The sequence below is a fragment of the Dysidea avara genome, chromosome 7 (genome assembly GCF_963678975.1).
Source record: "Dysidea avara chromosome 7, odDysAvar1.4, whole genome shotgun sequence".
NCBI classification, from domain to species: Eukaryota; Metazoa; Porifera; class Demospongiae; order Dictyoceratida; family Dysideidae; genus Dysidea; species Dysidea avara.
The window spans coordinates 34,367,267-34,497,150 of record NC_089278.1 but is presented as its reverse complement, the minus strand read 5'-3'; the positions used below and the strand labels follow the sequence as shown (position 1 = coordinate 34,497,150).

General features: G+C 36.7%; 3 protein-coding genes across 4 annotated transcripts; 2 read left to right on the top strand and 1 right to left on the bottom strand.

The window, feature by feature from the left end:
• Positions 1–27,284: 27,284 nt before the first annotated feature.
• LOC136260310 (uncharacterized) lies at positions 27,285–87,614 on the bottom strand. 2 transcript variants are annotated; one of them, XM_066054001.1, is made up of 51 exons: positions 87,531–87,614; positions 87,234–87,306; positions 87,126–87,181; positions 85,257–85,311; positions 82,674–84,716; positions 82,194–82,466; positions 81,885–82,001; positions 81,316–81,482; positions 80,192–80,374; positions 79,836–80,133; positions 78,808–78,998; positions 75,643–75,736; positions 74,785–74,862; positions 74,113–74,155; positions 74,020–74,059; positions 73,601–73,667; positions 72,790–72,845; positions 72,665–72,730; positions 71,514–71,588; positions 70,823–70,908; positions 70,643–70,715; positions 70,382–70,568; positions 70,296–70,333; positions 69,009–69,155; positions 68,837–68,957; positions 68,681–68,787; positions 68,364–68,463; positions 67,038–67,135; positions 66,727–66,840; positions 63,603–63,716; positions 63,408–63,501; positions 63,281–63,355; positions 63,183–63,235; positions 63,046–63,130; positions 62,863–62,997; positions 54,340–54,492; positions 54,185–54,283; positions 53,668–53,783; positions 53,308–53,446; positions 53,201–53,254; positions 32,021–32,101; positions 31,908–31,960; positions 31,714–31,848; positions 31,574–31,649; positions 28,667–28,727; positions 28,523–28,614; positions 28,431–28,478; positions 28,187–28,309; positions 28,000–28,126; positions 27,731–27,829; positions 27,285–27,518 (listed from the first exon to the last, which is right to left on the bottom strand). In XM_066054001.1, coding segments are annotated over exons 1-51 (7,179 nt in total). In that variant the 5' UTR covers positions 87,533–87,614; the 3' UTR covers positions 27,285–27,399. The 2 variants fall into 2 exon arrangements, with proteins under 2 accessions (XP_065910073.1, XP_065910074.1); XM_066054002.1 differs by lacking the exons at positions 27,285–27,518; positions 27,731–27,829; positions 28,000–28,126; ... (6 more) ...; positions 31,908–31,960; positions 32,021–32,101 and adding exons at positions 43,300–43,570; positions 43,783–43,881; positions 44,064–44,190; ... (6 more) ...; positions 46,010–46,062; positions 46,123–46,203.
• Positions 87,615–95,819: 8,205 nt separating this feature from the next.
• LOC136261283 (uncharacterized) lies at positions 95,820–99,442 on the top strand. The gene is made up of 2 exons (XM_066055260.1): positions 95,820–99,111; positions 99,190–99,442. The coding sequence occupies exons 1-2, from the start codon at positions 96,074–96,076 to the stop codon at positions 99,257–99,259; spliced, it is 3,108 nt and encodes a 1,035-aa protein (XP_065911332.1). The 5' UTR covers positions 95,820–96,073; the 3' UTR covers positions 99,260–99,442.
• A 15,455-nt stretch (positions 99,443–114,897) lies between these two features.
• LOC136262029 (uncharacterized) lies at positions 114,898–118,850 on the top strand. The gene is made up of 2 exons (XM_066056161.1): positions 114,898–118,541; positions 118,595–118,850. Exons 1-2 carry the CDS (start codon positions 115,534–115,536, stop codon positions 118,659–118,661), a joined length of 3,075 nt encoding a protein of 1,024 aa, XP_065912233.1. The 5' UTR covers positions 114,898–115,533; the 3' UTR covers positions 118,662–118,850.
• The last annotated feature ends 11,034 nt before the right edge of the window (positions 118,851–129,884 follow it).

Genomic DNA, 129,884 nt, shown 5'->3' with positions numbered 1-129,884 from the left:
TTTGACGATTAATAACTTAGATGGTAAAAATCTATAATTATATTGACTTGAAATTTGCTCAGTAGTGAGTAGCAACATAGCTTAATGGATGGAGGTTTATGTGTTAGCAGAACACTGAGTTGGTCTCCCAAGTTCATATAGAGTTGGATGTGTGTGGAAGACCACCACTTTTCACAAATCCAGTCACATATATCGCAATTCATTAAAAAGCAAAGTAATAGTGCTATATATATATATATAATATATATAGCTAAATATACATGATTGTGATACATAATACTATAAAGTTATAATATAGATCAGGTTTTAATAATAAATTTGTTTATGCATCAAATAGATGATTAAAATGGTTTCTTCTTTTCTGGCGCTATTAAACTTACTTCAAGTAAACATAACAGGATGTATGAGAGTGACCACTGTTAACACAAATGGAAATGATACTCAGGATTGTTTGGAAGGAGATTATCCTTGTTCTTCACTTGGTTATGTACTAAACCATTTACAGAGTAATGATTGTGTCAACATAACATCCAACTCAGTCCCATTAACTACAATAGTAGAGTTACACAACCTTAATGCTATTACAATAAGAGGACAGGGTAACACCATTGTAATGTGTAACAATACTGGTGGAGTATCCTGTAATAACTGTAGTAATGTTGTTATTGAAGGGATCACATGGGATGGGTGTGGTGATCCTAATGGACGGAAACTGATTGGAGGTGTCAATTTTAGTATTTTATCAAATTTGTCTCTTAAAAATTGCACCTTTCAATTTTCTAAAGTTTACGCTTTGTCTTTGCGTATGATATCAAGCCTTGTTGAAATTGTGAACACTAAGTTTCTAAACAATGCCAATTATGAAGCTATTTATTGCTACTCTGTTAGACATACAATAAAGCGCTGTGTAACAAATAGTTTTGCAGTAACTGGTGGAATTAGTATAATCACAGCTACTAATGCTACGTCATTTATCATTTTAAACTGTAGAATACACAATAATGGACATTTCGGAAACATCAAAGAAACCAGCAATGATTACTTTGATCAGTTGGCAGTTCGTGAAATAGCAGAAGGAGCAGGCCTGCTGTTCATGCACAGGAGCATTAAAGTGTCTGTTAGCATTTGCATAAAGGATACTATATTTTCAAACAATCGTGGTCGTAGTGGCTCAGCAATTCGCATTAATGCTAACACCTATACGATGATACAATTTGACACAGTGTTATTTTACAAGAATAGTGTCATTATGTGGTATGTTTCTGGTTCTGCAATGAAAATAACTATGGATTGCAAATCATATATTTCAACTGAAAGTACACCTTCGTTGAAGTTATCATCATGCTTATTTTATGGTAACAGTAATGGCCGCAATGTACTAGACTATTTCATAAGAGGAATTTCAGCCGATGTATATGTACACAACTATACCTTTAACAATAATTTGCACTTTGGTTTCAGTATGATTGAAATGCTAATTAGGTCTACAAACATGGTTAGAATTTCAGATTCAAATTTTAGTGATAATTCAGGAGATGCTTTGATATATTTGCACATGATTAGTGACAACATTTCATTTTCATTGTTTAATGTTAAAATTGTAAACAATTCTGGATATTGTATAAGTAAGGAGGGAGGATTCATTGTGTTTGCAATTTTCAGGGATAATATTTTAGTAAACATATCACAGCTATATTTTAAAAATAACCTTTATGCCAGCAATGGAGGTGGACTTTATCTAATTGGCACTTTCCGTCATACGTTCAGGTGCTACATTAGTAGCTCACAGTTTGAGGCCAACGTTGGGTTTGGCTCTGGTACTGTTATATATGGTTCTCTGACCTGTGAAACCTCAAGGACATATGTGATGGTAATTGATAATTGCATTTTTAAGGATAATAAAGGTGGTAGCATTGTATTTGTAACCAAGATGCAGTATTTCACACCTGCATTTTTAATTTTAAATGCAAAATTTATACATAATACAGGCACTCCAGTGAAACTTTTCAATATGATATTAGTTGGCAAAGGCAATGTTTCTTTTCAGTACAACCAGGCTGACACAGGAGCAGCTTTGTATTTGACTGACTCATATTTACTACTAAACTATTCTTCATTTAATTTTAATATTGTCAAAAATTTTGCTAATTACCATGGTGGAGGGGTATATGTTGCATTTAGACTTTCTAATCTTCATCACAGGCAATGCCATTGGTTATTTTATCCTCCCAATAATTTTTGCAGTAAATATGTACATAAAATTCACAATTGCATAATGTCAGTATACACCAGATTATTCTGCGACCATATGAAACATCAGCTTGCCATTTCAAATATAATATTGACAAACAACACAGCATTATTGTCAGGCTCTGCAATTTTCTACCAAAATACTTATAGTTTTAATTCACCGAATAGATCCTCAAATATTTCAGATGTCACATCTCTATTTCACATTCCCACAAACTTTATTGTTATTCCAAAGGTAAATGTGCCACTAGTGTTAGCTACTGAACCATGGAAACTGAAGTTGGATGGACCAGTAAATTGTAGCAAAGACTTTAACTTGTGCAAACTAACGGGAATTATGCTGGGTGAAAAAATTAGGCTTCAAGCAATGATTGTAGGATACAACAACAAACCAGCACAGGTAACAAGATTTTATATTGTGTGTGCTAAAAACTGTGACAACTATACAATTGAAGGTGGAATGTATGTTTTAGTTAACAATGAGTTGAAAGGATTCAGTATCAAAGGGAAGAAAGTGACTCAGAATTCTTCAGTGTTGATACAGCTACACAGTGGTGCAATCAACATGACATTAATCATAGATATGGTACCATGTCATTTAGGATACATATATGATGAAAGGAGTTCTCAATGTAGATGCTACACTACCAATGATGTTGTTGTGTGTACTGGTGTTAAGACAACTATCAAGAAGAGTCATTGGTTTGGAATTGTGGATGGATTTACCACAGTATCACTGTGTCCAAACAAATACTGCAACTTAGTCGTGTTGAGGTAGCTCCAGGAAGATTTGTGCTTCCATTACATGCAGATGATCAGTGTGGCAAGCACAGAACTGGTCCAGCATGTGGAAAATGTATTCATGATTATACTCTATCTTACGAGTTTGACTTTTGTGTTGATACTGATGACTGCACTCTCAGGATGACAATACTGGTGGTTGTGTGTACCATTCTCCTGTGGGTGATTGTTATTGTAGCCACAATCAGTCTTATGCGTATGCAAATTACTATAGGATACTTTTATGGATTTATCAATTATTATAGTGTAGTTGATACATTATTGAGACAGCTTTGGAATTATTCTCATAGCATGCATAAATATGAGAATATTTTATCCAGTATAGTTAGACTTAGCCCTGGATTTGTTGGAAAACTTTGCTTCATAAAAGGAATGAGTGGAATAGACCAGTATGCATTATACTCTATCCATCCAACAGCAGTCTTACTGATACTTGTGATGCTTGCTGTATTTGCTAGGCATTCTATAAAATTTGCAGTATTCATTAGAAAAGGTATCATTCGTGGGATTTGCTTGATTCTGATCCTAACATATACATCAATAGCAGACACAGCATTACAGATGCTGCGATACATCAAGTTTACTGACATTGATGCTACATATTGTTATTTGTCACCGGATATAAGATATTTCACTGGTCGCCACATAGCATATGTTATTATTGCATTACTGTATGAGTTGATGATAATTGGTGGCCTACCACTTATACTACTAATGGAGCCATTTATAAATCACAAGATAAACTTTATAAGAATAAAGCCACTATTGGATCAGTTTCAAGGATGTTACAAGGACAAGTATCGCTGGTTTGCTGCTGTTTACTTGTTGTTTCGACAAGTAATACTTGTTACTATAATCATTAACTTTTCAGATACTTACCTTACATTATACATATTGATCATTTTGTGCCTCTTTGTTGCTCTCCTAAATTACATGGCACATCCATACAAAAATGACATACTAAACAAGCTGGATGGATTTACTCTTCTACTTTTAGTGCTGGTTGTAGCCTTGCAGATGATCGTAGCAAGTGAAGCCACTACCTTTACAAATGATGTCATAATTGGGATTACTTGTACATTGATCCTCTTACCTATTACAGTATACCTTGCTATAATAGTCATTGTAAAGTGGCAGAGTATGTTGCATTTTATTAGATATTTATATCAGAAGATATTGCTGTGCAAAAGCAAGTGTGCTTTAGACAACACTCATTTAAGATTGCTTTGTCAAAACTGCTCATTGTGCAATGGTGTTGTCAGAGGGTAAGTAATCTGATTTTAATTAATATAATAGTTGTATCATGAGCCCAAGTGATTACCTGATGTGTATGCCCAAACATGAGGCCTGAGGGCACAAATGTACGTATATATCAGGCAAATAATGAGGCCATGTACCAATAGCCAACATAATAATATTATATGTACTTCATGATATATGACAAATCAATTGACATTATACTTGTAGCCAATTCTTGGCTGCCACCTTAATATTTTATTTTGGAAAGGTTACATCCCTTTTCACAGCTGGGCTGTTTTGGATTAGATAATAATGAAACAAAGGAGGCTGCCTATATGTACGTCTACAGATATGGTAGTGGTAATTTAATCCCCTATTTAGTCATGGCCAAACTGATTTTAAAGTATCCACCAGTGTATCTGCAGGTGTAGGTTTGTTTTACTACTTTTTATTTCTATTTTAAACTTAACTTTTCCTTGTACTTGTGTCTTACAGTAGTATGAATGACTATCATTACTATGTTTCTATGCATAGTAAACTATAACTTTTATTTATAAGGAAGAAATTAAGTGAGATGAGCACCTGACTGCAGTGATGGAGTGGTAAATGGTTTGAGCATGTAGGTGTGGCAGTCTCCGATGGAAAAAATTTTCAACATTTTTGATGAATTTTTTTAACACCACTTAGTGACTGTTCTATTTGAGTATCTTGGTTGTGCTTTATTAACATGATTGGCTTTTGCTTTTTCCTCCTTAGCTAATACTTTCAGTACGGTACTGTCAGACCACAAAAAGTTTGCACTATGATAGTTACTTCATGTACAGACTAATTTTCAAGCTATTCCGTAAGGTCATTACCCTATAGGCATAACAATAAACCGCTTTTGCAAATTTTTCAAAAAATTGTGCAAAACTCCTTGTTCTTAATCTGATCTGTATGAAAATTGGATTGTAAATATGCTACAGAATGCTATTTATGTCTACCAAATTTGAAGTAAATCAATTAAAGCATGTGTGAGGTGTTGAGATTTTTCAAAAAAAAGAAAATTAAAAAGAAAAAGTCAAAGAAAGTAAGACAAACTTTGAAGGCACATATCTCAGTGATGGCTGGGCATATCTGACTTAGATTTGAAATATATTGGATGTGCCCTACCACCGAGGGAATTTCCACAGCAAAAATTGTTAATATGAAGGGGTCATGATCAGTGGAAAAGGGGACATACACCATTTTAATATGGAATGGCTAGTTTTAGCCATGTAAATCATCTAATTAAAAACGTAAGAGTGCAGGCTTCCAAGAAAAGATCTGATATCAAAATATCAAAGGTGGTGGCCAAGAAATTGCTGCAATGATATTATTCCAATTAATTTGTAATGTCACAAATTAAGTGACAGTATAATATCATTTCAGCCATTTATTGGCCGTCACCTCTTTAATTTGATATCACTTACTGGTCTATTTTTGGAAGGCCTCACCCTTTTTCACTGCTTGGCTGTTTTGAATTAGATATTATTTTCTTCTTGTATTTTATATGCCAGTTTTTTCTACAGGTAAGCAGAAAAACTAGAAATATGTACTATTTTGAAATGAATTTTTGTATTTTGTTGTTTCTATATATGGTATGACTACTCTATTTAGGGATATTTGTTACATGTATGATCTTGAAATGCATTTGCTACATGCTTAACTCGGGTGATTGGTTTTCACATTATAACTCAAACAAATTTCCATTATATACATTACTAAAGGTTTGTACCTTGATAGTTACCTGACACATGCAAGATTCATGTAGTTTGTATAAGTGATTTAGCCAGTAGGTGTGACTAAAATTCTCAAGGAAGCCAACCGTTCTACTAGAGTATCTTTATTGCATGACTCTTGTGTATGTTTGTATGGTATAACTTTGACTATTATTTTTGTGGTACTCAAATAGAGCACACATTGTTTCTGATGACTTCTATTACAATGCATATAGAGTGTCCTAGAACAATCATGGATAGATTTATGAAATTAAACTCTAGTAGAGCAGCTAATCATAATTGAAAAAATTGTTCACTTTTTGATAAAGCACCAAACTTGGTACAATATTTACTTGACTCGTACTATTAATTTTCATATTAGATATGGTACCATTAAAATCACTAATCATACAGAGCCTGACAATAATTATAACCAATAGAAAATGTATCTGTGAAGCCATAAATGTGCTTAGTATACTGAAACTTTGAATCTGCATTATATAGACTAGCAAGGGATGGTCAATACATTATTTCTATTGGATTGTTTCTGCACTGAAATAATATTATTGGCTCCATTAGAAGAGTTTAGAAAGAGTTATATTTACCACATTTAAAAGATTTTATGATTACACTTGTAAATTTGAAATACATTCATGCTATTTAAGCAAAAAAAGATTTGGATTGCAATTATTGTTGGTTTATTGACCAGCAGGAAATGGGCTTATAACTTAGTTTTAAAGTTTCTAAACATGCCCTAAGGCAATGCTTTTGACATGACACCACACCTCAAATGATTTAGTATACCTTACTCAACTTCCACAGAAAATAGGTGCATTTAAAAGTGAACAATTTCATCCAAATATGTTACTTAGCCACTCTACTATTCTGGCTGTGGTTCTTTCCAGAAAAAAGGTAGCTAATTCATAATGCATTAACAATTATTAATTTTGTACTGTAATATACTTTCAAGTTATCCGAAAGTAATAATCTGCATACCTATTATTCATATTATGTTTGTTACATATATAACGTGGAGAAGTACAATACGTAGCTACACCTACATGTGTGTGTGCGTGTGTGTGTGTGTGCATTCTTACATTTTACAGGCAAAATGAATTATCTGCTGATTGTGATCATGATTTTCTTTCTTCACACCACCATCACTACCAAGAGTCTCTTCTATAATGCATCATTCATTTAATTTAAAAAATGTATTTTTACTCTTTTGACAGTTTTTTTTTGTACAGCAGTTTATATAGTCTAGTGTATAGCTACTGTAATAAACCTAACAATTTAGTGTAGTATATATGTAATAATTATGAGTTTCTATATATCATTGTGATTACTGGGGAGTTGGTACGACCAGAAACATTAACTTGAGAAAAACTCATGCTGGTTATGGAATTCTATGATCCCCAAGTAAGATTCCTTGTATTTGTATATAATACCAGCATTGGTACTAGTCTGGCGCCGCCCGCCCCTTCGCATAAAGTAAGGGTCTGGTGAAATAAATCATTTCTAGCGCCCAGATTTGGCGCTAGCCAATTAGTGCATGCCAATGACGTTCATACAGAAATTGCCTTGGCAACACAATGCTTTTGTTCGAATTGAAGTGCAATTATCTGACGTAACAAGCATTACGTGCGCTGTCTAATTGAATTCCTTTTGAAATGATTAGGTATTTGTATTTCTCCAGACCCTTACTTTTTGCGAAGGGGCGGGCGACGCCAAACTACATTGGTACCTGCTTTATGTGCAGGACTATTAACTAAATCATAAATATTGGGAACCAAGCATTAAACATCAACAACATTTAATCACTTTTAAAGTACATGAGCATTCCATAATTTATTGCTATATCAAGACACACGATAATGTGTCGTGCGGCCCAAGAAGCCGGCGCGCCACACCGTGAGTATATTAACAGGAAGAAAGAAAACTCGATTTTCACACCTTTGTAGCTCTGTGATCTCATATCCGATTGAAACCAAATTTGCTACAAAATTGCCGGCTAGGTAGGGGAGTCTACATTCCAAATTTGAAGAAGATCGCTCCAGCCATTTCCGAGATACGAGCCGCCAAAGTTTGGGCTTTTTTTCTTCTGCTTCTTTTCGCACACTCTGCAAAATCCGCAATAAACACGAATTCGTGCTGCAATCGGACTGAAATTTCGCAAACTTAAAGGGCTGATTAAGGCGAATCTCAGTACCAAGTTTGGTAGAAATAACCGATTATTCGCATAAATAAGGTCGGAGGTCTGTCACGCCTACAGGGTAAACCGCTTGAAGGAATGAGCTGAAAATTGCTATGTAGATGGAGTAACTATCGTAGGAGTGCCTTTTTGTGGTTTGAAAAGAATCGAGCTAAAGGCCATCGAGATATGACACAAAACCCAACCTGTGTCACAATTCCGCGATCGATTTTTATGAATAAAAACTATTAGTTTTTGTATTATTGTATTGTATTATTGTATTAATGCTTTACAGTGACCAGCACTGAAGGTCTGCAGCAACATGTGCTGCAGTTTTCACGCCTACCAGGCAAACCGCTTAGAGCAATGAGCTATAAATCGGTGTGCAGCTGGAATAATTATCGTAGAAAGTCCTTGCAGTAGTACAGAAAAATTGGATTACAAACCACTGTCTGAGTTATGATTCGAAAGCAAACTACGTCTAACAAATGCGAGATCGAGATACTCTAATAGAACAGTCACCCTAATAGAGCATTCAGCTATACATTTTTAATTTACTCCATTGTAAAATTATATACACTGCAAGTTATTTTGTAGGGAGTTCAGCTACAATAAGTCACTCTGTAGAGACTTCAGCTACAAACAAGTCACTGAGTAGAGAGTTCAGCTACAAAGAAACTACCCAGTAGAGAGTTCATCTGTATACACAAGCTAGCTAACCTATTGAGATCAGCTACAAACAAGTTACTTTATACAATGTTCAGCTACAAGTAAGTCATTCTGTAGAGAGTTCAGCTACGAAAAAAACCACCATGTAGAGAGTTCAGCTGCAAACAAATCACCTGTAGAGAGTTGCTAGAAACAAGTCACCCTGTAGACAGATCAGCTACAAAGAAACCATCCTGTAGAGAATTCAGCTACAAAGAAACCATCCTGTAGAGAATTCAGCTACAAACAAGTAACCCTATAGAGAGATCAGCTAGAGACAAATCATTTTGTAGAGAGTTCAGCTACAAACAAATCACCCTGTAGAGAGTTCTGTTACAAACAGATAACCCTATAGAGAATTCAGCTAGAAACATGTCATCCAGAGATCAGCTCCCTGTAGAGAGATCAGCTAGAAGAAGTTACCTACATGTAGAGAGTTCAGTTACAAAGAAACCATCATGTAGAGAGTTCACACAGTAAATTCAAATGGATCAATTCAACCTCCATGGGTAAATTTAAACTACAAACTTTTTTGTTAAAATGACCATCTAAAAGTGATTATAACTAGGGTAGGCTTTTGGACTAAATTGGTCAAAATAACTAGGGTAAGTCAATATAACTGTTCACTTAGGATGTTGAAATAACATATTTGGGTAATTTCAGTGTGTATGGTCAAATCTATTATGGCACAGATTAGATGACCAGCTACATGGTTAAATTTACAGTACACTAGTCGTTATAATGTTTGTGTTACATAATTATACATCCCACAATCAAAAGTGAACGTGGAGAACATAGGTTTTATATACAATTTGAAAACCCTATAAGATCAGGTACATTTAAAGTGTTAAGATGCAGTATGTAACAATTATTGTGAATATATGTGTCACAGATAGATTCAGGGCCGCCCACAGGGGGGGGGGGGGGGGGCAACTGGGGCATTTTGCCAGGAGGCCCCATGAACACCTGCCCAAAAGATCGATATACCCCAACAGAGCAGTCAGATCCAAATACTCCAATAGAGCAGTCACAGTATTCTTCAGAGGAGCAGTGTAGCAAGCCCATAGATAAGGAGATGTGGTTGGTGATGGGTAGTTATTGTCATTGTCAGCAGGTTGTGACCTTTTTTTTTCTTTTTTTTTTTGGTCTTCAACTTACAACTTGGGTGAAGGGCCCCACTTTAACTCTTTGCCCTGGGCCCCTTAATTTCTCTGGGCGGCCCTGGATAGATTAATCTAATCCAAAACAGCCAAGCTGTAAAAAAAGTGTGCGGCCCTCAGAAAGGCTATGGTGAAAAAAGATGTGAAATCCAAGGTGGCGGCCAAGAAATGGCTGTGATGGTAGGTTAATGGTAAAAATTTTAATAATGACAATTCAGGTAAATTTTGTGAAGCGGCACAAAAATTCACCTGAATTGTCGTTAATAAAATTTTTACCATTAACCTACCATCACAGCCATTTCTTGGCCGCCACCTTGGATTTCACATCTTTTTTCACCATAGCCTTTCTGAGGGCCGCACACTTTTTTTACAGCTTGGCTGTTTTAGATTAGATTTCATTTCTTTTTGTATTTGTATACCCCAAAGCCGGCCTATGGCCAGCTTTTGGACTTTTTTAACCTATGTTTTTTTTCTTTACTACAGGAAGAAGAAAAGATGAAGTAAATGTACTTTAAATATTTTATCAGTAAATGTACATATTATATATATAATATATATGTGACCGGATTTGCGAAAAGGGGCCTTCCACACACATCCAATTTGCCAACTTTGACAATTGATAACTTCAGATTGGAAAGAGCTATTGCCTTGAAATTTGGGCAGTGGTGATTTCTTTGCAGCTGAACTCTCCACATGATGGTTTCTTTGTAGCTGAACTCTCTACAAGGTAATTTCTTCTAGCTGATCTCTCTACAGGGAGATTTGTTTGTAGCTGAACTATCTACAAGGTAACTTCTTCTAGCTGATCTCTCTACAGGGTGATTTGTTTGTAGCTGAATTCTGTGCAGGTGATTTGATTGCAGCTGAGCTCTTTACAAAATGGTTTCTTTGTAGCTGAACTCTCTACAAAGTAACTTCTTCTAACTGATCTTTCTACAGGGTGATTTATTTGTAGCTGAACTATCTACAAGGTAATTTCTTCTAGCTGATCTCTTTACAGGGTGATTTGTTTGTAGCTGAATTCTGTACAGGTGATTTGTTTGCAGCTGAGCTCTTTACAGAATGGTTTCTTTGTAGCTGAACTCTCTAAAAGGTAACTTCTTCTAACTGATCTTTCTACAGGGTGATTTCTTTGTAGCTGAACTCTCTACAAGGTAATTTCTTCTAGCTGATCTCTCTACAGGGAGATTTGTTTGTAGCTGAACTATCTACAAGGTAACTTCTTCTAGCTGATCTCTCTACAGGGTGATTTGTTCGTAGCTGAATTCTGTACAGGTGATTTGTTTGCAGCTGAGCACTTTACAAAATGGTTTCTTTGTAGCTGAACTCTCTGCAAGGTAACTTCTTCTAACTAATCTTTCTACAGGGTGATTTGTTTGTGGCAGAATTTTATACAGGGTGATTCCTTTGCAGCTGAACTCTCTACATGGTGGTTTCTTTGTAGCTGAACTCTCTACAAGGTAACTTCTTCTAGCTGATCTCTCTACAGGGTGATTTGTTTGTAGCTGAACGATCTATAAGGTAACTTCTTCTAGCTGATCTCTCTACAGGGTGGTTTCTTTGTAGCTGAACTCTCTAAAAGGTAACTTCTTCTAACTGATCTTTCTACAGGGCAATTTGTTTGTGGCTGTATTTTCTACAGGGTGATTTCTTTGCAGCTGAACTCTCTACATGGTGGTTTCTTTGTAGCTGAACTCTCTACAAAGTAATTTCTTCTAGCTGATCTCTCTACAGGGTGATTTGTTTGTAGCTGAACGATCTACAAGGTAACTTCTTCTAGCTGATCTCTCTACAGGGAGATTTGTTTGTAGCTGAACTCTCTACATGATGGTTTCTTTGTAGCTGAACTCTCTACAAGGTAACTTCTTCTAGCTGATCTCTCTACAGGGTGATTTGTTTGTAGCTGAACGATCTATAAGGTAACTTCTTCTAGCTGATCTCTCTACAGGGTGGTTTCTTTGTAGCTGAACTCTCTAAAAGGTAACTTCTTCTAACTGATCTTTCTACAGGGCAATTTGTTTGTGGCTGTATTTTCTACAGGGTGATTTCTTTGCAGCTGAACTCTCTACATGGTGGTTTCTTTGTAGCTGAACTCTCTACAAAGTAATTTCTTCTAGCTGATCTCTCTACAGGGTGATTTGTTTGTAGCTGAACGATCTACAAGGTAACTTCTTCTAGCTGATCTCTCTACAGGGAGATTTGTTTGTAGCTGAACTCTCTACATGATGGTTTCTTTGTAGCTGAACTCTCTACAAGGTAACTTCTTCTAGCTAATCTCTCTACAGGGAGATTTGTTTGTAGCTGAACTCTCTACATGATGGTTTCTTTGTAGCTGAACTCTCTGCAAGGTAACTTCTTCTATTGATCTCTTCACAGGGCGATTTGTTTGTAGCTGAACTCTCTACATGGTGGTTTCTTTGTAGCTGAACTCTACAAGGTGATTTTTTTCTAGCTGAACTATCTCTTTCCATAGTTGCATGAACTCCCTACAAGGTAACTTCTTCTAGCTGATCTCTCTACAGGGTGACTTGTGTGTAGCTGATCTCTATACAGGTTTCTTATTTCTAGCTGATCTCTTGAATTCTCTTCAGGGTGACTGCTCTATTAGGATGACTGCTCTATTAGAGTATCTCGATCTCGTACTTGCTACACCAAGTTGGATTTCGTGTTATAACTCCGTGGCTTAGTCTGATTCTTCTACACCATTGATGAGCCTTTCTAAGATGATTACTCCATCTGTACAACGATTTTCAAAGCATTACCCCAAGCGGTTTATCTGGTAGGCGTGGCAAGCAGTCGTTTTTTTATTAGCTGATCTCGATTGCGTAATTGTTACACACTGTTGGTTTTTTCGTTGTATCTTCCTGGTTTTTAGCTCGATTTCTTTCAAACCACAAAAGGTTTGAGGTTCAATAGTTAACCTATTCACCCACCGATTTTCAGCTTCTTCCCATACGCGGTTTACCCTGTAGGCGTGACAACATATTGGTGTTATTTTTCGTGAATAATCGCTCATAACTCTTTGCCTGTTTATCGTATTCCAGCCAAAGTTGGTACTGGGATGCGCCTTTATATCCTCCTTCTGTGCGCCAAATTTCAAGGCAATCGGATATGGCGTTCGAGTTTTATAGCAGTTTTTGTAAGTGTGCGACAAGAAAAAGAAAAATAAGAAGAAAAAAAAAACACGAAGAAACTGAGCCAATTTTTGAAGTCGCATATCTCGGGAACGCACGAAGCGATTTCGCTCAAATTTGGAATGTGGAGTGCTGCAGTTGGAGGGCATGTCCACAGCAAAAATTGTCTTGTTTCATCAAGGAAGCACAGAGCTACGGAGGTGCGAAAATTGCGTTTTCTTTCCGGCTTCCTGTCAATATACTCACGGGTGTTACACGCCGGCTCTTGGGCCGCACGACACACTACCGTGTGTCTTGATGTATGTAATTACTAATGATGACTGACTTGTTAATTAATGTAAACAAACAAATAAACAAATATTTTGTGACGTAAGTTAATTTTACCACAGATGGTTAAAATAACCATGATGGCAAGGTTATTTCAAACACTTGGCTAGAGGTTGAAGTGACTTTAGGGCATCTGGGTAATATGACTATATCTTACAAAGTTAAAATAACCAAGTACATCCTTGGGTCATTACTACCAAAAAATCGGTCATTTGAATTGCAGGTAAAACAACCCAAAAATTTGGATCATTTGTACCCATTTGAATTTATAGTGCATCTGCAAACAAATTACCCTGTAGGAAGTTCAGCTACAAACAGATCACCCTGTAGAGAGTTCAGTTAGAAGGATCACCTTATAGAGAGTTCGGCTACAAACAAATCACCCTGTATAGAGTTCATCTACGAACAGATCACTGTGTAGAGCGTTCGGCTACAAACAATTCACCCTGTAGGGAGATCAGCTAGAAGTTATCTTGTAGAGAGTTCAACTACAAAGACAGTATCATGTAGAGAGTTCAGTTGCAAGCAAATCACCCTGGAGAGAGTTCAACTATAACCAAATCACCCTGTAGAGAGTTCAGCTACAAACAAATCACCCTGCAGATAGTTCTGCTCCAAACAAGTCACCCTGTAGAGAGATCAGCTAGAAGAAGTTATCTTGTAGAGAGTTCGGCTACAAAGAAACCACCATGTAGAGAGTTCAACTGCAAACAAATCAAATTGTAGAGAGTTAAGCTACAAATAAATCACCTTGTAGAGAGATCAGCTAGAAACAAGTCACCCTGTAGAGAGATCATCTAGAAGAAGTTACCATGTAGAGAGTTCAGCTACAAAGAAACCGCCATGTAGAGAGTTCAGCTGCAAACAAATCAGCCTGTACAGAGTTCAGCTACAAACAAATCACAGATCAGCTGGAAACAAGTCACACTGTAGAGAGATCAGGTAGTATAAGTTACCTTGTAGAGAGTTCAGCTACAAAGAAGCCACCATGTAGAGAGTTCAGCTGCAAACAAATCCAATTGTAGAGAGTTCAACTATAAATAGATCACCCTGTGGAGAGATCAGTTGCAAACAAATCACCCTATAGAGAGTTCAGCTGCAAACAAATCACTCTGTAGACAGTTCAGCTCTGATCAATTCACCCTGTAGAGAGATCAGTTAGAAGAAGTCACCTTGTAAACAGCTCAGCTACAAAGAAATCAAATTGTAGAGAGTTCAGCTACAAACAAATCACCCTGTACAGATTTCAGCTAGAAACAAGTCATCCTGTAGAGAGATCAGCTAGAAGGATCACCTTGTAGAGAGTTCAGCAACAAACATGTCACCCAGTAGAGAGATCGGCTAGAAACAAGTCACCCTGTAGAGAGGTCAGCTAGAAGAAATCACTCTGTAGAAGGTTCAGCTACAAAGAAAACATCATGTAGAGATTTCAGCTGCAAACAAATCATCCTGTAGAGAGTTCAGCCATGAACAAGATCACCCTGTAGAGAGTTCAGCTAAAAACAAGTCAACCTGTAGAGACATCAGCTAAATACAAGTGATCAGCTTCACCCAGTATAAGTGCTGGAAACAAATCACCATGTAGAGAGATCAATTAGGAGGAGCAAGTCACCCAGTAGAGAATTCAGCTAGAAACAAGTCACCCTGTAGAGAGATCAGCTACAAACAAATCACCCTGTAGAAATATCAACTGGAAACAAGTCACCCTGTAGAGATATCAGCTAGAAACAAGTTAGTAACCGAGAATCAGCGACAAACAAATCACCCTGTAGAAGTATGCTCTAGAAACAAATTACCATGTAGAGAGTACAGCTTGAAACAAGTCACCCTGAAAAGAGTTCAGCTACTAACAATGAGAATTTCAGCTACAGTTCAGTTATGTACAAAGTCACCTTATTCAGTGTTAAATATACAAATATTAAATCAGACAAAAAGCTATACTAAGAATTACTTCTTTTCTTCCACAATTCCTGCAGTAAAGAAAAAAGAACAAGTTAAAAGGAAGCACCAAAGCCAGTTTATGGCCTGGTTTTGTGGCTTGCAATACAAAAAGAAGTGATATCTAAACCAAAACAGCCAATTGCAAGCTGTAAAAAAAGAGTGCGGCCCCCAAAAAGGCCAGGGTGAAAAAAAATGTGAAATCTAAGGTGGTGGCCAAGAAATGGCTGTGATGGTAGGTTAATGGCAAACAATTTAATTACAACAATTCAGGTGCACGTGAATTTGCATTGCCTCCTCTCTCTCACCTTAGATTTCACATCTTTTTTCACCCTGGCCTTTTTGGGGGCCGCACTCTTTTTTTACAGCTTGACTGTTTTTGCTTAGATATAATTACACATAAACTGGACCTGCAGGACTGATATATTTTTCAGGGTATAATTATAATTATTTGTGTTTCATAATATTTGTATACATCTTCACCTTGTAGCTACTAGCTCACTATTTACAATGACAAGTTTACAAGAGAATAAAGGATCTGTATCAATGCAGTTTCAAAGACATTAACATGTCTTATTTAAGGATGAATGTAATAATGAAAGTTACACCGCTACATAACAATAGCTAATTGGTTTGTGAAGCCATCAATTCAGCATTATCGTTGCACTAAATAGATCAAACACAAAAGTGTCATATATAATCAAATTGAAACAAAACTGCATATATAAATTAAACCACAAAAGATGTTTTTAATGCTTATGTTCTTGCGTACACGGGCAGCTATATAACCTACAGAAACATCTTGGCACATGCATGCATAGCAGCTGCACTATTATGCAGGTACAGTTTGCATATGAATTGCTATATATATATATATATATATATATTTAATATGAATATTATGGTAAGTAAATAGTAAATTGTTCAGTTCAGATGTTATAAGATCACCGTTTAGCTAGAGTTTTGAAGAAAACAAATTATTGCATGGATGTTTATAGTTGTAGACAATTTTAATATAATATTATCACTATTAACAAGAGTTCATAATAATTAATGAATTTGTGTGTGTGTGTGTGTGTGTGTGTGTGTGTGTCAAATAGATGATTAAAGTTGTTTCTTCTCTTCTGGTGCTGTTTAACTTGCTTCAAGGGAACATAGTAGGATGTAAAAGAGACATCACAATTAATACTGATGGAAATGATATGGAAGGTTGTTTAGAAGGAGATTATCCTTGTTCTTCACTTGGTTATGTACTAAACCATTTACAGAATAATGATTGTGTCAACATAACATCCAACTCAGTCCCATTAACTACAATAGTAGAGTTACACAACCTTAATACTATTACAATAAGAGGACAGGGTAACACCATTGTAATGTGTAACAATACTGGTGGAGTATCCTGTAATAACTGTAGTAATGTTGTTATTGAAGGGATCACATGGGATGGGTGTGGTGATCCTAATGGACGGAAACTGATTGGAGGTATCAATTTTAGTATTTTATCAAATTTGTCTCTTAAAGATTGCACTTTTCAATTTTCTAACGTTTATGCTTTGTCTTTGCGTATGATATCAAACCTTGTTGAAATTGTGAATACTAAGTTTCTAAACAATGCCAATTATGAAGCTATTTATTGCTACTCTGTTAAACATGCAATAAAGCGCTGTGTAACAAATAGTTTTGCAGTAACTGGTGGAATTAGTATAATCACAGCTACTAACGCTACATCAATTACCATTATAAACTGTACAATACACAATAACGGACATTTCGGAAACATCAAAGAAACCAGCAATGATTACTTTGATCAGTTGGCAGTCCGTGAAATAGCAGAAGGAGCAGGCCTGCTGTTCATGCACAGGAGCATTAAAGTGCCTGTTAGCATTTGCATAAAGGATACTATATTTTCAAATAATCGTGGTCGTAGTGGTTCAGCAGTTCGCATTAATGCTAACACCTATACGATGATACAATTTGACACAGTGTTATTTTACAAGAATAGTGTCATTATGTGGTATGTTTCTGGTTCTGCAATGAAAATAACTATCGATTCCAAATCATATATTTCAACTGAAAGTACACCTTTGTTGAAGTTATCATCATGCTTATTTTATGGTAACAGTAATGGCCGCAATGTACTAGATTATTTCATAAGAGGAATTTCAGCCAATGTATATGTACACAACTGTACCTTTAACAATAATTTGCAATTTGGTTTCAGTGTGATTGAAATGCTAATTAGATCTCCAAACATGGTTAGAATTTCAGATTCAAATTTTAGTGGCAATTCAGGAAATGCTTTGATATATTTACATATGAATAGTGACAATATATCATTTTCATTGTTTAATGTTAAAATTGTGAACAATTCTGGGTATTCTAAAAGTAAGGAGGGAGGATTCATTGTATTTGCAATTTACAAGGATAATATTTTATTAAATATATCAAAGTTATACTTTAAAAATAATCTTTATGCCAGCAATGGAGGTGGACTTTATCTAGTTGGCACTTTCCATCATACGTTCAAGTGCTACATTAGTAGCTCACAGTTTGAGTCCAACATTGGGTTTGGCTCTGGCACTGTTATATATGGTTCTCTGACCTGTGAAACCTCAAGGACATATGTGATGGTAATTGATAATTGCATATTTAAGGATAATAAAGGTGGTAGCATTGTATTTGTAAGTAAGATGCAGTACTTTGCACCTGCATTTTTAATTCTAAATGCAAAATTTATACATAATACAGGTACTCCAGTGAAACTTTTCAATATGATATTAGTTGGCAAAGGCAATGTTTCTTTTCAGTACAACCAGGCTGACACAGGAGCAGCTTTGTATTTGAGTGACTCATATTTACTACTAAACTACTCTTCATTTAATTTTAATATTGTCAAAAATTTTGCTAATTACCATGGTGGAGGGGTGTATGTTGCATTTAGACTTTCTAATCTTCATCACAGGCAGTGTCATTGGTTATTTTATCCTTCAAATAATTTTTGCAGTAAATATGTACACAAAATTCACAATTGCATAATGTCAGTATACACCAGATTATTCTGCGACCATATGAAACATCAGCTTGCCATTTCAAATATAATATTGACAAACAACACAGCATTATTGTCAGGCTCTGCAATTTTCTACCAAAATACTTACAGTTTTAATTCACTGAATAGATCCTCAAATATTTCAGATGTCACATCTCTATTTCACATTCCCACAAACTTTATTGTTATTCCAAAGGTAAATGTGCCACTAGTGTTAGCTACTGAACCATGGAAACTGAAGTTGGATGGACCAGTAAATTGTAGCAAAGACTTTAACTTGTGCAAACTAACGGGAATTATGCTGGGTGAAAAAATTAGGCTTCAAGCAATGATTGTAGGATACAACAACAAACCAGCACAGGTAACAAGATTTTATATTGTGTGTGCTAAAAACTGTGACAACTATACAATTGAAGGTGGAATGTATGTTTTAGTTAACAATGAGTTGAAAGGATTCAGTATCAAAGGGAAGAAAGTGACTCAGAATTCTTCAGTGTTGATACAGCTACACAGTGGTGCAATCAACATGACATTAATCATAGATATGGTACCATGTCATTTAGGATACATATATGATGAAAGGAGTTCTCAATGTAGATGCTACACTACCAATGATGTTGTTGTGTGTACTGGTGTTAAGACAACTATCAAGAAGAGTCATTGGTTTGGAATTGTGGATGGATTTACCACAGTATCACTGTGTCCAAACAAATACTGCAACTTAGTCGTGTTGAGGTAGCTCCAGGAAGATTTGTGCTTCCATTACATGCAGATGATCAGTGTGGCAAGCACAGAACTGGTCCAGCATGTGGAAAATGTATTCATGATTATACTCTATCTTACGAGTTTGACTTTTGTGTTGATACTGATGACTGCACTCTCAGGATGACAATACTGGTGGTTGTGTGTACCATTCTCCTGTGGGTGATTGTTATTGTAGCCACAATCAGTCTTATGCGTATGCAAATTACTATAGGATACTTTTATGGATTTATCAATTATTATAGTGTAGTTGATACATTATTGAGACAGCTTTGGAATTATTCTCATAGCATGCATAAATATGAGAATATTTTATCCAGTATAGTTAGACTTAGCCCTGGATTTGTTGGAAAACTTTGCTTCATAAAAGGAATGAGTGGAATAGACCAGTATGCATTATACTCTATCCATCCAACAGCAGTCTTACTGATACTTGTGATGCTTGCTGTATTTGCTAGGCATTCTATAAAATTTGCAGTATTCATTAGAAAAGGTATCATTCGTGGGATTTGCTTGATTCTGATCCTAACATATACATCAATAGCAGACACAGCATTACAGATGCTGCGATACATCAAGTTTACTGACATTGATGCTACATATTGTTATTTGTCACCGGATATAAGATATTTCACTGGTCGCCACATAGCATATGTTATTATTGCATTACTGTATGAGTTGATGATAATTGGTGGCCTACCACTTATACTACTAATGGAGCCATTTATAAATCACAAGATAAACTTTATAAGAATAAAGCCACTATTGGATCAGTTTCAAGGATGTTACAAGGACAAGTATCGCTGGTTTGCTGCTGTTTACTTGTTGTTTCGACAAGTAATACTTGTTACTATAATCATTAACTTTTCAGATACTTACCTTACATTATACATATTGATCATTTTGTGCCTCTTTGTTGCTCTCCTAAATTACATGGCACATCCATACAAAAATGACATACTAAACAAGCTGGATGGATTTACTCTTCTACTTTTAGTGCTGGTTGTAGCCTTGCAGATGATCGTAGCAAGTGAAGCCACTACCTTTACAAATGATGTCATAATTGGGATTACTTGTACATTGATCCTCTTACCTATTACAGTATACCTTGCTATAATAGTCATTGTAAAGTGGCAGAGTATGTTGCATTTTATTAGATATTTATATCAGAAGATATTGCTGTGCAAAAGCAAGTGTGCTTTAGACAACACTCATTTAAGATTGCTTTGTCAAAACTGCTCATTGTGCAATGGTGTTGTCAGAGGGTAAGTAATCTGATTTTAATTAATATAATAGTTGTATCATGAGCCCAAGTGATTTACCTGATGTGTATGCCCAAACATGAGGCCTGAGGGCACAAATGTACGTATATATCAGGCAAATAATGAGGCCATGTACCAATAGCCAACATAATAATATTATATGTACTTCATGATATATGACAAATCAATTGACATTATACTTGTAGCCAATTCTTGGCTGCCACCTTAATATTTTATTTTGGAAAGGTTACATCCCTTTTCACAGCTGGGCTGTTTTGGATTAGATAATAATGAAACAAAGGAGGCTGCCTATATGTACGTCTACAGATATGGTAGTGGTAATTTAATCCCCTATTTAGTCATGGCCAAACTGATTTTAAAGTATCCACCAGTGTATCTGCAGGTGTAGGTTTGTTTTACTACTTTTTATTTCTATTTTAAACTTAACTTTTCCTTGTACTTGTGTCTTACAGTAGTATGAATGACTATCATTACTATGTGTCTATGCATAGTAGTATAGACTATAACTTTTATTTATAAGGAAGAAATTAAGTGAGATGAGCACCTGACTGCAGTGATGGAGTGGTAAATGGTTTGAGCATGTAGGTGTGGCAGTCTCCGATGGAAAAAATTTTCAACATTTTTGATGAATTTTTTTAACACCACTTAGTGACTGTTCTATTTGAGTATCTTGGTTGTGCTTTATTAACATGATTGGCTTTTGCTTTTTCCTCCTTAGCTAATACTTTCAGTACGGTACTGTCAGACCACAAAAAGTTTGCACTATGATAGTTACTTCATGTACAGACTAATTTTCAAGCTATTCCGTTAGGTCATTACCCTATAGGCATAACAATAAACCGCTTTTGCAAATTTTTCAAAAAATTGTGCAAAACTCCTTGTTCTTAATCTGATCTGTATGAAAATTGGATTGTAAATATGCTACAGAATGCTATTTATGTCTACCAAATTTGAAGTAAATCAATTAAAGCACGTGTGAGGTGTTGAGATTTTTCAAAAAAAAGAAAATTAAAAAGATAAAATCAAAGAAAGTAAGACAAACTTTGAAGGCACATATCTCAGTGATGGCTGGGCATATCTGACTTAGATTTGAAATATATTGGAAGTGCCCTACCACTGAGGGAATTTCCACAGCAAAAATTGTTAATATGAAGGGGTCATGATCAGTGGAAAAGGGGACAAACACCATTTTAAATATGGAATGGCTAGTTTTAGCCATGTAAATCATCTAATTAAAAACGTAAGAGTGCAGGCTTCCAAGAAAAGATCTAATATCAAAGTATCAAAGGTGGTGGCCAAGAAATTGCTGCAATGATATTATTCCAATTAATTTGTAATGTCACAAATTAAGTGACAGTATAATATCATTTCAGCCATTTATTGGCCGTCACCTCTTTAATTTGATATCACTTACTGGTCTATTTTTGGAAGGCCTCACCCTTTTTCACTGCTGGCTGTTTTGAATTAGATATTATTTTCTTCTTGTATTTTATATGCCAGTTTTTTCTACAGTTAAGCAGAAAAACTAGAAATATGTACTATTTTGAAATGAATTTTTGTATTTTGTTGTTTCTATATATGGTATGACTACTCTATTTAGGGATATTTGTTACATGTATGATCTTGAAATGCATTTGCTACATGCTTAACTCGGGTGATTGGTTTTCACATTATAACTCAAACAAATTTCCATTATATACATTACTAAAGGTTTGTACCTTGATAGTTACCTGACACATGCAAGATTCATGTAGTTTGTATAAGTGATTTAGCCAGTAGGTGTGACTAAAATTCTCAAGGAAGCCAACCGTTCTACTAGAGTATCTTTATTGCATGACTCTTGTGTATGTTTGTATGGTATAACTTTGACTATTATTTTTGTGGTACTCAAATAGAGCACACATTGTTTCTGATGACTTCTATTACAATGCATATAGAGTGTCCTAGAACAATCATGGATAGATTTATGAAATTAAACTCTAGTAGAGCAGCTAATCATAATTGAAAAAATTGTTCACTTTTTGATAAAGCACCAAACTTGGTACAATATTTACTTGACTCGTACTATTAATTTTCATATTAGATATGGTACCATTAAAATCACTAATCATACAGAGCCTGACAATAATTATAACCAATAGAAAATGTATCTGTGAAGCCATAAATGTGCTTAGTATACTGAAACTTTGAATCTGCATTATATAGACTAGCAAGGGATGGTCAATACATTATTTCTATTGGATTGTTTCTGCACTGAAATAATATTATTGGCTCCATTAGAAGAGTTTAGAAAGAGTTATATTTACCACATTTAAAAGATTTTATGATTACACTTGTAAATTTGAAATACATTCATGCTATTTAAGCAAAAAAAGATTTGGATTGCAATTATTGTTGGTTTATTGACCAGCAGGAAATGGGCTTATAACTTAGTTTTAAAGTTTCTAAACATGCCCTAAGGCAATGCTTTTGACATGACACCACACCTCAAATGATTTAGTATACCTTACTCAACTTCCACAGAAAATAGGTGCATTTAAAAGTGAACAATTTCATCCAAATATGTTACTTAGCCACTCTACTATTCTGGCTGTGGTTCTTTCCAGAAAAAAGGTAGCTAATTCATAATGCATTAACAATTATTAATTTTGTACTGTAATATACTTTCAAGTTATCCGAAAGTAATAATCTGCATACCTATTATTCATATTATGTTTGTTACATATATAACATGCAGAAGTACAATACGTAGCTACACCTACATGTGTGTGTGCATGTGTGTGCGTGTATGTGTGTGCATTCTTACATTTTACAGGCAAAATGAATTATCTGCTGACTGTGATCATGATTTTCTTACTTCACACCACCATCACTACCAAGAGTCTCTTCTATAATGCATCATTCATTTAATTAAAAAAAAAGTCTATTTACTCTTTTGAAAGTTTTATTTTGTACAGCAGTTTATATAGTCTAGTGTGTAGCTACTGTAATAAACCTAACAATTTAGTGTAGTATATATGTAATAATTATGAGTTTCTATATATCATTGTCATTACTGGGGAGTTGGTACGACCAGAAACATTAACTTGACAAAAATTCATGCTGGTTATGGAATTCTATGATCCCCAAGTAAAATTCCTTGTATTTGTATATAATACCAGCATTGGTACCTGCTTTATGTGCAGGACTATTAACTAAATCATAAATATTGGGAACCAAGCATTAAACATCAACAACATTCATACTCTACAGCATACATGGTGATAATCACTTTTAAAGTACATGAGCTTTATGCCATCCAGCAACAGTTGAGAGTAACACATATACATTATTATAATGTGCTACTTTTCATGGGATAGCAATATGTAATGGGTCATTACTTTTGTAGCACCTTACTGTAATAGAAAGTGTAACGAAGAAATTAAAACTTTTTTAGGGATTGTAAAGCAATGAGGTCATCTACACCTGCAGCTACACTAGCAGACATTTAATTCCTACTTTAGTCACACAAACTTTGTCAATAGCTAGTACATCCATGGCTGAAGTAGGTCTCATTGCTAAGGTATAAACACCTGCATCTTATACTGAAAGTTGCGAGTTCCTGAATCTTGCATGGTGTGCAAAACTATTAAGCATGAGGCTATTATGCTCCAAAAATTGATCATTATGCTTTTAAGCAGTGCTCAAAAATCACCTATTATGCTTTTGAGAATTGCCCATTATTCCCAAAATTATGCCACTAATAATGCCAGTTTATTGCTGTATCAGACCATTTTCATTGATGTTTAAACTTCAGATAGTCTTGAATTCTTTAGCTAGTTGCTATATTAGAGTATTTCATTTCAAGGTGACTGCTTTAATAATATTCAGTGACTGTTCTATTAGAGTATCTCGATCTTTTTTAGCGGAATTGTGCAATCTGCAGATTTTCCTACTGTTAAAGCTTTATAATCATCTCAAAATGCTAGCATAATTCCTGATTCTCTTACATACCTATTATGCCCGAAATTATACCGGCATAACGATCGCCGCGTCACTGTAAATTCAGAAGTGTGTGAAGTTCATACTGATGGTATGACTCCTGCGGTCACTTAGTGTGGTCGTCATACTTCTGAAGTATGAGCATCACACTAAGTGACCGCAAGAGTCATACCATTAGTATGAACATCACACTTCTGAATTTACAGTGATCCCTAAAGACTATAAGCTAGGACATACCAGCTGAATTTCTATGAGTATATAATTCTGCATTAGATTCCTGGAGCTTATAGTACTCATTGGCGTGCTAGCCTATATCCTCCGCACATGCATTTATAAATTAATGGATAAGCACTATATAGCCTTAACCATATTATATACATAATCAAGTTATGCTTGGCTGGAGGCAACAGGAAGTCAGTCAGTTATATAGTAGAAAATTCAGTTAAACTAGTAATGAATTCGAAGTAATAACTTATCATTTGACTGCAAAAATTACCTGCTAACATTAGAGCTGTGAAACTGGAAAGAATCTAACTGGTTTCTGAGCAGATTGTAATTGCATTGTTGGTTATCCGCCGGGTTAACTGAATTGAGTATATAATATTTCTTTTATGCTGCACCTAGTATGTAAGTTAAAATTTTTGTCAGATCGTTGTTTTAGTGGCTAAATTAAGTAATAGGTACTAAGTGATTATACCTATAGCAGAATCCTACAATCGGCTAAAGCATGTACCCAAAACATATATATATATACATTTTTGAGTGAATATTTTAGATTGGTTAACAAACTGATAACTGGCTAGTTAATTGGTATACCCAAGAAAGCTTCACAGCACTGTCTATTACTATCATGTAGCCTACATAATATTGCAGGTAGCCAGCACAACACTATATTCCTTTACTGGATTAAGTGGACTGTGTTGATGATGCTGACAACCTTTAGTTCAATAGTGTTGATGATGTTCTATCTTCTGCTAAATTTATTGGTCTGCCAGTTCACTACGTACCTTCATTAGCACCATACTATACTGTATCTCTTTGTACTGGTGCTGTTTAATTGGAAGCAATTTCACATTATGCTGGTTCATAAAAGAGGGACTTCTAATGTTACTAATAACTATACCTATTACTGTTGTTTCCGTGGTGGCCAAGATATTGGAAAAGATTGTGGCTACCATATAAGTTGTCTGCTTATTTAAAAGCTCATCACATCCACATCAGGGTACATATCAACATGGTAAGTAACTAGAGGATATATACTAATGGTGTCTGTAGACGTTAGACAAAAGTGATTTGCCCTGTGCTACCTTTTTGGACTTATATGTGTGCAAGGCCTTTGACTCATTGGATCACTCTAATTTGCTCCGTAACCTCTCACAATTGGGCCTTTCCAAGACTGTAATGAAATAATTTTTTGACTACCTGACTTCTATGTAGATATCATTGTGTCAAACATGGCCGGCTGTCAGTTCTTGTCATGGAGTCCTACATTACGAAAGGAGGACTTCCACAGGGGAGTACCATCACTGAGGAGGTCTTATTGCAATATACTGATCATACCTCCTTCATTTGCTCAATGCCTATTCCTGATCGGTTGCTGCAACACTGAACTACCAACCAAAGCTAACAATTGAATGCAGCTCAATGCAAGCAAGTCTTCTGTTTTGTTCCCCTATTAATAGTCACGTACCTTATAATTATTTGTTGTCTGATATGACTACCAAGAACATTACCTAGAAGGTTACAGGGGCTGGACCTTGTTGCTAAGGTTTGTCCAATCACCTTTATCTAGTGAACACTGACTGCTGAATTCTCCCTGCACAGTTTATTAGCTCCTTTAGGCGTCAATGGTTTTATCTCATTTACACTATTCCCTTCCAGTATAGGGTACATCAAGGCTACAGGCAATGTATCAGTGGCTGCATATATAATCGTGCTGTTTTGCTAATTTTTATATAGTCTCCGTAAGTTCGACCATATTACAGAGCACTAAGCCTATCTTCAGTGGATGAAATTCTCCGAACTTGTTAAATTACACCACATTTGTGTTATGTACAGTCAGTACACTTCTGTTTGAGGTATACCACTTTACCTTCTAAAATCAGATCGCATCAGAACTCCAGTGTATTTTGCAAATTCTACCTGTTGTCATCTTACTAACAAATTCTTCAGACATAAAAGCTATTCAAATGTGGAGTTCTCTGCTACCACAGCTAAAGGAAGTCAGCACACACAATGATTTCTATATTGGTGCTAGAATGTTTGTACTATCCAATCAGTAAGTAATTCTCAATATTTTCATTGTTCTGTAATTTCCTTGTGTTGTCCCACTTAGTTAATTATTTGTATGCCTGTGTGTTATGCATTATTTTAAAACTCCAACAAGGAAGAATGGCTTTTATAAAGTAATAATCAATCAATTATAAAATAAACAAACCCCATAAAACAATGCCACACCCTTAAGCAATCAGAGTGCAGTGACTACACTAATTACTTCATTCTGGTTTTGTCATGTTAACTTACATTATGCCTCAAGCTACAACAGTTATTTGTTCGTAGTGGACATTCTAAAATTGTACCTGTTGTGTTTGACACCTACTTTTTCCCTAACACTATGCCACAAATAATCAATCCGTGCCTATATCTGCAGTAATTTCTTCATATTATTGTTCCACAACTATTTAGATAAGAAGGTTAATTCAAAAATGGAAATACAGTGTACTACTACAAATAGACATATTAATAAATATCATGTATGATTTATGAAGGGATTTACAACAAGTTTAGCATTACTAATTACTTTAATCCAAATGGTTACTATGTACATAATAATGTTACTGGGAATCCAACTGAGCTTCAAAATATTTAATCGCCTCTTCAGCCTTTCCTTGTTTACCTAACACTTCAGCACAATATTGTAGTAATACACCATCATCTGGATCGAGGGTTAGTGCTATACAGGAAATAGAATTGGTACATGGGAGAGTACAGGTGTGTACAGTGGAGAGCTGATTATCCGAACACTAAAGTGACTCCTCAATTAAATATAAGTAGAGTAATTATCAACAAGAGTGTGGACATTTGCTTTTACGAACTTTTCAGTTATACAAATACCCCTCAACCATACTAGTTCAGATAATCAACTTTCCACTGCATTGTACTAACCAGTTTTATAGTCTTCTTCTGCTAAACTGTATTGCTGATATGACTTGTACAAGTTAGCACGGTTGAAGTAGGCGTGAGCAGTGTTGGGATTTATTTCAACTGCAAAAAAAGCAATGATTGACATTCCGCTCAGTTAAACAATCGGTAAGAAAACAATTTAATAAACACATCAACAGTGACTAAAGTCAAGAATTGGAATACTGAAAGGAAATTCTGTGTCAAAATTTTATACTACAAATATACTGCTAACACATGATATTCCCACTCACTGGATGCACTAAAGTCTTCAAGTGCTCCATCATAATCCTTCAATAATGATTTGGCAATAGCTCTGTTTAGTAGGTATGAGTCATCACTAGGAGATGCCTCAACTGCTTTATTATAAGCATCAACAGCCTGATATGTAATGTAGAGAAATCACTTAAAATTTTTTTCATATAGTCAGTAATTACATACCTGTTGGAATTGCCGGTGGTGGAACAACACATTGCCTATGTTAAAGAATGCCAGTCCATACTTCCTGTTATACTTTAGTGCCATCTCATAGTCCCTCATAGCATCAACTCCTTTACCCATAAACTATATACATGGAGACATGTGTAAGAGGTAGATACCATACAGACACGCATACGCATACACATACGTATGTGTGTATGCATACATGTGCCCTACCCATCCCTACATACACTCCCACACACACCTGATGGATTACTCCTCTGTTAGTATACAGCTCAGCAGAAGGAGAAATCTGGACACACAGAGATACAATAATGTTGAGGAATAACGATGTACCTTAATGGCTGCAGTAATGTCCAATAGTGAACCAAACAAGTTTCCCATCTGCAAACTAACTACTGCTCTACCCTCTAGAGCTGGTACATAGTCTAAACAAATTAATCAGTAGTATACACAGTAGTCATAAAATAACAAACTCACTAGGATTAGTGGCTAATGCGCAAGTGAAGTGGTTCCATGACTTTTTATACTTCTCTTCCATCTGTATGGATGTGCAATTAAAAAATATAGAAATCTTTATACTGAGGTTAACTTGTATATTAACATTACAGGAAGTAGGGATCCAAGTGATAAAAAAAGTAGTGAAACAAGAGATGAATGATAGTATTACAGCATAGCTCGGTCAACATTGGCAACAAAAAGTATAAGGAAAAATTAAGTTCAATTAGGGATCATGGAAAAAATAGGGAAACATGGGAGGTCTGTAGATATTAGAGGTGTACCGATATGGGTTTTTGGCATGTACCGATATCCGATATTGATGCAACCAAAGAAGCCGATAACCGATAGTCGATCCGATATTTGCATTAATATTTTAAGTACACGAAAATGTACAATTACCTACCCTATGTACAACATGTGCATGTATTCATTGCTATACTGTACCTGTGGTGGTATACAGCTTGAGTTTCTGTTGTGTAATCCAGACAATTAGGCACCCACAAATATTTTTATGTATACTCCCATGAAGCCTAAAACGGATATTTCTGCATTACTCCGCATTCTAATGGCTTGTGAGGAAGCTGATACAGCAAGTTTCCTTGGTTATCCTGTGACCCTTCTTTTATTACAAAGGTACTCTATAACTGCTTCATTTGTAAAGACTGAACACTAGAATCGCGTGCATTTATATGGCTTCTCGTAGCGTTGCGCTTGTTGCAGAGTGAACAATAAGCCACTGGCACTAATGAACCACATGAATAACGTAGAAAACCAATGCACAATCCGTTTATGTACAAACCATTGCTACTGTATAAATATCGGTAGCGATATCGGTCCTCCTGCTGTTCTGTACCGATACGGATATTGGTAAAAAATGCCATATCGGTGGCCGATATTGTAGCCGATCCGATTATCGGTACACCTCTAGTAGATATACAATGTTACAAATGAAAATGCCTCTGCAATCAATCCAGTCACCAAGGAAAATACAGAAGAATCATGGGAAGCCATGTATCACACTACTGCAAATTGATACCTTGCACTGTCAGCAAAAAGAAATGGGACACAAAGGTAAGTCCATGATGCATACATTATATGTACTGTGGTATGTCAAAAGGCATGTCTATGGGCAAAGCAACGTTGAACAGTGAAAAAAAATTAAGCCGTATCCTTAGATGTTATTGAGTTATGCTTGTCTGAAGGCAGGCAGGCAGGGCAGGCAGGCAGCAGCAAGGAGATGAAATTTGAGTATGTTAGGAAATTTAAAAAAAAACAAGTTGATGTTGTGCTACTTCTAAAAACCAGGCGCCATGCAGCTAGCTAACTCATCTGGAATTAACTATAGACAGTATACAAATCAACCAACTATGTATTACTATTTTAAACTCGTATTTTGTAATTCACTAATTTTTTGTAATTCGTTCAATTACATTGCTATGCACTGCTAAGGAAGCATTTGTTAAACAAACCGCTTTTACCAACATATTACACACAGAAGTATCTTCTAAACTGTTTTATAGTGTGACTAACGTGTTTTTTCTCAAAAATTCTCTCGACAAAGCCTCAAAGCTGCTCTTCATTTTCGTTCGGGTACGTAAGGGATACACCCCCTTTCAGCTCGAAGCGATAGGCTATTCCTGGTAGTGTACGAGGCCTGCACCGTTGTTTTTCAGTTGCTAAACGCCTGAAAACCTCAAGGGGAAGGTAGTCTGAGGAAAGTCGCCACAGCCGTATTTCAGTCTGCCGAAAAGAAACCACCTCAGAGCAAAGTTCACCTGTGCAGAAGTTTAATACAGACTTCATTTCGCTTTTACTTCTTACGTAAAAGCAGCTTTTACCATTATTTAATGATTTTGCTCACGTGGGTGCGTACGGACAAACATAGATATGTAGATAGGTACACGCACACACACTTTTAGTATAGCGGCATAACCAAAAAATCGTGCACTTTTTCATAAAACCATGAAACTTTCCACATAAATAATAGTCCTCAATACATGTAATTTTAGATATAGTGCCATCGCTGATTTGACCTTTGGTGACCTTTACGGCCATTTTTTGTACAGAAAATTGATCATTTTTGTCTTTAACTCCCTGAGGCAGTAATTAACTTGTTAAAAACATGGTACCAAACAAAAGATCTTGCTGAAAGAAATGATTTGGTTTTTATTTGAAGTCAATAGGTGATTTCATTACAAAGTTATGATCATTTTTATTAGCTGCAAAATTTGATAAATTTACGCATAATTATCTGCAGACAGGTAGTTCACACTTTGAGGGCAGGTAAATATATCGAATTTTGCAGCTAATAAAAATGATCATAACTTTGTAATGAAATCACCTGTTGACTTCAAATAAAAACCAAGTTGTTTCTATCAACAATATCTTTTGTTTGGTACCATGTTTTTAACAAGTTAGTTACTGTCTCAAGGAGTTAAAGACAAAAATGATCAATTTTTTGTACAAAAATGGCCGTAAAGGTCACCAGAGATCAAATCAGCGATGGCACTATATTTAAAAATACATGTATCGAGGACTACTATTTATGTGGAAAGTTTCATGGCTTTATGAAAAAGTACACAATATTGCCAATTTTGGGGGCTACGCCGCTATACTATTTTACGAAAACAATTTCAGTAAACCAGGCGCACGCCCACAGCTGGCCTTTGGCCGGCTGTGGGCGTGCGCCTGGTTTAAAAATACAACATTATATCCGGCTGCCTGTAAGCACTTTCTTGCTGTATTTGATGTTAGATGGACTAATATTATTCCGTAAAGGTGATTTTTGTCATGTAAGATGTTTCTAGGATAATTATAACATGACATTTTGGGTGGTGCACATCACTTTCCTGCTTAAACAATACTACTGTACTGTTTGATACTAACCTGCAGTGTGTGTGCCAAGTTCACTCTGGCCGGTAAACAGCAAGGATCAAAATGAAGAGCCTTACAATAGTCTTGTCTACAATACACATTGTCCACAAGTCAATAGATAACTATGTTAAAAACATATATAGATCTTATACTTGCTCAAGATGAGTCTGCCAGGAGTGAGGTAGTCCATGTGAACATTTCCTCTCCCAACATAAGCTTCTATGAAGAAATTGTCTAGTGAGACAGCCTGATCATAAGCCTCAACTGATAACTGCAACTCTTCCAGTCTGAAGGTTGTTGACATAACACATAATAGACTGTACATGTTATTCTTCACTCACAGTACCTGTGATAACAAAGTCCTATTGCTTGGAAGATAGATGCGTTCTTAGGAAACAACTAAAGAATAAACAATTCATGAATGTGTTATTAACTGTGTTATAGTTAGTATTTACGTACCTTTCCAGCACTGATCAAGTCCATGAGGGCACTCCCATACTCTTCCATTTCTAAGTATAGTAACCCTCTATTGACTAGCACCTACATAACACAGTGATAATCATTCTAACAATCTAGTTCAATTCATCATACAGTACGGTAGTACTGTATGGTAGTAGGGATCATGGATGTTTGGGTTTTTCTGGCCAAAAATATCATCCCAAAACCATCTTCACAATACCATCCTGGCACCTTGGCAGTATTGGTTAGGAATAACCAAGCCCAAAAGTGCCTTCAGTGTGACCCTTAATGCTTCCAATAGACTGCTACAATTTTATTAAAAAGAAATTTATCTAATGAATATTTCTTACTGACTGACTAACTCCCTTCAGACAAGTATAACTCGATAACAACTAAGGGCTTGATTTTCACTGTTCGACATCAGTTCAGCCCGACAGGTGCCTTTTGGTATACCACAGTATGTGCAATGCATGCATCACCTTTGTGTCTTATTTTTGTTTGCTCACAGCCCAAGGTGTCGATTCACGGTAGTTAGCACGATAACTTCCTTACATTAACGTGAATTTTCCATATTGATTGGAGAAGCACTTCTCTTATTGCTCTTCATTTGTGATGCTGTGTATTGGGCTGAACATAGCTGAAAGCAAAGCATAATGGCCTCTTCACTTTTCAGTCAGTAATTGATAGTTGGGGTGTACATTAAGTTGAAAGCACTACTTCTGGTGGCACCATCCTTTCTTTTGATGCGGTATGTGCAGGTTCACCATCATAATACAAAAAGTAAACAACCAAGTATAAGAGGATGGTAGAAAAAAAAAGCAGCGAATAAGGGAGGTTGCCTACACCTGCAGATCATACTAGTGGACATTCAATTCCTAACTCAGTCAACCACATGACTGAATTAGGAATTGAATGTCCACTAGTACATGTACATGTATATCTGCAGGTGTGGGTGACCTCCCTTATTCCCTACTTTTTTCTACAATCTTTTATACTACAACCTTTATTTTATCTACTGTCTCACTCACAGTAGTGTAGTAAACTTCCTTGCAGACTCTACTTACTTGGAGGTTTTCTTGCTTACAGTAGGAGGAGTGCATTATTACATAAATGTAACATATAATACATGACCAGTTTGGAAAACCATCCTTCTCTACAGATAGCAAAATTGGCAGAAAAATTCAATTGAAAATTTCAGCAAATTTATTTTTAAATTAATATTTTTGTGTGTTTGGGTGAAGCAACTACAGTGGATCCTTGCTTATCCAAACCTCAGTTATCCAAACACCTCGATTTTCCAAATAACAAATGTGACTGTTCTATTAGAGTAGTTGAACAAAGTTCTGTATACAAATCGATGGGCTTCAGTTATCTAGACAATTTCATTTATCTGAACACTTTTGGCTAACTGTAAGAACAAATCTGTTTAGATAACTGAGGATCCACTGTATTAAACCTTCTTGCTGTGGAGTTTCACACCCATAGCTAGGAGATATGGATGATTATATCACACCATGTAGTACTTTCATATGTGTGTGACACCAACTAACTTACAAATTGGCTGATTTATTTATTTATTTATTCTTTTATTTATTTTGTATACCACTTGATTTAGTAGTGCATGAGGATTCTAATGGTAAGACCATAGCGTTAAGTATGGTGAAGATATGCCTTGATTAGTGAACCAGTGTACACCCATGGTGGAAGACGGCTCTTTCCCAAGTGGTCTGATGAATGGCGATTTACTCAAATTCTTTGATGCTTGGTGCCATTTTAGTAACGTGGTGGCTGTGGGATTTTTCTGTTGTTAATACCTGAGAAGTTATTTGAGTTCATATAGAGGCATGCATCAAAGCCTAAATATAGGCTTACGGGATTCGAAAGGCTAAGACATCAAACTAAATTTTGACAGAAGATAGATAATCACCCAATACCTCAATTGAGCTACAAAACAGAAAATTGACTAATGTGTGGAAAAGATGGTTTTCCAAACTAGGGTATAGGAATACACGCATGCGCACATGTAACATGTGACATAAAAAGTGTATTCAAAGTCTTTGGGTAGTGCTTATCACATGGTGTCAGAATGGACAAATGAATGCCACCAGATCTGTTAGACTTAGATGGCAGCAACGTTTCTGATGAGTGGAGAAAGTGGAAACAATGCTTTGAACTCTTTTCACTAGCAAGCGACCTCAGTACGAAAGATGAGAAAATTCAGGCAGCGACCCTTACCACATGTGGTTGGACCAGATGCACTAGAAGTCTACAACACCTTTACATGACAAAGTGCAGATGATAAAACTAAAGAGACAAAAATCCTGAATGGTGTGCCACAAAGAAAACATCACATGGGAACGACACGTGTTCAATACTCGCAACCAACACAATGGCAAGACTATAGACTAATACATGTTGGAGCTCAAACATGTGAGTTTGGAGACCTTAAGGACAGCTTGATAAGAGACAGAGTAGTTTCTTTGTGGCATAATCTGTGACAAAACATGCAGCAGACTCCTCAGAGAAACTGAGCTAACACTACAGAAGGCAGTTGACATATTGTATGAAACAACATTATCCTAAATGAAATCATTCACCAGAAATCAAACCAGTCCAACAGCCATTCATGGCTGGTGTTCAGACAGCAAATAACAGTTACAGAAGCCATACTGTGACCAATGTGGCAATTGGCATGCCAAGCAACAAATGTGTCCTGTAATAGGAGCTGAGTGCCAAAAATGTGGCAGAAGAATCCACTTCGCCAAAATGTATCGGGCAAGGACAACCAAATCATTATTTAATTACAAGAGACCACTGACAGTGATGACTATTCATTGGCACAGCCTATCAGGTAAAAGACTGGAGGTTACTAATTTACTGACCATTAGAGGACCACCTTTAAGACTGACACTGGTACCCAATGCAATGTAGTGTCCCAATGACAAGTGTGTAAAGATTCATTACAGCTGTCCTCAGCCAGCTTCATAGCTTTTGGTAGTCACAAGCTGCACACCCGTGATAAAGCTAAAATACCATGCCAGTACAAAGACAGTCATTACACCAATCAATTTGAAGTCATAGACCACAATGTCCCCAACATCCTTGGACTTGTCACATGCATTGAAATGAAGTTTGTACAATGCATAGACACTATTTGACAATGATCACAAACACCAGTAATTTACCCACTACGCTGCGTGCCCATTACACTCCATTGCATGCATGGAGGACTTTGATGTGATAGAAAAGCTCACCTAACAGCTGGGTTAACAGTATGATGATAATCATCAGGCTCATTACACATCTGCACTGACCCATGCAACTTGAATAATGCTACTTAATCTGAGCACTATCCCATGCTGCAAACTATCGAAGAAGTAACAACACAAATACTAAATACGACCAACTTCTCAGCCAGCTCAGGCGACTGACTAATCAGCCTTGACAAAGAAATTGTTAAGCTTTACACATTCAACAGCCCATTTGACTGTTACATGTTCAAACGCCTTCTCTTTGGCTGGTCATCCATACAAGACATTTTCTAAAGGAAATGTTCCAAGACATTGAAGGAGTTGAGGTTTTGGTTGGTGACATTCTTGTCTGAGGAACAAAATGAGGATGAACATGATTCCAGACTTATAATAGTTGTTGATAGAGCTCAACTATGAAGTCTGAAATTGAACAAAGCTAAATGTAGTGCTGAAATGATTATTTGGATATTCGACTATTCAGTCAGTATGACATGGATTCTATTTGTTAACATGTTATTCCAATATTCTTGTGAGCTATGAAACAAGAAATTGAGCATCTCCTGACTAAAGTTAAAGCTAGATCTTAAGAAAACACAAGCGATAAGTGACATGAAACCACCAACAAACAAAGAAGACTTATAATGTTTCCTCAGCATGCTCACATACCTAGCTAAGTTCATTCCTAATCTCTCCCAGGCTTCAGCCCCTCCTGCTAGAAAAGGATACAGAATGGTAGTGGCATCAGGAACATCAGCAAAGCTTTTCAGAATTGAAACAGTTAGCCAGCAGTGCTCCTGTCCTTTGTTACTTTAACACTATCCAGCCAGTCAAACGTTCAGTAGATGCTAGCTTCAAGGTTTGGGTGGTGTTCTTCTACAAAATGATCATCCTGTTGCATATTATGCTCCAAGAGTCCTTATGGACACTCAACAATGCTTTGCTCAGATTGAGAAAGAGATGCTTGCTGTAGTGTTTGGTTGTAAAAAATTCCATGGTTTGCTTAATGTTGAAGTAGAGTGTGACCACTAACCTCTTGAAGCAAATAAAACCTCTCCAACAAGCACCATTAAGGCTGCATAAGATGATAATGACCACACAAAATATTCACTCAATGTCACTTACCAACCAGGCTATAATAACTGGTTATAGCTGATGCACTCTCATGTGCATTCCTACCAGAACGTGGAGAATTGATAGAAGAGAAATTTGATATCAATATTTTATATATAAACACTGCCAGTTTCAAATGCACAACTCAAAGAAGAAACTAAAAGAGACCCACACCTAGCATCAATGATCACAACATAGTGACAGGTACCGGTAAAATACTTATCTTACTGGAACTACCATGATGAATTATCAGTATGCAATAACATCATATTCAGAAAGCTATAAGTATACAACCAGAAATGCTATGCAAGATTCACAGCTCACATTTAGGAGTGGAAAATGCAAAAGAAGAGCAAGAGACATCATGTTCTGGTTAGGTATGGCTGCCCAAATTCAAGATACAGTAGCAAACTGCCACATCTGTAGCACCTAACAAGCCAATGATAGCACACAAAATTCCAACCAGGCCATGGTGACAAGTTGGCACTGACTTATTTGACATCAACAACTAAAGATACGCACCTGGCCATAGTTGACTATTACTTGGAAATTATTGATATTCCAAAATGGCACCACCAGTAAACAAATTGTCATATGTTGTAAATCACAGTTTTCTGGACATGGAGTTCTAGACAGATTGAAAACTGACAATGATCCACAATTTTCCAATACAACTTTCAAACAGTTCTCACGAGACTATATTCAAGCACTAAACAGCAAGTCCACGCTATCCGCAGTCGAAGAAAAAGCTATGGCCAGGTGCGTATCTGGAAACAGCTAAAAACCTGAATAAGAAAGTCCTTCTAGATAAACGGGATCCGACTTAGCTCTCCTTGAATATCGGAATACCCCACTCTCTGACATGTTCGGGTCATCCACACAAAGACTATTCAGTGGGCCGAAGGACAAAGACTCCACTTCCAGCTTCTACCAAACTATTGCAACCAAAGCTTATCAACCCACATACATACTGTGCACAAAGAACTTGACCAAAGAAAAGGTATTCCACACAGCATCTTGAAGACCATTAATAGTGGGTGAACCAATTAATAGTGGATGATGAGAACAAACCGGAAATGGGAACCAGAAAAAGTTATTGATATCAGTCACGATGGACCTTGCTCCTATGTAGTTAATAATCCAGGACGGAAAACCTAAGAGGACAAACCTTTCGTCGGAATTGATGCCACCTGAAACCAGGACCTCATAGTCTGAATGTACAGCATAATCAAGCTGATCAAGGTTGCAATGACTGGTTAGAGGATGTTAGGTATTACTGATGATAAAGGCAGAAAGGCCAGAGAACTAAAGCACCACTCTGTCACTCCCTGTACAACTTCAATGATCACAGAAAACAATTAGGAAACCATCAAAGTATTCTGACACTGACCATTGAACTATTCATGTGTACACAACATAATAATACACATATTGGTTGTAAATGTATGATCGCATGCTCAAAGATGTAACATATAATATAGAGAAAAGATCTAATATCAAAGTATCAAAGGTGGTGGCCAAGAAATTGCTGCAATGATATTATTCCAATTAATTTGTAATGTCACAAATTAAGTGACAGTATAATATCATTTCAGCCATTTATTGGCCGTCACCTCTTTAATTTGATATCACTTACTGGTCTATTTTTGGAAGGCCTCACCCTTTTTCACTGCTGGCTGTTTTGAATTAGATATTATTTTCTTCTTGTATTTTATATGCCAGTTTTTTCTACAGTTAAGCAGAAAAACTAGAAATATGTACTATTTTGAAATGAATTTTTGTATTTTGTTGTTTCTATATATGGTATGACTACTCTATTTAGGGATATTTGTTACATGTATGATCTTGAAATGCATTTGCTACATGCTTAACTCGGGTGATTGGTTTTCACATTATAACTCAAACAAATTTCCATTATATACATTACTAAAGGTTTGTACCTTGATAGTTACCTGACACATGCAAGATTCATGTAGTTTGTATAAGTGATTTAGCCAGTAGGTGTGACTAAAATTCTCAAGGAAGCCAACCGTTCTACTAGAGTATCTTTATTGCATGACTCTTGTGTATGTTTGTATGGTATAACTTTGACTATTATTTTTGTGGTACTCAAATAGAGCACACATTGTTTCTGATGACTTCTATTACAATGCATATAGAGTGTTCTAGAACAATCATGGATAGATTTATGAAATTAAACTCTAGTAGAGCAGCTAATCATAATTGAAAAAAATTGTTCACTTTTTGATAAAGCACCAAACTTGGTACAATATTTACTTGACTCGTACTATTAATTTTCATATTAGATATGGTACCATTAAAATCACTAATCATACAGAGCCTGACAATAATTATAACCAATAGAAAATGTATCTGTGAAGCCATAAATGTGCTTAGTATACTGAAACTTTGAATCTGCATTATATAGACTAGCAAGGGATGGTCAATACATTATTTCTATTGGATTGTTTCTGCACTGAAATAATATTATTGGCTCCATTAGAAGAGTTTAGAAAGAGTTATATTTACCACATTTTAAAAGATTTTATGATTACACTTGTAAATTTGAAATACATTCATGCTATTTAAGCAAAAAAGATTTGGATTGCACTTATTATTGGTTTATTTACCAGCAGGAAATGGGCTTATGACTTAGTTTTTAAGTTACTAAACATGCCCTAAGGCAATGCCTTTGACATGACACCACACCTCGAATGATTTAGTATACCTTACTCAACTTCCACAGAAAATAGGTGCATTTAAAAGTGAACAATTTCATCAAAATATGTTACTTAGCCACTCTACTATTCATGGCTGTGGTTCTTTCCAGAAAAAAGTAGCTAATTCATAATGCATTAACAATTATTAATTTTGTACTGTAATATACTAACTTTCAATTTATCCGAAAGTAATAATCTGCATACCTATTATTCATATTATGTTTGTTACATATGTAACATACAGAAGTACAGTACGTGGCTACACCTACATGTGTGTGTGTGCGTGCGTGCGTGCGTGCGTGTACGTGCATGTGTGTGTGTGTGTGTGTGTGTGTGCATTCTTGCATTTTACAGGCAAAAAGAATTATCCACTGATTGTGATCATGATTTTCTTACTTCACACCACCATCACTACCAAGAGTCTCTTCTATAATGCATCATTCATTTAATTTAAAAAAATGTCTTTTTACTCTTTTAACAGTTTTTTTTTGTACAGCAGTTTATATAGTCTAGTGTATAGCTACTGTAATAAACCTAACAATTTAGTGTAGTATATATGTACTAATTATGAGTTTCTATATATCATTGTCGTTACTGGGGAGTTGGTATGACCAGAAACATTAACTTGACATGCTGGTTATGGAATTCTATGATCCCCAAGTAAAATTCCTTGTATTTGTATATAATACCAGCATTGGTACCTGCTTTATGTGCAGGACTATTAACTAAATCATAAATATTGGGAACCAAGCATTAAACATCAACAACATTCATACTCTACAGCATACATGGTGATAACCACTTTTAAAGTACATGAGCCTTATGCCATCCAGCAACAGTTGAGAGTAACTCATTTACATTATTATTACTAATGTGCTACTTTTCATGGGATAGCAATATGTAATGGGTCATTACTTTTGTAGTACCTTACTGTAATAGAAAGTGTAACGAAGAAATTAAAACTTTTTTAGGGATTGTAAAGCAATGAGGTCATCTACACCTGCAGCTGCACTAGCAGACATTTAATTCCTACTTTAGTCACACAAACTTTGCAATAGCTAGTACATCCATGGCTGAAGTAGGTCTCATTGCTGAGGTATAAACACCTGCATCTTATACTGAAAGTTGCGAGTTCCTGAATCTTGCATGGTGTGCAAGACTATTAGACATATGCATGAGGCTATTATGCTCCAAAAATTGATCATTATGCTTTTGAGCAGTGCTCAAAAATCACCTATTATGCTTTTGAGAATTGCCCATTATTCCCAAAATTATGCCACTAATAATGCCAGTTTATTGCTGTATCAGACCATTTTCATTGATGTTTAAACTTCAAATAGTCTTGAATTCTTTAGCTGGTTGCTATATTAGAGTAGTTCATTTCAAGGTGACTGCTTTAATAATATTCAGTGACTGTTCTATTAGAGTATCTCGATCTTTTTTAGCGGAATTGTGCAATCTGCAGATTTTCCTACTGTTAAAGCTTTATAATCATCTCAAAACGCTAGCATAATTCCTGATTCTCATACATACCTATTATGCCCGAAATTATACCGGCATAACCGAGGGCATAACGATCGCCGCGTCACTGTAAATTCAGAAGTGTGTGAAGTTCATACTGATGGTATGACTCCTGCGGTCACTTAGTGTGGTCGTCATACTTCTGAAGTATGAGCATTACACTAAGTGACCACAAGAGTCATACCATTAGTATGAACATCACGCTTCTGAATTTACAGTGATCCCTAAAGACTATAAGCTAGGACATACCAGCTGAATTTCTATGAGTATATAATTCTGCATTAGATTCCTGGAGCTTATAGTACTCATTGGCGTGCTAGCCTATATCCTCCGCACATGCATTTATAAATTAATAGATAAGCACTATATAGCCTTAACCATATTATATACATAATCAAGTTATGCTTGGCTGGAGGCAACAGGAAGTCAGTCAGTTATATAGTAGAAAATTCAGTTAAACTAGTAATGAATTCGAAGTAATAACTTATCTTTTGACTGCAAAAATTACCTTCTAACATTAGAGCTGTGAAACTGGAAAGAATCTAACTGGTTTCTGAGCAGATTGTAATTGCATTGTTGGTTATCCGCCGGGTTAACTGAATTGAGTATATAATATTTCCTGTGATCTTTTATGCTGTACCTAGTATGTAAGTTAAAATTTTTGTCAGATCGTTGTTCTAGTGGCTAAATTAAGTAATAGGTACTAAGTGATTATACCTATAGCAGAATCCTACAATCAGCTAATGCATGTACCCAAAACATATATATATATATACATTTTGAGTGAATATTTTAGATTGGTATACCCAAGAAAGCTTCACAGCACTGTCTATTACTATCATGTAGCCTACATAATATTGCAGGTAGCCAGCACAACACTATATTCCTTTATTGGATTAAGTGGACTGTGTTGATGATGCTGACAACCTTTAGTTCAACAGTGTTGATGATGTTCTATGTTCTGCTAAATTTATTGGTCTGCCTGTTCACTACCTTCATTAGCACCATTCTATACTGTATCTCTTTGTACTGGTGCTGTTTAATTGGAAGCAATTTCACATTATGCTGGTTCATAAAAGAGGGACTTCTAATGTTACTAATAACTATACCTATTACTGTTGTTTCTGTGGTGGCCAAGATATTGGAAAAGATTGTGGCTACCATATAAGTTGTCTGCTTATTTAAAAGCTCATCACATCCACATCAGGGTACATAGCTATCAACATGGTAAGTAACTAGAGGATATATACTAATGGTGTCTGTAGACGTTAGACAAAAGTGATTTGCCCTGTGCTACCTTTTTGGACTTATATGTGTGCAAGGCCTTTGGCTCATTGGATCACTCTAATTTGCTCCGTAACCTCTCACAATTGAGCCTTTCCAAGACTGTAATGAAATAATTTTTTGACTACCTGACTTCTACGTAGATATCATTGTGTCAAACATGGCCGGCTGTCAGTTCTTGTCATGGAGTCCTACATTACAAAAGGAGGACTTCCACAGGGGAGTACCATCACTGAGGAGGTCTCATTGCAATATACTGATCATACCTCCTTCATTTGCTCAATGCCTATTCCTGATCGGGTTGCTGCAACACTGAACTACCAACCAAAGCTAACAATTGAATGCAGCTTAATGCAAGCAAGTCTTCTGTTTTGTTCCCCTATTAATAGTCACGTACCTTATAATTATTTGTTGTCTGATATGACTACCAAGAACATTACCTAGAAGGTTACAGGGGCTGGACCTTGTTGCTAAGGTTTGTCCAATCACCTAGCTTTATCTAGTGAACACTGACTGCTGAATTCTCCCTGCAGTTTATTAAGCTCCTTTAGGAGTCAATGGTTTTATCTCATTTACACTATTCCCTTCCAGTATAGGGTACATCAAGGCTACAGGCAATGTATCAGTGGCTGCATATATAATCGTGCTGTTTTGCTAATTTTTAGTCTCCGTAAGTTCGACCATATTACAGAGCACTAAGCCTATCTTCAGTGGATGAAATTCTCCAAACTTGTTAAATTACACCACATCTGTGTTATGTACAGTGAGTACACTTCTGTTTGAGGTATACCACTTTTCCTTCTAAAATCAGATCGCATCAGAACTCCAGTGTATTTTGCAAATTCTACCTGTTGTCATCTTACTCAAAAATTCTTCAGACATAAAAGCTATTCAAATGTGGAGTTCTCTGCTACCAGAGCTAAAGGAAGTCAGCACACACAATGATTTCTATATTGGTGCTAGAATGTTTGTACTATCCAATCAGTAAGTAATTCTCTATATTTTCATTGTTCTGTAATTTCCTTGTGTTGTCCCACTTAGTTAATTATTTGTATGCCTGTGTGTTATGCATTATTTTAAAACTCCAACAAGGAAGAATGCATGGCTTTTATAAAGTAATAATCAATCAATTATAAAATAAATAAACCCCATAAAACAATGCCACACCCTTAAGCAATCAGAGTGCAGTGACTACACTAATTACTTCATTCTGGTTTTGTCATGTTAACTTACATTATGCCTCAAGCTATACAGTCAAGTTATTTGTTCGTAGTGGACATTCTAAAATTGTACCTGTTGTGTTTGACACCTACTTTTTCCCTAACACTATGCCACAAATAATCAATCCGTGCCTATATCTGCAGTAATTTCTTCATATTATTGTTCCACAACTATTTAGATAAGAAGGATAATTCAAAAATGGAAATACAGTGTACTACTACAAATAGACATATTAATAAATATCATGTATGATTTATGAAGGGATTTACAACAAGTTTAGCATTACTAATTACTTTAATCCAAATGGTTACTATGTACATAATGTTACTGGGAATCCAACTGAGCTTCAAAATATTTAATTGCCTCTTCAGCCTTTCCTTGTTTACCTAACACTTCAGCACAATATTGTAGTAATACACCATCATCTGGATTGAGGGTTAGCGCTATACAGGAAATAGAATTGGTACATGGGAGAGTACAGGTGTGTACAGTGGAGAGCTGATTATCCGAACACTAAAGTGACTCCTCAATTAAATATAAGTAGAGTAATTGTCAACAAGAGTGTGGACATTTGCTTTTACGAACTTTTCAGTTATACAAATACCCCTCAACCATACTAGTTTGGATAATCAACTTTCCACTGCATTGTACTAACCAGTTTTATAGTCTTCTTCTGCTAAACTGTATTGCTGATATGACTTGTACAAGTTAGCACGATTGAAGTAGGCGTGAGCAGTGTTGGGGTTTATTTCAACTGCAAAAAAAGCAATGATTGATATTCCGCTCAGTTAAACAATTGGTAAGAAAACAATTTAATAAACACATCAACAGTGACTAAAGTCAAGAATTGGAATACTAATTGGAATACTGAAAGGAAATTCTGTGTCAAAATTTTATACTACAAATATACTGCTAACACATGATATTCCCACTCACTGGATGCACTAAAGTCTTCAAGTGCTCCATCATAATCCTTCAATAATGATTTGGCAATAGCTCTGTTTAGTAGGTAAGAGTCATCACTAGGAGATGCCTCAACTGCTTTATTATAAGCATCAACAGACTGATATGTAATGTAGAGAAATCACTTAAATTTTTTTCATATAGTCAGTAATTACATACCTGTTGGAATTGCCGGTGGTGGAACAACACATTGCCTATGTTAAAGAATGCCAGTCCATACTTCCTGTTGTACTTTAGTGCCATCTCATAGTCCCTCATAGCATCAACTCCTTTACCCATAAACTATAACATGGAGACATGTGTAAGAGGTAGATACCATACAGACACGCATAAGCATACACATACGTATGTGTGTATGCATATATGTGCCCTACCCATCCCTACATACACTCCCACACACACCTGATGGATTACTCCTCTGTTAGTATACAGCTCAGCAGAAGGAGAAATCTGGACACACAGAGATACAATAATGTTGAGGAATAACGATGTACCTTAATGGCTGCAGTAATGTCCAATAGTGAACCAAACAAGTTTCCCATCTGCAAACTAACTACTGCTCTACCCTCTAGAGCTGGAACATAGTCTAAACAAATTAATCAGTAGTATACACAGTAGTCATAAAATAACAAACTCACTAGGATTAGTGGCTAATGCACAAGTGAAGTGGTTCCATGACTTTTTATACTTTTCTTCCATCTGTATGGATGTGCAATTAAAAAATACAGAAATCTTTATACTGAGGTTAACTTGTATATTAACATTACAGGAAGTAGGGATCCAAGTGATAAAAAAGTAGTGAAATAAGAGATGAATGATAGTATTACAGCATAGCTCGGTCAACATTGGCAACAAAAAGTATAAGGAAAAATTAAGTTCAATTAGGGATCATGGAAAAAATAGGGAAACATGGGAGGTCTGTAGATATACAATGTTACAAATGAAAATGTCTCTGCAATCAATCCAGTCACCAAGGAAAATACAGAAGAATCATGGGAAGCCATGTATCACACTACTGCAAATTGATACCTTGCACTGTCAGCAAAAAGAAATGGGACACAAAGGAGGACAAAGGTAAGTCCATGATGCATGCATTGTATGTACTGCGGTATGTCAAAAGGCACATCTATGGGCAAAGCAACGTCGAACAGTGAAAAAAAATCAAGCCGTATCCTTAGGTGTTATCGAGTTATGCTTGTCTGAAGGCAGGCAGGCAGGCAGGCAGGCAGGGCAGGCAGGCAGGGCAGGCAGGCAGGGCAGGCAGGCAGGGCAGGCAGGCAGGGCAGGCAGGGCAGGCAGGCAGGCAGGGCAGGCAGGGCAGGCAGGCAGGCAGGGCAGGCAGGCAGGCAGGGCAGGCAGCAGCAAGCAGATGAAATTTGAGTATGTTAGGAAATTAAAATAAAATAAAAATACAACATTATATACGGCTGCCTGTAAGCACTTTCTCGCTGTATTTGATGTTAGATGGACTAATATTATTCGTAAAGGTGATTTTTGTCATGTAAGATGTTTCTAGGATAATTATAAAAGTGAAATTTTGGGTGGTGACATCACTTTCCTACTTAAACAATACTACTGTACTGTTTGATACTAACCTGCAGTGTGTGTGCCAAGTTCACTCTGGCCGGTAAACAGCAAGGATCAAAATGAAGAGCCTTACAATAGTCTTGTCTACAATACACATTGCCCACAAGTCAATAGATAACTATGTTAAAACATATATAGATCATATACTTGCTCAAGATGAGTCTGCCAGGAGTGAGGTAGTCCATGTGAACATTTCCTCTCCCAACATAAGCTTCTATGAAGAAATTGTCTAGTGAGACAGCCTGATCATAAGCCTCAACTGATAACTGTAACTCTTCCAGTCTGAAGGTTGTTGACATAACACTGTACATGTTATTCTTCACTCACAGTACCTGTGATAACAAAGTCCTATTGCTTGGAAGATAGATGCGTTCTTAGGAAACAACTAAAGAATAAACAATTCATGAATGTGTTATTAACTGTGTTATAGTTAGTATTTACGTACCTTTCCAGCACTGATCAAGTCCATGAGGGCACTCCCATACTCTTCCATTTCTAAGTATAGTAATCCTCTATTGACTAGCACCTACATAACACAGTGATAATCATTCTAACAATCTAGTTCAATTCATCATACAGTACGGTAGTACTGTATGGTATAGGGATCATGGATGTTTGTGTTTTTCTGGCCAAAAATATCACTCCAAAGCCATCTTCATCCTGGCGCCTTGGCAGTATTGGTTAAGAATAACCAAGCCCAAAAGTACCTTCAGCTTCAGTGTGACCCTTAATGCTTCCAATAGATTGCTACAATTTTATTAAAAAGAAATTTATCTAATGGAATTTTCTTACTGACAGACTAACTGCCTTCAGCTCAATAACAACTAAGGCTAAAGGCTTGATTTTTCACTGTTCGACATCAGTTCAGCCCGACAGGTGCCTTTCGGCATACCACAGTATGTGCAATGCATGCATCACCTTTGTGTCTTTTTTTTTTTTTGCTCACAGCCTAAGGTGTCGATTCACGGTAGTTAGCACGATAACTTCCTTACATTAACGTGAATTTTCCATATTGATTGGATTGATTGCAGAAGCACTTCTCTTATTGTTCTTCATTTGTAATGCTGTGTATTGGGCTGAACATAGCTGAAAGCAAAGCATAATGGCCTCTTCACTTTTGAGTCAGTAATTGATAGTTGGGGTGTGCATTAAGTTGAAAGCATTACTTCTGGTGGAACCATCCTTTCTTTTGATGCGGTATGTGCAGGTTCACCATCATAATACAAAAAGTAAACAACCAAGTATAAGAGAATGGTAGAAAAAAAAGCAGGGAATAAGGGAGGTTGCCTACACCTGCAGATCATACTAGTGGACATTCAATTCCTAACTCAGTCAACCACATGACTGAATTAGGAATTGAATGTCCACTAGTACATGAACATGTATATCTGCAGGTGTGGGTGACCTCCCTTATTCCCTACTTTTTTCTACAATCCTTTTATACTACAACCTTTATTTTATCTACTGTCTCACTCACAGTAGTGTAGTAAACTTCCTTGCAGACTCTACTTACTTGGAGGCTTTCTTGCTTACAGTAGGAGGAGTGCATTATTACATAAATGTAACATTAAATGTAACATATAATACATGACCATTTTGGAAAACCATCCTTCTCCACAGATAGCAAAATTGGCAGAAAAACTCAATTGAAAATTTCAGCAAATTTATTTTTAAATTAATATTTTTGTGTATTTGGGTGAAGCAACTATAGTGGATCCTAACCTCAGTTATCCAAACACCTCGATTTTCCAAATGACAGATGTGACTGTTCTATTAGAGTATTTTGGCATCAGTATGCATTCTATTAGAGTAAATGATTGTTCTATTAGAGTAGTTGAACAAAGTTCTGTATACAAATCGATGGGCTTCAGTTATCTAGACAATTTCACTTATCTGAACACTTTTGGCTAACTGTAAGAACAAATCTGTTTAGATAACTGAGGATCCACTGTATTAAACCTTCTTGCTGTGGAGTTTCACACCCATAGCTAGGAGATATGGATGATTATATCACACCATGTAGTACTTTCATATGTGTGAGACACCAACTAACTTACAAATTGGCTGATTTATTTATTTATTTATTCTTTTATTTATTTTGTATACCACTCGATTCAGTAGTGCATGAGGATTCTAATGGTAAGGCCATAGCGTTAAGTATGGTGAAGATATGCCTTGATTAGTGAACCAGTGTACACCCATGGTGGAAGACAGCTCTTTCCCAAGTGGTATGATGAATGGCGATTTACTCAAATTCTTTGATGCTTGGTGCCATTTTAGTAACGTGGTGGCTGTGGGATTTTTCCGTTGTTAATACCTGAGAAGTTATTTGAGTTCATATAGAGGCATGTATCAAAGCCTAAATATAGGCTTACGGGATTCGAAGGGCTAAGACATCAAACTAAATTTTGACAGAAGATAGATAATCACCCAATACCTCAATTGAGCTACAAAACAGAAAATTGACTAATGTGTGGAAAAGATGGTTTTCCAAACTAGGGTATAGGAATACACGCATGCGTACATGTAACATGTGACATAAAAAGTGTATTCAAAGTCTTTGGGTAGTGCTTATCACATGGTGTCAGAATGGACAAATGAATGCCACCAGATCTGTTAGACTTAGATGGCAGCAACGTTTCTGATGAGTGGAGAAAGTGGAAACAATGCTTTGAACTCTTTTCACTAGCAAGCGACCTCAGTACGAAAGATGAGAAAATTCAGGCAGTGACCCTTACTACATGTGGTTGGACCAGATGCACTAGAAGTCTACAACACCTTTACATGACAAAGTACAGATGATAAAACTAAAGAGACAAAAATCCTGAATGGTGTGCCACAAAGAAAACATCACATGGGAACGACACGTGTTCAATACTTGCAACCAACACAATGGCAAGACTATAGACTAATACATGACGGAGCTCAAACATGTGAGTTTGGAGACCTTAAGGACAGCTTGATAAGAGACAGAGTAGTTTCTTTGTGGCATAATCTGTGACAAAACATGCAGCAGACTCCTCAGAGAAGCTGAGCTAACACTACAGAAGGCAGTTGACATATTGTATGAAACAACATTATCCTAAATGAAATCATTCACCAGAAATCAAACCAGTCCAACAGCCATTCATGGCTGGTGTTCAGACAGCAAATAACAGTTACAGAAGCCATACTGTGACCAATGTGGCAATTGGCATGCCAAGCAACAAATGTGTCCTGTAATAGGAGCTGAGTGCCAAAAATGTGGCAGAAAAATCCACTTTGCCAAAATGTATCAGGCAAGGACAACCAAATCATTATTTAATTACAAGAGACCACTGACAATGATGACTATTCATTGGCACAGCCTATCAGGTAAAAGACTGGAGGTTACTAATTTACTGACCATTAGAGGACCACCTTTAAGACTAACACTGGTACCCAATGCAATGTAGTGTCCCAATGACAAGTATGTAAAGATTCATCACAGCTGTCCTCAACCAGCTTCATAGCTTTTGGTAGTCACAAACTGCACACCCATGATACAGCTAAAATACCATGCCAGTACAAAGACAGTCATTACACCAATCAATTAGAAGTCATAGACCACAATGTCCCCAACATCCTTGGACTTGTCACATGCATTGGAGTGAAGTTTGTACAATGCATATACACTATTTGACAATGATCATGAAACCTTGTTTGAACATGAGTTTGAGGGCCTGGGTTGTGTTACCGATGCCTCTATCACATAAAGTCAAACACCAGTAATTTACCCACTACGCTGCGTGCCCATTACACTCCATTGCATGCATGAAGAACTTTGATGTGATAGAAAAGCTCACCTAACAGCTGGGTTAACAGTATGGTGATAATCATCAGGCTCATTACAAATCTGCACTGACCCATGCAACTTAAATAATGCTACTTAATCTGAGCACTATCTCACGCTGCAAACTATTGAAGAAGTAACAACACAAATACTAAATACGACCAACTTCTCAGCCAGCTCAGGCGACTGACTAATCAGCCTTGACAAAGAAATTGTTAAGCTTTACACATTCAACAGCCCATTTGACTGTTACATGTTCAAACGCCTTCTCTTTGGCTGGTCATCCATACAAGACATTTTCTAAAGGAAATGTTCTAAGACATTGAAGGAGTTAAGGTTTTGGTTGGTGACATTCTTGTCTGGGGAACAAAACGAGGATGAACGTGATTCCAAACTGATAATAGTCCTTGATAGAGCTCAACTATGAAGTCTGAAATTGAACAAAGCTAAATGTAGTGTTGAAATGATTAGTTGGATATTCGACTATTCAGTTAGTATGACATGATTCTATTTGTTAACATGTTATTCCAATATTCTTGTGAGCTATGGAACAAAAAATTGAGCATCTCCTGACTAAAGATGAGTTAAAGCTAGATCTTAAGAAAACACAAGCGTTAAGTGACATGAAACCACCAACAAACAAAGAAGACTTACAATGTTTCCTCGGCATGCTCACATACCTAGCTAAGTTCATTCCTAATCTCTCCCAGGCTTCAGCCTCTCTTGCTAGAAAAGGATACAGAATGGTAGTGGCATCAGGAAAATCAGCAAAACTTTTCAGAATTGAAACAGTTAGCCAGCAGTGCTCCTGTCCTTTGTTCTATCCAGCCAAACGTTCAGTAGATGCCAGCTTCAAGGTTTGGGTGCTGTTCTTCTACAAAATGATCATCCTATTGCATATTATGCTCCAAGAGCCCTTATGGACACTCAACAATACTTTGCTCAGATTGAGAAAGAGATGCTTGCTGTAGTGTTTGGTTATAAAAAATTCCATGGTTTTGCCTAATGTCGAAGTAGAGTGTGACCACTAACCTCTTGAAGCAAATAAAACCTCTCCAACAAGCACCATTAAGGCTGCATAAGATGATAATGACCACAAAAAATATTCACTCAATGTCACTTACCGACCAGGCTATAATAACTGGTTATAGCTGATGCACTCTCATGTGCATTCCTACCAGAACGTGGAGAACTGATAGAAGAGAAACTTGATATCAATATTTTATAAACACTGCCAGTTTCAAATACACAACTCAAAGAAGAAACTAAAAGAGACCCACACCTAGCATCAACGATCGTAACACAGTGACAGGTACCGGTAAAATACTTATTTTACTGGAACTACCATGATGAATTATCAGTATGCAATAACATCATATTCAGAAAGCTATAAGTATACAACCAGAAATGCTATGCAAGATTCACAGCTCACATTTAGGAGTGGAAAATGCAAAAGAAGAGCAAGAGACATCATGTTCTGGTTAGGTATGGCTGCCCAAATTCAAGATACAGTAGCAAACTGCCACATCTGTAGCACCTAACAAGCCAATGATAGCACACAAAATTCCAACCAGGCCATGGTGACAAGTTGGCACTGACTTATTTGACATCAACAACTAAAGATACGCACCTGGCCATAGTTGACTATTACTTGGACTTTATTGATATTCCAAAATGGCACCACCAGTAAACAAATTGTCATATGTTGTAAATCACAGTTTTCTGGACATGGAGTTCTAGACAGATTGAAAACTGACAATGATCCACAATTTTCCAGTACAACTTTCAAACAGTTCTCACGAGACTATATTCAAGCACTAAACAGCAAGTCCACGCTATCCGCAGTCGAAGAAAAAACTATTGAAACAGCTAAAAATCTGAATAAGAAAGTCCTTCTAGATAAACGGGATCCGTACTTAGCTCTCCTTGAATATCGGAATACCCCACTTTCTGACATGTTCGGGTCATCCACACAAAGACTATTCAGTGGGCCGAAGGACAAAGACTCCACTTCCAGCTTCTACCAAACTATTGCAACCAAAGCTTATCAACCCACTGTGCACAAAGAACTTGACCAAAGAAAAGCATGGCAAAAGTATTCCACACAGCATCTTGAAGACCATTAATAGTGGGTGAACCAATTAATAGTGGATGATGAGAACAAACTGGAAATGCGAACCAGAAAAAGTTATTGATATCAGTCACGATGGACCTTGCTCCTATGTAGTTAATAATCCAGGACGGAAAACCTAAGAGGACAAACCTTTCGTCGGAATTGATGCCACCTGAAACCAGGACCTCATAGTCTGAATGTACAGCATAATCAAGCTGATCAAGGTTGTAATGACTGGTTAGAGGATGTTAGGTATTACTGATGATAAAGGCAGAAAGGCCAGAGAACTAAAGCACCACTCTGTCACTCCCTGTACAACTTCAATGATCACAGAGAACAATTAGGAAACCATCAAAGTATTCTGACACTGACCATTGAACTATTCATGTGTACACAACATAATAATACACATATTGGTTGTAAATGTATGATTGCATGCTCAAAGATGTAACATATAATATAGAGGAATACATGACATAAAAAACTACATTTGAGTCTTTCGAGTAGTGCTTATCACAATAGACACTCCAAAACTCTTCTTATACACTGCAGTGTGTGATTGCTGGATGATAACATACACAACAAATCACGTGAGTAGTTCTCCAATGCGAATAACTAAAATAAAGGAAAAGTGATTGGATTGATTCTTTAATTTAATGATGTTGCAGCAGCTGGCTATAGAGCTATCACCAGTTGAGTGATGAAACCATGTGGCATCATGCTAATGAAGTGAAAAAGACTATTGATTGCACACACCTTTTCATGTCATAAGTAAACAACAAACATCTGTTTTTGTGTTTGCTTTTGTATAAATGTTCTGTGCTTTCACATTGTCATCAGTGGTTTCCCAAGTTGTCATAAGAACATGCCGGATCCTCAAGGCCATGGTTGCCACTTACTTGCAATCGGTGACCCTGACGTGAGCTCTTCTTATCTACAATTGGTAACCCTGTGCGCTACTACTGCTGACTGCTGTGCTAGGTAGGGCTGAGCGATACTACCGTTTTAGTGATATATCGTGATATTTTGAAAGTATTGATATCGCGATATTTTGTTATTAACTATCGTGATACCATGCCTGTATATCACTGTCATTAAAAATCCATTTGTTATGCAGTACTTGGCTAAGAATCCTTGTAAATGATAAAGTCCACCCATCTGGTTTCCCCTGCAGAGAGGTGTGAACACCATAACAACCTCAAAGCATGTGTTACAATAACTGTTACTGTAAACAAGGATAATAGTGGCTAGTGTGCTATCACCTATAAGGACTTCCTGCAGGAATGCTGAGCAATAAGCTATGTGGCACCAGCTATGATTGACTTATTTGTAAGTATTGTGAACTATTCAGTATCGTGAATAGTGGCTTTAGTATCGGTCGTGATACTAAAATGGCAGTATCGCTCAGCCCTAGTGCTAGGACATCAATATCATGGCTCTCCTAGAACAAATTGTCACAAATTTAACAAATAGTGTGCATACGAAAAAGCTGATTAATTGCACATCAATTCAAAGTGCTTTCGCCTGACTATAACTGTGTTTGTGAGTAGATGTTAGAGAATTAATATATACATACAAAATATAAAAACAAAAACCAACCTCATAACTGGGTTCATCTCTTAGTAACAATACTATGCTGTAGTCAGAAATAGCCTAATAAAAATGTATGTATGTAAATAATATGCAAGTACACTTGTGTGGCTTGCCTTGTCAGTATTCCTAAGCACTTGTTGACATAGAGCTCTATTGAAGTAAGCCAGGCTGCACTGCCTGTCCAATGTGACTGCTGTGGTCAGATCATCTATGGCAGACTTGTACTGTTTGGTATAATATTTCATAGAGCCCCTGAGAACACACGCAATGTATGACTACTATATAGGAAAGCCCAGCTATTCTGGGTATTACCAATATTTCACTATTAATTGTTAGCTATGTAAGTAATTTTGCTCATAAAAGGGAGTTTCTATATTTAGGCAGTCCCACAGTGACCATATTACACAGATATCATTATACATTGCTTCTGTACATGTCAACACTACAGCATATATACACAGTATACACCATACCTGTACAAGTAAGCCCTCACACTCTGGGGCTGTAGTTGTATTGCTTGGTTACAATTGAGTATGGCCTTAGTGAATCGACCATTACTGCTATAGTAGCAGGCCCGGGTGAGGAACACCTGCACGAGTTTAATAAAAATCTTGTACACTTGATATAATATGTACATAATGATCTAGTGTAACTTCAATACATTATGTATGTTAGTATTTTTCTGTATGGTTGCTCACTGTTGTAGATGGTAAGGTTATGAGATTTTACATGTGGTTTTACCTATGTCAATTTTTGCACTTTAAAATTATATAATGGCTTTGGAGTCACCATTGTGTAAACAAAAATTGGATAATTACACTCCTTGTTTTACAGGGTGTTTAGTGTAAAATCTAGCTTTATAGAATTACATTGTATGGTTTGTAGTTTAGAACCAGTATATTCAAGCTTGGGGTTAAATAGTTCTGTACAACAATACTGGAGTAGTTCACCATAGACACACAATCATACACATGCATACTACACACATACTTCAAACATTTTTGGATTGATGGCTAGTGCTCTGTTCAGGTCAAGAATTCCTTTATTGTTCCCATGTTTGAGTTTAGCTATGCCTCTTTGGTAGAATGCCTACAATGAGCATACACACAAATATAAGTGTACTTAGCAATTAACACATCTCTTACTGATGCATTAGTGGGAACATGATGCAGTGCTTCATTGAGGTGTTCAATGGCACTATGGTAGTTACCCAGTTCAGTGTGACTGGTACCACACAGGAAGTGGATCTGTGATAGCAGCTCTGGCTTTGGTGGGGCAGATGCATGAGAGTGAATATCCTATAACATCAGTATAACAGCTGTATGATAAGGCTACATAGTATTTATGCATAATACTACATACCCTAGTTACGTGACCCCATAAATAACTATACCAAATGAGTGTTCAATTAGACTATTTTAATAGCAAGTGTATGTATGTGGTAAATATACATGTGTGCTGGCCTGAAAATCTATCATTGTCACAACTGTACTGATTAAGAATAGTTTGCATGAAAGTGCCAATGCCTGCATCATTGTCTGTAATTACTATCAGGAGTGTATCAAACAGTACGGTAGTACTGTTTAGTAGGGAATCACCCCTAAAGTGACAAACAACACTTAAAGTTCTGTCTCTACAAAGGACATCTTAAAAAATCACCTTTATGAAGTACAAAATTAACTGAGGTAATAACAACCATGATAGTGGCTCAGTGGTTAAGAGTCTGCATGTTAGGTGTGGTGATCTTTGGTTTAAGTCCCCAGTAATTTTTACCCCATAGTGACTGTTCTATAAGAGTATCTCAACCCTGCAATTTTATACTAGTCTTGTTTCATAACTCTGTAGCCGTAACTCCATTGTTTTTCAAACCAATAAAAAGGGACAGCTATGACGATCAGCCTATGAACACACCAATTTTCAAGTTATTTGCATGCGTGGTCTTTTTACATGAATAAAATTTATAACATTCATAGCAAACTTGAGATGTTAATTCACCTTTATATCTGCACTACAAAGTTCAAGGCAATCGAGTCATTTATAACAATGTTTAGCAGAGTGTGTGAAAGATATTTAAGCCTGTGTAGACTTCTAAAAAGATTTTTTTAATATGAAAATTTAATCACCCACATCTTGTAAACAGCTTATAAGAATTCAATCAGATTTGTTGTGTGGTCTACCCTATCTCATCAACAGCTACATATAATGCAAGAATGGTGTGCATTGGAGAAGGAGCCATTGAGCGATGCATCACATGCATGAAAAGCCAATATACGCATGGTGTAGTGCGCCAGGTTTTTTGGCTGCACAACACATGTGTCTTGATTTCTATTACCGAATTCACTGAGACCCCTGATAACAGAATAGCAATCACAAATAGCTTTAGTCATAGCATAATGTAGTTCAATGATTCTAGCGTTTTGCTTACTGCATCTAGCTAACTTGTAAATTAATTTAAAGTGTTTAAGCAAGAACTATCAATCACATTATTAAACTTGTGGTGATGTAACAAGGCTTCTGTTTAAAATATAACAGTCAAAACCACCACTAGTGCTACAGCATGTTTAGTACCAAAGTGGTAAAAGATCTGAGCCTTGTTTCCATAATGAATGTCTAGAAAAACGGCCACAATATAAAACTGGAAGTAAAATTGAATGATCAGCAGTAAAATGGAACGATCTTCTGTTCCGAAACATTTTCTTTAGAGTGGCAGTCACATTCTTAACCGAAACACGCAAGTGTAATGTTATAAGTTTGGGAGAGTTCCTCACAAGAGATATTACACCTTCAACTGTCAAAAATCTTACCCTCATAGCTACATGTACCAGTCCACCATGAGCTGAAACCGAAGCCATAAAGTCATCAGGAACAACAGTGAGTGTTGAATCAACAAAGAACTGTTGTAGATTGTGATTGTTAGCTAAATTGAGTGACAATGAGCAGATAGAGCAGATATATGCACATCTTAGTTCCTTACAGTTAATAATCACATCTTGTACAATAGTGGGTATTCTGCTGAATAGTAGCAGTTCAGTGAGGGAAAATAGGATAGAAATAATATATGGCTAATGGTAATAGTGTCACACAAACAAAATCCACATTGCACTCCTCTTATCAAGAGTTCATAATATTTGTATGGCCCCCATATAAATATTATGAACTCTTGTTCTTATAGACCAACATTTTTGATACAGACAAATCAACATTTCCTTGTTTAAAGCTGTTGTTTCAGAATACAATTGTTCACTGCTAAGTGGGTCAATTTCATATCGCTCAAAACTTTCCACAATAGGACATGGTTTTCCACAAATGAAACATGTATTTCAAGTAAGTTTAGTCCTTGTAAGTTGTGGCAACAGCTTGCAGACCTTCTAGGCTTATCAAACAGCAAACACAATGCTGCAAGTTGAGCCTCTGAAGATTGGGACAAACAATAGCTAGTTGTTCCAAGTGACGAGAACAAAGAGATGAACAATAAGAGAGATCAAAATGAGTAACATAACTAAGGTTGTCACATCTGGCAATATGTAGAGTCCAGCTGAATCACTATGTCATCACTTTTAGTTAGATACCTCACCATACACATTGTCCTTCCACCATCCTGACAATTAGTCATCACTGCCACATCATTCTTCAATCCCATACCAAACCTAACACAAGGAATGGTCACTTGACCAGTTGCTTCAAACTGTAGTAGAAATGATGGAAGTGTAGGAGAAAAGCTTAAAGGAACTTTATCACATGTATCGTATATTCTGAAGACAGCAGCAGTACCAGTAGGAATTGTAGTAAGTTGAGTAACATAGTCAACAAGTCCAGCTTTAATTATATTGGAAAAATTAGTAGTAATGATGACATTGAAACTGGATGGCATTAATTTCAATTCTACCCAGTGTTTGAACACTATGTTAACTTCTGTGTAACTATAGAAAGTTGAACTTATTGCGAGTTCTCCCAACTGACCAGTGATAATAAGTAATTGTTTAATATCTCTAACATTATCCCCCACTTTCAGCTGTAGTGTTTGCAGACACATCATATGATGTGTTATCTTTCTTACTTGTTCAGGATCTAACTTTGTTGATGGTAGACTAAGGTGTTGTACATTGCTACAATACTGCAACATCTCTACCAGTGTTGATGGTACTCTACCATTAGGGAAGGATAATACTCTGATATATTGTCCACACAACTTCAACACCTCCTTCACAGTGCATTTCTGACGACTGTCATAAGGCCACACAAACTTCTTTCATAGTGATGGTGTTCCATTATCACACACCTCAACCACCAGCAACTCTGCAGGAATTCTTAATAGATTGACAAAAGACTGCTCATGAGAAATATCTTGATCCATCAATCTGTTTGCTAAGCTAAAACTTAATTTTATGAGATCCAATACAAGGTCAGACCATTTGAATATACACCTACTATATAGCCTACATCAAGAGCGAATGATAACTCTTGCTTATATTTATACCTACCTATGATGCTGAGTATGCAAATACAAGTATAGGAATATGCTACGATTGCAAAATAATAAGCATTTATTGAACTTCTCAAGATGCGATACACATAAATGTATAAGATTACATTTCAGAATGCTTGGATCACATATCAATGTGTCTGACCTAGTTTTCTATGGACTTTATCCACAATGACGTCACAAGCATAAGATGACCGCGTTATTTGGGGGATTAATGTACAGGCGTCCATGGAGAAATTCTTTTGATCGATCATATTTCAGCCAGGGAAGAAAATATCAAGCTCTAAGCAACAGGTATGGTTACAAGACAATACAATAAATGATTTGTATCGCATGCCAGAAAATTTTCGAGATAATTGCTTGTTAGCAATAATTTTTGTTACTTCATACCCGTACCTGTTGGCTACTACTCAGTATCTTGTTTCATGAGTGAATCAAAACAATTTCTCCATAGGCGCCTGTACATTAGTCCTCCAAATCTTGTTGCTCGTGACGTCATTGTAGATAAAGTCCATTTTCTCCCATGTTTTATTTTTTTAAGATCAACAAACGATATCATTTCAACTGCTATGCAATATAAGTACTGTCACATGTTCACACCAATTGGTCTTTTTTTCTCTTGCTGAGTGGTAGGATCAGCCAAGCGATTATGTCTTTGAGTGATTCATCTAGTTGAAGCTGAACCAGTTGTAAGAAGCACTGCCATCACCATCATCAATGGAGCCATTCCTAAAATTTGTCCATGACTTCTTTGCTGCACCTGTTCCAGGACAATATCACGGCAAACCACACCAGTCTATGCAGTGAGGTACAGAAGAATATCTAGGCTAGAATCACCATGATCGATGGAGGAGCAGAGTGTTCCGGTCCTGCCATCGAATGGAGAGCAGAGTCTCTCTGAAGGACAAGACTCACAGACAGCAGAGAACACCACCAAAAGAGGGCAGAGCTTCCACCTAATGTCTGCACCAGGCCATGAGGCAAAAACAAAGTTTGAATTGCATGCCAGCCCCAGAGGAATCCCAAGAATGGGACGACAAGACCAGGACTATAAAGAACAGATCTTCTGGGAGCCAGTAGACTCCAACTCAGATAGTGAACTCTGACTGATCTCCTCTGCAACAGCCATGCTCATGCAGGCTGTTTTCTCACAAACATCTTCTCAAAGGTGGAAAGGAAATTCCTGACACACTCCCTCCAAGTTGAATCCCACTATTCAGTCGAGAATGTCACCTGGAGCAAAAAGGCAGGAACAGAAACTTAGCTGGCCTTCAAGGAATTGTCCTGGACACAGCTATACCTCTAGTGAATATGATGGAGTCTGCTAGGTCAGGATCACAAATGCTTCAGCTCACATCTCAGTTGAATGCCGCCTTAAGGTGTCCTCCTGTCTGAACTAGGAACTATTGTAGCTCCACTGGTAGCAGATGAAACATCTTTCAAGGATGTCACACCACACTTGTTTGGGGACTTATTCCAGAAAAAGATGAGAGATCATATGGAGGCCATCAGAAACCTGCCAGTTAACTACCACTCTTCTTTTTGGAGGATCCCTATCCTAGGGAGACGGCAATCACAGCACCAGAGAAAACAAGAAATGTAAGTTCTCTCAGACAGGAAAACATCTTCAGCAGTTCTGGACTTTACTAACAATGGACCCTGCAATATTTCCTTTTTTGCTTTGTATGACAAAATTAATAAATGTATCAAAGCATCAATAGGCATCCACAGTAGGTGTATATGGTCTAAAACCAGGGAAACCATGGTGTTGAAACAACAACTTAATTAGGCACATAACAGCACACACACTATCAACAAATGTCAGAGCACACACTATAGTGTTAACCCCATAGAGGCAATACCTGATCAACAAGTGTCCAGAGTTACATACACTTCAAAAGAGGACACTAAGGACACTATTCAGCTGATGTCAGTCAACACATCATTAACACAAGCATCAGAGATGCCTCAATTAGTAATACAATAATATTGACAAAAGGAAAATTTGCTTGACAAACTAAATTTGACGAAAAGCAAGAAACCACAGATCTAAACACTGACTCTTGAGATGCTTATATTCTGAGGAGATAGGACATGACAGTCACAATAATTGTGTCATGTTTGTATTTTTAGCGTAGGGTCTAGTTCTAGTAAACCGTGTGAAGTTTAGCACTGAATTTATTGTCAGAAATGGTAATTCACTAGTGTAGAAATTGTTTCATGTGTTGAGCTTCATTAAGCTCCAGCGATTTTGTGATGAATTTTGCAATAGAGCATTATCTAGAATAAATTCTGATCTTATTTTCAGGTACCTGTGTTATTGTTTGCTGTGCTAGTAGTAAAAACAATCGACTTTAGCATCCACAATGATACAAGTAGCAGGTATGGTTAGTTTTTCATCAAGTAATTATCATTGGAATTCAATTGCATTATGCAAAATCATACATGTTATGACATCATGTCCTACCCCCTGATGCTTATTAATGCACCAATTAAATGTAACTGATTCGTTAAGTTCATCAAAATTTTCTTTTGGAAATTTCCCGTCGTACGGTAGTGTCTAGCTTTCCCCAGTTTACAATTCTGGGCCAAGCCTACTTATACTTCATCAGCTGAAAGATCCACCATGGATCCAGTTAACTCAAAGAGGAATATTTCTCATGGCAGAGTCCATCCTTCACCACAATCTGACCTTTACAGGTTGAACCCTTGTTCCAGCAGATCTGGAAACTTCTGACTCATCATAGGAAAGCAGCTTACCTATTGTTTTGATTCCCAGTGACGTAAAATATATGAAACACTTTAACTTGCAATATTGTACTTTGTGTGGGAGGATCAAAGCGATGCCGCGTATCGTATTCTCCATACAGTACTAATCAGCTGCATAACTGTACTGTATGAGTCATACAGAACAGTTATGCACTTAATTGGGCAAATACAGCACACTTGGGCAAATGCAGTACAGTTACGCAGAAAATTTATTGGTGGAATGTTACGTAAACAACACACTGTAAATCGCTAAAACCAGCCAAACTAATCCTACGATTTCGTTCTACGGCTATGAATAGATTGTATAAACACTTACTGATCGTCTGATCACGAAGCTTTTTAAACACAACTCCACTAAGACACGATCGATCACGTACGTGACATAAATCGCTAAAACTAGCCAAACTAATCCTATCAGTTCATTCTACGACTAGAAATAGATTAGTTAAACACTTACTGATATCCTTATCACTGAAAATCGCAGCGGTTTGAGTACTAGAGAAAATCGCTCTGAGCCAGACGCGACCAGGAAGTACAATATAACACTTAAAGCACCGCCTTGCTTGTGTGTACGAAAAATACAGTACTCGGGGGGTGTCTCGAGGCAAATACAGCACTCGGCTTCGCCTCGTGCTGTATTAGCCTCTCGACACACACCCTCGTACTGTATTTTCCGTACACACCCGCGGCGGTGCTTTAACTCTAACATATTGAGCAACACAGTGTAGAGCTGTACCGATATGGGATTTTGGCATGTACCGATATCCGATATGGATACCACCAAAAGAAGCCGATAACCGATAGTCGATCTGATATTTGCATTACAAACAAGTCATAGTTAATCTATGCAAAAGTGTACAGTTACCTACTCTGCAACAACATGTGGATATATTCATTGCTCACTCTATGCCTGTGGTAATAGTGGCTTGGGTTTCTATTGTGCAATCCAGACAATTAGGCACCCACAAACATTTTTATGCATACTCCCATGGAGCCTTAAAGGGATATTTCTGCATTACTCTGCATTTTATTGGCTTGTGTGAAGGGTGGTACAGTATAGGTTTTCTTGGTTATCCTGTGACTGTTCTTTTATATTACAAAGGTACTATATATATAAGACTGATAAACTTTCCAGAAACAAACATTAGAATCACGTGTATTGGCTTCTCACAGCGTAGCGCTTGCTGTACAGTGAACAATAAGCCACCGCTACTGAACAGCCACATGGATAACGTAGAAAACCAATCTTATAATCCGTTTATGTACAAACTATTGCTGTATAAATATCGCTAGCGATATTGGTCCTCGTACTATTCTGTACCGATGCCAATATTGGTAAAAAATGCCAGATCGGTGGCTGATATTTTGGCCGATCCGATTATCGGTACAGCTCTAACACAGTGTGCCTTGTTGTGTTATGAAGAAAACATGTCTTTGTACTAACTACCAAGTTAGTTTCTAAAGTTACTAGAGGAAATTTTAAATTAAAAGTAGCTATCACTTTAACCCTTAAACCCGCAGAGAACTTTTTGGGAATGCGTGTTTACACAATATGGGCATGCATGGCAACACTAGATGGGATAACTTAATTCTTACAGCCTACAAATATACATTAATTAAATAACTGTTCACTGGGCTACTTGAAGAAGGTTAACTGAACACTGTAACTACCGTGGCTGTTATGAAGCGATGAACAGTGACAAGACGCGTCTCCATATTTCAGAATTCTTGCCACATGTTTAATTTCAATTGTGGGTTTGCTCATGAGAGGCATATATGGCCTGATAGAAAATTGAACAGTGAATTGAATGGAAGTTGTTACAAGGTGATAGGAGCAACCACCATCAAGTTATTGACCATTTTATAAAGGTATGTAAAGGGTTTGCATGTTTCCTTACCAAAGTTATTTTCACGGCTAGTTTGGCCTCACCATTTAGTGTTAGGGTAAAACCCTAGGTATCATTTTAATCCTTGTTGCATCACAAGTAGAATGACATAAATTGTGTAGCCATAGGATAGACGCTTTGAAAGGTATACAGAGCTTTGTGCAAGGCATGCATATTTATTAACTTTAAATCCAGTTTTCTGGATTATGTGGGTTTAAGGGTTAAGGTAATTTTTGCACTATAGAAGAAAAGATAAATAAACCCTAACATAGAAACCTGTTTATCGCTTGCACTGCATGGCAACAGTGCAAGCAATTTCAGCCATTAAATATCAGTCCATTCAGTGAACTGACATATAAAATTTAAAAGCAGCCACTGGTACCAAATATTTACGTATTACTATACCAGATGTATACACTGCAACTCCCATAGTTCACTATAAAGGCTAATACCATTGCAAAGCTCCAACAAAGTTAACAGCACACAAGGAGGTGTGGTCTGACACATGTGTAAGATGTCATAGAGCTTACTGTAGCCTCAATGGCACGATCAAAAGCAGACACTGCTTGAACATGATCTCCAGCATTCTGACAGGTTCTTCCCAACAAACTGAACATCTCTGGTGATGGCTTACTCCTCACAGCAACTACTAACTCCTTGATGGCCTGAAGAAGGGACAGGTATGTTTTGTAAAATGTCAACCTCTATATCACCTCTTCATGGTTTCCTAGGAATGAATCCAAAGATGCTTTGTGGGCAGTTTCTTGTCCAACAAGAGCTCCCATTTTTGATGCAGTGCTATTAATAAACATTATCAATTCATGTAGTAACAGTATTGTAAGATTCTTGCCTTATATGGGCATGTGCCAGATCCAACTTGTTCATTAACAACAACATATAACCCTGTTACACAGAAGTCCAGATAGATACAATCAATTAGTTCTTTACCTTGTACAAAAGATAGCTAGGTTCATCAGGTTGAATGTGCGATGCTCTGGCATAGTCTAACAGAGCATTCTTGAGCTTCAAGAACAGTAATATATTATAATTACAGTATAACACCATCAGTGGTTACCTTGTTTAACTGTTGATATGCCTCTGCTCTACACACATATGCCCTGACATAAGTGGGGTCTGTTTTGATGCTTGTTGTAAAGCAGTTGATTGCTCTAAGGTAAAAATATGTAGCACTCGTAAAAATGTTGATAGGTACTGCAATTTCTAGCCAATGTACTGCTACGTACGTATAATGCATACAAATATTATATACCGTTGGTACTGTTTGCTGTATAGTAGGTAGGTCAGTCCCAGACACACATGGAAACACGCAACAGTGTTGTCGAGTTTTATAGCTGCCTCAAAATCTGGTATGGCATCAGTATAGCTGCAGTAGTGGAGTAAATACTTTCTTATTACAAGCAAGTGCATAATATCATACAGTACGATAGTAACTGTATAGTAGGGACCACAAAGGAGTAGACATGGCCCACGAAATAATATCACCCAAAACCAGCCTCAATTTTCCCTTACGACGATGAGGCAGTATTGGTGAGGTAAAACTAAGCCCAAACAAGCTTTCAGATCGACCTGAAATGCTTCAACAAGTTGCTATGGAATTTTAATTTTTTTTTATTCAACAGAATTTTCTACTGACTAACTGAGTAAGTAAGTAAGTAAGTAACTCACTGACTGATGCCTTCAGACAAGCGTAACTCGATAATGGCTAAAGCTACGGGCTTGATTTTTTCACTGTTTGATGTCGCTTCGGCCCGACAGGTGCCTTTTGGCATACCACAGTACATAAAATGCATTCTTCATGGACTTACCTGTATCCTCCTTTGTCTCCCCATTCATCTTTGCTGACAGGGAAAGGTGTCGTGAGCACGTGATGGCTTCCCTTCAAAACAGAAATCGTCCGTATTTTTCATAGTGGCTATTTCGATTGCAGAGGTGCTTTTCAAACAGTTCTTGATTCGTATTATTGTGTAACGGGTTGAATATAGCCGACAGCAAACCGTAATGGATACTTCACTTTTCAGACAATAATTAATAAAATTGGGGTGCGGCACTATTTCTTTTGGTATGTGTAGATTGTAGAGGTGTTTCCGGGAAAGTTCTTGATTCGAAATGCTGTGTAATGGGTTGAACATAGCTGACAACGAAACGTAATGGATACTTCACTTTTCAGATGATAATTGATATAGCTGGGGTGCACGGTGCCATTTCAGATGCGGTATGCGTGGGTTCACCAGTCATAATAATATTTATAAAAAAAGTTAACAAACAAGTACACGAAAAAATTTGGAATTTTCAACTAGAGTAGGGACCATAGCGCATCGATAAAAAGTACTGAAACAAGTTGGAGTAGTCCATGATATTAAATCACAGTAAGCAATAAAAAGTGTTATATCCCTACTGAGCATTTGCGTTATGGTATCTTGAGCACAGTAGGGATATAAAACTTCTTACTGTTTTACTGTGATTTAATATCATGGACTACTCCAACTTGTTTCAGTACTTTTTATCGATGTGCTATGGTCTCTACACTAATTGAAAATTCCAAATTTTTTCATGTACTTGTTAAATATAAAACTGTTCAATTATTTACAGTACTATATATGAGAAACTGACTGGTCATTTAGAGTTTCTATTCGTCAAAAAAGTGTGTATTCTATTAGATAGAATTTTGTCAAATTGTTGAAACAACGAATGGCACCAAACTGAAGACTAGTACTGTACAGTAGGGTTCCAGCATGAACAGCATCCACCAAAATATTGGTTTCAGTGAGTAATTTCTTTCTGTGTTTTGTCTTTCCAATTACATGATCACCTTCTTAATCACGTAAGGAAACCAATACCTTATAATGAGCACTGAGCTACAGTATGATATTCACATGGCTGCGACTGCTTTATTAGAGTATCTTGATTTCACTGCTCATCTCGAGTGAGCTATGCAATACAATATTATAAAGAGACGAGGTTGTAATGTCATGTTTTCAACAGCAAAAACTGTAGTTGACTGCAACTATATCATTAAGAGACATGGTTGTGTAGCTTGGTATGGCAGCATGCTGATTGTTGAAGGGCATGCCATGTGCAGGTTCATATGTGCAACTACATGTATCTGCTACCTCTTAATTAAAGCACTTCAAATAGAATTGTCTAAGAAAAATGTTGATAAGGGAAAATAGTGCCTCACTACAGTCAAAAATGACAGACCAACACGCAAGATGGTAGGCCACTGGTACAAAATAATAACAGTTTACATATACAGTGTATTTTAAAATGCTTATCTTGGTAAGTCATAATGTCAGACCTTTTTAAACCATGCATGTGCCTGGTTTACTGAAGGTATTGAAAAATGTATGTGTGTATCTATCTACCTGTGCTTGTCCGTATGAACCCACGTAAGCAAAATTGTTTAATAATGGTAAAAGCAGTTTTTAAGTAAGAAGTAAAAGCAAAATGAAGTCTGTATTAAACTTCTGCACAGGTGAACTTTGCTCTGAGGTAGTTTCTTTTGGCGGACTGAAATATGGGTTTGGTAACTCTCCTCAGACTTTGTGAATTATCTTCCCTTCGGGTTCTACATACGTTTAACAGTTGAAAAACAATGGTGCAGGCCTCGTAGACTACTAGGAATAGCCTATCCCTTAGGGGGTGTATCCCTTACGTACACACACGAAAATAAAGAGCAGCTTTGAGGCTTTATCAAGAGAATTCGTGGGAAAAATATGATAGTTAAACTATAAAACAGTTCAGAAGATATTTCTGTGTGTAATATGTTGGTAAAAGCAGTTTGTTAACAAGCGCTTCCTTATTAGTGCATAGCAATGTAATTGAAAGAATTACGAAAATTTCATGAATTACAAAATATACTAATAATAATGTATTATTGCACAACCAAAATCCTTATTGGTTAAACACTAAAATAGTAATACATAGTTGGAAAATTCCAGATGAGTTAGCTAGCTGCATGGCGCCTGGTTTTTAGAAGTGGCACATCAACTTGTTAATTTGGTCGGTCGTTGTGGTTTTGGGTCGGAAATAACAGGTGATAGGTGTTATTTTGAGCTCTGTAGCTATTCTATAACAGTTAAGTAAGGTTCTATAACAGTTAAGTAAGATTCTAATGATAATAGAGAGAAACAAGATATATAAATGATGGTATCTATTACAACATAGCTATGTGGGAAAAAAATCTCTACTTTAGATTGTGATAACATGTCAATGTAGGGAATTTTCCTACATAGCTACATAACATAGCTATCATCATTCATATAACCTTGTTTCACTACTTTTTTTTGTTAATTGTGCTATTGGAATATATGTATGGCAGTATTAAAACACAATATAAATAAAATACAAAATTTTAAAGTATTTCTATACCATACCATTTCATGGAAGTATACAGTATCCCTCTATGAAGATAGGCCATCACATTGTTCACTGAGTTATCCAATAGTAATGATGTGCTGTAGTCCTGTAGTGCTTTGTGTGGGTGACGACTACATCAATGTATACACACACAATATAATCTACCATTGACATAACTAGTTATATTTTATGTATGTCAATGAAACTATGAAGAGATTGCAAACTCTCTAATGTTAATGACTGAGTGTAGCTATCATTCATATTGTAGTACAGTTCAGACATACATGTGTACAGTACATGTACAAACTAATTATGTTATTCTACACACATTCTGATCAGGCAGGCTCTGTGGTAGTAGGCTGCAGCATTGTTGGGATCAAGATGAACAGCTGCTGACAAGTCTTGTAGTGCTTGTACATAGTTGCCCTATTAGAGGAAGGATCAGTACATACTTGATATCTGTACAAAATGGTACTAGTAAACAAAGCATGTTGCTATGTAGAGTGAATATCTAAATATAGAAGTAATAGACCTGTCCATCATAAAAGGAAATATGCAGTGAAGCCATTAAGTGAGCAATTAAGAAAAACTGCTACACTTGGAGTACATCATTACAGCAGTTTATGGGTTTCTCAATAGTAGCTAATGCAAATCTACGACATTTCTAATGACAATTACTTACACATGCTACTGTATATTCTAATAATATGAAACCCACAAAATGCAATTGTTTTCTCTTCGTATTAGTGGTGGCTACATAAAAATAGAGCGAAAGTAGCTGCAAGTTATACAATTTTAAAAAGTGGTACACTTCAGAGTGATTCACGGATGTACACTAGCTATGCATTAATAACCTGATAGTTTGTTCTCAATGGTTCTACAACACTTGCAATTATTGGGTTTCTGGCAGTAGCGTTCTTCTCGGATCTCCAGAACCTTCGAAATGCTGTCTAGCACTATTTCTTCTCTGTTCTGTCATTGGTGAGCTGCTGATATCTGATGGGCGCTGCAGTGAAGCACAAACTGAATCGGTGGGTACGTGCTCGCTTCACGACAAGCCTTTTTGCTCTGGCTGTGTCTTGTTCTTTTGACGATGCAAATCACACCTCTAAATGCTTGTCAGGCTTATTGCTTGTGTCGCCAGTCCTGAAATGTCAACAACAGACGCAAGTACAACTCCTGATATGTTTTGGGATTAATTCAAACTCCTTAATCCAGTAGTTCCTCTTGCTAAGATTGAGTTTGGCTTGGGAGACGATGGAAAAAAACCAATGGGTCTTTCGCTTTAGAATTTCCACAAACTACATAGTGATCTCAGTAATTCTCATGTGATTTTACCTCACTAAACCACAGTTTCCTACTGTTATAAAGATTTTTTCGTAACTATACAGTCGGTTTAGTCAGAAATGTAACACTCTTCACAGTGGACTCCAGTTGTGGAAAGTACTCTGGATGTGACATTTTTGCAATTACATGTAATTGAATTCTTTAGGTCTTATAATGGACAGGGCTATTGCTCAGTTAGTATTTTACAAGTGTGTGTTTTATTAGAGTATATGAGCTGAGTCTGAGTAAGATCAACACATGTTGATTGCTGTAGGTTGTGCAATCACTGTTATACATACGTATTGATATAATGATAAGTGTAGTATACCAGTTTCCATTGGGTCTGTGCTCGGTAGACCCTGGCGGTGGTGTTACTGGCATCCTGTTGTACTAATTTTGAGAAGCTCTGTGAAGCAGCTGACCACATGCTATAGTAAACATATATCATAAGTACTTATGGAACTAACAGTTCACAAGCTATGTACTGTGATAAGTTCACTATCACAAGACAAGCAAGATGAGTATGTGTACATGTATGTGTGGCAGGTACACGTGTGCACTTTGTGTGTGTGTGAGTATGCACATGTGCATGTATGTGACATATGCATGTATACATGTGCATGACGGTGTACATGAGCATAGTACCTCTTATTGTAGTAATGTATTCCCATCTTAAGAATAGCCCCAGAATCACTGGGATCAATGTCCACCATAGTCTGGTAGTCCTCTATAGCAGACTCAATGGAGCCTTTCTATAGTCAAAATATACAATAGGATATGCAATACATTGTATATACCTACCTGCTCATACATTGCTGCTCTCTGCTTGTATAATGACTTATTCTTCCTGTCTAATACAACAGTTTGTGATAGGCAAAACAAAGCCTCTTTCAAATCACCAGTATTGGCAAGTAAAATAGCTCTATTATAAAGTTGTCATATAGTAGTATTACACACTATACTGAAGTGTTACTTTGAGCGGTAAGCTTTAGTGTGCCTCCGATTAAGTGTCAGAATTGTGTCAAGATCAGCCATAGCAGATGACGAGTCATTTTGTATTAAGAAGAGACAATGCCTATGCCAGTAGGCATCCACCAACCGTGGTACTAATGCAATAGCCCTGAAATTACAGTGGGTGTATATAATAATAATTGTACACACATTTATATGTATGTACATGCATACACATTGCATACTTGTATATATACATACATACACACATACATACGTAAAGTACATACATGCAAGCACACTTACATACCACAAACAAGTTTTTCATAAACTATATATGCAAATATTATACAAAATTATTTTATTCACACAACTCATAGTTAGCTACTAAGCCAACTTACCGCCTATAATGTAGTTATATGGTTTAACAAACATACATCAAGAAAAGCAATCTTTTTTTACCACTTTACATAGATACCACTGTTGCAAAAGATCAAGATACTCTAATAGAGCAGTCGTGTAAATAACTTTTGCTCAGTATAAATCTTATTCATGAATTTTTTTGTACCGTATAGCGGGAAATTTTCGAAAGGTTAAATTTTCGAAAAAGAGTTCTTGATTGGTAATTCGAAAAAATATTTTCGAAACAATGCCTCTTTACCGCGCCGCACCATAGATAATTAATTCACGGAGGAAGCTAGCAGTGGTTGCGTTGATCACGTACATAGCTGCTTTGATTGTTCAGTATAGCTAGATAAACGCCAAATCTGGCTTTGATAGAATCTCGTCTATCGACCCTAGGGTCTTCCTTCGTAGGTTGAACCATGTTGTTTGGCGGATTTCGCCTCAGTGGCCTGCGGATTGAGCCATAGCTAAGTATACATGGCGTTTTTTAGTCCTTATAGATAGTCTTTCCTAGTAATTTTTGCTCTCTCGAGCTTCAAGACTCGTGGTGTCATTCGTGCTCGCTCATATGCTCGCGCGTGGTGGCTATAGCTATATGGCTAGCTACTTGTGTATGACCCAGTGCCTATATACATAGCTATAATACGTTAGGCCTATAGCTAACTGATATTAGTAGAAACTATGCATGCGTGCACTTGCAAAATCACTTATATATACCTAGCTATACTTTCTTTGATTGTCACTTCAAATCCAGGATCTAGCTACTATTTTCGAAAAAATATTTTCGAAAACACCTTGTTATTTTCGAATTTTTCGAAAATTTAACCTTTCGAAAATTTCCCGCTATACGGTACTAAAATAATGCAAATTACAGTATGCAAGTATGTCATTGAGTATTACTAACTTTTCTAAATCATCCCTAGCATCAACAAGTTTTCCAAGCTATAGGTACATATTTCAGTAATAGTATATGACAATATGAGGTATTACCTTTCTCAACAGAGCCCCTCTACGACACAAATAAATTGCTTTCGTCTCCACTGTAGTAGCTTTCTGTATGTCAAGGGATACTTCATCTACCTTCTCTGAGGTATTGCTTTCTGATGCCTCATCATCAAAGATAGTTTTATCAATATTTTGTAGCTCATATATTTTAGGGCTCCCCTCTTCTTTAGATCTACAAATGAGAGAAAATATTCACCTTCAATCATACACAAATGCACGCACGCACACACACGCACATGTACATACTTCTCTTTGGTTATCTGTAGTTTGCTGTTTGATGGTGTAAAAGAACTACTGGAATGTAGTGGCATCTCCAGTGCTGTCAAATAAAATACAAGACAGCTACTGTTTAAATACACAGCTATGTGCTACTACCTATGTATATATACACACATAAACACATTCATAAAAAAATACACTACACACCTGCTTTACATTCAGCATATGCCTCTTCAAACCACACATCCCATAGTTGGTCTACCCATTTGTAACACTCCTTCTCAGTTGTAAAACTATACATATAAAGTAAGAGAATATTACCAACAGGATCACTCAGTCCTTTTACATATAAATGTATGTATGTATGTATGCTAACTATGTACGTATGCACCATGTAATTACACACATAGAGGTGTGTATTACAAAAACACATAACGACCACCGCTAGTCTGACATTAGTGAGGTATACTTTTCAATGGTACACAATGGGGCGAATACACTTACTTGGTCACCACGCTTTACCAACTATGATTATCTCTGTCATAAGCTAGGATAAGGTTAGAAACAAATATTAAATAGTAGCTCTACGTATGTTGGACAAGTGTAATATCAAATTTTGTAGATTTGTCAGGAATGTTAATGCTTTATAAAATTTTGACGATGGCTATCCTTGTTTATGCAAAAGACTAACCTAGTGAACTTCTTTCATTCTATACTGAACCATTGACAATGGCTGTAACCTTCACTTGCATACCTCACAAATGTCTAGCAGTCTGACCAAATAGGTGACATGGATGTGTACTGTACTGTTTTATTTGTAGTGAAAAATAAAATTCCAATGGTGTGTGCGAAGATCAATGATTTAAAAAAAATCATGGTCACATATTTCCAGTGTTACCTTTTATTGTAGGATCTTACAAGTGAGTCAAAGTCATAATAAACTGGATCACTTAATCTTCTACTCTTCCTGTAACTAAAGACATATACATCATCAGTTGTAATACATTATGATCAACATTTTAGGGACTAACTTTCAATTTTGAGGCTTGACATGTTAAATACTTGCAAACTTTCACAGAGCCGGGGGTTACTATTCAGTGGACTGGACTACTGGACTGGAACACTGGACTGGACTACTGGACTGACATATTTTTGGTTTTTACACATTCTGAGGTTGGTTTTATTGAGTCTTGCTAGTAAGAACCCTTTGGGTACCTGCAGCCCACTTCTAAACACTGAAGACAAACAGTGGAATATGTGAAAACTGTCTCTTAATAATTTCGCTACTGTTCATTATGCCACTATACAACACTTATTCCCGCTTACCTGGTGTGTATTAATGCTGCAGGCAGTGCAGGGAACTGAATATGACAGCAATAGTTAACCAGCGATCAACTAGCCAGTAGACAATCTTTCGAGATATCTTTGAGGAACAAGCTAGTCTCGCCAGCATGGCCAGTCAGTGCAGGGGCTTACCAATTAGAGATTTTTCAGCATGGGCACTTATAATCTTTATTTGATAAGCCCCTACACTGAAACAGCGAGACTAGTGAGAACAAGACTAATGAGACTAGCTTGCTGCAAGCTTGCTCTAAGGATATATCTTGAAGGATATTGTCTACTTGCTAGTTGATTGCTGGTTAACTATTGCTGTCACATTCACTGGCGGAATTCCCTGCACTGCCTGCAGCATTATTAAGAGACAGTTTTCGCATATTCCACTGTTTGTCTTCAGTGTTTAGAAGTGTTTAGAAGTGGGCTGCAGGTGCCCAAAGGGTTCTTACTAGCAAAAATCCAACCATAGAATGTGCAAAAACCAAAAATATGTCAGTCCAGTAGTCCAGTCCAGTGTTCCAGTCCAGTAGTCCAGTCCACTGAATAGTGACGCCCCACAGAGCCTGCTACTTTCAATGAACAGAAAAATTTCAAATGAGCAAACTTTGGTCTTATGAAAATGTATAGCCTTGTAGTAATAAAAGGACCAGATCAGTACTAGCTACTATATACATTTACAGTTGTAGTTGTGAATATAGCAAATAGTACACTCACTCTGAACTAGGTGGGGTAATTTCAATACTACTAGTGGTTCCTGCTAGAAGGGGAAACGATGCACACCTTGATAAGGAAAACAACATTCAATATCAACATGTACTTGTGTGGTGATTGTTTTATACCTCTTCAGCTGTCTGGCTGGTTGGCTGATTAACTTCTTTGCTTTGTATGCTCTAGCCTGTAAAATAATAGTAATGCTATCAAAGATAAGGAGCTTAAGTCAGCTAACAATAATAGGCATCCGATAACTCAACTGATGTGCTCTGTGCATGTAAATGTGTATGTATGCATGGTGTATTATATCGAGATCATGAAGGTTTGGGTTTTTCTGGCCAAAAATATCACCCTAAAACCAGCCTTACAATAGCACCCTGGCAATATTGGTTAGAAGCCCAAAAGTGCCTTCAGTATGAACTTCCAAAATGTGGCTACGAAATCAAAAAAGGTGGAATTTTCAACTGACTGACTGACAAATAATGCTTCTGACAAGCACGACTAGGATACGGCCTTGATATTTTAATGCCCAACTGGTGCCTTTTGGCATACTGCAATAAGTACAATGCATGCTTCATGGACTTATCTCAGTCCTCTTGTGGCCCATTTATCTTTGCAGGCAATGTAAGCTGTTGATTTGCGGTAGTGTCGCTTGATAGCTTACCTACGCTTGACAGGAATCGTTCGAGTTTTCCATTGTGGCTGGATTGACTCATTGCAGAGGTCCTTCTCCTCATGCTTTTTGTTTGTAACGCTGTGTAACTGGCTGAACATAGCTGAAAACGAAGCGGGCCACTTCACTATTTCAGCAATTGATAGTTGGGATGTACATTCAGATGAAAACAATAAACCTGGTGCTATTCTTTCCGGTATGTACATACGTTCACCCATATGTGCATACGTTCACCTATATGTGCATATGTATGGTTACTTGCATACCAGAGCACTTTTAGTTCTCTTCCTAACTGTCTTCTGTCTCCCTCCTCTACCAGGTCTTGTGTGGGCTCTGAAATGTTTCAATACACCATAAATGTATCCCTAATGCATGCATACATCCAACACACATGCACACACACACACACACACACACACACACACACACACACACACACACACACACACACACACACACACACACACACACACACACACACACACACACACACATCCAACACACACACACATCCAACACACATGCACACACACACACACACACACACACACACACACACACACACACACACACACACACACACACACACACACACACACACACACACACACACACACACACACACACACACACACACAATGTATATCCGACACAACAGAATACAAATATGCCTATATTCTCATACGGTCTAAATCTTCTTCCACGTTGCTGAAACTGTTGTTCATCTGATAGCAAATACAACTAAATCAATGCATACAAGTTTACACCAATACTGCACCTCTGAGGAATACTGAGTCCAGATCAGTAGTACCAGATAAACACTGTACAAATAGCACCAGTGTTAATAGTTACACTAAACCACAATTACACAATAGCTGGATATAATCATCAGGAGCGTACTGGGCCCTTTGGACAAGGGAGCATGTAACTCCTTAAACAGCAAAATTCAAACATGGCTGCCATGTACTATAACAAATAACTTTTAAAATTTCCTAATTAGGATATTATGCGGAGGCACATGCTTGAGTATGTCACGTTTCAGTTGCGATGAAACTGAAGCTATGGAAACCATAGATCTATGTGGAAACAAAGTTCATTGACATGATGGAGGAATAGTTGTCTTTCTACAGTTGATAATCAAACAAAATTAGTCCGCTTGACTATTCCGAGCTTTACCTTCTACTCGACAGTCTTCCTATTGAAGCAGCTTTGCTACCTTCACACAAGATGAAGGAGTAGCAACTCATTCAGTGTATTCCTGTTGGCCATAAGAATGATGTAACCAATTATATACGTACATAGTAACACTGGACGTCATGTTTGAATTTCGCTCATAGTATTAATAGTGTGCGGAGTTACATACTCCCTTGTCCATAGGATTCAATGTGCTCCTGTAATTGTGTATGCACAAGATTATGTTTGCATACACAGTAAAAAGTACTACTAGTACCTCATCACTGTCTATGGCTTGATCTTCTGTCTTGGAGAGGCCATGATAAGATGCTAGTTGACCTTGTTGTTTCTCCACCTGTGATGTGATATCAGTGTGCATGTACAAGTGCTACTCACTCATTAGTCTGATCATTGAAAGTTTGATATGCCATGCCAATTTTCTAGTGATACATTGGAATATTGCTTTATTGTGATACTCATATTCGCATATTGTTTTTTTCGATTGTGCAGTTACAGGAATATGAAGGTCTCGTTATTTAACAGTGTAGCTGGGTTGTTTACCAGTTTTAGACTTATTCTTAAGTAAATTAGAGTTCCCCTTCAAAAAGATTCCCTTTCTTTGGCCCATTTTCTGTTTCACCTTATTAGTTAGTTTAAAGTAGTCTTAAAGTCTCCAACTTTACTAGGTTAGGTAGGTAATTCAAAGGCGACCTTCAGTGCTGGTCACTGTAAAGCTCTAATAACAAGACTAGCAAAGAATCCCTCATTTGATATAAATCCTGACTACGTACAATATGCACACAGTCACGACACAGTATGGTCCCTGATGTGTACGATGTAATCATAAAAGTGTTTAGACAAATGGAGAGTCAAATATCTAAGCTATTATGGGGAGGGATATTCATATATCATAATTAAATCAAACAGCCATCAATTACTCTAATAGAGCATATGCCTGCACACAACATACTTTAATAGAATAGTCGTTTGACTGTGATGTTCAGATATTTGACTCTCCACTGTATGAACATATATAAACATATAAAGAGCTCTAGTTATTGTATACCGACTACAGTCATTATTTCAAGATCAGATACAAACAATGGTTAATATCATATTATATTACTGTACATACCTCAGACATAGTATTGGTGAAGTCATCAAAGTCTAATTTGACATCCACTGGCTTGCCACCAACATATGTAATGTTAGGCATTGATACACAGTGTCTGTACAAACAGTAAGAATGTACCAGTCAAATACTCAATTGGAACAGACAATGCATGCAACTACGCCCACAATTCTCATCAAAGTGTGTCCCATTTAAATGAAGACCATGCGCTCAGAAAGGATAATAATTACAGTACATTTAAAAAGGAGGTTTCAGTGATAAAAAGTAGTGAAACAAGAGATTTTACAATGAATGATTTGGGAAAATCCTTACTTTGGCACTGAACAGATAGTGGTACCATGCAATTTTCTACCATATAATATGGCTATGTTGTAATACCATCATTCATCATAATCTCTTGTTTTGTTTCACTAGTTTTTAACACTGTAAAACCTACTTCCCCCATTAAATTGGAACAACCTCCCAAATTATGTAGTGACAGCCAACAATCTTAATGATTTAAAGAATGGACTTGATAAGTATTGGACTATAACAGGATATGGACAAACCCAAAAAGGCCTTGAGCCAATTTTTAATAATATAATTTTGATTGTATTAGTTTGGTAAATTTTTTGTTATAACATAGCTATGATACACGCGTGTGGCTATGACTACTGTAGTAGAGAATCTTGATCTCCTTGCTTATCTTGAGTGAACAATGCAATAGATTAAGGGGCAGTTTCCATCATGTCTTATTTCCCTACAGAAAACTGCAACTGATTGTAACTAGATCACTACGGGGTATTGCTAAGGGTGTGACACCGTTCAGGAAGTGGTCATGATCATTTGGTTTATAAGTGCCGTCACAGATTAGGTGTAGAAACTGGGTTATGGGAGTAGGGCAAGGAGGGCCTAAGCCCCTCTATTGATTTTCTGATTTAGCCAATATCAAGACAATAGAACAGTCAGTTGCTCTAATAGAGCAGTCAGCATGTACAATTTCCCCAGAATTGATCACAGAAGGATAAAACTTTCTAGTGGGGAGATTCCCCCAGACTCCATCATGCTTTGGATGGTGAGTGTGCTTTGCATGCTGTTGTACCCAGAAAAGGCACATGCCACTCATGAGTTTGTTACTGATGGGATGAAATGGTGGCTATGCATGTGCACTGCTTTGGGGATTGCAACTGTGGTCAGGCAGGCAGGCAGGCTGACCAAAATTCAGGTTTTGAAAAATTTAACATTGGACATCTGAAAATAGTTTCTTAGCTTTAATGTTGGATCGGATGTTAGATGCACTAGGCTATTTTGTATAGGTGATTTTCATCGCTTGTGTTTCTATGATGGTTTTTAACAGCAGCATTTTTGGTGGTCACCATTCATTCTAGGAGAGACCCTACTAAGTACAGTTAGGTATTCCCAAATGTGACCCGCTGAGCATAAACCGCTATTTTCACATATTCCTCAAATTCCATTTTATTGCATCTCTGTAATCTATAGTAACAAAAGAGTGAACAGCTAAAGTTTTAGCCTTTTATTGTGAATGGTCTTGGAGTTATAGTGCTTGACAGTTGGAACAGTGATAAACTTGATTTGTACAGCAACAATACGGGAAATAAATTACAGGTGCTTAGATAATCTATCATAACTCATGATTAAAACAAGCTATGAAGACAGAGCTTGGCTTAATCTGTGCACCATGAACTGGCAAGGTATAGTGCTTTCCCTGTACTCCTCCGTGTTGACAAAGAAGAAGGCCATTCCAACCAAGAAATGACGACGATGAACGTCGTATTACCACATCGAAAATACATGCCTGTAACTCATGTATCCTTTGCTGTGTAAACAGGAAACAAAGATTTTCTACTCTTCATAAACAGGCGAATCCAGTGATATATAGGTTTTATTAATTTGAGCCTAATTTCAGTGCATACGAACACAATTAAAGCATGCGTAAATTTTTCATGTAGCATGAGTATTTTTCCCAGTGTATTTCAATACAGTTTTATGTCGAATTAAAATTTTGTGAAAACGGCCAGTTTTCGCTCAGCGGGTCACAAATATTTGTAACTAATCTACTACCTAATGTTTCAGCATTAGAATTATAAAATCTGAGGAGCTGCATCCCCAGACGCCTGCTTACACATACGTATATATATACCACTTTAGCGTGGGCGTTCAAAGGCGCCGCTCGGTGTTTAACTCGCATATTGCCCGGGCAATATCATGGGAAAGCGGTTTGCCAATGACTTTGATACCCAGCCAGTTCAAAGAATCGATGCGCTTTGACTCGTTATATTGAGCGACATAGAGCTTTGTATTGTGGGACTCGGTTTTGTAGAGGTTGCTAAGCTTAGTACATAGGCTAAGATAGAGTAGTTGGTTGTTACTAAAGGATAATGAAGGCACAAAATAATTGTTTGGGCGATTGTGGATGCGTATTTCTACCCACCGCATATCAACCTTTGAACAGACCATGGAACAGCAAAGCTACTACTGCTACGTTGAAATAGGTTAGTAACTTACAGTTCTAAGTACTTAACTTAATGTAATAACTTACTTACTGTCCCAATAGCGAAGTTAGTTGGCTTAACTTAGTACAAAAATGATAACAATATAAACTCCATCCCACAATCGCAAGTTTTCTAACATTGCGTGTTGAAGCATAGTAACGTATTAATGACGTTTTAACGTATGGACAACGTTTTGATGGCTATTAGCCCACGCTATTAAAACCACAATCGATCTTCAGATGCTACTGTATAAAACAAATGGGATGAGTTCTCATTAGTTCTTTCACCTATTAGGTGAGTGCGCCCCAAGTGATATATATCACTTGTACCATGGCTGCTTGGGATTTTGCTGACATATACACCCGCAGCCCTCGGGCCTGCGGCCCTCGTGCTTTGGGTGTATATATCAGCAAAATCCCTCGCAGCCATGGTATAACTATTACATACGTACCTACTGCCCTGGTGCCCCCCCCTCCTTCTAAAGGCTGGATCCACCCCTGGACATGATGAACATCTCAATCTTTAGGCAAACATCACATAATCTCAATTCTTATGTTCATAGTTAACATGGCCGTAGTAGTAACTACATGAGGTTCTACAAGAACATTGCATGTATTTCCTTGTACTGAAACACATACGTAGCATGCAAAACATTGTTACTATATACAAATCACACCTTTTCACTTGCACAGTATCAGTAATAACAGAAGTGGTGGATGATGAAGCTATATCACTGGTCTCCTCATTTTCATTGCACTGCTGTAGTTTAGACATCTCTTGTCTCATGGCAGATGATACCTTCCTCAGTTCTGAAAGTTGTACTGTTGTTATAGTAGATCTCCTCGGCTGTCTCATTCTATATGATTGCTGTAGGAGAAGAAATCTGAATATCTCGATGGTTATACTTGTCCAGAAAACAGGGAACAACATTTTTGACTGGATCAGGGAAAACTGCTATTATCACCCATGATTGCAGGTTTGATTTTCACCACAACACAAAGCAATATGAATATACTGCCAAATTTCATTGTCAATTCAATGCAGGCTTAAGTGGTCTGCTTTTGCTGGCTGTTTTACTCCTAGTCCAGTGGTGAGCTGTACAAGCAGTCCAGGGCCTTTATGGAGCTCTGGACAACCTTGGGATGGCTGTATGCATTTGTATGGCTCCGTGGTGTTGAATAAAGACTGGTGCTGTTAATTTCTTTTTATTTAACCAGTTTCGAGCCCTGACTGGCTCATAACTGTCATCCCTACGAATTCCTCTTTCATTTTGTAAGCAATCTTTTGCCCTCTCTCAACCCCTGCCCTTATTGGAGCCAATCAACTTTGAGTAAAAAACTATCTTAAATGGTGGGAAGCTTAGTAGTGGCTATTTGTACAATGGATAATCTGAAAGGTAAGGAATTGGTGTGAAAATTTGATACATGTAACTTCGACCATTAGCAAGTTACAACATTCTTAATTCTTAAAAACATTTCTTGATGCATGTACATAAATAGACGACAAGACCAGTTTTCCTAGAGAAAGTACTTTAATTGTACAAGCAATTACATTATTTTGATAACTGCATTATGCTACATGTACGTACACACCACACTCACTCACAAATTAAAATGCAAAATGCCTTTGCCTGCCTGATAAATGGTCATTGCCTAACACACACACGCACACACATGCATGCCACATACTTGTACAAAAACTAACCATTTCATGCATTTCATCATCATCACTACTACTACTACTGCTCTCCCCTTTATTATCAGCATTAGCAATATTTGCAACATCATCATCACTGTCAGCAGTAGGTTGGGTAGCAGCTCTCTGACTCTCACTAGCAGTAGCAGTGTCTGTAGTAAACAGTGAAGTGTATGAGGAGCTACATGATGGTATGGATGACTGCTGCTTGATGTTAGCTGGGTCTGGAAATGGGACAAGCTTTGGGAGCTCTTTTGCACTGTACTTGGAAAAGTCCACTAAAGATCTGAATTCAAGACTAGATGATCTGCAGAGTGACAAATGGTACACAAATAGGTATATATTGTATTCTCAAATACACTGACCCTATTCTAGCACTTTGTTTACGGCTATGCGATGCAGCATCATTCTCCACTGGTAGTTTAACAACAATCTTAGCCTGACTGGATGACTGAGGCCTAGACAACCCATGGTATTGAGGGAACAGATGAGACTTGATTGTGGATGGGAACAGGCTTAGCTTAGCTGGAGCCAGCTTCCACAACAGGCTACAATAGAGGTAACATACATAGCATATAAATATACCAAATTTCAATGTACAGTATGTGCCTGATCTGACAAAACCAGTCTTACAGAATGATAATGCATAACTTCCCATGCATTCAATTAACCTACTTGAAGAAACTTTGCCACAATATTGTGCCATGCTACAGCCGTACGTTGACAAGGTTTTAAGTTGCTACCTTATTCACAAGACAAGTTATTATTATCAAAGGACAAATTTCATAATAGTGAAAAAATCGACCGTTGCCCCTAGCAACCTAAATTTTACATTATTTGCAGGTGTCAATGTCTTAAGTCACCTCTCCAATTTTTAAAAGGATAGCATATATAAGTTATGAGATATGACATTTTGAAGTTGAAATTTTCCCATACATTGTCAATGAGAGGGGCAACAGTTTCCCCTTCTCAGTAATCACACAAATCATGGGATTCAAAGAATGTCATATCTTATGACCTATATACACTATCCATTTATAACTTGGAGAGGTTATTGTTGACATTCACACCTACAAATTATGTAAAATTGAGATATATGTACTTTTGAATTTTTGGTACATTGAAATACCTCATTTTAGTGATTGCCCAGAAGGGGAAACTGTAGTCCTCTCACATAGATATGTACGGGAAAACAACAAATTTCAAAACATCATATCTTATGACATATAATACGTACATGCTATCCTTTCAAAATTTGGAGAAGATACCGTTATCACCTAAAAATAATGGGAAATTCAGGTTGCTAGGGGCAATGGTTATTTCTATATGCTATAAAGCCTTATTATGGAATTTGTCTATTGGAAAAGCTAATAAGACTGGTTTTGTCAGACCATGTGTATGGCTATAAAGTCTAAGAAATTGCATTAAAAATGCATCCTTTGCTATATACGTAAAATTTGTGCTGTTATACAAGAGTACTCATACAAACCTGCTTGAGTCACTGATGATGTGAAGTGCTCTCCCTTCCACAATCATGTCAGCAGGATCATGTTTACGTGTATCTTCTTTCACTAAGGTCTTCATTTGTTTAGGCTGCCTTACTGATCCTTCTATCTCTGGAGTTGTAGGGGGCTTGGTCAGTTCTGGAATATCAGTCTGCAACATCAGTACACACATGATCATTCTCTATATTTACAACTACTAGCTAGCTACACACCACATACGTATGTATAGTACGTATGTACATAGGGTAGGGGAAACCACATGTTGGATTTAGTAAACAAACTTCTAGTTATGTTGTAGATTGCAAAAAAAAAAAAAAAAAAAAAGTCTCCACTTGAAAAAATTAAATCATCTATACACTTCTATCCAGTACAGTTTGGTTGATCACAAACTTTTCAATCAAACTGTTGCCACAAAACTTTTTTGTAACAAGGTTTTATCACCAGGTCCTTTATGTGACACTCATATCCACTGAGCATGATTGTAAGTACACATATGGTACTGTTAGCAAATACAAGCACATCATTACACTACATGTAGTTTACTGTACATCACCTCAGTAGAGGGGTGGGGCTCACTGTGCAGTTTGCAGGACAAAACCTGCAGCTGGTAAGGTAGTTGAGGTGACTCTGGTACAATACAAAAGTGATGGATACTGTTCCTTGATGATGGCTACAGGTAACAGTAACATGTGATGAATTAAACAATGACAACAAGCTATGTATGTAGTACGTACATACGTAGATTAAAAGATTAGCAGATAAAATGTACGTCATTCATAACAGCATTGTGTATCATATGACAACAGCATCATTACATTGACAACAATCACACAAACATCGACAACTATATACATGTATGTACCTCAGCAAGTCGTTTAAATGTCAAGTTTGTTTCAAGGTCTGTCTTGCTCTGTGGCCACTCAGATAAAAACATCACTTTCTTCTTACCAGCAGATTTAAGCAGTCTAGGAGTGGCAGATGTCTGCCTACCTGTGCTGGCCTTATTGTCTCCCAATTCACCACCATTATCATGAGGAGCATCCTCATGTGGCTGTATGCCAGGTGTTAGGGACTCCCCCTTGATACTCATAATGTCCTCCAATGTCACAGGCTTATTAGTATAAGCTAAAAACTCCTGTGAATGGTATATGGGTACATGGAATGGTGTTTCTATACACAAACATACACACATTATCCATCTAATAGTACCAAAAATATGGCCATGATAATGGGATGTCAAATTATGACATTATGAAGTATACCTTAGCTTTGTAAGGGACCTATGTACTTGATATGGGGTCTTATTCGTAGCCATGCATGCATCAAACTTCTCAAAACTTACTGCTAAAGACTGAACAGGCACATCGTCAGCTTGATTGTTTAACAGCTTTGCCATTATCTGGTCACTCCATGATGAAGCTGGCTTTGTCACTACATTTTGATTATCAGAGATATCTGCTGTGTGTTTTGGTTCTATTTCCATAGTGTGATCTGCTAAACTGGGATCAGTGTCAGTATTTAAATTTACACCAGATAGTGTGTTAAATTGGAAATAAGCATCTTTATCAGTGGAACTAGAATCTGATGGTTGTTGGAAACTAAAAGGTTCTTGAGATTCTTCCTGCTCCACGTCATGATCACAACTCGTATCCTTAGTATTGTCATTCACTAAACTGCTTAAATCCTTACTTTCAGTTTGTTGAAGAGATGAGTCCTTCTCTTTTAGGGACAAGCCAGCAGTAGCAGGTATATTTTCTGAGTCATGATGAAACACACAGTCAGCCAATGCTGGTGTCAATAAGTCGTCATCATGATGTAGTATATTTTTTGGTGACAGCTCCTCCCTAGTGGTGGGTTTTAGAATTGCTGATATAACCTCAGCTTGTGGAAGATTACTTATGGAATGACTTTCCTCAACATTCTCAGGGTAAATGCTGTGCTGGGCACCTAAGGCCACCATAGCTGGTGCTGATACACTAGTTTCCTTCAGTACATGAGTGAAGGAGGGATCTTGATAAGGTATCAAACCAATATGGGACCGTTGTGATGGTGTGATACCACTACCCATATAAGTAGTTAGTTTACTAGAGGGATAATTATCAGTCATCACAGAGGTAGTAATATGGTGACTCATTGGAGAAGTGTTATCTAAGTGATCGGGTAACGTAACCATAACTGCATTGATATTCACATCAAAGGCAGCATTAATGTCCATATCTGTTTGCGCTCTCATTGAAGCATCTAATTCACCGGCAGCCATACTAGATAGAATACCACTACCAAGGTAATCATCTTCCTGGACATCACCTAAATCTTGTTCACTACAAACCTGGGAACTACCTTGGTCGTATGTCAGTGACCTCTCAGCAGTAGACTGACCACCACACAAACTATCAGAGTACGAAGGACCATGATGGTGTAGTGAATGACTGAGGACTTCATCCTTTAGTGTCACAGTTGAACTACTCTCTGTTACAGCATCACTAACAGCCAAGTTATCAGTAACACTTTGCTGGTCCCAGTAGATACCATCAGTTACAGTTACATTATGATCATACATGTTAGTAGTGTTTGGATGTGGAGTTTGTGACTCTATTACATTGACTGTGGGCAATTCAGACTGTTCTGTGGGTGTTGTTGTTTGTTCTTGCATTATTTGTTGTGTTGAAGTGGCTTCACTGTGGGTGTCTGTAATAACTAACCTTGTGGCATCTCTCAAGTCAACTTCTAGTTTCAGTGCTCTGCTCTGCCTTTTACTGACTAGTTCCATAGCTGACTGAGTACCAGCCGAATTTAAACTGTTATCATCTTGCTGCCTGGAGTAATGACCACTCACTGGTTCATCACCATCTTCCAGAGCTTCTCTACTGGCGTACATTGAGAAATCTGGTAAGCTATGTACCCTCAATGGCATCCGTTTGCCTGGAGTTTGGCTTTGTGCTCGTGAGTCTAATGGACTTCCGCTAACCATGCTGAATGGTTCACTAGTTGTATGCATGTAATCTGCTGTGGCAAGAATGTACTGTTGAAAACTAGACTTGGACATGCCTTCAGAAGTTTGCATGGAAGTTCGGGTGGTAGGTCTGCTCTTCAGCTGTTGCGGTAAACTTGTAATTTTACTTGATCTTTCTTCATCTTCCTGCGGATTCCTAGGACTTGCTACGGGTAAGTTTAGAGGTTGTTTAGCAGGAGGAATAGGTCGCTTCAAGAGTGGCACAGAGACAGTTGTGCTACATGCACCAGCAATGGCAAACTTCTTAGGACTACCTTCCTTCTTACTGAAACTTCTCTTTCGTAATTCAACACCAGAATGTTGTGGAGTTAACTTCAATTGAGATGATGGCCAGGGTGATTGACGTTTAACAACAGGCTTCCTTGGTTTAGGCTAATGTAAACACAAAGAAACAAGTATACAGTAGTAACAATACCATGAATATGTGTATGAAAAATGAGACTGAGTGTCCCACATGATTACAAATACAGTGTCATAAGTTTGTGTAGTATGTGTGTGTGTGTGTGTGTGTGTGTGTGTGTGTGTGTGTGTGTGTGTGTGTGTATGTGTGTGTGTGTGTGTGCGTACACACGTGTCTGCACAGGGTGAGGTCTTGGTTAATTAAAATATTCAGTTATGTATGAAACAATTCTAGGGGCAAATTAATTTTTTGTAGCAGCATTATATTTCAAACAACAATACTACTTATAAATTTTTGAGGGACACAATTTGCAAAAAAAGCGATCCTTGAATTTCTTTATTCATAGAACAATCAGTGGCGGTACATTTAACCTATGGATATATTTTCGCAAAGTTGTTATCACTCACAAAATATACAGTATGTTACTGAGGTGGTTTGTTTTACTGGCACCAACAGATTTGCATGCACAGTGTGTGTATGCATGTGGGGTACACATGCTAAACTTATATTACCTCTCTAGGTGGTTTTGGAACAAGGGTGGTTCTTTGTGCCAATTTATCATCATCACTAGAGTAAACAATAAGATATAGCCAGTATATGGAAATCAATAAGTGAGACAATCACTTATTATGTACACAGTCATACATAAACTTATGAATGCATGTTTTATGTTTGTATACAAAAGGTATAGTGATTGATCCCAGATCATGACGAAAGATTCTTAGCTAGTTACATACAACAACTGTACGGACACAGCATATACAATCTATGGCATGGACAGGTCGCACACGGACATGTTAATCACTTTTATATAGAATGTTTCTTTTTCAAGCACACTTGTATAAATTGCATAATTAGTCATGGATTTGATTTTCACCACGAACACTAAACTACACGAATACACTACTGTATAGCGGGATTTTTTCAGAGAAATATTTTTTTCATAACTTTTAAAGATTGGTCGTTGTCCATGAACATTTCCCCCTCAAAATATGCAGCTTGACCAAAATGGCATTGTTTAATTCATAAAAGATCCTAAGAAGTGAAAAATTTCCCCACAAAAACATCCGATTATATAAAATATTATCGTATCAAATTTCACTGTCAAAGTCAGCCAGGCTTAAGTGGTCTGCCTTTACCAGAGCCACATGAGTGGTCTGGGGTCTTAATGGAGCTCTGGCCAATCTGGGGGATGGATGTATGTATGCACATAGCCATACAACTCTGTGGTATTGAACAAAGACCTGAGCTGTAAATTTCCTTTCAGTATAGTTAATCTTGACACCTGAATGGCCATAATTCAGCCTAATTCATCCCCACACATTCGTACACAATCCAACGGCGGATCCGGGATGGCCCTCTCCCCCTGTGGAAAAGCCACACTTCTTTTGATAGAAATACTATACACCTTGTTAGACCAAAATCAATTTGAAAACTGCATATTACCACCATTTATTGCAAACTCACCAAAGTTAAAAAAACAGCTGACAAACTGTCACTCAGCACCTTTGTGCGTATTAAGCACCTCTAATTATTGTGTTGCTGGTGTTAAGACTTTCATAGCCTTTTAAACAGCTTTTAAGACTTCAGAACCATCTGTAAAGGCCATAATGACAACTAAGGAGTGATCATTGCTACTTAAAAATTACAGCAACTAACAAGAGAATCTGCTCTCCCCAACCATACAACTTAGGCTGTTTGCCTTGCCAGCTCCCAGATCTGCCCTTGCAACCTCTTCCTCTCCCCTCCATGACCTCTATTGGAGCTTGCCTTATACAGCCTTAACAGCTATCTGAAATGGTGGGAAACTTGGCTGTTGGCTACTTGTACAGTGGGTGCTTAGAGGGTAAGGAATTTGTATAAAATGTGTATGTAGCTTCAACAAGCTACAGCACATTAAATACTTAAACCCATCATTTCTCAATACTTTTAAATAGATGAACTAGATATAGACGCATAACATGCATGCATGTACCACATCAAACACAATGCAAAAAAATATTGTAGTGTGAGTGCTATTCTGTTAGTTTTGTGCCCAGACTTCCTTTTCCGAGGTTTGCGGAATGTTTGCAACACAACCATAATACACCAACACAACCATAATACACCAACACAACCATAATACACCAACACAACCATAATACACCAACCGACAAATGTAATCCATCAACTTTGAAAATGCATCACCACAACTTTGATAGGTTACGTTTCTGGTAACTTCCTATATTGCAAAGATTTCGCAATCCTCTGTAGGCGGAGGCATGAGGCTACCATTTTCATTATGTGCAATACAATGAAAATTCTTAAAATAGTGTAAGTAGAGTAGTCAATATGTAGCCACAAACTAACATTTGTTAATATGCACACATACGGTAACTTACCCAGGTAGTGATCCATCTTCATTGCCCAATTGGAGTACCCTTCGGTTAACATTAGCCTTCAAGAACCTCATGTAAAACACGTGGTGTAAATCACTGTATCCAACTTACTTTCTTCTTTATAAGTTCAAGCTCTTTTTTAAACGCCAACGCCTCTTTCCTGTTGGCAGCATATTTTCCTTCCCTACAAATCGCATACACATGAATTATATAGAAATCACAACCTTGAAAGTTTGCAACTCCACATAATTACTGGTATTTCCGTTATGTGTAAACGAAGTTTTCGAAAATCAGAAAGCCAACTGCACCAAAACTCTAAATGCAGCGCACCCTATAAGTTTGCATGATTTATAAACAAACACAAGCTACCCTCGAAGCAAGATGCATCAATTACGAATAACCACTTACATTTTACTTGAGCTTCATTGGCGGACGAATCTACTGCTTATTAAAAGTTACGATATCCATGGCAACATGCAGTGGGTACGTGGTGCACGAAAGATTACGAATAACGTACAGTGAGGTGTATTGCTCTCGGCTTCCCTGGGAGACTTTGGAGCGCTACTAGTACTAGTACGTGCGAATTTGTGCAGTGCAGTGTACATTTCTGCCTGGTTGGACAGCTGTATTGGAGGCTGTCTTGTGTGAGTAGTGAAGAAGTGTTTCCGCCCACGTACTTCCGCCCACATGCAACATTACAGCTTTATAAAACTGTGAGACGTATGGTAGTTCAGCAGTGTGTGTAGAGCTGAGATATTACGGATTGAAGTTTTCACTAATCTTAGGAGCCATGAAGGTACTGCATGGTGCTTCATTGTGTCGCATATATAGCTATTGTAATAGTCTGGAATGGCCTGGTGCATGGAACACATACCATAGTAAGCTTTTGCAACAAACTACCATTTATATAACTATAATGGCCATCTTTTTCCTCCAAAAATAATCTTACAGAGTATGTGTTCATTCTTCCACTCTACAGTGTGAAATGTACCAAAAAATTTCTAATATAATTTTTATGTAATCATTCTCATTGATGCAACCATGAAGTGTTATTACTGTTGAATAAGTTCTGATCTTCAGTATACCACATCATGCGACCTAAGCATTTTTCTGCTCATGTCATTAGCATATCTGTGAACAGAGATGTTGCCATCCAGCAGTTCAGATAGACTATTAGACTGGAACACTGGACTGAACTACTATATAGACTGGGTTATTTTACTATGATTCTCTTCTTTAGGAATCTGCAACACTACTAGTGTCTGAATGCTGAATATTGAGTAGTGGAATAAGCAACAAGATCTTCCATGTTATTACATTCCTCCCTTACAGGTATTCTAAAGAAAACTTGCTTGACGTGTGGGATGGTGATGATTGAATGAGCTTATATAGCCTTTATTTGCTTACTAAGCTGACAAGGTGATTCAAAAGCAGTGTTATACACATGTATATAGGCCAGCTGCTAGCACATGCAGAGAAAAAGAACTCTTATGTGGGCTTGTAATGACCAGTATACTAGAAAGAAGTTTAGTTACAATATCTCATATACGACAGTTCATGTCTCTCAGCTTTCATGCTCATCAGTTCTACAAGACAAAAAAATACTATGAAACATTACTAAAACCCTAAAGATCGCGAGACTAGTGCAGGCGCCACTGAAGGCACAACTTGTGACAAATCGTTCCCATCGTATAAATCCACACAAGCTTCTTCTTAGACACACATGTTCTTTATATGCCCATATAAAATGCATACATTTTCTAAGTCGGTTAGAGACCACACCCTTGGATCTTTGTGGATTTTAAAAACCGAGCGAAGCAAGGTTTTAAAATCCTCAAAGATCCTCATGCTAGGTCTCTAACCTACACTTGGTTCAGTTGCAGCTTCCTGAACACTGAACAGTGGCAGCCTTTTGTGAATCAGACAAGAGCATAAAATAATTCAAATTATACACAATGTAATATTCTTAAGTGTCAAACTTATGACTAAAAGATTAGCTAATTTATAAATTACTATACAGCAATGTTGGAGAGGAAATCACACAGAGTAATATGTGGCGTCTTATGTGTTAATTAATAACGAAAATGTAGCACTGTACTAGTAGTATGGTATAGTAAACGTTGCATCATACACTTGTTTATTAACAATATGCAAACTGCAGTGTTTTTGTTTACCTAGATAAATTTCAGTTTAGATTGTTGTATTGTCTGGCCATGTTCAGTACATTGATGGCAGACCATTCAATTATGTATTGGTTAATTGTTCCTTGACATGAGTACATTTTGCTCTACTGAAAAGCTGTATTTAGCACATAGGTAAATGGTTTAACACAGTGTTTACAAAAGCACAACACTTCCCTAATATGCGTGAGGCTGTTCAAGGCCTAACTGACACAAGATTACAGGAAAGTCCCCAACACGTGGGGACCATCTAATCTTTAGATACCTATATACACTGTCTGTATACATGTCACATTGTAAATTGCAGAAAATGTGCAATGCATGCAACATTAATTCCTGCTGGAAGCTTTAGGATAGTGCCATTAGCATATTGTAACTGTTATCACAAAATCATATATTCAGTAGCTATAGCAATGCAGGAAAAGTGCAGGAATAGAAAACAGGAATGGGAAAAATAGCTTGGGTCATTATATCTAAAATTTGGTTAAACTCTACATTGAAGTACTTTTTGCAACATTGCATGCAGGACCACTAAATAGTCTAAGATGCTCTAATGTAGCAGTCATACTGTACTAGTCAAGAATTTACTTGGTACAATGGAAAAGTGTCCCAATTTCCTTGAAATCACAAATGATTTACTAACTTACATTGTGTATGGTTTACTTATAAAATTATAGTGTCTGACCAGCTAGGCAGAAACCATAGATGCAATGGCTATAGAAAGAGCAAGGAATGAGAGGTGGTCAATGTATATTTCTATATAGGAGTGGCACTTGCTGCTGAAATTTATAAAAATAGTCAACTTGCACATCCAAATTGAATTAAATTAACTTCAGCTTAAAACGCTTATAATGACACTTTAACCACTAGCATGCAGTCTTTGTAAATTTAAAGTATATTATATCATAATTATCATTTTACATCCCTATGGTGTGGTGAAAACACCGAACACTTTCGCTCTGATCAAGAAATTAGCTTTAGCTCAAGGGTACATGCCTTGTGTCATGTGCTCTGTAATAATGGTACAGTCACAATAGAAAGTTTAGAGGAATCCTATCCATACACATACACTTCATACAGTTGATCTCTCCACACCAAGACTGAGAAGCATACTGCATCATGCGACTTCTTATCCTGAGGCAGAAGATGTGGTCTCCTAAGCTATGTGGTAAAATTGTTTGAGAGGGTGTTTCTTTATCACCTTAAATCCAAGCACCGTGAAGGTATTATAATAAAGTTTGTGCTGCATGATTGTCAATATGCTTGGGAATGAGCACCTTGATTGGCAAGAAGACTAACCATGATACTACTATTATTATTATTATTAGTGTGTGCTGTGCAGAAATCAATGTGATTATAACATACAGGTGTGATTGTGATAATTATTTAAGAGGGTACAAAACTGATCGTGTGAGGGGGGATTGAGTTCCACAGTTTGATTGTGGAGGGGAAAAAGGAAAATTTTAAACTATCAATTCTGGTATCTAGTTGGTTGAAGTAGCCATTTCTCAAGAAGGAATCAATCAATATCATTTGGAATACACACCAGGTTGTTAGTGATTTTATACATCATCTGTAATTTGGCTCTGTATTAATGCTGAACTAGGGATTAAACGTCCACTATAGTACATCTGCAGGTGTAGGTGACCTCCCTTGTTTCCCTACCTTTTTCCCTATGATCCCTAATTGAACATAAAATTCTTAATTATTCCTTATACTTATTTGTTACGTTTTACTGTGATTTAATACCATGCACTACTCCAGCTTGTTTTAGTACTTTTTATCGATGTGCTATGGTCCCTACTCTAGTTGAAAATTCCAATTTTTTTTGTGTACTTGTTTGTTAACTTTTGTTTGTAAATAATTATTATGACTGGTGAACCCACGCATACCGCATCAAAAGAAAGAAATGGTGCCGTGCGCCCAGCTATCAATTATCATCTGAAAAATGAAGTATTTATTATGCTTCGTTGTCTGCAACGTTCAACCTGTGAATCTATAACTACTCAAAAAGCACCTCTACGATCAAAGTAGCCACTATGAAAAATACGGACGATTTCTGTTACGAAAGGAAGTCATCATGTGCTACCGCCAAATCGACACTTTTCGCTGTCAGCAAAGACGATTGGGACACAAAAGAGGACACCATGAAGAATACATTGTATGTACTGCGGTATACAAAAAGGCACCTCTCAGGCAGAAGTGACGAAAAGCCAGTAGCCTTAGCTGTTATCGAGTTACGCTTGTCTGAAGGTATCAGTCAGCCAGTCAGCCAGTCAGTAGAAAATTCCAGTAATGAATTTTTTTTTAAAAAATCCGTAGTGGTCGATCTGGAGGCTTGCTCGGGCTTCATTTTGCCTAACCAATACTGCCAAATTGTCGTCAGGGAAAAGTAAGGCTGGTTTTTGGGTGATGTTTTTTTTTCATTGGCCACACCTACTCATTTGTGGTCCTTACTATACAGTACTATTGTATTGTATGATTATGACTGGTGAACCTGCGCATACCGCATCAAAAGGATTGTGCCTGAACTAATGTTTCAAATGAATGCGCATCCCAAATATCAGTTACTGACCACAAAGGAGAACAAAGGTAAGTCCATGATGCATTGTATGTACTGCGGTATGCTAAAGGTACCTGCATGTTGGACTGAAGCACATTGAACAGTGAAAAAATCAGCCCGTATAACCTTAGCTGCTATCGAGTTATGCTTGTCTGAAGGCATTAAGCAGGCGGTTAGTTAGTCAGTAGAAAATTCCAATTAGTAATCTATTGGAAACATTTACTGTCATACTGAGGGCACCTTTGGGCTTGGTTATGCTTAACCAATACTGCAAAGGCACCAGGATGGTAGCTATTGTGAAGTTGGTTTTCGGGTGATATTTTTGTTCCAAAACACGTTTGGGTTTCTTTTAACTGAATTCACAGTCCTCTCCTTATAATTTAACCTTAAGCTACATATGAGACCACAAAGATTGTTCCTAGCATGTACTAATGATCATGAAATACTTTCAGTATTGCAATATAGCTATTCCACAAACTTTGCTGGGTTATAATCTTTTCAGTTTCTAGGCTTTGGCATTTCTGTAAGGTCTCTTCCTATCCTTTACTTTTGATGGTGGCACAGTCAAACTAATATAATGTTTAAACTTGTCAACAAGCAGTTTCCATGCATCTTCCAATACTTCATATCAGTTCATAGAACCCATTAGTTCATTTATCTGTCTCTAAAATCAGCATGGCAAATATCTAACCTATATCATTGAGACTATCTTTCCCAGAAGCATCACAAATCAGGTTGAAAGCTATGCAAACATGATCACTTACACTGAAGAGGAAGGTAATTCCACCATTTCATTCTTGTCAGTTAGTACTACAGTGGAACCTCAGTTATCCGAATCCCTTGGACCAGGGGTGGTCCATAAGTAAAAATATCAACTACCCTAATAGAACAGTCACTACTCTAATAGAGCGGTCATTTCCGTAGTTCGGTTAACCGAGAATCCGGATAAGTGGGGTCCGAATACCTGAGGTTCCACTGTAAATCAAATGCATGAGATAGGAGTATATACAAAGTACCAGGTCTGTGAGGACTGAGGAGTAGTACCATGTCTGGACTGCTGACGTGTTACAAGTTGACACTTCAGGTGATTGCTACAATGATGATCTGAAGTGATGATCATCACTTCAATGATTTTATTGCTACTGTGATGATCCCTAATATGTAGCATATAAAATTCCTTACACCATTTATCACTAGTATATTAAACATTATTAATTTAAAAATGAAGTAAGGATCCTAGCAATAAAAAGTAGTGAAAAAAGAGATGAATGATGGTATTGCAGCATAGCTCAGTGGTAGTCTGGCCTCGCTCCTCGAGGCCTTGTTATGTGAGTATGCCAGACTAGCTCGGTGGGAAAATCTCTACATTGGCATGTTATAACAATCATTTTGTTAAAAGCCAATATAGGGATTTTCCCACTGAGTTATGCTGTAATACCATCATTCATCTCTTGTTTCACTACTTTTTATTGCTTTGATCTCTTCTTCATTAAAAAAAAATTTAATACACTAGTTTGTTTAGTTTTTATTGTGGAATACAGTTATACATGTATGACTGTTCTATTAGGGCGACTGCTGTATTAGAGTATCTTGAGTCAGCCTTCAGGGGTGTGTTACTATTTCATATTTTCATTGTGCTAACATTATGATTACAGCTTGGGCAATAATAATGGCATGAAGTAAACAATTATATTGTTAAGAGTTGTGGTTTTGGTGCTGAACCATTACAATTAGTTAACCAAGGTCATGTTAACAAGCATGGTATTGAACCTATCATGAAGTTGCAGATATCTACTGAGTGTCAGTTACCAATTGTCAGTGCTTAATTAGTTTGCGGTGCCTAAATATGCTACTCAAGGAAAGTGTTGATAGGGAAAATTAACATCTCAATATGGTTAAGAAGACGAAGAAAGACAAGGCGCCGAAGGCACGCACTCATCAGAACCCCAAAAGGCACATGCCACTAGTTAGTTTGTTATTGTGGCATAAAATGGTGGTTGTTCACTGCTTCATTTGGCCTCTAGCTTTGCAACTGTGGTCAGACAGGCCAGGCCAGGCAGGCAGATTGAATTTCGGTGATTTTCTTAAAATACTATATCCGGCTGTCCTAAGTTTTTTCTTGTTTTTAATGCTGTATTTGATGTTAGATGGACTAATATTATTCCTTAATGGTGATTTTTGTTGCATAAGATGTTTCTAAGATGGTTTTTATAGGAGGCATTTTAGGCGGCACGTCATTTTTGGGGGGATCCCTACTTAAACAGTACTACCATACTGTTTGATTGATAAAATAAAACTGTCATATGAATCCCATGTTTAATTAGTCCCTCCCAGTTAACCTTTTACTGCCAGACTTGGAAAATTTTAAGCACCACATCTTGTGGTTGTTTCAAAGCAATACAGAAACTCAAGTTTGGAATTTACGAACAGTTTCAAGTTTTGACCGCTGTCAAAAATTGCCTACTAGGAGTAGCTGAAAAGTTGCCACTTTTGGTTTCCAGAAATGGAAATTTCTGACCAAGTCAAAGTATAGTTTGTACCATGCCTCGGAGATAAAGACTGAGAAAGTAACAATATTAGCCAATCATAGCACAACTCCAGAAATATAATTATTGCTCAAATGCAGCTTATGCATATACTAACAGCTTGCTAAGTTACGGACAGTAGATGCTCAAAATTGTTCCAACGTTTATACTATATAGTTGATGCATGGAAACACATCATAATGCAATTGAAATCTGTGCTTCCTAAGGTGGTGAAGTTAAATACAGTTAGCAATGTAAATATACTGGTAATGCATTCATTATGATTTGTATGCAGTAAATGATGTAACAATTCCAGCTATGTGAGAACCTGATTACAACCATTGCTATGACATTACATTAAAGCTTTGCTCACATATGCCTCCTATAGGAACCTTATACACATACAGTAGTAATATAACAACTTCACTTGTGTGTATATACTCTATCTAAAATCTAACATCCAAAGTAGAATAGAGTTTAACTACAGACATAACTATTCATGACTATAGGCTTCACTTAGTAAGTATGTTATTGTTGTTAACAATGATATAACGTGTTCATAAGGTATTCTTGATCACTTCACTGTCAGTTACAATGTATAATTATTTCATTGAGTAAGTATAAGTGCTTCAGAAGCTTGACAATTAGATTATTTTTAGGGATTATTAGTTATTCTTCATAATGCTAACTCCCCTAATTTTATGATTACAGGGAACAGATTTGTTTATTCTATTGCTCATAGCTAAATTAGCACACACAACAATGGATTGTAATACAATTACAGTCAGTGCTAATGGAAATGATACTGAAGATTGTTTGGAAGGAAACCACCCTTGTTTTTCACTTCATTATGCATTGAACAATTCACAGAATAACAATTGTGTTAACATAACATCCAACTCAGTCCCACTGACTACAATAGTAGAGTTACACAACCTTAATGCTATTACAATAAGAGGACAGGGTAACACCACTGTAATGTGTAACAATACTGGTGGAGTATCCTGTAATAACTGTAATAATTTTGTTATTGAAGGGATCACATGGGATGGGTGTGGTGATTCTCACAGACAAAAAATTTTTGGAGGAATCAGTTTTGTGCGTTTGATGAACTTATTTATACGAAACTGCACTTTCCAATATTCAAAACTCCGTGCTGTGTATTTGGAACAGATTTCAGGTGTTGTTGTCATAGAAAATTCTCAGTTTTTGTTTAACATCAACAATGACACGATTTATTGTTTTCCTTCACAAGATAAATCCAAACATTGTGCTACAAAGAATTATACTGCAACTGGTGGAATTGTTTTTAATGAAGCTATTGGTGAAACTAATGTAACAATTGTGCATAGCATTTTCAACTACAATGGACATTTTGGTAAAGTCAACTATACTTCCTATACTACACTACTCCCTAAAGGTTTGGAAATAGCTAGGGGAGCTGGCTTATTGGCACTATCCAATAGTCTTAAAGTCTCCGTCAATGTTGCTATTGAAAGTACTCTGTTCTTGTCTAATCGTGGATGTGGTGGTGTTGGAGTTAATATACAAGTTAAGAAATCCTCTTATTTTATACTGAAAAACGTCACATTTTATAACAACACTCTTGTTAAGAAGTTTGATACTGCCTCAACATTGTTGGTGGATGTTGATCATAATCACTTGACATCTTTTAAGCTGCATATGTCATCATGTGTATTTATTAACAACAGGATTGGAAGGAACATGATAAGGTTTATGTTTAGCATAGTAGGAGCCCCCTCACAAGTTGTCATTGATAACTGCATTTTTGAAAACAATTCAAATCATAGTCTTACTCTGGTTGAAGTAACTACCAGTATTTACTCTCAGATTGTTACTAAATTTGTCAACTCAAGTTTTACTGGTAATAGGCATAGTGCTTTGCTATATATTCACTTGTCATATTCAGATGTAGTTACTATGAATGGCATTGATATTAAAAATAACACTGGATATTTCTTGGAAAAAAAAGGAGGGTTTATATTTTTAAAGATTTCTGAAGCACTTAATTGCTCAGTAAATTTAACAGAGTTAAACTACATAGGAAACCATTTTACTGGTAATATCAGAGGTGGTGGGATTTACTTATCAGGTGCTTTTAATTCTGGGTTCAAATGTCGTATTAGTAATTCCAGCTTTTACAGTAACAGTGGGTCTGGTTCTGGAGCTGTTATCTATACCTCCCTGACTAGTGTATCAGTAGCACCGAGTTGTCATGGTTATGTATTTTTTATTGACAATTGTGACTTTAATAACAATACTGGTAAAAGCATTGTGTATATGGCAATGAATTACTATGTCATACCAGCATTTTTAATTTTAAATGGAAACTTTATTAACAATACAGGAATTCCACTAGAACTTGTCAATATAATTCTAGTTGGCAAAGGTAACACTACCATTCAAAATAACCAGGCTCAAACAGGAGCAGCTTTGCATTTAAGTGGTTCTTATATTTTGTTTAACTACTCATCATTTCAACTTAACATCATCAATAACCATGCAAAGCTTTTTGGTGGAGGTATTTATATGGACTTTTCATTGTCAAGAGTAGATAACTACGGTACATATCAATGTCATTGGTTGCTATTCTCCCAGGAGAACTTCTGTCAAGATTTCAAGCATATATACAATAACTGCACCACACGTATTTGTGCTTTAACATTTTGCAGTATGCTTGAAAGGTCAAGCGGACCAGTTGTTTCAGTTCTTAGATTAATCAATAATACAGCATTATTATCTGGCAGTGCAATTTTCTATGATAGTGTTGCAAATGTTAAACTCTACAACAGGTCCATGTCAAATCCAACTTCCATATTTTACATTCCAAAAATCTTAACCATATTTCCTAACTGTACATGTCCATTGATTTTAGCCACTCATCCAGAAAAACTACAACTATCAGATCCAGCTAAATGTGATGATAACTTTACCTCATGTAGTATCACTGATATAATGCTTGGTCAGGAAATCAAAGCTCCAGCATCAGTTTTAGGGTACAACAATAAGCCAGCACAAGGCATGGTGTTTTCCATTAAGTGTGATAAATGTAATAACTATGCCCTTTCAAACCAATCACTTGTTTTGGTGAAAGATATGTTACATGGAATAAGCATTACTGGAACTCAGGTAAGCAAAAATGAAACTTCTTTATCTTTGAAGCTGGACAGTGGAAGTGTAAGTTTATTGTTAACCATAGTCATAGTGCCATGTCATTTGGGATATGTATATACTAAAGACTCTGAAAAGTGTGAGTGTTATATCACCCCTGAGAGTATAGTGAAGTGTAAATCTAAACAGACAACCATCAAGAAGGATTATTGGTTTGGTAGTGTTGAAGGAAATTACACAAGTGTGTCACGATGTCCTAATAAATATTGTAATTTTACTCGCCAAGAAGTTAGTCCAGGGAGATTCTTGCTTCCGCCAACTTATGATGACCAATGTGGTCTACGCAGGACAGGACCAGCTTGTGGTAGGTGCAGCAATGAATATACTTTATCTTATGAATTTGACTACTGCATTGATATCAAAGATTGTACACCTGGAATAACATTACTTGTAGTTGTGTGTACAGTACTGTATTGGATAATTGTTGTAGTAGTTGTATTAGGGGTCATGTATTTCCAAATCAACATGGGCTACTTGTATGGCATCGTATACTATTACAGTGTATTGGACATCTTGTTGGGAGATATTTGGAACTATTGTGATGAACTAATTATATTTAATAAAATTATATTCTCAATTGTTAGGATGAATCCAGCTTTTCTAGGGAAACTGTGTTTTGCAAAAGGGATGAGTGGAATAGATCAAAATGTCTTGTATTACATTCACCCAACAGCAATTGCTCTAATTCTTGTGGTGCTTGTAGTATTTGCCAGACGTTCAAGGAGGTTTGCAACTTTCATTAGCAAGGGGATAATTCGTGCTATATGTTTATTCCTCACGCTCGCCTACACTTCAATTGCAAACACATCTTTGTTATTGCTTCGACCACTCAGATTTATTGGTGTCAGCAGACTTTATTGTTATTTATCTCCAGAAATCAGATATTTTACTGGTCGTCATATAGCATACGGCACAATAGCAGTATTATATGAGTTAGTAATAGTCAGTGGTCTGCCACTATTGCTGCTGCTAGAACCTTTTGTAAACCACAAGATCAATTTTACAAGAATAAAGCCACTACTGGATCAATTTCAAGGATGCTACAAGGACAAGTGTCGTTGGTTTGCATCAGTTTATTTGTTGTGTAGACAAGTCATCCTCATCATTGTGGTTCTGAACTATTTGGATAACTACATTGCACTGTATGTGTTGATGGCATTTTGTGTGATAATAGTTTTCCTACACTACATAATACAACCATACAAGATTGATACACTCAACAAATTTGATGCACTTTTTCTTTTGCTACTAGTAATGTTGGTATGTCTACAGGTTATTGTGCTATCAGAGTATAGTTTTACCAATGATGCGGTAATTGGAGTAGCATATACTCTAATATTTTCACCCCTTTTTGTTTGCATTGTGTCACTGCTCTATCTGCAGAGGAAGCTTCTACAGCATTTAGTAAAATGCTTAATGTACAAAATTTTAATACACCCACGAAAATGGTTGCACTTCACTTCTGATATACACTCCAAACCCCCGTTACCATTATCAAACTGCCCATTATGTGGCCGTTCTAATGCAAGGTAAATAATGATCATGACAGTTTATTTGTCATATTTGTGCACTGTTAAGTTCATAATCTCTTGTTATTTTATATATAGGCAGGTGGATGATTGTCCGCCTTCGGATGAATATTTGTTTCAAGAGTCTCTTCTCAATTACATTGACTAGCATTTAGCTGACAGCTAATTCAGATGAACATAACAATTTATATACATTTACATAGATAGCTGATTATATTAGTATTATTCACTGCACTGTTATACAAACTTGCCATTATGTTATTGTATCATAAGAGGAGAAAAGTTATTAGCATAGATGTATTGTCCAATACACTTCAAATTCCAATTAAAATGTGACTGGATTTTGGAAAATCATCATACATGAAATAATTAGAATTTTACAAGGAAGTTGGAATATATTCACTTGTTGGAATATTTATGAGAGGGAATAGGAAAAGGGATCTATAGGGATTTTTAAACTTTTGAGTTTGATAAGTATAGTAAATTACATACACTAGGAAATTACACATGTATTTTAATTCTTTATAACTTTATGAAATGATTGAGTATTGACTTGAAATTTGAATAGTTGGCAAGTTGTTGAATTTTATGATTAGCATAATGCAAATTCCATGTCTAACTGCTATAGGTCTCTTTTCCTATGCCCCTAGCTCACATCTATTCACACTACCGAGTATACTGATTCTAATTACTGTAAATTGATTGGAAGCTTAAACTACGTACCTTATTTGGTCATAAATATTTGGGTTGTCAGATGTGGCATTAAGACTGATTTTCTAAAACCTGGCCACATATATGTATTTGTATCTGCATGTATAGCTGTATATGTATAAGCAAAAAAGTCAGCTTATAAATGTGTAGATTCCTGGTGCAATCAACTGGTTCTACGATAGCCAAATTCTTAAAGATACCATTCAATCACAAAGCCACAAGCCTATAGCACAATACTTGTGCATACACACACATAAACGCAAGAAGTAACATAGTGAAATCTCAGTTATCTGGACTAGCAAATTTAACTTGAAAAATTGCAGTTATATTAGACTAGTGCATGTGAGTGTTCTATTGGGGTATGCAGTTCAAAATGTTTCATAACCATAAGACATTCTTTAAATGCATTGTTTGAAGATAATTTTGTACAGAGTTACAGACTTTTTAAGTTGTTTGTAGGTGGTCCCCAGAGGGTTGGATAATTGAAGTTTCACTGTTACTGCATGTCTGTACAGTGCAGATCAGAGGGCAAGATATGTAACTGTTATTTCCAATACTATTGTTTAATGGCTGTACAGGATCATTGTTGTTACAGTATTACACCCAGATAGTTTATCACAGACCTGCACATTACAATTTTTGAAAGACATAACATTGGTTTACTGTATAATCACTTCAGTTTCTTACTTACTATCATAGTTCTTCTGTATGTTTTGGAAGTTGAAAAGTGATGCACTTCAATTGTTAATGTTTTATTATATCGAGTGTATAGGTATATGCTGCAGCTGTAGCAGACTGGACTGCAGCAACTGTTGCTAGATGTCTAGCTGATATAATCTACTGACATGGCTTTTGCAAGATGCAGCTGGTATCAAACAACTCGTTGTTAGTTACTACCTTGGCTAGCATATAGCTTTAGTGTGGTTGAAGCGTTTGACTAAGCCATCACACTGTGGATGTCCTGGGGAAGGCATGACTGGGACAAACTATACTTATAATTATCGTTTGCCTTTATTGAGCAATGGTACATTCCTCCATATGGGAGAAACACTGCCATATTATGGTAGAGATACCAAGTCACCAATGGCTTCACTTTCCTCACCTGAAGACATTTCCTTTGCATCCCAAGCACAACCCCTCCATCCCTTATCTCCCTTAATTATATATTTTTACATTAAAATTTTGTATCATTTGCTTCTCTTTTGGCCAAAATTTATAATTTAATTGCAAATTGCACTGACAGAACTGAAAAGTGAAACTATAAACTTTTGTTTCCTAAAACTTCACAAATTTTCTTGTGTAGGCCTGTGGAAAAAAATTATATTTATAGATAAACACACTGTTAAAATGAAGAGTAACCACAACTCTCAAGGAGTTCCCAGTGTAGGGAGGATTTAACACCCCTGGAGAGTAACCATTATACTCCAAAGGAGTAACTGGAGAGTAACACATGCTCTGAAGGTGGTGTCACTTACTCTTCAGAGTAATGGTTATTCTCTTCAGAGTGTTGGTTACTCTCCATGGGGTGTTAAATCCTCCCTACACTGGGAACTCTCAGAATGGTGGTTACTCTTTATTTTTAACAGTGCACTTACAGTGGTATTTTAGTTCTTTTACATAATACTTTTTCAGTTCCTTTTCACTTCATATACTCACTAGTGGATCAATGCCAAGATCTATGCTTTCTTGCAAATTAAAGCTTGATGGAGGCTGGGGATACTTTATAAGGTGGTATATATTTAGGCCGGTGAGTGTTCTATTAGGATTTTGATATTGTGAAGTGGCTTTAAGGTTATGCGCGTATCAATGTTTTGCCCCACTACACGGGCATGCAGAGGTGGGGGATATAGGTGGAGATTTGAACATTTAAAAATTCTTATCCCCACTACCTGGGGCTACTTTTGATGTCACTTATCCCCAGTAAAAGACCCCGAAACACCCGGCTACGTGCCTCGGTGCATCAAATACCCCACCACCTGGCGGGCCGCACGGTTTGAGGTCGATTCCCCGACTAATCCCCGCCTAGCCCCCACTTCTGCCTGTGTTCATAGTAGCTAGTGGGGCAAAACATTGATAGGTGCATTAGTGTTCCCATGCACTTTCATAAGCATGCATATCACCATGCATGCAGTGGAGAACCTTTCTCGTGGAGTTGTAGCTAGCTCATTCATGCATGTTGTGAGTTGGTGCATGGAAAATGAGGTGTTCTCGTCCACACCTCAGTGGTCTCGCGTGACCAAACCACTTCCCCCACGCGCAGCAGAAACGGTGTTGCGCGCCCCTTCACGACACCAGGGGAGTCTGGTGTACGCGAGGGTGTGCGTGGTTGCTTATTAGGGTGGCAGCTGTTTGGCGAAACTTTGTCAGCGGTGCTGCTGGTGTTTAGTACTCACTGGATTGGATTAGAGCTAGATTGAAGTTTCACATGATCAGATTTGGGAGCCATCATGAAGGTACATAGCTACCATATCTAGCTATAGTTAGTGAAAGTTTTCAGACATAGCTAATTAGATAGATAGCTAGTATAATATGTTTATGCATGGCTATCAGCCTACATGCATACTAACTGTAGCTATACCTTGATGGCTATACCTTGATGACTATACCTTGATGGCTATACATCATGTGCATGCATGGTATAGCGAGTCCCAGGCTGGTATAGATTGATTATCCAGTTGTGCAGTTTACTAATAATTAAAGCTACATTTGTAGTGGTATAGATAGATCTTCATGTGTAAATAACAAAGTGTAAAAATTATGCATATGTATATGGTATGGTAGCTATACATTATAACTATGTTGTGTGTCATATCAGGTAGGGGTAGCTGCATGATACTGCATAGGAGCATGCATGGGGAGTATCATAATAAATGAATGAAAGTGCAGTGCTATGCATCTAATCAATAGAGCCAGCTTTGGGACCATGTAGCAGTGTAAGCCCCCAAAATTAGCCAAATTGTGCACTTTTTCATAAAAGCATGGATATAATACCATCACAGATTTGACCTTTGTGGCCACTTTCACACAGAAATTAGACCATTTCTGTGTTTATCTCCCTGTGGCATTAATCGACGTGTTAAAAGTTGGTACCAAAGTAAAGGTCTTGTTGAACGAAACAACTTGATTTTTATTTGAAGTTAATGGGTATAGTTTCATTTTAAACCTTTGCCTTTGCATGAGGTGTAAATTACCCATGGGAAGGTAATTGTCTCAAAATTCATGGGATATATAAATAATTATCATGACTTTGGAACGAAATCACCTGTTAACTTACTAAGTTGTTTTGTTCAACCAGATATTTATTTTGGTACCATGCTTTAACAAGTTAATTAAAATGCTTCAGAGAGATAAAGACAGAAATGATCAAATTTCTGGTTTAAAATGTTCTGCAATGGCAGTATATCAAAAAAATTATGTCATGAGGAGGAGTACTGCTTATCTGGAAAGCAAAAAGTTTTGTTCTCAGCTTTTATGAAAAAGCTAGTGCACGATTTTTGCATTGTATCACTATACTAATAATTATGTTTGTGATCTGCATGATAGATGGCCTTTATACAAGGTGGTCTTATTAAAAAGGTGGATGCTAGTTGAGATTTCACTATCATAATATACGTATATTCATTCATAATCATATTGGATGAGACCTGTTGTGACAAATAACATACGACAGAGTGTAATATTGTACATAAACCTGATAACAATTAAGGTATAATTTTATGATTTGATATTGCAAACTAAGTTGGTTTTGATAAAACAGCTGCTTGAATGGAATACAGTCGAGACCTGCTTTTGTATTTCCTTAAACAGGACTGTTCTAGTACATACATGTATCTACATGTTAGACAAACATTAATTGTGTGTATATACAGCCCATTATCATGCAACTACATTGTTAGCACATTTAATTAACAATATACCATGTATAGTTAATGGAACTTATATTTTATTCAGTCTGATTTTAGCATCATTTTCAGTGTAGATTGTTGTATTGTCATAATTATCATGCAATTGCCATATTCAGCCCAAAGATGGCATTTACTTGAATTGGCTAATAATGGATTAGTACGAATAACCTTTAAAGGTCTACTATTATTCTTAATTACATTGGCTGAATATATAGTTATATTAGTTCAAATATATAATACATACACACTATACAACATCTCTATTGTGTTCATGAAGCTGTCAAGGTCTATATGGTATAAATGGCAGTTGGACCGTATAGAAACTAAATCTGGACATTTCGAGACAATTGAATAATATTACATGTAAATAAGTAAAACTTAACCACGCAGAAGGAGTCTTGATCACATTCATAATGTATTATTAACACAAACGTTCATTGGATCTAACTTTAACAGGTTATACTGGTATTTACATTGAAACAGATTTACAGAGGTAACATATTATAATGCGCTTTACAGCATTGATAATTATTAGTGAATTTACCAACAAACAAGCCCATGATACATTAATATGCATAAGTTTTCACCTTTCAGCATGAACACACAAAAGTTAAACGTTTTGTCATGTATAACGTTTGAAGTATATAATTATATCTAATCCAAAACAGCCAAGCTGTAAAAAAAGTGTGCGGCCCTCAGAAAGGCTATGGTGAAAAAAGATGTGAAATCCAAGGTGGCGGCCAAGAAATGGCTGTGATGGTAGGTTAATGGTAAAAATTTTAATAAAGACAATTCAGGTGAATTTTTGTGCCGCTTCACAAAATTTACCTAAATTGTCATTATTAAAATTTTTACCATTAACCTACCATCACAGCCATTTCTTGGCCGCCACCTTGGATTTCACATCTTTTTTCACCATAGCCTTTCTGAGGGCCGCACACTTTTTTTACAGCTTGGCTGTTTTGGATTAGATTTCATTTCTTTTTGTATTTGTATACCAGCTTTGGGACTTTTTTAACCTACGTTTTTTTCTTTACTACAGGAAGAAGAAAAGATGAAGTAGATGTACTTTAAATATTTTATCAGTAAATGTACAAATTATATATACTGTATAATACATATTTGACCGCATTTGCGAAAAGGGGTCTTCCACACACATCCAATTTGCCAACTTTGACAATTGATAACTTCAGATTGGAAAGAGCTATTGCCTTGATATTTGGACAGTGGTGAGCACCACTATAGCTGAATACATGGTGAAATTTGCAGGTTAATATGTTACTTGAACACTGAGTTATGGTCTCCAACGTTTACGGAATTGGATGTGTGTGGAAGACCCCTTTTCGCAAATCCGGTCACATATATTGATTACAGAAATCTCCATGGTGGTTTCTTTGTAACTGAACACTCTACAAGGTGACTTCTTCTAATTGCTCTCTCTACAGGGTGAATTGTTTGTAGCTGAACGATCTACAAGGTAACTTCTTCTAGCTGATCTCTCTACAGGGTGATGTGTTTGTAGCTGAATTTTGTATAGGTGATTTGTTTGCAGCTGAGCTCTTTACAGAATGGTTTCTTTGTAGCTGAACTCTCTAAAAGGTAACTTCTTCTAACTGATCTTTCTACAGGGCAATTTGTTTCTGGCAGAATTTTCTACAGGGTGATTTCTTTGCAGTTGAACTCTCTACATGGTGGTTTCTTTGTAGCTGAACTCTCTACAAGGTAATTTCTTCTAGCTGATCTCTCTACAGGGAGATTTGTTCGTAGTTGAATTCTGTACAGGTGATTTGTTTGCAGCTGAGCTCTTTACAAAATGGTTTCTTTGTAGCTGAACTTTCTCCAAGGTAACTTCTTCTAACTGATCTTTCTACAGGGTGATTTGTTTGTAACTGAACTATCTACAAGGTAATTTCTTCTTGCTGAACTCTCTACAGGGTGATTTGTTTGTAGCTGAATTCTGTACAAGTGATTTGTTTGCAGCTGAGCTCTTTACAGAATGGTTTCTTTGTAGCTGAACTCTCTACAGGGTGATTTTTTTGTAGCTGAAATCCCTACAAGGTAACTTCTTCTAGCTGATCTCTCTACAGGGTGATTTGTTTGTAGCTGAAATCCCTACAGGTGATTTGTTTGTAGCTGAACTCTCTACAAGGTGATACTTCTAGGTGATCTCTCTACAGGATTCCTTGTTTCTAACTGAACTCTCAACAGGGTGATCTGTTCATAGCTGAACTTTCTACTGGGTGATTTGTTTGCAGCTGAACTCTCTAAATGGTGGTTTCTTTGTAGCTGAACTCTCTACAATGTGACTTCTTCTAGCTGAACTCTCTACAAGGTGACTTGTTTCTAGCTGATCTCTCTACAGGGTGACTTGTTTCTAGCTGAACTCTCTACAGGTGATTTGTTTGTAGCTGAACTCTCTACATGGTGGTTTCGTTGTAGCTGAACTCTCTACAAGGTAACTTCTTCTAGCTGATCTTTTTACACTGCATATTTGTTTGTAGCTGAGTTCTCTACAGGGTGATTTGTTTGCAGCTGAACTCTCTACATGGGAGTTTCATTGTAGCTGAACTCTCTACAAGGTGACTTGTTTCTAGCTGATCTCTCTACAGGGTGACTTGTTTCTAGCTGAACTCTCTACAGGTGATTTGTTTGTAGCTGAACTCTCTACATGGTGGTTTCGTTGTAGCTGAACTCTCTACAAGGTAACTTCTTCTAGCTGATCTTTTTACACTGCATATTTGTTTGTAGCTGAGTTCTCTACAGGGTGATTTGTTTGCAGCTGAACTCTCTACATGGGAGTTTCATTGTAGCTGAACTCTCTACAATGTGACTTCTTCTAGCTGAACTCTCTACAGGGTGACTTGTTTCTAGCTGAACTCTCTACAGGTGATTCGTTTGCAGCTGAACTCTCTACATGGTGGTTTCTTTGTAGCTGAACTCTCTAAATGGTGGTTTCTTTGTAGCTGAACTCTCTACAATGTGACTTCTTCTAGCTGAACTCTCTACAAGGTGACTTGTTTCTAGCTGATCTCTCTACAGGGTGACTTGTTTCTAGCTGAACTCTCTACAGGGTGATTTGTTTGCAGCTGAACTCTCTAAATGGTGGTTTCTTTGTAGCTGAACTCTCTACAATGTGACTTCTTCTAGCTGAACTCTCTACAAGGTGACTTGTTTCTAGCTGATCTCTCTACAGGGTGACTTGTTTCTAGCTGAACTCTCTACAGGTGATTTGTTTGTAGCTGAACTCTCTACATGGTGGTTTCGTTGTAGCTGAACTCTCTACAAGGTAACTTCTTCTAGCTGATCTTTTTACACTGCATATTTGTTTGTAGCTGAGTTCTCTACAGGGTGATTTGTTTGCAGCTGAACTCTCTACATGGGAGTTTCATTGTAGCTGAACTCTCTACAATGTGACTTCTTCTAGCTGAACTCTCTACAGGGTGACTTGTTTCTAGCTGAACTCTCTACAGGTGATTCGTTTGCAGCTGAACTCTCTACATGGTGGTTTCTTTGTAGCTGAACTCTCTACAAGGTAACTTCTTCTAGCCGATCTTTCTACAAGGTGATTGAGTTTTTTGCAGCTGAACTCTTTACATGGTGGTTGCTTTGTAGCTGAACTCTCTAAAAGGTGACTTCTTCTAGCTGAACTCTCTACAGGATGATTTGTTTGCAGCTGAACTCTCTACGTGGTAGTTTCTTTGTAGCTGAACTCTCTACAATGTGACTTCTTTTAGCTGAACTCTCTACAGGGTGACTTGTTTTTAGCTGATCTCTCTACAGGGTGACTTGTTTCTAGCTGAACTCTCTACAGGGTGATTTGTTTGTAGCTGAACTCTCTACAGGGTGATTTGTTTGTAGCTGAACTCTCTACAGGGTGATCTGTTCATAGCTGAACTCCCTATAAGGTAACTTCTTCTAGCTAATCTTTCTACAGGGCGATTTGTTTGTAGCTGAGTTCTCTACAGGGTGATTTGTTTGCAGCTGAACTCTACATGGTAGTTTCTTTGTAGCTCTACAATGTGACTTCTTCTAGTTGAACTCTCTACAAGGTGACTTGTTTCTAGCTGATCTCTCTACAGGGTGACTTGTTTCTAGCTGAACTCTCTACAGGTGATTTGTTTGCAGCTGAACTCTCTACATGGTTTATTTCTTTGTAACTGAACTCCTGCAAGGTGACTTCTTCTAGCTGATCTCTCTACAGGGAGATTTGTTTATACCTTAACTCTCTACAGGTGATTTGTTTGCAGCTGAACTCTCTACATGATGGTTTCTTTGTAGCTGAACTCTCTACAAGGTAATTTCTTCTAGCTGATCTCTCTACAGGCCGATTTGTTTGTAGCTGAACTCTCTACATGATGGTTTCTTTGTAGCTGAACTCTCTACAAGGTGATTTCTTCTATAGCTGATCTTTCTACAGGGTGATTTGTTTGTAGTTGAACTCTCTACATGATAGATTCTTTATAGCTGAACTCTCTACAAGGTGATTTCTTCTATAGCTGATCTTTCTACAGGGTGATTTGTTTGTACCTGAACTATCTACATGATGGTTTCTTTGTAGCTGAACTCTCTACAAGGCAACTTCTTCTAGCTGATCTCTCTACAGGACAATTTGTTTGTACCTGAACTCTCACATGATTGTTTCTTTGAAGCTGAACTCTCTACAAGGTGATTTCTTCTAGCTGATCTTTCTACAAGGTGATTTGTTTGTAGCAGAACTCTCTACAAGGAAACTTCTTCTAGCTGATCTCTCTACAGGGAGATTTGTTGTAGCTGAACTCTCTATACATGATCTGTTTGCAGCTGAATTCTCTACATGATGGTTTCTTTGTAGCTGAACTCTCTACAAGGTAACTTCTTCTAGCTGATCTCTTTACAGGGTGAATTGTTTGTAGCTGAACGATCTACAAGGTAACTTCTTCTTACTTATCTCTCTACAGGGTGATTTGTTTGTAGCTGAACTTTCTACAAGGAAACCTCTTTTAACTGAGCTCTGTACAGGGTGAATTGTTTGTAGCTGAACTATCTACAAGGTAACTTCTTCTAGCTGATCTCTCTACAGGATGATTTGTTTGTAGCTGAACTATCTACAAGGTAACTTCTTCTAGCTGATCTCTCTACAGGGTGATTTGTTTGTAGCTGAATTCTGTATAGGTGATTTGTTTGCAGCTGAGCTCTTTACAGAATGGTTTCTTTGTAGCTGAACTCTCTACAAGGTAACTTCTTCTAGCTGATGTATCTACAGGGTCACTAGTTTGTAGCTGAATTCTCTACATGGTGGTTTCTTTGTAACTGAACTATCTACAAGGTGACATCTTCTAGCTGATCTTTCAACAGGGTGATTTGTTTGTAACTGAACTCTCTACAAGAAAACTTCTTCTAACTGATGTCTGAACAGGGTGATTTGTTTGTAGCTGATCTCTATACAAGTTACTTATTTCTAACTGATCTCTTGAATTCTGTTCAGGGTGACTGCTCTATTAGGATGACTGCTCTATTAGAGTATCTCGATCTCGCACTTGATACACCAAGTTGGATTTCGTGTTATAACTCCGTGGCTTTAAGTCTGATTCTTCTACACCATTGAAGAGCCTTTCTAAGATGATAACTCCATCTGTACAGCGATTTTCAAAGCATTACCCCAAGTGGTTTATCTGGTAGGCGTGGCAAGCATAATAATAATAATAATAATAATAAAATGAAAAAATGAAAAATTAGCTAATCTCGATTGCGTAATTGTTACACACTGTTGATTTTTTCGCTGTATCTTCCTGGTTTTTAGCTCGATTTCTTTCAAACCACAAAAGGTTTGAGGTTCAACAGTTAACCTATTCACCCACCGATTTTCAGCTTCTTCCCATACGCGGTTTACCCTGTAGGCGTGACAACATATTGGTGTTATTTTTCGTGCATAATCGCTCATAACTCTTTGCCTGTTTATGGTATTCCAGCCAAAGTTGGTACCGAGATGCGCCTTTACACCCCCCTTCTGTGTGCCAAATTTCAAGGCAATCGGATAACGCGTTCGCGTTTTATAGCAGTTTTTGTAAGTGTGCGAAAAGAGGAAGAAAAATAAGAAGAAAAAAAAAAACGAAGAAACTAAGCCAATTTTTGAAGTCGCATATCTCAGGAATGCCTGAAGCGATTTCGCTCAAATTTGGAATGTGGAGTACTGAAGGTGGAGGGAATCTACACAGCAAAATGTGTCTTGTTCCATCAAGGCAGCACAGAGCTACGGAGGTGCGAAAATTGCGTTTTCTTTCTTCCTGCCAATATACTCACGGGGTTGCGCGCCGGCTTCTTGGGCCGCACGACACACTACCGTGTGTCTTGATACAAACATCAAGTATAACGTTTGAAGTATATAATTATATACAAACATGTTTACTAATTGACTACTCATCTGTTGTGAATAAGGACAGAATTCAAAACCAGTGGCATACCTGGATGGATTTCCAGATGTTTCAGAAACTGTGAAATCTTTATAGATTTTGGAATAATAAGTACTGTATCAGAAACCTCAGGCTGAAAACATCGAGATGCTCTAATAGAGCAGTCACTCTAATAAAGCAGTCACAGTGTGTAGCGTGCTATGTAAGGATTTTTTTATAGTTTATCAGCTATAAATGCATAGCTGGTGAGGTGGGCAGCTATTGTCAGTTGGCTGTGACCTTTTTTTGGGGTCTCACCTTACCAAACCAGAGACAATGTAGTGCCTCAGTTCGTTTCCGCCCTCAGCCCCCCCTCATGTCAACTACTTCCTCCGCCACTGTTTTCAGTGGCTTATTGTCCAGTGGCTTATTGTCCAGTAGCTTATATTGAATACAAATAAGTCTTATTATAAATCCTGTATTATACTCATCTTATACTTTAGTATAATCCATACTGTACTATTGCATATATGGTTTCAGTTTATTTACCACATTACCTGAAATAGCTTATATTGAATATAATGCCCACACTATACCATCACATATATGGTTTCAGTATGTTTAACACATTAACTAAAGCCTTACATGAGATTGTTAGTACTGTATACTACAGGTTACATCAAGCTTTTTTGTATTCAATACGCCACTGGAAATACCATCTTATATCCCTCATTTTTCACAGTGTGTAGCATTGCCATCAAACACTGTCATAATGTTCAAGCTTAAATCAATGTCTACATGCTGTCCACAGATGTACCTCCAGAAGTATACAAAGATTTCTACCAATCTAGTAGCAGATGTAGGTAATCCCATTGCAAATGAATGACCATTAAGGGTACTGAGTACAGTCAGTATTGTCTGACTGCTTTATTAGAGTATTTTGATTGTGTACATTTCCAGTCATCCATCAGTGATGTGCATGTTATCATGAGAAACATACTTTGGAAAGTAACCTAAGATAAAGTATATTATTTGCATGTAGATCTCCTGTATACCACTCCAAGAAGGATAATTTCGCATGATATCATTTAGACCAAGGGGGGGGGAGGGGGGAGGGGGGGGGGCTTCAGCCCCCTAGCCCCCTCTTTCCATCGCCTGTGACTGGAAATACCATAATATTATTATATCCCACCTTTTTCACAGTGGTACATAATGGCTGGCCAATATCACTGATAAATTCTGAACCATTGTAATACTCAAAATCTGTCCAAAGCTGGGGGTATATATGATATCACCACCAAATCTGAAAATTGCTGCTACAAAACGTGCTAATTAATGCATTTGTCAAGGTCATAAACATAGTATTTTAAAACACAAAGTTGTTATTTAATTATTCATTTATTTGTTGTACTGGACAGCCAGTAATTACTGATGCACCCTTATTCTTATGAATTGTGAATGCAGTAAAACAATTATCTAAATTCACTCGAACCAGTTGATTGAAACAGGTCCATAACCAGAGGGGGTTCAAGTGGTTCGGACGAACCCCCCTCCAGGTGCGGATCCAGGGGGGGGGGGGGGGGGGGCTTTGGGGGCTGAAGCCCCCCCCTTCATATTTAGGCTTTACTTGATCAATATGCTGAGTATTATAATGAAATTTTGTTTTAGCATAATTATATGATCACTAATAATACAAATACTCATAAAACTACCTTATAAACATCTTTTCAAGGTATCATCAGTAGATTTATGCTAAAGTTTATACATCAAGGACCCGGATCATCAACAGTGGAGGTGTACAAGATCGAAATACTCTAATAGAGCAGTCAGCTAACTATTCTAATAGAACATTCACTGGAAATATGTAGTTGGTTCTGTTATGGAATTTTTCCAAATCTGCCTGCACTTATACATACAATGAAGTGCATTGGTCTGTTTAAAGGGCTTCATTCATGCATCTACTTGTGCAGTTAATATGTATGGCAATACTTAATTCAGGTACACAATTTCCATTGAAAATGCTCTCAGATTCAATCTTGTATTGTTCAAATTTCAAAATTTTCCACTTTCAACACTCTTATCCTAACATGAACCTATTCAGTGTTTTGCTATTGTGAAAGGGGTGCATCATGTACTTGGTTGTCTGTACCTACCCAAACTTTTCCATTAGCAAAATGCTTCAGAGAGCCATACCTATAATCTAAAGGCAGTATATAAAATATCTACAGGTATGAATTTTATGTGGAAATGTCTCCAAATTGCAGTATTTTAGCATCTATTTTTCAAAATTTTCCTGGGGGGGGGCATGCCCCCAGACCCCCTAGTTCCAGCATGCTTCGCACACCTCTACCTAAGAGATTAGTACCTTGAGTTAGCCCCCCCCCCTTTTATAAATCCTAGATCCGCCCCTGTCCTCCAGGATTAATAATTTTTAAAAAATTTTTAAGCTGGCGTATACTTAAGACATGGGCACCCAAAAGGTAGAGAGGGGCTATATGTAGGGCACTGGAGGCTGCTCTGAGATGTTAACTAAAGTGGAGCTAAGCCCCACCTCTACACAGCTAAGATATGGATGGGATGAAAATTCGCTAAAAAATTGATATACTCTAATAGAACAGTCATTAAATACTCTAATCATTCGTGGTTAAAGCTTTCAAACAATTAACTAAACCTCTTCTATAATGTGCTTATCTGAACACTGCTATACCTATTTTTCAGATATGTAGTCATGGCTAAAATCATCAGATTAGCTACTATTACTTGATTAGTTAACCCAAATTATTAATTTATAGCTCCTTAATGAATTGTACTGATGTAGCTGAAGGGGTCTGTCTTTTATATAGCTGCTAAGCAACAAATGCTTACTATACCTGAGAAATGCTTGTGTGCATGTAATGCTCTTGATGTTCAGTTAAATGTTTAGTTATTGGGATAGTGCTGGCCAGCTAACTATATAGCAAGGAAGTTCACAATAAAAACTATCTGCGTGAGTATATTTGCAAAGTCCTAGCTCTTTCACTGATGTGCAGGGGTGTATATGGGCATGCATGCATGGGGTTCTGGAAACTGAAAATTTAAGCTAAAATAGCTGTAATAATATTGATAAAGGACTAACCATACAATAAGAAATCATGAATCAATGTAATTTTGAAGTATTTTAATGTTTAAAATTGTCAGTGGTGGGGGCTATGCCCAAAGACCCCTGCACTTATGAATCACCGCCAAATATGTGAACCACCTTGGAAAAATGCCTTGTGTATTTAGCTATATACTTGCATATGCACTGTAAACCTACTTAGTCTCTGTCCTAAGAAACCACAACATTGTGCAGTACAGCCAAGAAGTCACATGTGACCTAGATACTTCATGTCACTTATGTGTGACACAAGGGAATAATAGCTATTGAATGAGTAGAGGAGTACTGAGCAAAACAGTGATAAGTAGATAGTAAATGGATAATTTCATGTGTTGATTATTTCAATGTATAGAAGAAATGTATCTACTAAAATTAACCCAAACATGTGTAGTTGCTGCACATACTGAAGTTGAGATTAACTTCAAATTATACAGTATGTCAGATTCAAGGAATTGTACACTTACAACTGTTCTTTGGAGTTATTAAGTGCGTACTATCAATTTTAGGACAGTTAGGAGAAGTCAAATATTAAAGTGTTGTCAGCAGCTGGGGGGTGCGCCCCCAGACCTCCGCTGCAGTAAATGCCTACTGTGTCAAAATTGAACCCCCCTTTGACAAATCCTGGTTACGGACTTGTTGAAAAAATCACATCAACAGCCATCATTTCTTTCTCTATTCAATATACACTATAATAAAATTGAAGAGGTAGTGAGTTACAATATCTGTGCATTGTGAAACTAAGGGCAAGTTAACCAATTGTTACATAGTTTGGTTTGATGGCATGTAAAATGTGGGAAAAGGATACCTTTTCGTAAATCCAGTCATATTTTCTGTATAGTGACCGAAGTGATTGTAGAGGTGCATCTTGCATTGCTTTCCATTTGTAATGCTTTGTATATAACAACTGAGCATAGCTAAAAATGAAAGCATAATGGCCTCTTTACTTTTTAGTAATTGTAAGTCAGTAATTGAAAGATATTTAGTCATGGTTATAACATCCAAGCTGCTATGAATGAAGAATTAAGTGTCCACTATAGTGCAATTACTGCTAAAATCCCAACTCAAATTTTAATTCCAAATTGTATGCATTGATTAAGGGTAAGTTTATTGTAGACTACTTCAACAAATGAGTTTTAAAAGTGAGAATGTCGTATCGTTGTGCGTATTAATTATTCTTGGAAAAAGAGTTTTGTTTTATAAAGCATTATTTTGTGGTTAAACAGTGCTTATCAAGCAGTCTTACTGCTGTATAGAACACTAACAAATAAGCTGTCTATACACAGCTCTGTAACTACTCAATCAAATTAGCTATCATTCTTAATTTTCTATTTACAGGGAATAATTTTTCTTGTTTTATTACTTCTTGTTAAATTGGCAATTACAAGACTATATTGTAACACAATTACTGTAACAGTGGATGCTAATAGAAAAGGAAATGGTAGTGAAGATCGTTACAAAAGAAATTATCTTGGTTATGCACTACAGCATTTACAGAGTAACGATTGTGTCAATATAATGTCCAACTCAGTCCCATTAACTACAGTAGTAGAGTTACACAACCTTAATGCTATTACAATAAGAGGACAGGGTAACACCATTGTAATGTGCAATAGTACTGGTGGATTATCCTGTAATAACTGTAGTAATGTTGTTATTGAAGGGATCACATGGGATGGGTGTGGTGATCCTCAGAGAAAAGAACTCCTTGGAGGAGTCAGTTTCAAACAGCTTACAAACCTGTTTATTAAAAATTGCACTTTCAAATGCTCAAAGCTTCGTGCACTATCTTTACGAAAGGTATCAGGGCTGTTGAAAATTGTAAATACTCAGTTTTTATTTAACACTGACCATAATATTATTTATTGCTTTCAAGCTCAAACTGGATATAAACATTGTGTAATAAAAAGTTTTACAGCTACTGGCGCAGTTGTGTTCAATGAAAGTATCGGTGACACCACCATAACTATATCAAACTGTAATTTTAGCAACAACGGACATATGGGTAAAGTCAATGATACTGATTATATGATATTACCTCCAAAAGTTTTAGAAATAGCTAGAGGAGCTGGCTTATTAATATTATCAAATAGTCTGAACTTCCAAGTCAATATTGCAATTGAAAAGACTGTGTTCTCATCTAATCGTGGACGTGGTGGTGTTGGAGTTTGTATAATGATTAAAAATTTTTTTATTTGTTACACTGAAGAAAGTCATTTTTCAGAACAACACTCTTGTTAAAGAATATGACACTGCATCGGCACTATGGGTGCAAATTGACAGCAAATCACTGCCCAAACTGTATATGTCATCATGTGTGTTTTATAGTAACAGAGTTGGAAGGAATATGATAAGGTTCTATGTGGAGGGATCCCCATCACACTTGCTTATAGAAAATTGTAGGTTTGAAAACAATTCAGATCATAGTGCTACTGTGATTGAATTGACAACCAAATCTCTGAGTGAGACTGAATTTGTTAATTCAAGTTTTATTTGCAACCGGCAAAGTGCTTTGCTTTATGTACACTTATACCATGCAAATAGTACAATTGCAGTGAACAGTGCAAACATTGAAAACAATACTGTGAATTTCTTGCAGAAAAAAGGAGGACTCATTATAGTTAAGCTTTATGAAGCAAAAAATATCTCAGCAAATTTAACAGGCTTAAATATTGTAAGAAACCATGCTGGTAATATCAAAGGTGGTGGAATTTACATAACTGGTTCTTTTATAATGGGCTTCAAATGTTCAATTCATGTTTCCAAGTTTTATAATAACATTGGATTTGGCTCTGGTACAGTTATTTATGCTTCCTTGGATAGTGTATCGGTATTGGAAAGTTGTTATATAATTTCTATTGATAATTGCATTTTCATTAACAATACTGGCAAAAGCATTGTATATGTAGCAATGAATTACTATATCATACCAGCATTTTTGATATTAAATGGAGACTTTATCAGCAATACAGGAATTCCATTGGAGCTTGTCAATGTAATACTCGTTGGCAAGGGTAAAACTACCATTAAGAATAATCAAGCCACAACAGGAGCAGCCTTGCATTTAAGCAATTCTTATGTTTTGCTAAACTACTCATCATTTCAGCTTAACATTATTGATAACCATGCTGACCTCTTTGGTGGAGGTATATATGTTGACTTTCCTTTGTCAAGCTCAGATAATAGTCAGTGTCACTGGTTACTGTTTTCTGAAGAAAAATTTTGTCACGAGTATGAACATGTATACAATAACTGTACCACACACATTGCTACTTCAACATTTTGCAGTGAAATTTTAAGATCAGAGGCTGCTGTTTTTGCAGTGTGGTTGATCAGTAATACAGCACTGCTATCTGGTAGTGCAATTTTTTATGACAATGTTGAAAACATCAATATGTACAATAGATCTATGTCGAATCCCACATCAATATTTTTTATTCCAAACAACTTTACTATATATCCCAACTCTTCTGGATCATTGATATTATCCACTCATCCAGAAAAATTAGTCCTCTCTGATCCAGCTAAATGTAATGGTGACTTCACAACCTGTAATATCACTGGTATAATGCTGGGACAAGAAGTTGAAATCCAAGCATCCATTTTAGGTTACAATGATCAACTAGCAGAAGTCACAGTATTCTCCGTTGAGTGCATTGAGAACTGTAACAATTACAGTGTATCAAGTGAATCCTTTGTTTTAGTAAGAAAAATGCTGCATGGTATAAGTATTTCTGGAAATCAAATACACAAAGAAAAATTATTAACACTGAAGCTGAATAGTGGTGTCATTAGTTTGACATTAAAAGTAGTCATTGTACCGTGCCATTTGGGATATGAGTACATTAAAAGTTCCCAACAATGTAAGTGCTACAGTAGCTGTGAGAATATAGTAATGTGCAAACATGACATGACAACTATTAAGAAAGATTATTGGTTTGGTAGTGTTGAAGGAAAGACATCTGTATCACGATGTCCAAATAAATATTGTAATTTTACCCGTAAGGAAGTTAATCCAGGGAGATTCTTGCTTTCATCAACTTATGATGACCAATGTGGTCTACACAGGACAGGACCAGCTTGTGGTAGGTGCAGCAATGGATATACTTTATCTTATGGATTTGACTACTGCATTGATATCAAAGATTGTACACCTGGAATAACGATACTAGTAGTTGTGTGTACAGTATTGTACTGGATAATTGTTATAGTAGTTGTATTAGGGGTCATGTATTTCAAAATTGATGTAGGCTACTTGTATGGCATCATATACTATTACAGTGTATTGGACATCTTGTTGGGAGACATTTGGAACTATTCTAAAGGACTGACTATAGTGAACAAGATTCTCTTCTTTATTGTTAGGCTAAATCCAGCTTTTCTTGGGAGACTTTGTTTTGCAAAAGAAATGAGTGGAATAGATCAACATGTCTTGAATTACAGTCATCCAACAGCAATTGCATTAATCCTTGTACTGCTTGCAATGCTTGCAAGATGTTCTAGGAGGTTTACAGCTTTTATCAGTAGAGGGATCATTCGTGCTATATGTTTAATCCTCACACTCACCTACACCTCAATTGCAGACATTTCGTTGCTATTGCTTCGGCCACTGCGATTTACTGGAATTCATGAACTTTTCTGTTTCTTATCTCCAGAAATCAGGTATTTTACTGGTCGTCATATAGCATATGGCACAATAGCATTATTATATGAGTTAGTAATAGTCAGTGGTCTGCCACTATTGCTGCTGCTAGAACCTTTTATAAACCACAAGATCAATTTTACAAGAATAAAGCCACTACTGGATCAATTTCAAGGATGCTACAAGGACAAGTGTCGTTGGTTTGCATCAGTTTATTTGTTGTGTAGACAAGTCATCCTCATCATTGTGGTTCTGAACTATTTGGATAACTACATTGCACTGTATGTGTTGATGGCATTTTGTGTGATAATAGTTTTCCTACACTACATAATACAACCATACAAGATTGATACGCTCAACAAATTTGATGCACTTTTTCTTTTGCTACTAGTAATGTTGGTATGTCTACAGGTTATTGTGCTCTCAGAGTCCACTAGCTTTACCACTGATGCCATAATTGGAGTAGCATATACTCTGATATTTTTGCCCCTATTTTTGTCCATTGTTTCATTGCTCTACATTCAGAGGAAGTTTCTTCAACATTTTGTCAGATGCTTAATGTACAAAATTTTGATCTTACTACAAAAATGGTTACACTTTACTCCAGACTTAAACTTCACACCACCATCACAATTTTCAAACTGCCCATTATGTGGTAATGCTAATACAAGGTAAGTAACTTTTACTATGCAAAATTTAATATTCATAATTTTATTTTATACAGGCATCTGGATGACTTTTCTTCTGACAACTATTTGTTACAAGACTCTTTTCTGAATTACACTGACTAATAGCTATGTACTACATTGAGGTTTAGCATACCAATTACATTGCACAAACTTCACTACTTTAATAGTATTTTATTTACCACGCAATTCATTTGTAAGAATAGAGAATTTATAGTTTAGATGCATACTCATTTAGTATGTATATTCCAGCATATGCACATGTAGTATGAAGTAGCTGAAAATACAACCGATTACAAGTGTATAGATTTTCACTGTGCAATCACATGGGTTCTATGATAATATGCCCAAAATAATTTCTTACTACAGTTATTCAATAGTTACAATCACATGTACAGAATCACATGTATAACTCAGCCCACCACACAATGTGTTAATGTAAGGAAGTGAATGGATGAAGTACTTGTACACACAGGGGCAGATCAATGAGCAGTAGTAATTGTCATTCCTCTATCATGAATACTCTTCTGCACGTCCTTTTCTTCTCTATGCATATTATATGTATAAATATATTGCAGATCTATGGCCCATGAACTACGGTGTCACGTAAGTGTTAGTTATGTAAGGATGTGAAATCTTGAAACCTATATACTAGTATTTTATATTTGGTACGTAGTACTTATACAGTAATTGTAGTGCAGATGAAAGAACATGCACTGATGAATGCTGGTAACTATACTACAAATTATTTCATTGTACTTTATATTATCAACAAAAATGCTGGTACTCAATAACTCAAAAAGTATAGTATTATCTAATCTAATTCGCACTAAGAAAAGAGTGTGGCCTTTTAAAATATGCTAGTATGAAAATAGACACGATACTGTACCAAAGGTATAGTGGCCAAGACAATTGCTACAATGAATAGTAATAGCCCATGAGCCTGGCATTAAAATTTTGGCTATTGGTACAATCTTTGTTGAATAAGGTTCATGTTTATTTTTGAGAAGGTTTAAATATACCCCAGTAGTAGGATAGCATAGATCATATGGTAGCTTATGGTTTTATGGTGCGATTTTCACTATATACATCCCAAAATTCAGCAAGAATCACGTACATAAGTGCATATAAGCAGTTTCAAACAAGTACGTAGTTGAGCTTGTGTTTGATGATAATAATATTTACGTTCTACTAATGTGGTAATCACACCCATTGACAGTAACCATGGTAACAAAAGTACTCATGCATTACTTTCAGTAGGATGCATTTAATGTCTGGATAGTGACTCTTCAAAGAACCACTTAGTAGCTTAGGTCTGATATGCTGTAAAATTAACTGTGCTGTGATTTGACAATTTAATCTTGTCAGTGTAGTTAGTAGACCATACCCAGTGACTGGATCCTCACTCTTCAAAAACCTCATAGTAGCTTAGACTCTCGTGGCCAGACTAATTATGTACCAGGTGTTTGTTGATTTACAGATTATATGTGTTTGTTGTAATATGGCCTCGGTACATTAGAATACTGCAGTCGCTTTAGGTGCGCTAGACAATTAATGCATGGTTAGCATTCTGAGGATTTGCAATGACACTTTACTGATTATGATATTTATCTTTGTGTGTGGTAACTATTAGCTCATTGCATGACAGCAGAGCATTGAAGCGCCTTCTTGAGACAGAAAAGAAATATTGTAGATGGAAACAAAGCATAATTCCAGCATCCTGATTTACAGCAGACAAGAAGTCAGAAAGATGAAGAAACAGTTGCAACAATGTGTTCAAGGTAATTGGATCAACCTTTTAGTTGAGAACCTTACTATATCAACAGCTGGGAAAGCTCCTAGAGAAGTTGATTTGGTCAGCAATGTTATTCAGATTTCAAAGATCAGCATCTAGAAAAAACCCTCCAGTAAAGAAATTTATATGACCCAATATATAGTATTGAACAAGTTAAAATGTTTCAGCAGCCTGTGTAAAAAAAGCAAGTGAAATCTACTGGCAGAGTGGCTATATTGAAGGTGGACAGATCTCATTTTGGGAGAATTATTGTAATGGATCAAGGGTGCCACCTCAAGATGGAAGATTTTCTGTCCCATCCCCTTGGACTTTGTCCACACATGCAAGATTATCTGGTAACTGCTCAACTAGTGCTACATTGCTTTGAGGAGACGTTGCTAAAGCAGCTTTATTGATTTTCCTAAGCAATCCATCATTGATCATAGATAGAATAAACTTTGTGCCAAAAGGTCAAAGGTGAGCAAGCTACATTAGTTTGGTGATGTTGCTGCTACAGTATTACAAATGGTGTTGAGAAAAGGAAATCATAGCAAGAAAATTAATGTTGTTTTTGACACATACATATTTATTCAATAAATAATGCTGTGAGGTGAAGAGTCTGGTACCGGTCACCAGTTGCAGAGCATTGCTATTACACAGATAATGTGGCAATGGAGGTATTTCTTAGGAACCACTTACAAAACCAGCTTAATTACTTAATTAATTAATTAATTGTTAGTGAATGAAAGTACAGAGAAAAGCTGGGTTGAAAACAAAATTGTAAGCTACTGTTGGTGAGGCTTGTTTCAAAATTACATTACAGGTATGTGTGCATGTACCATGTCTACAGTGTAATCAAGAAGAAGTTGATGCATGCAAGGACAGATTTCAGGCTATGATTATTTGCTCAGACGATACAGATATTTCATCATGTTGTCACTATGCATGCCATTGGAGTACCCTTTGTTTCAGAAGTGCAGCACAAAAATTCGGAAAACAGTAATAGACATCAAAAAAGTAGATTCTGGTGTGAGAATATCTGTGTGCCGAACCCTAATTGACATGCACACATATGACACTGTCAGTGCATTTGCCTGAGACAGTCACAGCAAGGGTTACCTAGATACCTTTATGGAGTTGGGTAGAGACGAGATGTATCATTAGAGTTAACAAACAAGCTTGAACATTTCATGTGCCATCTCTATACTCCTAAGATATATAATCTACTAATATAAACTCAATGAGCTAAGGTACTGCCAAGAAGGGTGAGATTGAAAGACATCAGCTTCCACTTTACAGAGATCAGCATGCTCTTTGATGGCTACCATATGGTGAAGATATTTAAAACAGAATCCTAGTATTCCAAGTTCTGAAAGCAGGGAATGGAAGATTGAAAAGGAAGGATTTGAATCAGATTCTCAGCTAGTGGTACACTGGATGACTGGTCAACCAGCATCCCAAGCTATTTTAGACCTTCTAGTGTGCAATTGTACAAAGAAGTGTGAGCTGCCAAGATGCGTTTGTATGGCTAATGAGCTCAAGTGCACAGGAATGTGTTAACTGCAGCATAGTGACAATCAGGCTGACCTTGCTGGTGATGAATAAACTTCAAGGTAAACTAGAAGAATATGACTTTTAAAATGAAAAAAATGTTGTAATTATAATGATTTTGCATAATTTTAATGCTTAATTACTTAACATAACCATATAAAAATTAGAAACTACCACTAATGCATTGCTATAATGCATTTTTGTGTTATTGGGATTCAAAAAATGCAATGAACCTTTGTACCGACTGACCCCTCTGACTATGGACTATGACAATGTCACTTAATTTGTGAGATTACAAATTAATTGACATACATGTAATATCATCGCAGTTATTTCTTGGCTGTCACTTGTGATATTTTCACATATACCTATTGTTTGGAAGGCTGCATGCCTTATTCACAGCTTGGCTGTTTTGGAATAGATATAGTTTCTTTTGCATTTGTATATGCTGGTTTTTGTCTATCTTTAGTACTATTTTGAAATTAATTTTTGCATTATTTTGTAATTAGTTGTTGAATTTCACACACATTTATTAAGGGACCATGAAAAGCTACTGTGATACTGGTATCTTTCTCATTGGAGTTTTATGCTTCTGTAAGGTAACTGGCTTCTATTGCTGCTTGCCATCAACTCTGTCCTTTTTTGATCTTATACCATCACTTACCGATGGATCAATTTCCATACAGTTAAAGTCCCTGTAAACTCATTTTAGTATGGCTTTAGTAGAATATTTGCACAAGTGAGTGTACAATAGACATGCAATAAACTAATGAGCACAAAATGTAGCTATCATCATACGTAGCAACATATTTATTAGTACTGTATAAAACTGAAAGCATTACTTGTTATTAGTAGCTATAGTCAATATACACATTTGCAAGTTTTTTTTTCAAAGTGCATAGATATATTGAAAGCATAGTTTGCACACAGCCAATGCATACATACAGAGCTGAGAAGGAAGACAATAGTTGCTACAAAAGAAACTGTGCTATTTTTGCAATTCATCTTTATAAAGAGCAACACAAGATTGAATCAAAGGAATTATACATTAAAAAGTAAAGGCAAGTGTGTATCATTGAAACCCCTAAAATAGTTTACAGAACTTAGGTGGCTTGGGACTTTAATAATGTATGTTGTTATACATTACATCCTAGGATTAAATGTTGCCTTAAGTAAATAGTCAATTTTGTTAAATATATCGCTGGTAATTTTTTTTACATAAGCCTGTCCACTTTGTATTACTTCTAGTTTACTTGTATGACTTGATTGATTTGTTTGCTTAACCTTTAAGTTTGAATAACCATGTATGTAATATTTGTTTTATAGCCTAAACTAGACATCTTTATATTATGGAGATTAACTTGTAAAATAAAAATAGAGGGAGATATAATCTGTGTGCGCTCATGATGTAGTAGCATTGTAGCTAGTAAATTGGAGAGAATATTTTAGAATAGAATAGTAGGTATTCATTGAAAACTGTTATGAATGCATGCACAGGAAAATACCTCATGTATGGGTTGCATTAACATAGTGGCTGGTGGAAAAAAAGTCCTCCCCCAAAACCCATCCTTAGGACTTGGAGAATACATTTGAAAACTAGTATATACAAAACCAAGTACAATGATATCAAAGATGATAAAAAATACAATATTATAAAAATTATTGGGATTAATTCTATCATGGGAGGAAATGCACAGATATTGAAGGGAATTTTGTGTGGCAGACATTGTTCCTATTTCAAGAGTAGCTCTTTTATCCCAATACTAGCTTGGGGTGTGATAGCGTATGGTTTGATTAGGATTGTTAGGATGGCCTTAGAAAGAGTCCAGCTACTCAGATTATACAAGGAATCAAAAAAAGAGTTCAGCTACAAAAGAGTCTATTCAGCTACAAACAGTTCACATGTAGAGAGTTACTACAAACAAATCACCCTGTAGAGTGTTCAGCTACAAAATTGTCATCCTGTAGAGAGTTCAAGTCATCCTATAGAGACATGCACAATTAAGTCATCTGGTAGAGAGTGCAGCTACAAACAAACAGGTTTCTCCTGTAAGAGTTCAGCTACAAACAAGTAAACCTGTAGAGAAGAATTCATGTGATAAATTTATATGGCAGTAATAACAAATTTGTATTATTGTAAGCAAACTATATCCACAAACAATGGCGGATCCAGGATGGGGCATTTGGGGCAAATGCCCCCCCCCCCCCCCCCCCCCCTTCAAGAAATTGCATACAAGATCGAGATACTCTAATAGAGCAGTCAATTACTCTAATAAAGCAGTCACAATGTTAATGAGGCAGTGTAGCTTACCTATGAAGCTATATATAGGATTTTATTTTACATAACAGACGTGATATATTTGGTAAAGGATAACTAGCTATTACTGTTGTGACCTTTTTTTTTTTTTTTTTTTGGTCTTCAACTGTTTTTCAGCAAGGTGCCCCTGACAGATAAAAACTGGATCTGGATCCGCCCCTGACAGATATAAACTGGATCTCTTCTTCCTTTTTGCAGTAAAGAAAAAGACAGGTGAAACAAAGCCCCAAAGCCGGCCATTGAATATTATATAAGTACAAAACGAAGTGATATCTATACCTAAACAGCCAAGCTGTAAAAAAGGGTGCTGCCCCCAAAACAACCACTGTAAAAAGATGTGACATCCAAGATGGCAGTCAAGAAATGGGGCTGTGATATGTAGGTTTAAATATTACAATTCAAGCGAATTTGTTAGCACACAAATTCAACTGAATTGTTGCAAATTCCAACCATCTCAATTTTTTTTGGCCACTAAATCTTGGATTTCACATCTTTTTCACAATGGCTTTTTTGGGGGCCACACCCTTTATACAGTTTGGCTGTTTTGGTATAGATTATCTAAACCAAATATATATATATATATATATGTGCACACTACGTAGCTGTAGTTGGTTGTTTATTGTGTGCACATAAAATTATATCATAATGCTTCTTTTACCCCAGCAGTGCCTATACTAAGATGTGTCTTGTTATGCATAAGAAAGAGTTGGATGAAGGAAACTTTGCATATCATGATGTTAGCATATTATATCTGAAATAGTTATAGTTTCAGAAGTGCACATGAACTGTTAGAATGGTAGTATTTACAATTGACTTCAAAAAGCAAATTTAATAGGTACATAATAAGCTAGTTTGTTGGGTAGCATCATGATATGAAAAACACATGGTATAATTAACAATACTACGTACAGTACGTCACAGATGTTGCAAGTTCAGAAATTTAGTACGTAGTTATATATTATAAAGTAAGGTATATTTTGGCTGTGTAGCTTATAGTATAGATTCATTAATTTTATAGAAAGGTATATGAAATATCAGAAAGAAATTATGTGAAATACAGTACTTCTACAAGGTTGCTATAGCCAGAAAACTCTGGTTAGTTCTGCAGCCACTGAAAGTGGTTTGCTTGAGATGCAGGTATAAAATTAATAACCTTTTTGTACAATGTAAACACTGAACATTATCCATTTGTTATTACCAGACAATGAAGACAATTGCTTCTTTATTAATAATAATACTTGTTGACTGGATTCAAGTAAAACTAGGACATCAAACAATGATTGCTATTAACATAAATGGAAATGATACTGAAGAGTGTTTGGAAGGAGATTATCCTTGTTCTTCACTTGGTTATGTACTAAACCATTTACAGAGTAATGATTGTGTCAACATAACATCCAACTCAGTCCCATTAACTACAATAGTAGAGTTACACAACCTTAACGCTATTACAATAAGAGGACAGGGTAACACCATTGTAATGTGTAACAATACTGGTGGAGTATTCTGTACTAACTGTAGTAATGTTGTTATTGAAGGGATCACATGGGATAAGTGTGGTGATCCCCAAAAACAAAAAAATCTGGGAGGGATATGTTTTATGGTCCTGATGAACTTGTATATAAGAAACTGCACTTTCCAATATTCAAAACTCCGTGCTGTGTACTTGCAACAGATATCAGGTGTTTTTGTCATAGAAAATTCTCAGTTTTTATCCAACATCAACAATGACGACATTTATTGTTTTTCTGCACAAGATGGATTCAAACATTGTGCTACAAAGAATTTTACTGCAACTGATGGGATTGTATTCAATGAAACTATTAGTGAAACTAACGTAACAATTGTGGGTAGTACTTTCAACAACAATGGACACTTTGGTAAAGTCAATGACACTTCCTATATTATGACACTACCTGATAAAGCTTTAGAAATAGCTAGGGGAGCTGGCAAATTAGTTTTATCAAATAACCGTAATGTCTCATCGTGGACGTGGTGGTGTGGGAGTCAATATTAGAGTAAAGAATTCCTCATCGGTTGTGCTCAAAAATATCACATTTCTTAACAACAGTCTTGTTAAGGAATATGACACAGCTTCATCATTATGGGTGCACTTTGATAGTAATTCATCATATCAGATATTACACTTGTCATCTTGCACATTTCATGGTAACAGGGTAGGAAGGAATATGGTAATGTTTTACGTAGCAGGATTTCCTTTATACATGCTGATTGACAACTGTGTTTTTAAGAATAATTCAGATCACAGTGTTTCTCTCATAGAGTTAGGTATTCATTCTCAGAGTGTGTTTAATGTAGTGCATTCAAATTTTATTATCAACAAGCACAGCGCTTTGATTTATGCACAAATATGTTCTGCAAATTTTACAACTTTGATGAATAGAATAAACATTACAAACAACAGTGCATTTTTTCTACAGAAAAAAGGAGGATTTATTTTCTTTGAAATGCATGATGCAGCAAATTGTTCAGTAAACATGACAGCATTATACTGTGCAAAGAATCATTTCGTTAGCACCATCAATGGTGGTGGGATTTATATATCTGGTACTTTTCACTCAAGCTTTAAATGTTTTATTCTGGATTCAAATTTTAATGGCAATACTGGATTTGCCACTGGTACTGTTATTTATAATTCTTTGGCCAGTGTGACTGTAGAAATTAGTTCTTATGTGGTTTTTATTGACAAGTGTGTCTTTACTAACAATGCTGGAAAGAGCATTGTGTATGTAGCAATGGAGTATTATGTTATACCAGCATTTTTAATTTTAAATGGAGACTTTATTAACAATACAGGAATTCCATTGGAGCTTCTGAATGTAATATTAGTGGGTAAAGGTAATACCACCATTCAAAATAATTGTGCTAAAACAGGAGCTGCACTGCATTTAAGCAATTCATACATTTTATTAAATTATTCTTCATTTCAATTTAATTTAATTAACAATCGTGCTAATCTTTATGGTGGAGGTATTTACCTTGATTTTTCATCATCAAAGTTGGACCATAGTCAATGTCACTGGTTGCTGTTTGCTCAGAACAACTTTTGTCAAAAGTACACTCACAAATTAAATGATTGCTCCACACACATCTGTACATCAACATTTTGCAGTGTGCTTTCAAAAACAGAACATTCAGTTACAAGTGTTAAATTAATTAACAATACAGCTCTGCTATCTGGTACTGCTTTGTTCTATAAAAATGTCGATGTGTTTAAGTCTTCTTCTTCTTCTGATACAAACATGTCAAATCCATCTTCCATATTTTACATTCCTGGTAATTTCAACATAATTCCTGGTGCAATGGAACCATTGGCTTTAGCCACTGAGCCAAAAATGTTAATGTTGCATGATCCAGCTACATGTAATGATGATATCACCACATGTAGCATCACTGACATAATGCTTGGTCAGGAAATCAAAGCTCCAGCAACTATTTTAGGCTACAATGAAAAACAAGCACAAGCCACAATGTTCTTTCTCACATGTGTCAAAAACTGTGATCACTATGCTGTATCAAATGAGTCACTTGTTTTAGTGCGAGATACACTAAATGGAATAACAATTGTTGGAGCTCAAGTTCAAAAACATGTATCACTATTGTTACAATTGGACAGTGGTGTGATCAGTTTAACCCTAAAGGTTGAGATTGTGCCGTGTAATATGGGATATGCATATGTTAAAACATATAAACAATGTAAATGCTACAGTAGTCCTGAGAATATAGTAATATGCAAACAAAACATGACAACTATTAAGAAAGATTATTGGTTTGGTAGTGTTGAAGGAAGGACATCTGTATCACGGTGTCCAAATAAATATTGTAATTTTACCCGTAAGGATGTTAGTCCAGGGAGATTCTTGCTTCCATCAACTTATGACGACCAATGTGGTCTACACAGGAACAGGACCAGCTTGTGGTAGGTGCAGCAATGGATATACTTTATCTTATGGATTTGACTACTGCATTGATATCAAAGATTGTACACCTGGAATAACAATACTAGTAGTTGTGTGTACAGTATTGTACTGGATAATTGTTATAGTAGTTGTATTAGGGGTCATGTATTTCCAAATCAACATGGGATACCTGTATGGCATCATATACTATTACAGTATATTGGACATCTTGTTGGGAGATATTTGGAACTATTCTGAAGCATTGACTATGCTTCACAAAGGCCTGTCTACTCTTGTTAGGCTTAACCCAGCCTTTCTCTGTAAACTATGTTTTGTAAAAGGGATAAGTGGAATAGACCAGTATGTCTTGTATTACGTTCATCCAACAGCAATTGCTCTCATCCTTGTACTGCTTGCAGTGTTAGCAAGGTTTTCCAGGAGATTTACAGCCTTTATTAGTAAGGGGATTATCCGTGTAATATGTCTGATCTTAACACTTGCTTACACTTCAATTGCAAACACTTCTTTACTAATACTACGACCACTTAGGTTTACAGGTATCAATAAGAGTTATTGTTATTTATCTCCAGACATCAGATATTTCACTGGTCGCCACGCAGCCTACAGCATTGTAGCATTGTTGTATGAGTTAGTCATAGTAAGTGGCTTACCCTTTCTGCTACTACTTGAACCATTCATAAATCACAAAATCAATTTTACAAGAATAAAACCACTACTAGATCAGTTTCAAGGATGCTACAAGGACAAGTATCGCTGGTTTGCTTCCATCTACTTGTTGTGTAGACAAGTCATCCTCATCATTGTGATCATTGAATTCCTGGATGACTACATAGCATTGTACTTGTTGGTAGGAATTTACTTGATAATAACTTTGCTACACTACATGGTACAGCCATACAAAATTAATATGCTCAACAATTATGATGGAATTTTCCTATTGTTGTTGATAATGGTGTCATCCCTGCAAATGATTGTGTTATCAGAATCCATTATTTTCACAAATACAGTCATAATTGGGATAGCCTATGCTCTAATATGCTTGCCTCTTGTTGCATGCATTTGTTTATTGGTATATACACAAAGGAGATTTCTGTTACATTATATCAGATGCTTAAAACACAAAGTTATGAAATACATACGGATAAAGTTCCACTTCACTACAGATGTACATTCAAGATCACCATCCCCATTGCCAAATTGCCCACTGTGTGACAGTGCTAGTAGAAGGTAAGTATCAAATTTTAGCCAAGCTGAAAGTTGTCATATATTTGTGTGTATACTGTTGATACTGAATTGCCATAAATTAAAACCTGATGCTATAATAGCTTTAGATACAGATTGCCAGTGTATAGCTACACTGTTTCAGTGTGTTACATTTACTCATGTGTAGTGTTAATGTCATCTACCAGTATGCAAAAATTTTTCTGTAGGCGTCTAGAATTATCTGATGACTTTTCTTCTGATGACCACTTGTTTCAAGAGTCTCTTTTGAATTATATACATTGACTAACTTGTACATAACTTATACAGTTGTAGTATAGTATGTAGGTTTAACATGCCTCACACATATCTTTAATTTTAACCAATGCTTTTACTACAGTGTACATACAGTAATATTATTTTGGTGAGATAAGTTTACAGACTTGCATTATTTTAACATATCATATCATTGTTTTGGAATAATACACATAAGTTGATATAATAGCCAGCACAGGCATGTAGACATGTGTTAGTGTTGTTGGTGC

Bases quoted from the DNA above. Each gene is read 5' to 3' on its own strand.
- LOC136261283 (XM_066055260.1), top strand. From the start codon at position 96,074: ATGTCATCATGTGTATTTATTAACAACAGGATTGGAAGGAACATGATA. The intron at 99,112-99,189 runs GTAAATAATGAT...TTTTATATATAG, and splicing joins TGTGGCCGTTCTAATGCAAG to GCAGGTGGATGATTGTCCGC.
- LOC136262029 (XM_066056161.1), top strand. From the start codon at position 115,534: ATGTCATCATGTGTGTTTTATAGTAACAGAGTTGGAAGGAATATGATA. The intron at 118,542-118,594 runs GTAAGTAACTTT...TATTTTATACAG, and splicing joins TGTGGTAATGCTAATACAAG to GCATCTGGATGACTTTTCTT.
- LOC136260310 (XM_066054001.1), bottom strand. The intron at 69,156-70,295 runs GTTAGTAATACT...CTGTAATTTCAG, and splicing joins GCTAGGGATGATTTAGAAAA to GGCTATTGCATTAGTACCAC. The intron at 63,236-63,280 runs GTAAAGAACTAA...TCTGTGTAACAG, and splicing joins CTAGCTATCTTTTGTACAAG to GGTTATATGTTGTTGTTAAT.